This window comes from Erythranthe guttata, chromosome 3 (genome assembly GCF_056151865.1).
Source record: "Erythranthe guttata isolate IM_541 chromosome 3, IM_541, whole genome shotgun sequence".
Lineage (NCBI taxonomy): Eukaryota > Viridiplantae > Streptophyta > Magnoliopsida > Lamiales > Phrymaceae > Erythranthe > Erythranthe guttata.
In genome coordinates, this window is record NC_142535.1 from 13,925,526 (window position 1) to 14,067,664 (window position 142,139).

General features: G+C 37.7%; 14 protein-coding genes, 1 non-coding gene and 1 pseudogene across 20 annotated transcripts; 10 read left to right on the forward strand and 6 right to left on the reverse strand.

Annotated features, from left to right (window-relative positions):
* Positions 1 to 986: 986 nt before the first annotated feature.
* LOC105971434 (abscisic acid 8'-hydroxylase CYP707A1) lies at positions 987 to 4,215 on the forward strand. The gene is made up of 9 exons (XM_012996288.2): positions 987 to 1,220; positions 1,719 to 2,043; positions 2,206 to 2,355; positions 2,459 to 2,704; positions 2,802 to 2,891; positions 2,982 to 3,060; positions 3,354 to 3,460; positions 3,562 to 3,680; positions 3,890 to 4,215. The coding sequence occupies exons 1-9, from the start codon at positions 1,024 to 1,026 to the stop codon at positions 4,017 to 4,019; spliced, it is 1,443 nt and encodes a 480-aa protein (XP_012851742.2). The 5' UTR covers positions 987 to 1,023; the 3' UTR covers positions 4,020 to 4,215.
* A 16,100-nt stretch (positions 4,216 to 20,315) lies between these two features.
* Positions 20,316 to 21,986, reverse strand: LOC105958312 (uncharacterized). The gene has a single exon (XM_088815262.1). It carries the CDS (start codon positions 21,984 to 21,986, stop codon positions 20,316 to 20,318), a length of 1,671 nt encoding a protein of 556 aa, XP_088671388.1.
* Positions 21,987 to 32,700: 10,714 nt separating this feature from the next.
* LOC105969843 (uncharacterized) lies at positions 32,701 to 37,929 on the reverse strand. Its single transcript, XM_012994620.2, has one exon. The coding sequence runs from the start codon at positions 37,927 to 37,929 to the stop codon at positions 32,701 to 32,703; it is 5,229 nt and encodes a 1,742-aa protein (XP_012850074.2).
* A 3,577-nt stretch (positions 37,930 to 41,506) lies between these two features.
* On the reverse strand, positions 41,507 to 44,422 carry LOC105971437 (Thioredoxin superfamily protein). 2 transcript variants are annotated; one of them, XM_012996291.2, is made up of 4 exons: positions 44,294 to 44,422; positions 42,712 to 43,340; positions 42,565 to 42,618; positions 41,507 to 41,892 (listed from the first exon to the last, which is right to left on the reverse strand). In XM_012996291.2, the coding sequence occupies exons 2-4, from the start codon at positions 43,180 to 43,182 to the stop codon at positions 41,758 to 41,760; spliced, it is 660 nt and encodes a 219-aa protein (XP_012851745.1). In that variant the 5' UTR covers positions 43,183 to 43,340; positions 44,294 to 44,422; the 3' UTR covers positions 41,507 to 41,757. The 2 variants fall into 2 exon arrangements, with proteins under 2 accessions (XP_012851745.1, XP_088671692.1); XM_088815566.1 differs by having other exon boundaries at positions 42,712 to 43,207; positions 44,294 to 44,397.
* A 7,515-nt stretch (positions 44,423 to 51,937) lies between these two features.
* On the forward strand, positions 51,938 to 53,807 carry LOC105971407 (sterol carrier protein 2). The gene is made up of 4 exons (XM_012996260.2): positions 51,938 to 52,369; positions 52,482 to 52,542; positions 53,295 to 53,397; positions 53,484 to 53,807. The coding sequence occupies exons 1-4, from the start codon at positions 52,241 to 52,243 to the stop codon at positions 53,563 to 53,565; spliced, it is 375 nt and encodes a 124-aa protein (XP_012851714.2). The 5' UTR covers positions 51,938 to 52,240; the 3' UTR covers positions 53,566 to 53,807.
* A 966-nt stretch (positions 53,808 to 54,773) lies between these two features.
* On the forward strand, positions 54,774 to 57,830 carry AMY1 (alpha-amylase-like protein). The gene is made up of 4 exons (XM_012996259.2): positions 54,774 to 55,043; positions 55,131 to 55,263; positions 56,091 to 56,896; positions 57,436 to 57,830. Exons 1-4 carry the CDS (start codon positions 54,954 to 54,956, stop codon positions 57,685 to 57,687), a joined length of 1,281 nt encoding a protein of 426 aa, XP_012851713.2. The 5' UTR covers positions 54,774 to 54,953; the 3' UTR covers positions 57,688 to 57,830.
* Positions 57,831 to 67,803: 9,973 nt separating this feature from the next.
* Positions 67,804 to 71,124, forward strand: LOC148771861 (uncharacterized). 2 transcript variants are annotated; one of them, XM_088816054.1, is made up of 2 exons: positions 67,804 to 70,888; positions 71,053 to 71,124. In XM_088816054.1, the coding sequence occupies exon 1, from the start codon at positions 67,916 to 67,918 to the stop codon at positions 69,095 to 69,097; it is 1,182 nt and encodes a 393-aa protein (XP_088672180.1). In that variant the 5' UTR covers positions 67,804 to 67,915; the 3' UTR covers positions 69,098 to 70,888; positions 71,053 to 71,124. The 2 variants fall into 2 exon arrangements, with proteins under 2 accessions (XP_088672180.1, XP_088672179.1); XM_088816053.1 differs by having other exon boundaries at positions 67,851 to 70,888.
* A 7,334-nt stretch (positions 71,125 to 78,458) lies between these two features.
* LOC105971398 (Vacuolar import/degradation, Vid27-related protein) lies at positions 78,459 to 81,777 on the forward strand. Its single transcript, XM_012996252.2, has 2 exons — positions 78,459 to 80,418; positions 81,172 to 81,777. Exons 1-2 carry the CDS (start codon positions 78,748 to 78,750, stop codon positions 81,460 to 81,462), a joined length of 1,962 nt encoding a protein of 653 aa, XP_012851706.2. The 5' UTR covers positions 78,459 to 78,747; the 3' UTR covers positions 81,463 to 81,777.
* Positions 81,778 to 83,013: 1,236 nt separating this feature from the next.
* LHCA5 (photosystem I light harvesting complex protein 5) lies at positions 83,014 to 85,063 on the forward strand. 2 transcript variants are annotated; one of them, XM_012996287.2, is made up of 7 exons: positions 83,014 to 83,145; positions 83,224 to 83,425; positions 83,490 to 83,622; positions 83,738 to 83,850; positions 83,941 to 84,048; positions 84,650 to 84,738; positions 84,822 to 85,063. In XM_012996287.2, exons 1-7 carry the CDS (start codon positions 83,094 to 83,096, stop codon positions 84,962 to 84,964), a joined length of 840 nt encoding a protein of 279 aa, XP_012851741.2. In that variant the 5' UTR covers positions 83,014 to 83,093; the 3' UTR covers positions 84,965 to 85,063. The 2 variants fall into 2 exon arrangements, with proteins under 2 accessions (XP_012851741.2, XP_088671693.1); XM_088815567.1 differs by lacking the exon at positions 83,014 to 83,145 and having other exon boundaries at positions 83,152 to 83,425.
* An 843-nt stretch (positions 85,064 to 85,906) lies between these two features.
* LOC105971380 (protein WEAK CHLOROPLAST MOVEMENT UNDER BLUE LIGHT 1) lies at positions 85,907 to 90,816 on the reverse strand. 2 transcript variants are annotated; one of them, XM_012996230.2, is made up of 4 exons: positions 90,529 to 90,816; positions 89,682 to 89,762; positions 88,632 to 89,593; positions 85,907 to 88,021 (listed from the first exon to the last, which is right to left on the reverse strand). In XM_012996230.2, exons 3-4 carry the CDS (start codon positions 89,547 to 89,549, stop codon positions 86,252 to 86,254), a joined length of 2,688 nt encoding a protein of 895 aa, XP_012851684.1. In that variant the 5' UTR covers positions 89,550 to 89,593; positions 89,682 to 89,762; positions 90,529 to 90,816; the 3' UTR covers positions 85,907 to 86,251. The 2 variants fall into 2 exon arrangements, with proteins under 2 accessions (XP_012851684.1, XP_012851685.1); XM_012996231.2 differs by having other exon boundaries at positions 90,628 to 90,751.
* A 16,315-nt stretch (positions 90,817 to 107,131) lies between these two features.
* Positions 107,132 to 110,671, reverse strand: PGSIP3 (plant glycogenin-like starch initiation protein 3). Of its 2 annotated transcripts, none has more exons than XM_012996243.2 (4): positions 110,179 to 110,671; positions 109,773 to 110,062; positions 109,241 to 109,563; positions 107,132 to 108,365 (listed from the first exon to the last, which is right to left on the reverse strand). In XM_012996243.2, exons 1-4 carry the CDS (start codon positions 110,359 to 110,361, stop codon positions 107,428 to 107,430), a joined length of 1,734 nt encoding a protein of 577 aa, XP_012851697.2. In that variant the 5' UTR covers positions 110,362 to 110,671; the 3' UTR covers positions 107,132 to 107,427. The 2 variants fall into 2 exon arrangements, with proteins under 2 accessions (XP_012851697.2, XP_012851698.2); XM_012996244.2 differs by having other exon boundaries at positions 107,245 to 108,365; positions 110,174 to 110,518.
* TRNAR-CCU (transfer RNA arginine (anticodon CCU)) lies at positions 108,904 to 108,976 on the forward strand. Its single transcript has one exon. It is a non-coding gene; the product is annotated as a tRNA-Arg (tRNA).
* Positions 110,672 to 112,726: 2,055 nt separating the features above from the next.
* Positions 112,727 to 116,269, reverse strand: TIC22-IV (Tic22-like family protein). Its single transcript, XM_012996245.2, has 8 exons — positions 115,780 to 116,269; positions 115,349 to 115,411; positions 115,160 to 115,234; positions 114,057 to 114,107; positions 113,926 to 113,985; positions 113,769 to 113,840; positions 113,276 to 113,311; positions 112,727 to 113,146 (listed from the first exon to the last, which is right to left on the reverse strand). The coding sequence occupies exons 1-8, from the start codon at positions 116,185 to 116,187 to the stop codon at positions 113,054 to 113,056; spliced, it is 858 nt and encodes a 285-aa protein (XP_012851699.2). The 5' UTR covers positions 116,188 to 116,269; the 3' UTR covers positions 112,727 to 113,053.
* Positions 116,270 to 130,258: 13,989 nt separating this feature from the next.
* LOC148771863 (polygalacturonase At1g48100-like) lies at positions 130,259 to 132,752 on the forward strand. The gene is made up of 6 exons (XM_088816055.1): positions 130,259 to 130,510; positions 130,650 to 130,781; positions 131,172 to 131,330; positions 131,404 to 131,611; positions 132,011 to 132,201; positions 132,303 to 132,752. Exons 1-6 carry the CDS (start codon positions 130,301 to 130,303, stop codon positions 132,648 to 132,650), a joined length of 1,248 nt encoding a protein of 415 aa, XP_088672181.1. The 5' UTR covers positions 130,259 to 130,300; the 3' UTR covers positions 132,651 to 132,752.
* A 5,661-nt stretch (positions 132,753 to 138,413) lies between these two features.
* On the forward strand, positions 138,414 to 139,921 carry LOC148771864 (putative polygalacturonase At3g15720). Its single transcript, XM_088815263.1, has 5 exons — positions 138,414 to 138,482; positions 138,621 to 138,752; positions 138,856 to 139,014; positions 139,088 to 139,295; positions 139,716 to 139,921. Exons 1-5 carry the CDS (start codon positions 138,414 to 138,416, stop codon positions 139,919 to 139,921), a joined length of 774 nt encoding a protein of 257 aa, XP_088671389.1.
* Positions 139,922 to 140,400: 479 nt separating this feature from the next.
* On the forward strand, positions 140,401 to 141,678 carry LOC148771865 (uncharacterized; annotated as a pseudogene).
* Positions 141,679 to 142,139: the final 461 nt, after the last annotated feature.

The window sequence follows — 142,139 nt, forward strand, 5'->3', positions numbered from 1 at the left end:
TATTTGTACTCTATGTATATATTATAATAATTATTAAAAGTTCATATTCGAAAAATGTCATTATCGTTCAAAAATTTAGAAGGACAATCATATTTTTGCATTTTGCTAAAAAAATATCGGACAATTTAGTTAGAGAATTTAGTCATGAAATAATTATTTTAGACTGAAAATACTTTATTATCCTACAACTCATGTCTTCAAACCCATATTCACTCAAAAATAAAAAAAAAATAAAAAAAAACATTTTTTTCACATCAAAACCACTTATTATCTATTTTCAGTCAAAGTTGTCCATTTTTAGTGTAAGTTATCCAACTAAGTTACCCGATGGAGTTTTTAGCAAATTCAAAATTTTCAAGCGCACTATTAGTTATACAAATTATTTTGAGAGAGTTTTAGCCAATTTTTTTTAAAAAAATATCCATACTAAGCATGTCTTCAAAGGGTTTATCCATAATGGTCAATGATTTTTCAAATGCTTTAATTTGTTCATATAAGGAAAAAAAATACGTAATATGATTTTTACTATCTCATAAATATATTTAGATCTTGTTGTTCAATAATAAAAGTATTTCACCAATCCAATTTCATAAGATAGGATTTTCTTACCATGTATTTTCTTATTATTTTCATGCTACACCCAATAAAGTTACATTAAGTGATTTTTTACCGTTGATCCATTCACATCAATATATGTATATAAATATGTAAGTATATGAATGGTAAAGATCTATTCGAGATATTTTCACACATATTGTAACATAGTATAAATTTGAAATACCTACCTAAACTATTCACTCACTTTCATTTTTTATCCAAATGAAATAAATAATAATATCCAAAAGTCAAACACATGGATATTTTGGTTAATTTCATTAATACAATCCTATTTTATATTATAATTAAATATTTACTTTATCTTACACCCAATCGAATCCTTCCCGCCTATATATACCCCATCAAAGCCTCTTTCTTTCTCTCAACAATACATACAATTTTTTTTTCTCTCAATTTATATATAATATGGACAAGAGTGTATATTTTGTGCCAATTTTTATATTATTCGTATCAATTATATACTATGTCTTTTCAATTAAATATAATAGTAAAAGAAAACATAGTAAACTTCCACCTGGTTCAATGGGTTGGCCTTACCTTGGAGAAACTCTCCAAATGTATTCTCAACATCCAAATATGTTCATCTCCACCAGATTCAAAAGGTTTTCTTCTTCTTCTTCTTCGTCGTCGTCTTTTTTTTTTTTTTTTTCATATTGGTCGTCTTATATGTATTCTTTTACGAACTAATCCTTAGTATTTTTTCGAATTGCTAAAACTTCTATTCTTCTTATGAGCATCATAAACCCTTTTGCTTCAATTTACATTTTTTAAGCTCGTTTTTCCCGATTGATTATGCTCGTTGATCAATTGAAAATCGACACACTCACAACCCCTTTACTCACTTTATTTCTACTTTATGTTATATATGCATTTATGTTGTTTTAATTCAAATTCCGCGAGTGAGTTACACGATCAGTCTTTGACTTTTGACTTCCGATCGACAAGTCTACACTAATAAAAACAAAATACGAAACATTTTTCGGCAATTTGAATATGTACTATAGGAGTGTCGAATAAAAAAAAAAAAAAAAAAAGAAAAAAAAACACCACTAATTAATGAGGATTTTTGCGTGATTAATTAATTTTCTTGAATTTTGCAGGTATGGAGAAATCTTCAAGAGCCACATTCTTGGTTGCCCTTGTGTGATGCTGGCGAGCCCGGAGGCGGCCCGGTTCGTGCTAGTAACCGAGGCTCACTTATTCAAGCCCACTTACCCGAAAAGCAAAGAGAATCTAATCGGGCCACGGGCCCTATTCTTCCACCAGGGCGACTACCACACGCGCCTCCGGAAACTCGTGCAGGGCTCCTTGTACCCGGAGACCCTCCGCGGGCTCGTACCCGCCATTGAAGATCTTACTGTTTCCGCATTGAACTCGTGGGCTTCTGCTGCTGACGTCATCAACACGTACACCGAGATGAAAAGGGTTCGTTATAACTTATAGTATAATCATCATGCATGTTTATATATATATTGATATATTTATACTAGCGTTTCTTACTTTTATATATATACCGACATAATTTAAGGGCGTAATTGTAAATATATTTATTTATTAATTTAATTTATTTATTTTTCTTGTGTACAGCTCTCTTTTGAAGTAGGTATACTTGCTATTTTCGGCGATTTAGAGCCTTACTACAAAGAAGAATTGAAGAAGAATTACATTATTGTAGATAGAGGGTATAATTCTTTTCCGACGAAATTACCGGGCACGCTATATCGAAAGGCGATCAACGTAAGCAAGAAACAAAAAAAAAAAAAAAAAAAAATACTATTCATTAATTTTACATATTTATGCATGATGATTAATTATGATATATATTAAATAATTGGTGAAGGCAAGAAAGAGGCTGAGTGAAATTCTGAACAACATAACAAGAGAGAGAAAGGAGAGGAAGATAATCGAGAAGAATCTTTTGAGCTGTATGCTGAATAATTCGATCAACGGTGAAACCCTAAGCGAGGATCAGATCGCGGATAATATAATCGGGGTGCTGTTTGCAGCGCAGGACACCACGGCGAGTTCGATGACTTGGATTGTTAAGTACCTACACGATAATCCGAAACTTCTCGAGATTGTTAAGGTGATTTAATTACTTTAGTTAAATTGAATTTAGTTTAAATTTGTCTTTGGTTTAATTGTAAGCATTTTAATATTTCGGAAATGTGGTGTAAATGCAGGATGAACAGAAGGCGATATACGAATCGAATGGCGAAGGGAAGAGTCATTTGACATGGTCTCAAACGAGAAATATGCCGTTCACTAACAAGGTAACGATAAAATAAAATTAAATTAAATAAATTAATAATATTTGATATATGAATTCGGTATTAAACGACGATGTGAAAAAATAATTTCAGGTGATTTTGGAGAGCTTGAGAATGGCAAGCATTATATCTTTCACATTCAGAGAGGCAGTGGAAGATGTTGAATACAAAGGTGCAATTTTATTTTCAGACAATGTCAAATTATTACAGCAATTTAATGCAAATGAAAAATATACAAATAAGACCACATACAGTAGAAACTCGATAAATTAATAACATCGCTTAAATAATAATTTTTCGCGGTCCCGACTCGATAAAAACGTAATATTTCGCTAATTAAATTAATAGAATTTTGTTGGTCTCGACTGTACTAATTTATAGATGTTTAACTGTATATATATTTTTGGTCAAAGATAATTAATATACTAAAAGATTATATATATTGATGTATATATGATTATTCAGGCTACCATATTCCAAAAGGATGGAAAGTGATGCCTTTGTTCAGGAATATTCATCACAATCCGCAATTCTTCGCCGACCCTCAAAAATTCGATCCCACAAGATTTGAGGTTCGATATTCGACACTCCAATTATTATTATGAAAATTCACTTGATATTTATTTATATATGATTTTTTTATATAATATTCTTTTACGTGTCGTTTTTGTAGGGTGCACCGAAACCAAACACGTTTATGCCGTTTGGGAGTGGCGCACATGCCTGCCCGGGCAACGAGCTTGCCAAGCTAGAGATGCTCATTTTAGTGCACCATCTCGCTTCTCAATTCAGGTACATACATACATTAATCTTTTCCTATTTCGTGTCGAAAATCAAGAAAGTACATTTTGGATAAAGAAATCGTATACGAATCGCGTATACGATTCTTTCGTATACGAAAAAAATCCACGATATGATTGATGAAGATCTTGTTTTTACAAGTAGTGGGATATGATATTTTTTTCTGACAGGTCACTGTGTGTGTGTGTTTTTTTTTGTAGGTGTGAAGTGGTGGGATCTGAAAGTGGGATTCAATTTAGTCCATTTCCAGTGCCATTGAATGGGCTACCAGCAAAATATTGGAAAATAAGAATGGACCAGATACAAAACTCACGAGGAATTCTCAATTGATACCATCAAATTAAATGTCACATTAATTATTATTATAATTATTAACCATAGTTAAATTATACCTATAGTATTTTTTATTTTATTTTTATTTTTCTTTTTAATTGGGAAAAATCCCAATTTGCTGGGGATAAATGATGCCCCTATTTAAATTACAATTGAGGGAGACTTCCACTTATGTCTCCATCTATTACAGCTAGCAAGATATTGTACTGTTTTTTTTACATTCAGAAAATTTGTCAATATTAAAAAAATATTGAAATATAATTAGGGCAAGTTACGGCCACCACGAGTTATGTTCAAATTACGAAAAACCCCTCATGTTTGGATAATTATAGTCACCCCTTCAACTATGTATTATCTTACGAAAATACCCCTCCAGAGGTAAATTTAGGGATGTTAAATCGGTAAAACTTAACTGAAATTTTGGTACGCCAACATTTCATACTGTCTACGTGACTGAATATACGATTTGGTTCGATAAATAATCGAATTACATAAATTTTATATAAAAGTATCTAAAAAGAGAGGGATTATTTGTAATTACCCAAACAATATGAATTCTTTTTAATTTAACCATACTTTATGGATGGTCGTAATTTATCCTATAATTAAATTGGAATTATATATTGGAAAAAGACAGACCGACATTATAATCTTGAATGCCTTGTCAAATTTCCATGAACATAACATAAATGACGATGATTGATTGTGTTTTGTTTCTTGTCATATGTATTAAGTAAGGCCACGTGTCCAAGACAATTTTGTGTACTTTGTATAAAGTATATGTTTGTAGTGAGATGGATAGAGAGAGAACCAACCAGGTGGTGGGTGTGTGATTGGTTGAGTGAAAGTTGGACCATAGTGCCCTCAGCTGGAGAGCACACTCTGAAATCGTATACGTGAAATAAGACTGATAATCAAATCAAACCACTCGATTCTTGATTTAAATGGTACGATTACGTGCCTGTAAAAGTTAGAGTAGTTATCTAATGAACCAATTTTTAAACACATGTTTTCGTTTGATAAGATATAAAGCTCGATTTGAATTCTAGCTCCATCTAGTCGAACTCGATTGTGTAATCAACCAAGTTCAAACTCCAAACACAATTTCTAAAGTTCAATATGGTCAACCCTTCCACAGAGGTGCTAGAAATTGCAACCAATTGTTTGCCATTTAAGATTCTAGAAATTTGAGGATTTCATGTAATATTTTAAGATATGATCTATTATGATATGTCCGAAATGCAACAGAACGTTTTGACTTTAACGAATTTCGGGCCTAGAGATAAATTTAATATGGTCCATTGAATCAAAGGTCTTCCATTGTTTAAATATCATCGCTCGTAAATATCAATCAAGAGTTCAAAAACTCACAAATATGATACATATTAGAGCATCTTCAATGGTCGATGTTAAAACTGACTTGCTAAATGTTATTTTAGCTAATGAATAGTATTTTAGCAAGTCATATTTAGAATATGGGTAAATTATAACGAAATCTCTGAGGTAAAGTTAAATTACGAAAAAATTCCTCATAATTGCACCATTGGAACAGTCGTTCGCAAATTCTAACATAATTTATAAATTATCTAAATTACCATTGATTTAAATAAAATAAAAAATATAAAAAGCTATTAAAAAATGCATGTCTCACCCTTCTAATGTTGAAGGACTAGGTCATTATTTTTCCTTTACACCTGGTGATATGAAGAGCAGATCAAGGCATTCTCTATCATCATTCTCTATCACCATTCTCTATCACCAGCATTCTCTCTGAATTGCTGCGACTGCTGCAATTACCCGGTGATACGTCGCTAGATCATGGCATTCTCTCTGAACTGCTGCAATGAAGAACAAGTTGGTGTCAAATCATGGCATTCTCTCTTAACTGTTGCAATGAAGAATAGATTGAGCTGGTGATACGTCTCTCATTAGATCAGGGCATTCTTTCTAAACTGCTGCAATGAAAAACAGATTGAGGGAGCAGATTATTGTTTTTTTTAATTGACGACATTGTAATCATATATTTGGCGAAAATGATAACAATGTATTAAAAACTAATTATGTGTTTTTTATGTTGAAAAATATCTATAATTATTATATTTGACTCAGTCTGTTTATGATAAATTTTACAATGGCCAAATATGCAATACCTCTCAAATGAGAAATATTTTGAGCTAAATCAAATTGACTTTTAGAAACTTTTGTCTACACCCAAATTTCATTCTTAATTAGTCAGATCTCCTTAGGCTAGTGTGAGAAGACAAAAATACCTTCAACTACTATAACTCTAATTATTTGCCCACCTCTATCACTTTCATCTTCTCTCTTTTTTCATCTCTCCACCTCAATCCCTCAACTCTCTCCGAAAATTCCAACCTTCCTCCACCGCCACTGCCGCTGCCGCACCACCGCCATGCCACCGCCACTTGTTGCCACCGTCGTTTCCTCCTTCGTCATCACATAAATAATCATTTTCTCTCATGTTCGTTGTCTCTCTCGATTTCTCTCTCTTTACACCACCATCGTCTCCACACAGATCTATACACCACCACCACCGTCGCCACTCGTTGATACCGCTGCCGCCTCCTTCATTTCCACGTAAGGCTCTTTCTCTCTTTTTCGTTATCCTTCTCGATTTCTCAGTTGTTCTTTTTTTTTGCTGTCCACCACCACCACCTTCACCGCCTCTCTCACTCTCCCTTTCGTTCACCACCGCCGCCACCGCCGTTGTCGTCGACTCCCCCTCCCTCTCTTTCGTTATTTTTCTATCTTTATTTATGTATTTTTCGATTTCTCTTTTTTTCTTCCTCTCCAAATTTGAAAATACAGTTTCAGATCTGAACAACAGCAGTAACATGACTGTAGTCATATTCGAATATGGTTATAGTCATATTGATGCAGGACATAAGCACAGTAAAAAAATAATTTCTATGAATTAATCCTATAGTACAATATTAACATTCGGAATCCACGAAAACTCTAGAATCCACCAGAAAGTAGATAAAACTCTAAAGAATTTATTAAAATTCAATATTCTTCTCAAAATAAAGTCTTAAGGCATCTGTTTATACTAATAAAACTAAAAACCCTAATCAAACTAAGAAAATACTAAAAATTACCGTAAAAACGAGTTAGAGCCTTAATACTAGCAGATCTATTAATTTTGGGAACAACCCAATTTATGGGACCCTGATACGATTTTTCCATGATTTGATATTAATTTTCTAAAACTTGTCTAAAATAGCAAAAACAAACTTTTAGGAATCTAAACGACGTTGGATTGCTGAAATTTGATGTGATTCATGAGCTTAGCTCATGAGTTTTGTTCCTTGCGCCGTTTCACATGAGATAGAGTTTGTTTCGTACTCAAATGCAATTTGAGTTCGTAGAAAACCCTTATTTTTCCATAATTTCTTTCAATATTTCCACCGATGCCCCTTAATAACTCTTCTCCGAATTAAACCAAATTAAATAGTTATTTTGCAATTCGAATCCAATTTGACGTTTCTTATCACATATTTATGTATTTTTCATATATGATTGTAGTCATATTCGAATTTGACTATTGTTGAATAGGACTGTAGTTTAGGGGTGCAAGTTGGAACGCAATTTCCAATTTTCGACGGTTCCGATTCGAAAAGTTCAGATTTTGGAACAATTTTTTTCATTTCGACTTCCGAAATACGATTTCTGTTTTTTTTTTTTTTTTTTTTTTTTGATTTTTTTCAATTGGAATTGGAATTATAAAACATAAATTTGGAATTTCAGATTTCCGATCCGATTTAATTCTGATATTAGTTCCGAATTTATTTTTCCGAATAGTACACCTATAAATAATATATATTATATAATACTTATTTTTCCGAAAAATACACCTATAAGTTTTGTTTTAGGATTTTGACATAATGAATTGTTTGTTGTGTTTAGTTTTGTTTATTTTTTTGAGCTCAAATTTGGTAGTTATGAGTTTTACTTTTATCGACGTGGGTGTTCTTATTTTCGAAAAATTATGAACATTGTAGAAAATTTCGGGTAAGTTTTGAAATTTTAACGTTTATGTGATTTCCAATTTTTTTCCGAAATTCCGAACTTTTTCGGGCCTTTTGGAATTGGAATTAAATTTTAGATTCCGAAAATTTTGGAATTGGAATTGAAATTGATTTTGTACTTCCGAAATTTTTGAAAATTTTCCGAAAAGGCTAATTCCGATCCGATCCATCCGATTTTCACCCCTACTATAGTCATATTCGAATATGTTCTATCTTCTCGTTACAAGTGGACTTGCAATAACAAGATTCAAATTGTAATATTTTGTGTGGATGTTGATTGGATTGTTTTCCTAAACAATAGGAAATTTTCGTTGTTTTATATAATTTGGTAAACATGACTATAACACACTATATAATCGTAATTTTTAAGTTGAAAATGCAAAAAACTGCAATGTAAAAAAAGAATACGAATACAGTTGATATAGTTACATATAGTCATATTCAACTAGTCATATTTGACGTCGTAAACCTGTCGAGAAAAAAAATTCAATTTTTTTTTAAGAGAAATTATTATTTTTTTTATTAAAAAATAATAAAATAATAAAACAATGATAAATAAATTCCAAAAATAATAAAGAAGTAAAAAAAAAATCATTTTTTTATTTATTTGGAAGCAATTTTTTAGAAATTTGGAAGAATATTTTTAGGAATTATATTATTGTTATGAAAAGAGAGAAAATGGAAATAATTGGGACGAACTATGTTAATTGACAAAAGGGTAGTATTGAGAATAAAATTTCTAGGGAGTTATCGCAAAGAAAGATTTAAAAGATGGACATATCACAATTTCTTAACCATATAAGGTACTTATTGCTAATAAACAGCCTCAAAAATGACTTTTTTTTTTTTTTTTTTTTTTTTACATTTATCCTCTTCAGGGTATTTTTTTTTACCCAGAAAAATAGCATAAGAAGAAGTACAGTAACAAATTTCAAATGAAAAATCCAGGGAATCGAAAATATTCTTTATACTTTGACTATGTATGTAAGACGGAGGTATACTTCGAGGGTAGATGTAAGAGCATCTCCGACCGGTCTCACCATTTTTTCACCAAATCCCATTTATGGTGGTGAAAAAATGGGTTCATCTCCCACCGGTAGCACACTATTTTACTTTTCCACCATTTTTGGTGGAAAAATGGTGTTTTTGATCTCCAATGGGTTTCACAAAAATTTAGACCAAATATTAAAATAATAATATTTCACCATTTCACCACTTATAAGAAATGGGATTTGGTTTGGTCTCCCATGGCATTTCACCTTATATGCCCCAAAAATGTAAATCTAATGTTAACCGTAATTTTATAATATTTTGTTTCCTAAATACTAATTATAAATCCAATGCTAAGTAATAAATTTTCTTAACTATATAATTGAAAATTTATGTTATCATTCTATTAAATGTCTATAAATATCGATAAATGTCTCGTCTTGTATGTCATCAATTAATGTGTGTTTCGTTAATTATTCTATTGTTTCTTATTATATTTTATTAATAGCAATTAGCGTATTAGTTAAGTAAAGAAATGAACTAATAAACACTAATACCAACAAAATATACAAATTAATTAAAAATAGGCATATTTATATTATTAGAATTAATGTTTTGTTAATAATAACAAATGTATTTATATTTTAAAAACTAATTTAATAAGTAATACCAATGTATTTACGATAAATATGCAAATAAGTTGGTAGTCGGGTGCAATTAGTTAAAATTGTCATTTTATATGGTACTTAATAAAATGGTGTTAATTACGGCAAATCCTATTTTCACCTCTATATTTAGTAGGAAAAATAGGATTTGGTGGAAAAAATATGAAAATGGTGGACCGGTGGGAGATGAAAATTCTTTCACCAAAAAATTTGGTGGAAAAATAGGATTTGAGTATTTGGTGATATGGGGGTTGACCACGGTGAGAGGCTAAAACCAAATCTCGATAAATTTAGGTGTAATGGTGATATAGGAATTTCGGGTAGGAGGATAAAAACACCTAAATTAGATGAAAAAATGGCGTTATGGCATCCGATCAGAGATGCCCTCATATTAAAATAATAATATTTTACTATTTCACCACTTATAGGAAATGGGATTTGATTTGGTCTCTCATGGCATTTCACCATATACGCCCCAAAACTACAAATATATTGTTAATCGTAATTTTATAATATTTCACCAAATTTAGACCAAATATTAAAATAATAATATTTTACCATTTCACCACTTATAGGAAATGGGATTTGGTTTGGTCTCCCATGGCATTTCACCATATACGCCCCAAAACTATAAATATATTGTTAATCGTAATTTTATAATATTTTATTTCCTAAATATTAATTATAGATCCAATATTAAGTAATACATTTTCTTAACTATATAAATTAAAAATTATGTTATCAATTTTAAAAAACTGTCTAAACATGAAATATCATGAACTCAAATTATTTTAAATATAATAAAATCATATATAAACAATGATCTCATAAATTATTGCATAAATCATATATTAAGTACGACATAAGAATTTAAATAAGTAGTTCATGAGGATTTAAATTTATATAATTTGTGTTATTGTTTATCATGTTTTTGTTATCATGTTATGTTGTTTGTTATATTATGAGCTATGTATTTCAATTTATATTCGGAACCAGTGATGTTAAAGTACATAACGTAAATTGTGGACCTGGACATGGTTTCAGCATTGGAGGATTGGGACCGGACACGTCCGAAGCTCATGTTTCCGATATTAATGTTTACGATTCTACATTATCCGACGCGCTCTACTGCGTCCGGATTAAAACTTGGCAGGTCGTTATCAAAACTAATCTCTCTCTCTCTCTCTCTCTCTCTCGTCCTCCTCCCCCTTCTTTTTTTTTCTTTTCAATTATAGTGGAATAGTAAGGAGGCTCTGATGGTGGTTATGGTGGCGGTGGCGGCTATGGCGGCACTCGGTGTAGGGGTTGCATCTGGAGGCTTCGTGACACTGGGCAGAGGATGGCAGGCTCGTTTTTGTTTGCAACCAATACGTATGAGTCGTGAGGTGGGTCTGGGTGTGGGGGAGAGAGAGGGGGGAGTAGTTGCAGTGGTGGTGGTGGCCGCGGCGGATCGGATCTAGGGTTGGGTGGGAAAAATTAAGATTTTTCGATTTGGATGTCTACAGATGTCTATGAGTGTCTTTGGGTGTTTACGGTGTGTGGCGGCTAGGGTTTCATGGCTAGGGTTTCAAGATGTCTGTGGGTGACTACGGATTACTACGTTTCCTACGGGTTTCTGTAGATTTCTACGACCGAAAAAAAATTAAAAAATCATAATTTTCAATATATGTAGAAAAGAAGGGGAAAAAAATAGATTTTTATATAATGAAAAAATATGAAAAATGAAAAAAGAAAAAGAAAAACACGTAAAAATGGAAAAAAAATGCTAGATGCAAATTTAAAAATGTTAAATAATACCATAGTTCATCATAGTATATTTACAATCTACTGTAATTTCGAATTTGTGAGTAGAGGGGCATTTTTGGAATGAATTTCATAAAGGATGTTGAGCAACTTTTAATTAGAGTTGTAAGATTTGTCAAAAGGGACTTATATCTTAAGACCCTTTAATATTTAGGAAATAAAATATTATAAAATTACGATTAACATTAGATTAACATTTTTGGGGCATATATGGTGAAATGCCATGGAAGACCGCACCAAATCTCATTTCCTATAAGTGGTGAAATGGTGAAATATTATTATTTTAATATTTAGTCTAAATTTTGGTGAAACTCATTGGAGACCAAAAACATCATTTTTCCACAAAAAATGGTTGAAGAGTAAAATGGTGTGCTACCGGTGGAAATTGAACCCATTTTTTCACCACCATAACAAGGATTTGGTGAAAAAATGGTGAAACCGATCGGAGATGCTCTAATTACGGAAGTACGGAATTTTTTTTTATTTTTCTTTCTCTTGACATTACCCCAGGGGATTTGTTGTAATTTACCCTTAGCATATGCTAATTTCTTGAACCATGACATCTAAATTTTACAATTCTATTATATAGTATTATATTTGAATTATTTATGATCTAATTTTTCACTTTTGATGATGCTAAAGTTTAGATCACCTGGGTAGTATAGAAAACGAGCTGGGAGAGCAAAGCGGATCAGTAGTTCGTCAACTTGATGATCCTGAGGTCCCTGCAAAATGAGCACACGTGAACTAAGCCGGGGGTTGATCCGGCGGAAACCCCTCCGACACTCAAGTCAGATGTACGGATCGTAAAGATAGTAGAGAGAGTAAAACTCTGGATTGATTGTGAATAATTAGAACGTACCTTAACAAATGAGTGAAACATCTATTTATATGTCGTTGATTGGGTTGGGCTTACTTTGTTGGGCCCAAGCCTTACTTTGAAGGTGTTTGGGCTTTCGAGTATTGGGCCAAATTTTTAGATAAATTAGGGGCCCATTGGGCCGGCGCAATTAGGTATATCATTAAGCCCCCCAACTCTCGAGTCGAGAAGGGAGACTTGTGTAGAGGAATCCAGCTCGTGTCGAGAGTTAATCGTGTCGTTGCTTGAATAGTCTCCGTTGGCGGTGAATTAATCCCTTTAATTAAATAAGGAATAATCATCTTTATTTGGCAACAAGGTATATATTTAAGGGTTTTTAATAATATACCAGGGCCAGATAAATAGACTCCTTTTGCGGTGGAAAGAATTAAACTTCAACTCTTGCGTAATAAATATGGGTATGTACTTTGAACTTTAGGTCTTCTTCTGTGCTATTCTTCTCTTGAAAATTTTTTGTGGTAGAGTAGAAATTTTTTCGTTTTTCATTGATTGTTTGTCCGGATAAAAATATATCATGTCGAACTCGGGTAAGTCAAAGTCTTTGCGTATTAAAGTTCGAGATCCGGTTGAGGGGGGCGAGAAAACTTTTGGTACGGTGGGTATGGAACGCGAGAAGCTAGTGCTATCAGATGTGGAGGGTTGTACGCAGATCGGAGCTTGTAAAGGGGGTGGGGGTTCTCGTGCCGGCTCGGCTATGCGAGTTGGCTTGAACCGAGCCGGCGAAGGTGTATTTGTGGGTGTGCGCGCGCGGCCTGATGAAGGATTGGAGTCGAGCCGAGTTGCTGAGGTGGCGGCTGGCACGGAGCCCGAGGAGAGGAGAGTGAAACGTGAAGGGACGGCCAGTGAACAGGGCGCGTCAGCTGTGTTCCCACGCGCGCGTCTGAATGGGGCGTGCGTGGACGCGCGCGCTCGGGAGGGAGGGTTGGTGTTGGGCGGTGATGCGCGCGCGCTGCCCAATAAAGGCGCGCGTGCGCGCGCGTCAATAGAGGAGGGTCTGTTGGTAGACGCGCGCGCGCTGCCCAATAAGAGCGCGCGTGCGCGCGCGTCGCAGGGGGGGACCGGTGCGCGTGAAGGCGCATTAATTTGGGGGGGGGGGGGGGGGGGGGGGGGGGGGCATGGGAGGGCGTCTCCGGACGCGACGCGCGCGTCCGGGCCCCGTTTTTGATGCGATTCGCCCGGGCGGGTTGGGGTCTCGGAGTTGGCAGTTGACGACAAAGTTGATGTGAGTCGGAGGGGTTTTGGTCAGCGAGAAATCATTGAGTCTTAGAGTGATGATTTGGAGTCTAATATTAATATTCGCTCTACTGTTGTGGAAGATAGTTCTAGTAGGCGTCGTTATAGGCGTCAAGTCGTGGATTTTGGTAGTGACAGCGATGATTCGATTCAAGCACCTTCGGTGAGTGATCATGCGGTGCCTAGTAGTGAAGTTGAGCCGATGGATGAAGAGGAGGAGGAAGATGATATTCCGCCGGGTGATGTTGAGATTGATACGAGGAGGCAAAAGAAAATTAAGCCAATTAATTTGGACTTAGTTAATTTTGATAGTGTATTGACGGAAGAGCATTTGCATTCTATTCGTCGTTTATCTGGAGCGCCAAGTAATGTCGAGTTGTTGTTGCCTCAGAAGGGCGATCGTTTGTACTCGCCACCCGATGGGTTTCATACGGTATTTTTGGCGTATTTGACGTGTACATCTCAGATTACACTGCATCCGACTTTGTTGAAGGTTTGTGAGGAATTCAAGATAGGGTATAATCAGCTAACTCCTACTGCTGTTCTGATGTTCGAGGCGTTTCACTATAGAGTTGTTGGAGTAGGTCTGCCAGTTACCGTGAGTTTGTTTAAGGCGTTATTTACGTTACATCGGCCCAGTAATCTGCCTTTCTTTTGTTTTCATCCTCGCGTTCCCTACCAATTCTTGAAGAGTGTGAAGTTATCTTTGGGAGAATGGAAGACCCATTTTTTTTATGTGAGGGCTCCCACTTTCGACGTCCCCGTAGTTTGGAACCCTACGTGCGAGAGTTTCAAGATAACTGCGAATATGGCGAAGAGGATTGAAAAGTCGGGGTTGTGTGATGTGGAATTTGATCCGAGGGGTTTGATACCGAAAGCGAAGGGTCAGCGTCGTATATCCTTTGAGTGCATTGATATATATATATATATATATATATATATATATATATATATATATATATATATATATATATATATATATATATATATATATATATATATATATATGTTTGTTTTTTTTTTTTAGTGGTCCTTTGGTTGTATGTATCTCAAGTCTCTTATGTGGTTGTTATCTTTTTGTAGATGGGGGTATCACCTTTGCGGCCCTTCGAGCGAAGAGGAATGGGACGTCGAAGAAGGCATCGAAGAAGGTTCCCGCTACGTTGGGAGGTTCTTCGGGTGGTTTGCCTCGTGAGACGGTCCATGTAGGCACTCCTCGAGTGATCGAAGATGACCGTAGCAGTGCTGGTGAAGTGGAGGGGCGTCCACTGACGAGGGACTGTGGCAAGGGAAAGAGGGTGGATGCCGAGTATGTGGCTATGCCTAAGCGTCCACGGGTAGACCCAGAGGAGACCTATGCTTTCCATGGTTGGGCAGGGAAACAATTGTTTACCTATGGCATGAATCGCGAAGGTAAGGAGTCGTATTGGGATGTGTCGGACCATGATTTGCCGATGTTGAGTACCGAGGGATTCGTTCGGGAGTATGACCGTGCTCGAATGTCTGGTAAGGGCCATTCTCACATGTTGGAGTTAGCTGGTGGGGACATATGTCGGGTGAATACTTGTCTATTTAAAACCAGATTTTATGTTTCTTTCCTCTAGATTTACGAAAAATATTATTATTATTTATTTACTTTGTATATAGTTGGTAGCGACTTGGAGATATCTCATGGAGCAAGGTAGGAACGTGGAAGCTAGGAAGGAAGAGGAGCGGGCTCGAAGTCAGTCGCGTGAGGATGAACTTCTAAGCCAGTTGGAGATAGCTCGGTCCGATCTTGCTCAACGGACGGAAGAGCTTGCTCAGAGGACAGAGGAGTTGGCTCAAAGGACAGAGGAGCTCGAAGTTATCCGAGGTGATGCAAAGGCGTATAAGGATGATGTTCATAAGTTGAACGAGTGCTATGACCAGCTCAAAGAGAAATACGAAGTCGAGAAGGCGACGGGGAAGAGGTTCCTCGTGACGTCAGGTGGTGCGGCTTATAGGGAGTCCATCGTGGAGGAAACCAAGCTTAGCTTCCGAGTTAGTGATGAGTGTGCTGCTATGATTGAGGAGCATGCGTTGGCTGTGGTCTATAAGCCATTAGTGCGTGCTTGTCGCAAATATCTTCGCGATACGGGTGGTATCAGTGAGAAGGTGATTCGTGGGATGGAGGCTCCGATGAAGAGGATGATGAGGTAGATGTTGACGAAACAGGCACAGAGCTTGTGGATGATATGGTTGCTGATGATCCCACTGTGGGGGCGTCTTCCACCCGTGGCGGGGGAATTTAGATTTATTTGCTAGGATAGTTAAGCTCGTTTTTATTTATTATTTGCTATGGATTCTTAGTTTATTTTTATCGTTGATGTAGATGGGTATGTCCACTACTGTTTCGTTTGAATTTATTCCTTGTTTGACATTTGGAGTTTTGATATTTAGTTATTTATTTTGACATTGTCAAGATTTTTTGCGTCGCATATATGTATTAACATTTAGCGTTGTACGCGATGTACTTGAGGAGGGGATCAGTCTCCCAAGGTTTTTATTAAGGGTCGTGCCCTTTGTTCGGACCGCTTGGGTCTTAGATATATTTGTCCGTGGCCACGTTTTAAAACTAACACCTCGTGAAACAAATAAAGGGACTTAGATAATCCAGCTGGCCAGGCTATGCGGATTATCTAAATCTCTGTAAGTGTTTGTAAGGTTATTGAATTGAACTCATGGTAATAGGTAATTCGTGTAGATGTAACATCACAAAGAGTAAAGCAAAAATAAATTTGATTAATTCAATGATAGTAAAGGTGCATTGATACAAGCCTATGTGAGGCGAATGTAAATAAATAGCTAATGCGACAGGCCTGCGTGAGGCGAAGGTAGATAAGTACTGCTAAAGCAAATAAATTGACGATAAAAATTCTTGTAAGTGATTGTACTACACTTGTTCTTCATCCACGTCTTCTTTGTCCTCGTTCGTTTCCTTGTGCTGATGGTAGATTGACTTTTTTTGGCGTCTCTATGCCTGTCAAGTATAATTGAGAAAAAGAAAATTTGTTTAAACACTTGTATTGAAGATTTAGTAATTGAAGCTGTGGTGATGTGTGCAGCACTTTCACGTACCCTACTACAGGGGTTGTTTTTTCTTTCTCGCACTCCGAGATATGAGAGTTGATGTGAGTTGCTATGTGATCATGCCTGCTAGTGGAATTATTTTTTCACGTTAGTATGAATATTCAAGACCACGCGTGTGGTGTATTCTAGTGGAAGTATTGTTACCCTTGGCGATGTGGTATGCAGTGTTCTCGCTCTTTGGGCCATTGATTGAGTAATATGCATCCCCTCGTAATTGGTTCTCAATCTGTAATAAGATGGTGAGATGTGATTATGAATTGCTGATATAAGTAAATTTACTAGCCCCCTAGTTTAGGTAGGATATTAACGCACCTCGTTATGTAGTAGAAAATTTCCAAGCATATAGAAACAGCTTTACGAGACGAGCGACGTGGAAGATCGCGGAGCCTGGAGGGGTGACAATTTGTAAGTAACTTTTATATAGAAGGGGTATGGGTGATGACATGAACTGATCTGAAGTAAGGTAGATGTATATCTTAAGTGTGGAACCGTTTGAGGTTCCCTATATTCCATGTTCTGGGTATAGGGTGTCCGTCAGTGTTCTCGAGGCGATATGCTCCAGTGTTGACCACTTTTGTGATTTTATATGGTCCTTCCCACTTTGGATCGAGCTTACCAATGGGGTGAGAGGCTTCAGCTTTTCGGATGACTAAATCTCCAACTTGAAAGGAGCGAGGGCGGACCTTTGAGTTATATGCCTTGGCCATGCGTGATTTGTACATCTGTTGCCGGATGTATGCGATCTCTCGTAGCTCATCTACGAGATCTAGGCTCCCTCGCATAGCCTCTTCATTAGATGTTGGATCATAATTGGTGATTCTCCAAGATGGTTCACCTATTTCAACGGGTGCGATAGCCTCTGTGCCGAAAGCTAGATTGAAAGGCGACTCTCCGGTTGCTGCGCGTGGGGTTGTGCGATAAGCCCATAGGGCGTTAGGCAATTCTTCCACCCATTTCCCTTTGGCACTTCCAAGCCTTGTTTTAAGGTGTTGGAGTATGGTGCGATTTGTAACCTCCGTCTGGTCGTTAGCTTGTGGATTTGCTACAGATGTGAAGAACTGTTTGATGTCCAAGCCGAGGCACCAATTCTTTACTTTGTCACCGCAAAATTGGGTTCCATTATCTGAGATAATGGAACGTGGGATTCCAAAGCGACACACGATGTTCTTTCATAGGAATTTGATGACTTCTTCTTCTCGGATGCGTGCTTAGGGTTCAGCCTCCACCCATTTTGTGAAGTAATCCACTGCGACAATGAGGAATTTGCGCCCTCCCGTGGCGGGCGGGAATGGTCCAACTAAATCCATTCCCCATTGGGCGAAAGGGATGGGGCTGTCAATTGGTTGCATTAATGCCGCTGGCAGGTGAGGAATATTGGCATGCTCTTGGCAAGGCTTACACCTCCGGACTAATCTTTTTGCGTCATCATGCATCGTTGGCCAGTAGTAACCTTGCCTCAGTAGTTTAAGATCTAAGGTTCTCCCGCTCAAGTGATTTCCGCAGATACATTCATGTACTTCTCTAAGTACGTAATTCGCTGTGGTCGGGTCGAGGCACTTGAGATAGGGGAATGAGAACCCTCATTTGCACAATTCTTCTCCCACTATGACGAAGTGAGCGGCTCTTGTTTTCAACTTCCGTGCTTCAGTGAGGTCGGTTGGGAGTTCTCCCTTCTTGAGATAGTTTATGATTGGAGTGAACCAGCATGGTTCATCCTCCTCATTGTACTGTACTTCACCTGTTGAAAGTATCTCCGGTTGAGGTGAGGTGAGTAGCGTCACCTTCCGACTTCCAATGTCTGCCATGGAGCTTCCAAGCCTAGCCAATTTGTCCGCATGAAGTTACTAGAGCGAGGTACTTGTTTAATTTCGTAGCTCTCAAACTTGGATAACATAGTGTGCGTGAGAGCTAAGTATTTGGCCATGGCGTGTTCTTTGGCCTCGTAAACTCTGAGTACTTGGTTAACGACGAGCTGAGAGTTGCTTTGGATTAGGAGCTTACGCGCTCCGGCTGCTAAGGCGAGGCGGATTTCTGCTATCAGTGCTTCGTATTCAGCGACGTTGTTTGAGGCTGTGAATTCAAATCGTTGAGCATATTCGAACTCGTCTCCCTCAGGGTTCGTTAGGACGGTACTCGCTCCACCTCCTGTGGCAGTAGAAGATCCATCGACGCTGACGGACCAAGTAGGTAGAGAAGTGCTCTCTTCTACTGATGTCATTTCGACAAGAAAATCAGCCAATATTTGCGCTTTGATAGCGGGGCGGGGTTTGAATTCTACCCCATATTCACTTAGCTCTATCGCCCATTTGGCTAATCGCTCGGATGTCTCGGGACTCTTTAGTATCTGCTTCAGAGGATAATTGGTGAGAACCACCACTTGATGTGATTGGATGTAAGGTCGAAGCTTCCGAGCTGCGTTGATGAGGGCGAGGGCGAGCTTCTCCATATTGGTATAGCGCTGCTCGGCTCCTTGGAGGGCGCGACTTATGTAGTATATGGGTTGGTGACCTTTTTCTCCATCTCGGATTAGGACTGTGCTGATGGCATCAGCTGAGGTAGCTAAGTACAGTAGGAGGGTATCTCCGGGTTGAGGTTTTGTGAGCAAGGGTGGGGATGCGAGATACGATTTCAGCTCCATGAATGCTTTTTGACATGCTTCATCCCATTCAAATTTCTTTCCTCCCCTTAAAATTTTGAAGAAGGGGAGGGCCTTGTCCACTGATCTAGAAATGAATCTATTCAAAGACGCCAAACAGCCGTTAAGCTGTTGGACTTTCTTGATAGATGTTGGTGGAGGCATGGAGGTGATTGCTTCGATTTTCGCGGGATTAGCTTCAATTCCCCGCTGTGAAATCATGTATCCCAAAAATTTGCCACCCCGAACTCCGAATGAACATTTTTGGGGGTTGAGTTTCATCTTATATTTTCGCAGGGTAGCGAAACACTGATCTAAATCGGTTAAGTGGTCCGAGACCTTGACACTTTTGACGAGTATGTCGTCGATGTACACCTCCATATTCTTACCGATCTGATCTGCGAACATTGCGTTCACTAGACGTTGGTAGGTGGCTCCTGCGTTTTTTAACCCAAAAGGCATGACTTGATAGCAGTAGATGCCTTGGTCGGTGATGAAACTAGCCCTCTCTTGATCTTCTGGTGCAAGTAAGATCTGGTTGTACCCTTGGTAGGCATCGAGGAAGCTGAGGAGCTCGCATCCCGAGGTCGAATCGATGAGTTGGTCGATTCTAGGTAGTGGAAATGGGTCCTTAGGACAAGCTTTGTTGAGGTCAGTGAAGTCTACGCATAATCTCCACTTGCCACCCGGCTTGGGAACGAGTACTACGTTCGGCAACCATTCAGGATACTGAACTGGTCGTATATGACCTGCTTCAAGGAGTTTTGCCACTTTTGCTTTGATATGCTTGTTGCGTTCGGGACCAAATGTCTGTTTCCTTTGTTTGACTGGCTTCAACCTTTTGTCGACGTTGAGCCGATGCAGAGCTACCTGAGGGGGAATGCCCGACAAATCTTGGGCTTTCCATGCGAACACATCTCCATTGTGTCATAGGAAATTGATTAGCTGTTGTTCCGTCTTTGGATCTAGATCGGATCCGATTCGTATGAGCTTGGAATTATCTCCGGGTGTGAGCTCTATGAGCTTAAGCTCTTCGACGGCTGCTAGCTTGGTGCTGTCGTCTGGTACACTGATAAGGATTTCTTTATTATCCTCAATGATCGCGTTGACCCACTTCCGTTTGTCGGATTTTTGGGTGTCGTCTCCCCTTCCGGACGGTTTAGGCTTCTTGGAAGGTTCTCGTAGGGCCCTTGCATAGCACTCTCGGGCGAGACGTCTATCTCCAAGTACTTCCCCCATTCCATAGGGAGTAGGGAATTTCCACTTCTGATGGTAGGATGAAGGTACTGATTTTAACGTATGGATTGCTGGCCTCCCTAGGATGATGTTGTAGGGAGATGGCTTGTCGACGACGAGGAATTTGATTAACTTGGTGATTCGACAAGGGTCTTCCCCTAAAGAAACGGGCAATTCCACTTCTCCCATAAACAAAATGCCCTCTCCTGTGAATCCTTTCAGGGGCGTGGAGATGGGACTAAACCGGGCATTATCTATGCCCAGTTGCTTAAAAGCGTGGAGGTACATGATGTCAGCTGAGCTCCCACCGTCCACTAATATCTTCTTAACCAAGAAGTTGGCAACCGTTGTTGTTACTACTAACGCATCGACATGATCTTCATCTGAGCCTTCAAGGTCTGAGGAGTTGAAGACTATGCTATGATCAGGTCTTCGTATTTGATAGATACGTGCGGATAGAGAAGCACGTTCTTGATTCATACGTACTGATCGAGCGAGGGTGCGTCTTGCATTTTGTGAATCGCCACCTGCCGGTCCTCCGGAGATAAAGGAGATGATGCCCCGGGTAGGTTGGTTATCATTGTTATCTGGGTCTCGTCGATGACCCCCATCCTCTCGTCGTTGCTGTTGATCTCGATTGTTATCTCGGCGTGGAAGATCATCACGGCGCTTATTTCGAGACTTATCAATGTATTCGCCTAAGTGGCCTTGCTTGATCAGCCTCTCAATCGCCACTTTGAGTTGTGCACATTCCTCTGTAGTATGTCCTCTGTCTTTATGGAATCGACAATAGCGATCCGACTTTTCTCGCTTTGCGTTTGGCTGCATAGGACGTGGAGGCTCTCCTAAACCTTTCTGTTCTATTACGTGAAGGATTTCAGTGAAGCGAGTGTTTAGCGGAGTGAATCTATTGTAGGAGGAAGATGGTTGACCTTGAGGTGGAAGTGGTGGACGTCGATCATCCCGCCTCATATTGTCCTGACGGTCATCTTCCGTTTTCCTTTTAGGAGGAGCATGGGTAGAGGTTTCCTCTATCCGGACATATTTTTCGGCTCGATTCAGCAACTCCTCTAGGTTGCCTGGGGGCCTTCCGGCAATAGATTCTTTGAATCTACCCAGCTTCAAGTTCTGTTGCATAATCCCGGAGAGCATGTCTTGCCCTACACTGGGAACTTCATGGACGGCTTCTACAAAACGCTTGATGTAGTTGCGGAGCGTTTCGTTATCTCTCTGTACTACAGAGAAAAGGTGAGCTGGGGTCTTGGCATACTGCTTGTTGATGGCGAATTGGTTGGTGAACCGAGTTGACAGCCGAGCGAAGGTGTCAATCGACCCTACGGGTAGAGAGTTGAACCAATTCATTGCTCTCTTGGAGAGAGTGGTGCGGAACATTTTGCACATCGCAGCATCCGTCGGGCCATATAAATCCGCCATGGCGCTGAATTTCTCTATATGCTCCTGTGGGTCGGTGGTCCCTTCAAATTGAGGTAACCCCGAGATCTTTACTCCTTGAGGTAATACCTCGTTGAGGATATCTATGGTGAAGGGACTGCGTCTTATTGGGACGGGCATTCTTTCACCCATTGGATTATTTGGTTGGGGGACAAGATTTTGGCGAGACATTCTGCTGTTTACCTCGTCTTCTCCCTCATTAAAGAGAGGGACTCTCTGTGGTGACGCATTCCCCCGTGGGGGTGAGCGCTGACGCTGCTGTCTGGGCTGTGCCCCTCTGCGATTAGTAGATAGCTGCACTCGGGACCGTGGGTCCGAGGTAGAGGAGGAGACACTTATTTGATTCTGGATTTGCGGTGGGGCCACAGGTGGCACTATAGGTGGAGCTGGCGCTGGTATCGCATTGGGAGCGTTTGCTCCCATCGTGGTGATATATTGAGTTACGGCCTTCGTGGCGGCGCGAGTTGAGGCTTCTGCTATCATGCGTTGGAGCGCGTCCTCGGTTATTTGAACCGTTCGAGGAGCAGGGAGTGGTGGATCGGCGAGTGGTGGGTCCCGAGGAGGGATCACCTGAACCTCGCGAGGTGGATCCGCGGCACGTGGAGGAGGTGGCAAGCCAGAGCCTCCACGGACTGGGATGTTGTTAGCTGTGTCATTTTCTCTCCGAGCAGACGCCTCAGGAGGATCTTGTTGGCTACGTGATCTGGTTTACATCGTTCCCACAGACGGCACCAAAATGATGATGCTAAAGTTTAGATCACCTGGGGTAGTATAGAAAACGAGCTGGGAGAGCAAAGCGGATCAGTAGTTCGTCAACTTGATGATCCTGAGGTCCCTGCAAAATGAGCACACGTGAACTAAGCCGGGGGTTGATCCGGCGGAAACCCCTCCGACGCTCAAGTCAGATGTACGGATCGTAAAGATAGTAGAGAGAGTAAAACTCTGGATTGATTGTGAATAATTAGAACGTACCTTAACAAATGAGTGAAACATCTATTTATATGTCGTTGATTGGGTTGGGCTTACTTTGTTGGGCCCAAGCCTTACTTTGAAGGTGTTTGGGCTTTCGAGTATTGGGCCAAATTTTTAGATAAATTAGGGACCCATTGGGCCGGCCCAATTAGGTATATCAACTTTCTATCACTATTGAACTATTAGTTTAATATTTTTTTTTTACTATTTGTGAATAGTAGATGTTATATATAGTATTTGTCGTTGTAATTCTAGCTTGGAGCAAGTGCTTTTTTTTTTTTTTTAAATAGGGATGTCAATGGGTTGGTTATGGGGGTTGCGTTTACCATTACCTTAATCCGAGACCCGATTCGCGAAAAATATATAAAATACAGACCCGTCTCAATCGTTTTAGCTTATATAAAATACAGACCCGTCTCGATTACTATTAAAATAATTTTCGGTAAAATAATTTTACCACCATTATGTGCATATTTGTGAAATTAGAAAATTATAGTAATTCTTGCATGGTTAGTATTTACGTGAATTAGGTAATTATGTGATTATGTGAACTATTGTGTGCATTATGTGATTATGTGAATTATGTGCTTAGGAAATATTTCGAGATATTATTTCGAAATAAATTATTTTCATGAATTAGGATTTTATTCTTGCATATGAATTTAAATGAGCATTTCATCATATTTATGCATGCACAAAATTTTAGAAAATAAATTTCCTCATGCATTTTAGGATTTTTAATTAATGTCGAAAATTAGAAAATCCTCCCCACATTTTCTTAATTTTCGGACATCACACACACACACACACACACACATGATTTTTAAATTGCATATTAATTAGTATTAGACATGCATTGGTGTGGTTGTACTTTGAGCATAGAAAGAAATACCTAAAAGCTAGCCCCTACTCTATAACCTAGGCATGCTTTTCACTCCTTTAAGTAAGACCAAAGGTCTTCTTCTCCTCCCTTCCCCTTCATTTTTTTCGGCAGCCACCACCACCACCATAGCCACCACCTTCTCAAGCTTGAACCACCCTAGAACCACCACCACCTCATACTTTCGAAAATTGCAAAATCACCCCCACAAAAAGATGTATTTCCCTTTCTTCTCCATTGGCTTTGAACTCTCCAAAAACTCTATAAATACATCCAATGCCCAAGATCAAAATACACTCTCCACTTCCAATCTCACTATCTATAAGTTTAAGGTCTCCTTCTATTTCAACAAGAGGAGAATTTTCGGCCAAGCTTAGGAGTAAGCTTCTCCTCCCTCTTCTTTCTTCTTCTTTCCCGAAAGAGCAAAGCTCTTCCTCCTCCCCTTTCTTTTGTTTTTCTTTTCATTTTCTTAATGCCTAATCTAACTCTTAATCTCTTCTTGTATTAGAGAGAAAAGAGCTAACAAATCCTTCCTCTAAAGAGTATAGGTGAGAATTCTTGAATTCTTGCTCAAACCTACAACACCACTAGTATTTTCGGTTTTTATGTGTTTTGATGTGTTTCTATGTGTTTTTATTGTTTATTATGTGATTATATGTTTTAGATGATGATTGCATGTTAGTATTTTGAAAAGATAACTTTTTTCTTGAAGTTCTATGATTTTTCGAAAATTTGGGGAAAAATGTTTTAAATGTCTTATTTGGCCTAATTAGTGCCTTGCATGTGTTGATTTAGTGTTTGATTGTTGATTTTTGAAAAGAAAATGAATTTTTGGCCTAGCCATGAAACTTTCGAATTTTTGGGGAAAAATGTTTTAAAAATTCTTATTTGGCTAAATTAGTGTTTTGCATGTGTTAATCTAGTGTTTGATTGTTGATTTGTGAAAAGAAATTGAAATTTTGACTTAGCTAAGGAACTTTCGAATTTTTGGGGAAAATGCTTAAACTTGCTTATTTGGCTTATTTGGCATCTTGCATGTGTTGATCTTGTGTTGATAGTTGTTTTAAGGCCTTGCATGTAAGATTGGTGATTTATTGTTGATCTAAGGTCTTGCATGTTAAGATCTAGTGATTGATGGTTGATCCAAAGTCTTGCATGTTAAGATCTAGTGTTTTCTATGTAAAATGATTTAAGAACTAAGGATTTGTGCTAACTTGAATTAAAATACTCTTGCATGTGAAGATCTAGTGTATTTACTTGAATAAATGTAAATATGGAAGTCTTGAAGTTTATTCTTGTAAAAATGCTAGATTTAGTGAACTTTTGATGTTAGATTGTCTTTGCATGTTAAGATTTCGGTTACTTTTATGTTTTCATGGCTAAATGATTTTTTGTGAAACTTTATGTGTATTTTCTATGTGCTCCTATGTGCTCTTGCTTGCTTATGTGAATCATTGGGTGTAAGGATGAGAGAAGGGTAAGTAGAAGGGTGCATGGGTGGGTGCATTAAGTGTCATGAATTTTTAAAAGATAAAACTATGTTGGAAAGTCTTTCGAGGTTACGGTAAATTTCTCAGGTACGGCGAGTCGGTACCGTAGGGCCTAGGGGTGGTTTGATCCCACGTAGTTAGACATGATTCGAAATATGGGGTTATTTACCGGTAACTTAGATTGGCTCTTCCGAGGGATTCCCGACAATTTTTCATGTCATGCATGTTGCATTATGGTGTTGATGATATATGGGGAAAATCCCACTCTATGGTCTTGGGATCGTAGGGTTATAAAGGTGGGAAATTCCTTCTATAATCTTCAATACGTGTCATGGCATAGGATTATAAAGGTGGGATATTCTCACTCTATGGTCTTGGGATCATAGGGTTATAAAAGTGGGAATTATCTCACTCTATGCGTGTGGCAATTATGTGAATGAAGAACGCCGACGAAAAAGGGAAGTATATGATTGTTTTACTTCATGTTGTATGTTCATGTATAAGAATATGTATGTATATATATGTATAGATATATGTATGCTCTATGTGCTATGTGTTTTCGATATTACTTCAAGATTCTCATTAAGTCCTCAAAGACTCATATTGGTGTTGTATGTTTGTAGGTATACCCGATTTAGGGCCCGAGGAGTGAAGTTGGGAATCGAGCTCGAGAATCGGAAGGAGATCGTATGGAGGGGTTGTGGATAGTGTTGACTCTCAACTTAGTTATGTGGTTTTATTTGTATAATATGCTTGTAAAAACTTTTGATACGGTTTTAGGTATTTTCTACCGTTCGCTTCCTCCGATCGGTGGGAATTATTAAAAGACGATATGTGTAATAGTAATTAGGATTACCCTATTTTGGAGAATTAATCGGTAATCCGTAGTCTTTTGTAAGCGAAAGCAAATTTTCACTAATTAAATGCATGCATGCTTTCGGCTAGTAATTTCTTCGTGTTTTGTCTCCATGTTCTAAAATTATTTTCATATAGGTGCTCTGCTTAGAAAATCATGAAATTTTAGGAGTCTCTGCATCTCTCTGTTCTCATCATTTTGATAGGTCTTGTGCATGATTTGGGTAAGTATTCATTTAGTTATGATTCATTTCTCACTACTGCATTGAAACAGGGCCATTCGGGTGTTTTCTGGTCTAACTGGAGTTTTACTCACTCAAATGCCTTGTTTCCACTTGAAAAATGTTTTAAACTTATTTTTCTGCTTTGGGGTAAAATTTGGTAGTTTTTGGGTCAGTGAGGAACGTATTATGAATTTTCAAAACCCCCTCCCCTGTTCTGGATTTTAAACCGAGTGACTGTGCCATTCTATTTTAACCCGTGTTAGATGGTATGGTATTAATTTGGAGTCATTTGCATGAGTAGTTTAAGAGGAATTAATTTTTAAAGCTTCTACATTGAATCTGTCCGCATTTGCATTAAGTCCATCATGCCTAGTTACTTTCTAGTCTTGCATTTAGCATACATTGGTGTTAATTGATCGATTAGGGTTTAGTAAGTTGTGCCCTCTCTCCCTCTGATTTAAAAAGAAAAAATTTTACGTAAATTTATATCCACAAAAATCATGTTTTCAAAAGTCTTCCGCTGAGATTACATATAATAAGAGTAATCGAGAGAGGGGTGTCACATATTCTTCTTGAATTTAGGTGATTACGCCAAAATTTGAAAGTTAGGCGTTTGAAACAATGAATTCACCTCTGCGGACTTTAATAAACTCGATTCTCAAAAGTTCAAAAGTCTCCACTTTTGCTTTTGAGGCAATGGATCGAGTTTTCAAAAATAATTCAACAACTAGTCCTTATTTTTCCCTTCTAGTCTCTTCATCTTCTCTTTTTCTCTCTTTTTTTTTTAAATATATATATATATATATATATATATATATATATAGAAGCATAGATATTTGTCTTCTTTTTTTTTTCTTTTTTTTTTCGAAGAAGAAGAAGGACCTTATAAAATTTTTCGACCGAACTCCAAGGGGTAATTTTTCAAGAATCTCCACCTATTCTATCTTACACATTGGCTAAAAGAAAGAACACCTTTTCTCCGAGGCTCAAATCAAGGTTCTAAGGATAATTTCGATAAAAAGGTCGGCTTGAAAGGCTCAAACGGTTCAAAGAAGGCCCAAATCATATCCCAAATCACTCACTACTCAATACTTCGTATCATAAATTTCCTAAGGTGAGTCTTAAAATCGAACATAGCATGATCTAGCACAAATTAATTCCAAATTTAAAATACAAAACATTCAACCAAAGCAATGCACAAAATGTGATTCCTAGCAATAATTCGCTTCTAAGTTCCGTTGAATCGAAAGCTAAACAAACATCAAATCCTTATCACACAAAACAAGCAATCTCATCATCAAACGTTGATCATCTCTCATCATCATAAATCAGTGGCGTGGATGACCTTGGCACCCGATGACCTGAAAGAGAGAAAACCGGACTGATGCCGGAGTTAGCACTCCGACGATCAAGTCAGTGATGGTGTGATTACTGTATTTCTTAAGGATTTTAGATTTGTTGCATATATGTTTAAGTAAAAGAAGAACCCCCTTTATATACCCTTCGACCCGGGACTCGAAGGGTCCGGGAATTCCGCGCTGATTGCAGATGGCAGTCGTCCCTCCCCGAGCGGCCCGGACGGCCGGGGTTATGATGACTACCCCAATAGGTCTGCTGACCTCGTCCGGTACTTCAGCCGTTGCGCTGCACCTGGTCATTCCGCCATAAATGCCACTGTCAGAACAATAAATGCGCCGTCCAGCATTTATGACCCTCCGACCTGTGAAAGCCCCTCGGGAGAGGAACTGGCTCCTTCGTGGATGGGCCCTCACGCCAACGGGTTGGGTGATCCTTTGGGCCGTTGGCACTGAAGAGCCCACCCTTTGATGGGCCTCGATAATTGGGTCCTTCATGATTGGGCCCTTGGGCCTGGACCGGGCTAGGGTAGTTCGGGTCCGGATCAACTAGTCCCCCACTCCGGGTTCTATCTCCGAGTTTAGGACCCGGAGTTTACTCGGTTTTATCCTACCTAAATCGGGCGACGTTCAATCAGCCGCGTCTTTTAAGTTAGCCGCCTAGTCTTCTGCACCTCCCTCACACAATCCTAGGCCCCTCCAGCCCACGCGGGGCTCCTCGTTTTCCGTGCGCCATCACTGCCGGCGGCTCTTCGACTTTATACCCTGCTTTATTTTTGAGAGACGTCTTCTCTTCTCACTTCTAATCTTCACACATCCCTTCACTCTCCCTCCCAACACCTTTCTTCCATTTATCGAGTGACTCCTGCCAGGTACATCCTTATTCCCTTTCCTTTGCTTATACTACGCTTGCCCTTCCACTGATTGATTCACCCATGGTTTCTCAAAATACTTCCACCTCCTCTTCTTCGGAGAGGACTGGTTCTGCCGTCCCTTCCCCGGTCCCTCGGCGCGGTCGCCGGCGGCCGGCTCCCCGTAAAATTGTAGCCCCTTCCTCTTCTAGGGTAGGGAAGAAGAGAGTAGTGGAGAAGCCTACCCACTCCTTGGTCGATAAATTCGATCTTGAGGCCCTTTATGTCACCCAAGGGATGGATCCTTCTTTCCACCTTGTGGTACCTTCTCGCAATCAGACCCCTTCTAACCCCCCTCCGGGATACCTCACTTGGTACCTCGACCAATTTAAGGCCGGCCTATCGTTCCCTTTGCATCCCTTTTTCGTCGATGTTAGTCGCGTCTATAGAGTTCCTCTTCATTTATTTCATCCAAATGCCATAAAATTTATGTCATGTTTTTACATTGTCTGTGTGGGTACCGGGGTTGATCCACGTCCCGAGCTTTTCTTTTCCCTATTCACCCATAACCGGTCATCTTCAGGCTATTTCCATCTTTCGACCCGTATCGGTCGTCTTTTCGCTGGTCTTGTCACGAAGATCGATTCGTGGCAACGGCGTTTCTTTTTTGCCCGTCCACCATCTCCGTGGCCATTCGACCCCACACCCCCCACTAAGTCCCCCAAGCGTGCTGTTTTGGACGTGAATTTCGACGAGGAGACAGCCCGTCTCCTTGCTCGTGTTCGTCCTCGCGCTTGGAATGTGGAAAAGGTCGTCAGTACCACTCCCCTTTTTTCCCGTGCCGGTCTATGGCGTACCCCCTCACTCGATCGCCGCCCTTGGGGTATATCCCCCCTCTTCATCTTTACTCGTGCAGTGTTTTCTTTCCTTCTTTTCTTCTCTATTATTATTATATATTTTTTTGTAATCTTACTAGCATTTTTGTTTCGGCAGCCGATATGATGCTTGATATGTTGATGGAGATGGCGGAGACGGAAAAGAAAAATACTGAAGATCCGTTCACACAACCTCAGGAGGCCGGTGCTTCTGTTGTTCCCGGAGCATCCTCCCGTGGGGTTGAACCTCCCTCGCACAGTTCCAACTCTCCCTCTCGTGCCGCCCCGCCTTCCTCCAACTTGCAGCTGGCTATTCCTGAGGTCGTGATTGACCTCTTGGATAGTGAGGCCGAGGGACGCGACCCGGTGGCTTCTCTAGGCGGCAACCTAGGATTTGAGGAGGCTCAAGGGGAGTCGGCGGGGGCTAGCTCGAAGCGACCCCTGCCAAGTGACTCCACCCCACCGCCTAAGAGGGCCCGTCTCGACCTGCCCTCGCTATTTTCCGCCGATGACTCCGAGGGGTCCGTAGACTTCGCTCTTCGTCAACTGGCCAGGGTTCAGGCCGCCGGGGATTCATCCTACTTGGATAACCTACCCCACTCAACCCGTCGCGCGAAGCTGGCCCTTTGTTTGGCGCAGGTATATGTTTACTTCCCCTTGATATCCGTGTTATCTTGTTAATGATATGATTATTTCTTTAAATATTATATTTTATATTTATATACTTTTTTTTTTTTTTTTTTTTTTTTTAGGCGAGCTCCATCGTGGCCTCGGGTTTCGGTGAAGACGACCCTTCGGTTCACGATCAGGCAGTTCGTGAGCTATCCTCGCAAGCCGCCAATGCTCGTTCCGCTCTCGAACGAGCATCCTCCCGGATATATGCCTTGATGGCTGAGAACGGGTCACTGTCCCGGCAATGCGAGCTTGCCGAGGAGAAGCTTCAAGACGTCCAATCGAAGCTGTGCGAGACGAAGAGTGCCCTGGAGGGACTGATTGCGCGGGCGAACGAGGAGAGGGATGCGGCTGTTCGGCAGCTGGGCGTGAGGGAACAAGACTTCCAAGAGGAACTTTTACGCTGCCTTACCGCTGAGCGAAAGAAGTCCCTAGGAGAGCTTCTGGCTACTGCCGAGGGTTTGGCAGTTCTTGATCAGTACCGGGTCAAGTTATTCCAGAGGTATCCGCACACGAAGCTCTTCCTGAAGGATGCGTGTCCTATCGGCATGTATTATGTGAAGCAAACCATTGCCGCGTGTGAAGCCCTGGCCTCCGAGCAGCAGGCGGTCGTTCGTTATGAGCCTACGGTTGTCCTTGGCAAGATTAGCAGGACGCTTCCTTTATGGAAGGGCGATCCTCGTGAGCCGATCGATTATGCCTGGTGGCAGTCCATTACGGACGACCTAATCTCGTCCGTTGGTTCGTCCTCTACTTCCCGGCTTCCGGAGCCGCTGACCACTGGCCCGGCTGGCGCGGCGTCGTCGGCAATTGCCGGTCCTCACTCGACTCTTCCTCTGCCACCTATCCCTGCCGCCAATCCTGTTTCCGCCTCCTCCGCTCCTCTGTCCATTCCTTCTGTTGCTGCTGAAGTTGTTCATCGTTCTTCGTCTTCTTAATTTTAAACTCTTTTTTGTTGTTTTGTTGTTTTTGTTTTTTTTTTTTTTTTTTTTTTTTTTTTTTTTTTTTTTTTTTTTGCCTACGGGAAAAAACAAGTTTCCTTTGTTATTTCCCTTCTGACTATTACTTATCGTATTTTTGAGCTATCATTGATTATTCCCGTATTATCACTTTTTTGCCGTGCATGTTTATTATTTACCCCATGCTTTTACTCATTTATTTAGTAAGTTGCTAAATTTTTCATAAGTACGCCCCTTGCCATCATATTGTTGAATATTCCCGGAGCTCGAGCTCTCGGGTATTCGATCGGTGAGCTCGGGCTCTTATTTCGCACCGGGGAACGTACTTAGAAAAATTAGATTTTCCTTAGCGTTCCCCTCAATCACATATTGTTGTTCGACCGGAGCTCGAGCTCTCGGGTATTCGATCGGTGAGCTCGAGCTCTTATTTCGCACCGGGGAACGTACTTAGAAAAATTAGATTTTTCCTTAGCGTTCCCCTCAATCACATATCGTTGTTCGACCCGGAGCTCGAGCTCTCGGGTATTCGATCGGTGAGCTCGAGCTCTCGGGTATTCGATCGGTGAGCTCGGGCTCTTATTTCGCACCGGGGAACGTACTTAGAAAAATTAGATTTTTCCTTAGCGTTCCCCTCAATCACATATCGTTGTTCGACCCGGAGCTCGAGCTCTCGGGTATTCGATCGGTGAGCTCGAGCTCTTATTTCGCACCGGGGAACGTACTTAGAAAAATTAGATTTTTCCTTAGCGTTCCCCTCAATCACATATCGTTGTTCGACCCGGAGCTCGAGCTCTCGGGTATTCGATCGGTGAGCTCGGGCTCTTATTTCGCACCGGGGAACGTACTTAGAAAAATTAGATTTTTCCTTAGCGTTCCCCTCAATCACATATCGTTGTTCGACCCGGAGCTCGAGCTCTCGGGTATTCGATCGGTGAGCTCGAGCTCTCGGGTATTCGATCGGTGAGCTCGGGCTCTTATTTCGCACCGGGGAACGTACTTAGAAAAATTAGATTTTTCCTTAGCGTTCCCCTCAATCACATATCGTTGTTCGACCCGGAGCTCGAGCTCTCGGGTATTCGATCGGTGAGCTCGGGCTCTTATTTCGCACCGGGGAACGTACTTAGAAAAATTAGATTTTTCCTTAGCGTTCCCCTCAATCACATATCGTTGTTCGACCCGGAGCTCGAGCTCTCGGGTATTCGATCGGTGAGCTCGAGCTCTCGGGTATTCGATCGGTGAGCTCGGGCTCTTATTTCGCACCGGGGAACGTACTTAGAAAAATTAGATTTTTCCTTAGCGTTCCCCTCAATCACATATCGTTGTTCGACCCGGAGCTCGAGCTCTCGGGTATTCGATCGGTGAGCTCGAGCTCCTTTACTCTTGTAAGCTTTTAAGAAAGGAAGAGCAGTTTTCATTCATTTCGAGGAAACGTTTCAAAATCAAAACAAAAAGGGAGAAATATCAAAATGGAAAGTGGAGAACGTGCATCTACTAAGCAAAATACTTCTTCAGGTGCCCTATGTTCCATGGCCGAGGTAGTTTATTCCCGGTGGCTGTGGCCAGTTCGTACGCTCCTCCTTTTAATATCTTCTTGACGACGTAAGGTCCTTCCCAATTAGGCTCCATCTTCCCGGTGGCTTTCAGAGCGTCCGCCTGCTTGAGTACCAGGTCGCCGACTTGGAAGTGTCTCTTCCTTACCTTCCTATCATAGGCGTTTTTCATTCTCGCCTTGCTTACCTCCATCCTTATTGCAGCTTGCTCTCTTAACTCCTCTGCTAGGTCCAGGTCCGCTCTCAGCCGCTCCCCGTTGTCCACTTCGCTGAAGTTCTTAACTCGCCTCGAAGGTATTCCAACCTCTAGCGGTATTACTGCCTCGGAACCATGCACGAGCGAGAATGGGGTTTCCCCTGTAGCCTCCTTAGGGGACGTCCGGTATGCCCATAGGACCGAGTGCAGTTCATCCACCCAATTGCCCTTCGCTCGATCTAGTCGCTTTTTGATACTCTCAATTATAACCCGGTTTACTACCTCAACTTGGCCATTTGCTTGCGGATGTGCCACCGCCGCGTACCTCTGTCTGATGCCCAAACCCTTACACCACTTGGTGATCCGTGCTGAGTTAAATTGTGTGCCATTGTCCGATACAAGGTCCCTCGGCAACCCATACCTGCAGCATATGTTCTGCCATATGAATTTCATTATCTCCGTATCCGTGATCCTCGCCACTGCCTCCGCTTCCACCCATTTAGAGAAATAATCCACAGCGATCACTAGAAATTTCCTTTGCCCTGTTGCGAGCGGTAGAGGGCCTACTATGTCGATCCCCCACTGGGCGAACGGGCAAGGAGCATCCACGATTGTCATTTCCTCCCCGGGCGTGTGTATGCGGGGGCCATACCTTTGGCACTTGTCGCAGTTTTTCACAAATCGCGCCGCATCTTTCCTCATAGTGGGCCAAAAATACCCAGCTCTTAGCAGCCGCATCGTGAGCGTTCGACCACCGGCGTGATCTGCGCAGCAGCCCCCGTGGACTTCCCTGATCGCATTTGCCCCCTCCGTTTCGCTGAGGCATCTCAAGTGGGGCCTAGTGAACCCCCGTTTGTACAACGTCCCTTTATCCAAGCAAAAATTTCTCGCTTTCATTTCCAACTTACTCTGTTCCTTCCGACAGGGCAGCGTTTCTCCTTTCAGATACCCTATGATACCCTGACGCCAATCCGGTGCTAAGCTTGTTGTCGCTATCTCCGACATCTCTCCTGGCTGCCCCTCAAGGATCGTTATCTGTCTTGAAGAGCAGTCCGCGGACATGCTCCCTACCCTTGCTAGGAAGTCCGCCTTTTCGTTCTCCTCCCTCGGAATTTGCCTCAGTACCACCTTGTGAAAGTTCTCCGCTAGCTTTCTTGCCTTACTGCGATATTCCTCCATTCGCCCATCCTTCGTCTCGAATACCCCGTTGAACTGCTGGACGACCAGCTGCGAGTCAGAGAATATCTCCAAAATCCTTGCTCCCGCGCCAGCGGCCAATTGCAGAGCATGCAGCAGGGCCTCGTACTCAGCCTCGTTGTTTGACGCTCGGAAGGTTAATCGGATAGCGTACTCATATTTATCTTCCTCGGGGCTCACCAGTAGTATTCCCGCCCCGCTCCCCGATTGGGTTGCGGACCCATCGATGAAGATTCTCCACTCCCCGCTTTCTTCCCCTTGTGTCATCCCTTGCAAAAAGTCTGCCAACACTTGCCCTTTAATAGCGGCCTGGGCTTCGTACCCGATGTCGAACTGCCCTAGTTCCACTGCCCATTTAACCATGCGGCCAGATACGTCCATCTTTCCCAACGTTCCCTTCAGAGGAAGGTTGGTTCGCACTATCACCTCGTGCGTTAAGAAGTAAGGCCTTAGTTTCCGTGCTGTGATCACAAGGGCCAACCCGGCCTTCTCAATCTCGGGATAACTTTTTTCGGCCCCTCTAAGCATCCGGCTTACGTAATAAACGGGATGTTGGGCCCCTTTCCTCTCGCTCAGTAGTACCGTGCTTATGGCCTGGCGACCCACCGCCAAGTACACATACAACCTTTCCCCGGCCTCGGGTTTCACTAGTAGGGGTAGACGGGTTAGGGATTCTTTTAACTGCTCGAACGCACGGTCGGCATCCTCATCCCACTGGAAGCGATGGCCCTTGCGCAGGATCCTAAAGAATGGGTAGCTGGTATCGGCTGCTCGCGAGATAAAACGGCTTAACGCCGTGATCCTACCTGCCAATATCTGCACTTCTTTTACACTTCTAGGGGGTAGCATTTCCAGAATAGCCCGCACCTTTTCCGGGTTAGCTTCCACTCCTCGCTTAGTCACCACGTACCCTAAAAATTTCCCGGTCTCCACACCGAACGCGCACTTGGAGGGGTTGAGCTTCATTCCATACTTTCGCAGTGTTGCGAATGTCTCCTGTAGGTCGCTGATGTGTTCACTGACCTCCTTACTTTTGACCAACATATCATCTACGTATACTTCCATATTCTGTCCCAATTGGGTTCGGAACATATTGTCCACCAATTTCTGGTACGTTGCTCCTGCATTCTTTAAACCGAATGGCATTGCTACGTAACAGTACGTTCCTGTGGAAGTCACAAAACTGACCTTGGGCTGATCCTCCTCGGCTAGGCGAATCTGATGGTATCCTTGCGAGGCGTCCATCATGCTAAGCATCGCGCATCCGGCAGTTGAGTCCACGAGCTGATCGATCCTCGGCAATGGGTAGTGATCCTTTGGGCACGCTTGATTCAAGTCGCGGAAATCTATGCACATTCTCCATTTTCCTTCCGCCTTCTTTACTAGTACGGCGTTTGACAACCAAGTTGGGAACTGGATTTCCCTAATATGCCCCGCCTCCAATAACCTTTTTACCTCCTCGCCGATGATCTTATCCTTCTCTGCCCCAAAATGCCTCCTCTTCTGTTTCACAGGGCGAGCGTCGGGCCTCAGATTCAGCTTGTGTACCGCTACCGAGGGATCTATTCCGACCAGGTCTGCCGGGGACCAGGCAAACACGTCTTGATGGTCTCGTAGACATGCTATCAGTTCCTCGGCCGTTTCGCTATTCATTCTTGTTCCTATTTTGGTGACCCTCATAGGGTCACTTTCACTGAGGTGAACCACTCGCAATTCTTCCATGGGTTGGATGTGACCCTCCCGCTCGTCGTCCGGGTCCTCGCGGGCCCTCTTCCCTCTTGCCTTATCAAAGAGTTCCTTTCCCGGGCGCTCCTCACATCCGATGGGATTGATGCGTCGCTGCCCTCGTAGCGCTTGATTATAGCATCGCCTGGAAGTCTCCTGATCGCCCCGGACCTCTCCTACTCGGTCTAATACCGGGAATTTCAGTTTCATGTGGAAAGTGGAGACGACCGCTTCAAACGAATTCATCGAAGGTCGCCCCATTATCATGTTGTACGTCGATGGTGCATCTATGATCAAGAATCTGACAGCCCTCGTGGCTCGGAGGGGCTCCGTTCCCAGAGACACAGGTAGTGTTACCTCGCCCATGGGTTGCACTACCTCTCCGGCGAAGCCAATGAGCGCCGTGTCCACCCTCCGGACTTCGAAGTTCAGTCTCATCTGCTTAAAACAGTCGTAGTAGATGATGTCTGCCGAGCTACCCGTATCCACTAATATCCTGGCCACATCATAGTTGGCTATCATAGCCGTGATGACCAACGCGTCGTTATGCGGCTGTTGTATTCCAGTCTCGTCTTGCACTCCGAACGTGATCGGCGGGGCTATTGATACCCGGTACATCATGGCGAGCTCCCCCCTTAGTTCCTGCAACTCTCGCAGATGCGCCCGTCGGGACCTATTTGAATCCCCACCGATGGGGCCACCGAAAATCGTGTGAATGTAACTATTAGGCGGGCGGGCCTCCGTAGCTCCGCTCGCGTTGTTCGGAGGTCGGCTCGAGTTATCTCCTTTCTTGGTCTGCTTTATCCCACTGGGATTACCGCCAACGAATTCCAAAAGATTCTTAGTCCTGATCAGTCTTTCGATTTCGTCCCTTAAATGCTGGCATTCGTCCGTGGAATGACCATGCTCATTGTGGAACCTACAATAGGGCCCGGCGCTAGCGGGCCTTCGTGGAACCTCCGCGTAAGTTCGGGGCCACTTGAGTTTAGGGTGGTTGGCGATGGCAACTAGTATCTCCGAAGGGGCCGACGAGAGGGGTACGTAGTTCTCAAAACGGGGACCTCCCCTCCTGTCCGAGCCAGGCTCTCGTCGGTAGATCGGCTCTTGCTTCCTTATCTCCTCGCGAGCCTTATCCTTCCGTCTGTCCGTTGGCAAGGTGCTCTCTATAATTCTACTCCTCCGGGCTTCCTCCGCGTTTATGTACTTCTCCGCCCTCCGGAGCAAGTCGTTGAAAGAGGCAGGAGCCTTTTTGGAGAGGGAATCAAAGAACTCACCCATGCGTAACCCCTGGGCCAATGCATTGACGAGCACTTCCTCGCTGGTGACAGGGACCTCCAAAGTTGCCGCATTAAACCTCTGCACGTAGCTTCTCAAAGGCTCATTCTCCTTCTGTCGTACTGCGAATAAGGTGAGGGTGCTCCTCTTTTGCTTCTTCGAGCTGGCAAAATGGTTCAGGAATACCTCACCAAATTGCGCGAAGCTGTGGACCGAGCAGCGTGGAAGCTGGCTGAACCACCTTTGCGCTGGCCCTGCCAGCGTGGTTGCAAACACACGGCACTTTACGCCGTCTGTAAGACGGTGGAGGGAGGCTGAGGTGATGAACCTCGACAAATGTTCCCAAGGGTCCGTGGTCCCCGTATACTCGTAAGTGACATGCTTGAATGTGGCTGGGAGTTCACCATGCTGCAGTCTTTCGATGAACGGCGTTCCCGCCATTCCTTCTTCTTCCTCGAGAAGGGAGGCCTCTAACCCATCTAGACACGGCCCCGCTTTGTCTCCGCCAGGCGCCTTTCTCTTGGCAGCGGGATCCTCTATCCTCTCCTGGGGCGACTGGCCCCTGACCGCTGCGGCGATCAAGGCCTGCAGGTTCTCCAGGGTGAGCGTTATGGTAGAGTTCTCGCGTCCTGCGGGAGAACCATCAGCCGCCGGAGTTGGCTCCTCCCTTTGTGGATCTGAAGAAGGCTCGCCTCCGATGACCTGCAGCGGGGGTGGGGTTGATTCTTCATTCAGCTGCTCCGTTAGGTTTCGGACTACATCCACAGGTGTGGACATTGGTAGTATCCCTTATGTGCGTCAGTAGTGCCAGATGGTGAAGAGCTGACTTGGCCTTACTTGCAAAACGTTCCCACAGACGGCGCCAATTGATCCTTCAGAAAACAGTGGCGTGGATGACCTTGGCACCCGATGACCTGAAAGAGAGAAAACCGGACTGATGCCGGAGTTAGCACTCCGACGATCAAGTCAGTGATGGTGTGATTACTGTATTTCTTAAGGATTTTAGATTTGTTGCATATATGTTTAAGTAAAAGAAGAACCCCCTTTATATACCCTTCGACCCGGGACTCGAAGGGTCCGGGAATTCCGCGCTGATTGCAGATGGCAGTCGTCCCTCCCCGAGCGGCCCGGACGGCCGGGGTTATGATGACTACCCCAATAGGTCTGCTGACCTCGTCCGGTACTTCAGCCGTTGCGCTGCACCTGGTCATTCCGCCATAAATGCCACTGTCAGAACAATAAATGCGCCGTCCAGCATTTATGACCCTCCGACCTGTGAAAGCCCCTCGGGAGAGGAACTGGCTCCTTCGTGGATGGGCCCTCACGCCAACGGGTTGGGTGATCCTTTGGGCCGTTGGCACTGAAGAGCCCACCCTTTGATGGGCCTCGATAATTGGGTCCTTCATGATTGGGCCCTTGGGCCTGGACCGGGCTAGGGTAGTTCGGGTCCGGATCACTTATCACACAAAACAAGCAATCTCATCATCAAACGTTGATCATCTCTCATCATCATAAATCATTGATGCATTCGACTTAAGCAAATTTTCAATTTTTTTTTTTTTTTTATATTCCGGAAAAACGAGAAAAAAAATAAAAACGAATAAAACCTAATGCATGCAAACTAAAACAAATAAGCACCAAAAATAACATGTTTTTCACCCCCAAACTTAAAATTTTCGTTGCCCTCAACGAATTTAGCACAAAGTTTAAGGATAGAAAACACCTGATTTAGTCGGAGTCGATGTGATCGGGGTGCTCCTCCCTAGCTCTCTCACGCTCGTCCTCATTAGGCGGTGGCACTTTTCTTTCCCTTTTCCTCCCTTTGGAAGATGATGCTTCGCTCGTGCGGCCTCGTTTGTTGGACGACATAGTTGGGAAAGAGGTTGGAATAGATTCGGTGAGAATTGGTTAACAATCGAACTCAAAATTTGGTTGGAGCAAATTGTCGAACACCTTGTGGGCGTGCCTTGAAAGAGTAGATCTTGAAAAATTTGGTTCGATTCTCTAGCCTCCATTTGTGTGTGGGAGTTTGAGAGAAGGAAAGAGGAGGGTTTAGGAAATAATGGGGGAGAAAATCTAATTTTTTTAAAGTTAAAACGCCCCAAAACTAGTCGGACGGCCGTCGCGGGTTTTGTGCTGATTTTCGGACGGCCGTCCGACATTTTTTTCCTCTTACTGGTTGTGGGACGGCCGTCCCACATTTACATCTATTTTTGGTACGGCCGTCCCATAGACAGAGATGACAATTTGATCGTTCTGTTTCCCATACGGCCGTCCGGGATTTTGCTTGCAATTTCGGACGGCCGTCTCGACCCCCTGACCATGTTTTCGACCCTGAAAATTAAAATTAAAATAAATTAATTAGATTGCATGCCTATGACAATAAAAACGAAACGAAAAATTAAAGAAAAATACGAAAAAAAATAAAGCTCGGGTTGCCTCCCGAGAAGCGCTAAGTTTAAAGTCTTCAGCCGGACGTTGCTTCGTTATTTTCAAGCAAAAGTGACCGAGGTCACTTGGCATTCTTCACTCGCTTCCAAATACGGTTTGAGCCGGCTCCGCTTCACGTTGAACGTACGATTTGAATTCCGCTCCTTTATTTTGACCACCTCGTGAGGAAGAATTTCTTGGACAATAAACGGCCGCGACCACTTTGATTTGCGCTTCCTTGGAAATAACCAAAGACGGGATTTGCACAATAACACCAATTGTCCTGTGTGCAATTCCTTTTTCATTTTCTCCTTACGACCACAATAGCTTGACTCATCCTTCTCTCGTGACTTGCTCGAGCCTTTGGGTGGCAACATCTTCCTTGCATTCTCATCGTCGTTAAGACCTCGACTCGTATGGCTTTCTCTCGGAGGATTTAAAAGTGAGTCCATGAAGTAAACTTGCTCCTTTCGATTTTCGTTTCCGCCATCATCTCCTGCACTCAAAGATGCTTTCCCATTGTCCAAGATCGAAACATCAAACTTTTCATTATTTGTAAAATCCATAAGCTCAATAGCAAAACAATCATTATTATCACATGGATTTTTATTAGCACTAAAAACATTGAATTTGATTGTTTGATCATGCACAGTCATTGTAAGATCACCACTAGCACAATCAATGAGAGTTTTCGACGTGGCTAAAAACGGCCTCCCTACGATAAGAGGTATCTCCCTATCCTCATCTATATCTAGTATAACGAAATCAACAGGGAAGATAAATTTATTAACTTTCACTAGCACATTCTCTAAAATACCTTTTGGGTAAACTAAAGCTCTATCGGCTAATTGAAGAGTTATAGCCGTCGGTTCAATTTCTCCTAACCCAAGATTTTTAAAGGTTGAATAAGGCATAAGATTAATGCTAGCGCCTAAATCAATGAGTGATCTAAAGTTTTTACCTCCTGTAGTACAAGGAATAGTAAACTTACCTGGATCGCCGAGTTTTTGTGGAAGAGGCCGAGTAAGAATTGCACTAATTTGCTCCGTGAGTTGGATCATCTCGTTCCCTTGCAATTTCTTACTTTTCTTTACGAGGTCCTTGAGGAACTTCACCCACTTTGGCATCTTTTGAAGTGCTTCAATGAAAGGAATATTTATGCGAATTTCCTTCAACTTGTCCAAAAATCTTTGATATTCGGTGTCGAGCTTCTTCTTTATAAACTTTTGAGGATAAGGAATTGGAGGGAATTGTGAAGGCATCGTTGATGGTGGCTCTTCATGACTTGATTATTTTTCCTCATTCACTTTCGGCTTCTCGATTACCGTGTTCCTCTTCTCTTTTCGTGGGGCTTCCTCCAATTGCTTACCGTTTTTCAAGGTGACGGCTTGGCACGTCTCGACCTCGATCTTTTTCGTTACCAAATACCTAACCCCCCCCCCCCCCCCCCCCCCCCCCCCCCCTAAGAGTACTGCCAGTGTCGACAAGTTTGATAGATATTACTTACGAAAAACAAGATTCAAAGAAATGAAACCGTGAAAATTTGGCAAATGAGAATAGACACGATGAAAGTTGTTAGTTTGATGAATTAAATCCTAAATTAATTTGTATATATAGATTACTATTAAATATAATATATTTATACGGGTCGGATCCAATAAGACCCGTAACCCGAGCCAGAACCGTCCGGTTTTAGAAACCTAAACCCATTACCCGACCCAAAATCATTTAACTTACCCAGACCCGCCCCAAACGGGTCGGTTCCGGGTTTAAGACCCTGCAAACCCTTTTCCATCCCTAGTTTGAAATGGTAAATTAGATACAATTTAGCTTTTAGCATTCCAAAACCGATTTATACTATACTACACCGGATGAAATACATGCGTATATCTTTTTCATGCATAAACACACAAACACACACGCACCCGCATTGGTGTGTAGATCAATAGTATAAGTTTATTCTGATGTAATCTTCACCGAGAGTAGCATTGAAATAGCCTCCAAAACCAATATGGTTGGAGATGCTCTCCCGTACAATCTCTCTTGTGCTAAATTTAAATAGTACTATGTTACAATACAAATGCAACCGCAGATCAAATCATATATGCATATATATAAGTATCTCGGCATTTCTACAATAATGGTGGAAAGTAAAAAAAAAAGAAAGTATAAACATCACGAGATCGAGTTGACTTCTTGAGAAGCAGAAGCCGTGTACTTAAGAATGGATGCAAGTATTCGCTCTTTATCTCTGGTCGCAAACGCTTCCAATAGCACTCCGTTTTTGTAGAAGTGGAATAACGGAACAGTCTGCATTACAACACTTTGCTTTTAGTGGTATCGTATTGATAAGAAATCTCGGTAAAAACTTTCAAAATCGAGAATTTTTTTTAGAGTCGTTGGATCATGCATTCGATTCATTACTCAGACTAGGCTTTCAAAATGGAGAAGAAAAAAGGGTAAATTACAACCACCCCTGAGGTATGGTCAAATTACGAAAACATCCCTTCTGTTTGGGTAATTACAACCACCCCTCAACTATAAATCTTCTTACACTTCCACTCTTGCGGTTTCAAATTTAGTGGAATCTTCGAGATTATATGGAATATTATCACTTTTGTACCCGTTTTATCCCATTCGAACTCCACATTTTGAAGCAAGATGATCATAATATGTGTTTTTTGACTTCTATATATCAGATTGTGGTGCATCAGAAATAGTATTTTTACACAAACTGAGTACAAACTAGAGAACATTTCACGAAATTTAGATGATTATGTTGAATTTGACACTACAAAGGTGGAGGTGTAAGAAAAAATCATAGTTGAGGGGTCGATGTAATTATCCAAACAAGAAGGGTTTTTTCTAAATTGACTATACCTCAGAGGTGGTTGTAATTTATCCACAAAATAATATTTCTTGTTCTATAAACTCAAAACTCTCGGAACTCGATAATAGAGTGAAGTGAGTAACGAACATTACCTTAATTCGGAGGCGTTCGGCAACCTCGGACTGTTCGTCGTACTCATCAAGTACCTGCAGTATAGGTCACCAAGACTTAACATAATCAACATTCACCGTCTAAAATAACGATTAGTAATATTATCGTTTCCATGTATACTCACTCACATTGTGTTTAAGGAAAACGACGGGCGCTTCTTGATTTCCGGACCCTTTGCACAGTTTTGCAAATCCTTGTTCAATATATTTGCAGCTCCCGCAAGAAGTTCGATAGAAGTCGACAATCACCAACGCGTTCACTTCATTGGCCTTCTCCATAATCCCCGCGAATTCCTCGTCGGTCTGAAACTCTCTCACGCAGTCAACAGGGCACAACTCATCATCATCATCCTCGTCATCGTCGTCGGTTAATTTTTCACCATTTTCAAAGAGCATACTCTTGATAACCGGTAATTTTCTTCGACGAGTTTCTTTCACAGTGACTACGTTACGTCCCTTTTGAAATTGAACTGCGTTTAAGGCACTTCTATCCAGAAACATATTGCCGAATACCTTGGGATTCCCAAAATCGACTCGCCCATTAATTTTTTTGACCAGGTTGAAGAGGGATTTGTGATGAAGCATACCCGACTTTTGCATGATAAAGTAGAGCAAAAAAACGAATCTGCACCGTACATGCAGATTTAGTAGATCTCAAGATTCACAATTTTTTTTTATCACCACAAACGCTTGAAGGTGCCATCCGTATATACGGCAACCTCGGATATTTAAATCATTCCAAGCTTTCAATAAGTAATCTGTTAAAAGAAAATCAAAAGCTCATTCGTTTATACGGCGTGCGCATAAGTAGAAATCGTGATAATTAACAATTTAACGTTTTTTAAAAGAATCAACTGCGGATATTTCTTGCAAGAGAAAATTGCCTTTTGCTAGTTCATCTTCGGACTCCCCGATTTTTCTTAAGCAACTGCCTGTTCCTTCCTAAAGATGTCACACTTCAATATATTGGCGAGTTTTATTTTTTATTTCTCGTTTTAATGCTTAAGCCCTGAATTCTACGTTTGGAATCGAAGGATTCAGATTCGAGAGAAGAGTTTGGTACTAAGGATTACAAATGATACATAGTTACAATAGAACCTCTATAAATTAATAATTTCACTTGAATAATAATTTATCCCGGTCCCGACTCGGTGAAAACGCATTAAGTTATTAGTTCGATAATTAATATCTCGCTAAATTAATAGGATTTTGCTAGTCCCGACTGAGGTTTAACTTTATTCGAAATCACACAGAATCATTCAAACAAGACCTATAACTAGTCACCGATGAATCCGAAATCCACGTCGACTCAAACGGGTATCCAAAAACAAGTCCAACAGATCTCTTATAAATATATATAAAAAAAAATAAAAAAAAATCCCAAGTCCCAAATTATCCAGTCCTTTAACTTATATTTTAGATGCTATGAAATTCACTCAAATTCACACATCTCTATGAAATTACAAACAAACAAGAAACAAAATGAAAGCATGAACAAGATTGACACAGCACTCAGCATATCAGCAGCCAAATTAAAGACACGATTTTTTATCAATTAATAAACATAAATTAAACCCCATGAAAATTAACATATCATCAAGAAATTAAACACAAAAATGCAGAGAATTGAACGAGGGATTAACTTAGGAAGTAATCATAGAACTGCGAAAATGTTGGGAGAGAATGGATTTAAGAGAAAGTTTTTTCTTACATGGATTCCTTCAGTTTCGCGCGATCAGCAAAAAAATGTTTTTGGATAAGAGGAATGAAATGAAAGACTGGTATTCTTTTCACTGGCTGCTATAGAGCAACACTTTAATCGTATATTGCAATTAGCCCCTCACAATTTATATTAATGTCAAAACCGCCTCTGAATGTTTTTAATTCTTTTTTAAGTGAAAAGTTGATTTTGTTGTGAAATATAAAATATAGTACCAAATATTTATATAATATATATATAGAATAACAGAAATTAGCTTTACAATTTAACAAGAACAAGTTGTTCTCGTACAGTACAAGCACAAGAAATATGTGCCGTGGAATTGAAAGCCTTTTTCTGTTTAGAGATATATATGTGAGATATAAGACATATATTGAATAAAAGCTACTGTATTGTGTTGGAGAAATTGTGTTTTATTCATACTCAAGTGAGCTATTTATCAGGGCCGGCTCAAGCCCATATGGGGGCCCTAGGCAAAATAATAAATTTGGGGCCCTTTACATTAATTTTTTAATATAAAATTAAATATTTTGGATATTTTTATTTTAGTTTAAATACAGGTATTGAAATTATTAATTAGTATATTAGTTTTATACAAAATTCAGGCTATATATATTAATATTTTTTTTAAATAAGAAAATATAAATTTTATTTCGTATTTGGGGGCCCTAACTATAGTAAACATAATTTTTGGGGCCCCAACTATAATACTTATAAGTTGGGGGCCCTAGGCATAGGCCAAAGTTGCCTATAGCCTAGGGCCGGGCCTGCTATTTATACAAACATAATTACAAGCTTAGTCACAATGCTGAGATATACATAAAAGAGAGAGTGACACGTATCATTACAAAAGCTCAGTCAATGTTTATACAAACTTAGTGCACAAGTCTACTATGAGATATATCACAACACTCCCCCTTAGACGAAACACTAACTGAAAATTGGATGAGTAAAAACGTGTATGTATGCCTCATTAAAAACCTCAAGCCGAAAAACCCAATGGGACAAAAACCGGTCGAAAGGGAAAAAAAAGTGCACATCTCAAATCCAAGTCACGTGCATAAGCTGCCTCGTTAAAAACCTTTTGCTGAAAAACCCAATGGGACAAAACAAGACAAAAGGGAAAAAGAGTGCAGCGCACTATTGCTCCCTCTGAAATGAGCAATATAGCTTCAAAAATGGGCCGTCAATCTTGTTTCGTATTGGCTCTTCTCATTCCAATGGCGTATACCAACTTCTCAAACGTAGAAGTCGGCAAGGCCTTTGTAAACAAATCAGCAAGATTGTCACATGAGCGAATTTGTTGGACATCAATTTCGCCATTCTTCTGAAGCTCATGTGTATGAAAGAACTTTGGTGATATATGCTTGGTCCTATCACCTTTTATGTATCCGCCCTTTGTTTGTGCTATGCAAGCAGCATTATCTTCATAAATGATAGTGGGCGTATTTGTAACTGGATTTAATTGGCAGGAATTTCGTATATGTGATATGACTGATCTTAACCAAACACATTCTCTGCCAGCCTCATAAAGTGCAATTATTTCTGAATGATTTGATGAGGTGGCCACTAATGTTTGTTTGGTAGATCGCCAAGATATACCTGAACCATTGTAACAAAACAAATATCCAGTTTGTGAGCGAGCTTTGTGGGGATCAGATCTATATCCCGCGTCGGCATAACCAACTAACCCATGGTTAGTTGAATTTTTCGAATAAAATAATCCCAAATCTGCAGTACCACGAAGATATCGAAAAATATGTTTAACACCATTCCAGTGTCTCCGTGTAGGCTCAGAACTGTATCGCGCAAGCACATTTACCGTAAAAGCGATATCAGGTCGAGTGCATTGTGCTAGATACATTAACGCTCCGATAGCATTGAGATACGGCACTTCAGGGCCAAGTATCTCTTCATTAAATTCTTTAGGTCGGAATGGATCCTTTTCAGGATCTAAATTGCGCACAACCATAGGGGTGCTCAATGAATTAGAATTTTCCATATTAAACTTCTTGAGCACTCGTTTAATATATGCAGATTGGTGTATAAGTATGCCGTTATTTTTATGCTCAAGCTCAATACCAAGACAGAGTTTGGTTTTTCCAAGGTCTTTGACCTCAAACTCTTTCTTTAAATATTCAGCAGCATTGGCTAACTCTTCAGAAGTTCCAATCAGATTCATGTCATCTACATAAACAGCAATAATAGCAAATCCGGTTTCTGATCTTTTAATAAAAACGCATGGGCAAATAGGATTATTTTTATAACCTTCCCTGATAAGGTATTCACTCAATCTATGATACCACATGCGACCGGATTGCTTTAGACCATACAACGATCTCTGTAATTTGATTGAGTGCAGCTCACGAGGAGCGCCAGAGTTTGGCATTTTAAATCCATCGGGAATTTTCATATAAATATCAGAATCTAGTGAACCATATAGATAGGCCGTTACAACGTCCATTAGACGCATGTCCAGTCCCTCTTGGACGACCATATTTATAAGGAAACGAAAAGTGATCGTATCCATCACTGGTGAATACGTCTCATCATAATCAATCCCAGGCCGCTGGGAAAAGCCTTGAGCAACAAGGCGGGCTTTATATCGTACAATTTCATTGTTCTCGTTCCTCTTACGGACAAATACCCATTTATACCCAACGGGTTTTACATTATCCGGAGTTCGAACAATTTGCCCAAATACTTTCCGCTTTTCTAGGGAAGCCAATTCAGATTTTATTACTTCCTCCCACTTAGGCCAATCATTTCTTTGGCGGCATTCCATTATAGAACGCGGTTCACTATCATAATCATCGTACATTATTTCTTGTGCAACCGATAATGCAAAAATATTATCGATGATTATCTCATTTCTATCCCATATTTCATTGCAATAACTTATGGGATTCTCGATATTCCCGGGATTTGATATCGCTTTTTCGATATTAGGCTCAACAGATTCATCTGGAGCATTCTCACTAGGAACCACTTGGTTCGAGGGTTCATCGATTTTCCCTTTTCTTTTTCTAGGAACAACGTCCTTTGATCCAATAGGTCTACCCCGTTTTTGTCGTGGGGGATCATCATTCATTTTCGCATTTTCTTGAGGAACATCGATCCTAGCTGGAACATTCACAGCTGGAATATAAGACTTCGTAACTTTACTGGCATCATTAAATGCATCAGGAAGTCTATTGGCAATATTTTGTAAATGAATGATTCTATGGATCTCACTTTAACATTCAGAGGTACGTGGGTCTAGATGAGATAAATGTTGCTCACACCATGTGAGATTCTCGATTGGTTTTTGTTTATCATTATCAATGATATTTTTATCTTTACCAATCGATGGAAATACAGTCTCATCAAAATGACAATCCGCAAATCTAGCGGTAAATAAATCACCCGTCATTGGCTCTAAGAACCTAATAATTGACGGTGAATTAAACCCAACGTATATGCCAAGTCGACGTTGGGGACCCATTTTAGTCCTCTGAGGAGGAGGAATTGACACTTGCACAGCGCAACCAAATGTGCGAAGGTGCGAAATATCGGTCTCAAAGCCTAATGCCAATTGCATTGGGGAATGCATATGATAAGCAGTGGGGCGTAATTTAATTAGTGCTAATGCATGCAATACTGCATGGCCCCATGCTGCACTAGTGAGTTTAGATCTCATCAGCAAAGTACGAGCAATTATTTGGACGCGTTTAATTAGAGATTCCGCCAGTCCATTTTGAGTGTGAACGTATGCTACTGGGTGCTCGACATTTATTCCCAGTGCTGCACAATACTCATCAAAAGCTTTTGATGTAAATTCTCCGGCATTATCCATTCTTATGTTTTTAATGGGATAATCAGGGAAATGTGCTCGGAGTTTAATAATTTGTGCTAGCAAACGCGCAAATGCAATATTTCGCGTAGATAATAAGCATACGTGGGACCATCTACAAGATGCGTCCACCAAAACCATAAAATATCTAAATGGCCCACTTGCAGGGTGTATTGGTCCACAAATATCACCATGAATACGTTGTAAAAACGATGGTGATTCATAACCGACCTTTTCGATGGAAGGTTTTATGATGAGCTTTCCTTGTGAACATGATTCACAAAAATATTCATTGGACATTAAGATCTTTGTATCTTTTAATGGATGTCCCTTAGTATGTTGTACAATCCTACGCATCATTGTCGTTCCTGGGTGACCCAGTCGATCATGCCATAACCCGTGTATATCGGGATTAACAAGTTTCCATGGCATAGTGGCATAAGATTCGAAAGCTCTAATTTCGAAACAATACACTCCAGAAGCTGTCGCTTCGAGTTTTTCATGAACAATTCTTTTGTCCATAACATATGATGTGATGCAGAGACATTCCACGGTATTTTCAACCATTGTCTCTAAATGATATCCATTACGTCTCACATCTTTAAAACTCAGTAGATTCTTATTTGATCTACCTGATATCAATGCATTTTCAATATGCAAAGTGGTACCATTAGGCAACACAATTGTTGCGTTCCCGGAGCCATCTATTATTTCCGCGGAACCTGCTATGGTTTTAACTTGTGCCTTGCACAAAGTCACACTCGAGAAATATATTTTATTATTGAATATTGAGTGTGTAGTTGCACTATCGAGTAGGCAATTTTCTCTTTTGTCGATGTTCTCCATGTTTACCTGAATTAAATAACATAAAATTAATATTGAATCGTAGTATAGTTTGCAAATGATATAATAACAAACTCATAATTTTATACATAGTCAAAATATCAGCTCGACCTCGAAAACATAACTTCCAAGGGAGATATGTACATGGATACATCAAAAGACAAACTAGCTCAATCTCGGGTACTACATCATCCGAGAGATATATATACAAAGTATACATAGTGAGTACAAAATAACTCAAAAGAGATGCTCATATGGCAATTTACACAAGAGGATCAAGATCTGTAAAGAAATCTGATAACTCAAGAGAGGCTCCATCTTGAGCAGGATCTTGATCAAGCATGCTCCCAGATGTGCTGGCTTCAAGGACAGCAAGTGGCATTTCTGCCTCGGTGGCATTTGTCTGGACATTTTTTGCTTTATCTCCTTTTGAGTCCTGGTACAGGTTTACCAGATGTTGGGCGGTTCTGCAAACTTTGGCCCAGTGTCCAGTCATTCCACATCTAATACACACATTTTCTGGAATTCTTTCCGCGGGCATCTTGCCTTTATCCGTTTTGCCTGAAATGGTTGTCTCTGCCAGACCGTATTATTATTATTTCGACGGGGATATTCATATCCACCTCGGTTATTATTTCGGGCATCTTGAGGGGGACCACGTCCACCACCTCTGCGTGCACCACGCCAAAATTTACGCCCACGACCTCCAAATCGGCCCATATTTCTATTTTGATTAGCATGTGCTTCAGGCACAGCTTGGGACCCACATGGTCGTAAATCATGATTTTTCAACAGCAATTCATTTGTTTTTTTCTGCTGTGAGGAGTACAGAGATCAACTCCGAATATGTTTTAAACTGGCGCTGCCTATATTGCTGTTGGAGCACCAATTCGAGGCATGCATAGTGCAAAAAGTTTTTTCCAATTTATCATATTCAGATATTTTAACTCCGCACAAGGCTAATCGGGACTCAAGTTTAAACAATGCCGAATTATAGCGGCAACAGATTTGAAGTCCTGCAGCCTTAGGTGCTGCCAATTATATTGGGCCTGTGGGAGAATCACAGTTTTTGTATGATCAAACCTTTCTTTGAGTTTTTGCCATATCTCTGATGGCCTTTCAAGTTGTATATATTCGTCTTTCAAATCCTCAGAAAGATGATGGCGGATAAAAATCATAGCATTTGCCTCATCTTTCCTGTTTGCCTCCTTGATATCTACACAATCCAAGGCTTTTACAAGATCTAGCCCTTGGAGGTGTAATTTGATATCTAAGCACCAGGATAAGAAGTTACTGCCGGTAACATCAAGGATTTGAAATTTTTGTTTTTCGATTCCGGCCATCGTAAAATAAAATAAGTAGAAAATAGTACAACAAAAAGAAATTAACCTTTTTACAAACCTATAATTTTGTAGAGCAAAAACTCATGCTGATAACGTGTTGTGAAATATAAAATATAGTACCAAATATTTATATAATATATATATATAGAATAACAGAAATTAGCTTTACAATTTAACAAGAACAAGTTGTTCTCGTACAGTACAAGCACAAGAAATATGTGCCGTGGAATTGAAAGCCTTTTTCTGTTTAGAGATATATATGTGAGATATAAGACATATATTGAATAAAAGCTACTGTATTGTGTTGGAGAAATTGTGTTTTATTCATACTCAAGTGAGCTATTTATACAAACATAATTACAAGCTTAGTCACAATGCTGAGATATACATAAAAGAGAGAGTGACACGTATCATTACAAAAGCTCAGTCAATGTTTATACAAACTTAGTGCACAAGTCTACTATGAGATATATCACAACAGATTTCAATTTCGTTCGGAGAAAAATCAAAAATCGAAAATTGGAAAATAAATTAGAATGAAAGACTTATTTAAATGCAGATCGGAATGGTTTTTTCGTTTCAATTTATTAAATTTCAGTTTCCATTTTTTTTAATGAAAATTGTAATATTTATGTTATTTTGATTTACTTCCAATCTCAGTTTTCAAAATAATTTCAAGAATTCTGTTTTAAAAAAAGTTAAATAGCACTTAGCTCTCCCATGGTTACAAACTTTTATAGATGACCCTCTCTTGTGCTCGAATATCAGTATATAACTAACTCCCTTGTGATTTATGGGGATAACTTTCGTTAGTTTTTTCGTCAAACTTAACTTTGTGTGTCAAACTTTAAGGGGATCATTTGCAAAAAAAAAAATACTTAGGTTTGACGTGAACGGTTAAGTTTCATGGAAAAACCAATGGAAGCTACCCACATCCACAAGGGGGTTATGTGCTGATATTACAAGTACAAGCATCTACAAAAGTTTGTAACCACGTGGGGTTAAGTGCTATTTACCCTTTAAAAAACATTTTTATACATCTATATTAATATGTATTTTACAAATAAATTGAATGTTCTAATTCCGTTGGTACTCGATAGCAACTCTATTTTTTTTTTCAATTTTTGGAACAAATATTATCCTCGTTTTTGTATTTTTTTTATACAAAATTCAAAATAAAAATCAAATCGAAATTGGAAATCAAGTTAATGAGTCGGAGGAGTTTATCGTGCAATTTTCTTAACTAAAATTCTTGTTTTCTTCAAAAAAAAAAAGAGAGAGAAAAAAGAATTTCCATTTCTCTTTGAAAAAATCGGAGCAATCAAAAATCGAAAATTTTCGAATCAGAACACTCGAGTACCAGAAATTCCAATTTTTTCACCCATAATATGAAATACATAATGCAAATGATGTCGTGAGTAATTTAAAGGGACAAAAAATGAAACTTTTCCCTTCTATAATTGGATCGGAAAACGGAAAATTATTTTTGAACCATTTTCACAATTTCGACTCAAAAAAATCGGAATTAATAATAAAAGAATATTATTTCAAAATCCAAAAAAAAAAAAAAAATCAAACTAAAACCATTATATTTCCAATGTGCTTGCTTAATTCGGATTTTTCTTTTTACAGAAGTTTCTCACCTAACGATCATATTTACCTTGAGTTGCGTGCTTGAGCCGGTGCCAATTTATAATCCTCCTTCCACCACCGCCATACCCATACGTAAGCTCCACGCGCCGCTACCAATCACATCAATTTCATGCCCATCAATAAAATACAGCTTCAAATTCACTTCATTATTGCTCTCTAACAAATTCATTCTATCTTCAATTTTAGTCCCTTTTTTTTATTAATCATAAAATTGCAATTGCCGTCGGCGGATTCTAGCGCCGGAACAATTCATCGGAAAAATCAGGCATGGCGAACACCACCGAGCTGAAATCCGATGCACTCATGGAGCTGATGAAGCTCCATTTCTCAACCGATGCCGGAAAACAGCTTACCCAGAAAATTGGCCTCGTTTATCAGATCAACATTGCACCCAAGGTTTGATTTTTTTTTTTTTATTTTTTTTTTGGATGTTGGTGTAATAGGTTTTAATTGTTTATTGGGAGATAGGGTTTGATTAATTTGTGTTATTGATTTCCCAAATTGGCAGAAAATTGGGTTCAATGAGAAATCATTTGTGGTAGATTTGAAGAAAGGAGAGGTTAAAGAAGGTTAGGGTTCTTCCACTCTTCTCATTTTTCGCCATGATTCATTCGGTTATCGATATTTTCCAGTACTAGTTTCTGTTGCGTTTGTGTGGGAAACTGAAATCGGAGTATCGAATTAAACACGAACATGCTTGAAAGATCAAGTGATTAAGATTATCTGAAAAATTGATTATCGAAGCAAAAACTTGAAGAATTTAACATGAATATATTTGAAACGAGTCCGAATCGAGAGGATTCGAAATCTATTACAATTTCTAAAAACTCGATGGATTTATTATTACGGATTTGAAATTCTCCAGTGTAAATGCACCGGAAGGGTTAATTGCTGCGGATGTTAGTTGATTGAAATTTGCCCTGCATCGAGTTTAATAAGAACAAGGCACTGATTTTGGTGGGGGGCAGGTTAGGAAGGAGAGTTACTCTCGGTACGGTAATTTAATCCTATCTACGGATCGGAAATCGAAAATTCCGAGTTTCTTTTATATAATTCCAATTCCAATCCAAAAAATTGGAAAAATTCGGAAATCAGAATTTCGGAAGTCGGAATGAAAAAAGTTGTTACGAAATCGGAAATCGGTGCTTTTCGGATCGGAACCAGTGGAAATTGGAATTTTCGTTCCAACTTGCACCCCTAGTTGCCTCTTATATGTATGTATCCATTGGTAAGGATGGGATTCCGAAATCCTGAATATCGATTTTCTTGAAATGTGCTGTCTTTTTTAATTAAAAGTTGAACATTTAATTTAATATTATAGGGGCATATGAAGATGGGAAGCCAGACGCAACTTTCTCGTTCACGGATGATGATTTTGTTAAGGTTGCAACTGGGAAGATGAACCCTCAAATGGCTTTCATGAGGTGGCCCTATTGTTAATACGGTTATTTATTATATTTTATTTTATTCAAAACGGGACTCAATCAACTTTTCCATGCGTTAAATGTAGGGGTGCAATGAAGATAAAGGGTAGTATCAGTGCAGCGCAGAAATTTACTCCCGACATTTTCCCGAAGCCGTCAAAGATGTGAGTAATTAGGATTTCAACCTGCTATAGTAGCAAATAATAAGGTTGTATCAACAATACGCAACTCCAGCCCAAAAGTATCAAAATGAGTTATCAAAATATTCATTTAATATTTCATTTTGATGCCTTCCTAATTTATTTGATCCAACCATATGTATCAAATGGTTGTCGATTAAAAATAATTGAAGTGATTATATATTTAATTTGCCGCATTCCATTTTCCAAATGGATATTTAGATGGTTAAATTTGTTACCCGCATTTGGTATTCGTTTCTCCAGGATGTATTTTTACATCTTCAACGGGATATATCAAAATTACAACATTCATTTGATATAACTCCGTTGGTGTAGAGATTTTTTAATTATAAATATCAAAATGGTGGTTCGGGGTTTTGGTACCCTATTCCCAATTCGTATTCGAAATTAAACGAAAAATAGATAGATTTGAAGAATTAAGACGGAATTGAAATTGATTTGAAAATAAACGACATTTGTACTCGTAGTTCTCTTTTTCCCCTAAATCTTGTTTCTCTTTCCAGCACTAGTAAATTTTTGAGAAATGCAAATATTTAAAAAAATAAAATAAAATAAAAAGAAGGAAAACGGGTATCTAGTCATGTATTCGGGTAGTTCGGTCATATATCCGACCTGAATTTATATCATTACACAATTTGATTTTCTTTTTTATAAATAAAATGAAATTTAAGTATTTAACCCGACCGTGTCATACTCAATCGAGTCGGTTTGAGACGTATCGGGTATTTGCACCTGAATGCCTATCCATAATCAAGATGCCTTCCAATTCGTGGCACTTAATTAACTGCGCAAACTTGCTAGAAAAAGCAATTTAAACGGAACAAGCAAAAGAAAGAAAGAAAGAAAGAACATGTATTTGGTGATATAAAGTGTGATGAGTATAAATTACAATATAAAAACGTAAAATTATTCTAATATATGTTTCGATAATATTAGACGCAATTGAGACGGGGATTTATAACGTGCCCGAACTCAACAAGATCCAAATTAACTAAAACGAGTTGGCCGATGCTCGAGCAGGCCCAACATTACAGATATTTTAACTGACCAACATATCCAAAAATAGTTAAATTTGCCGACCAAAACTTATCACTAATACAATCTAACAGTTACAAATTTAAATATAAAATATAAAATCAAAAATTTAAGGGAGGAAAAAAAAAAAAAAAAAAAAGTAGTTACAATCTATAGCAGTTACAGATCACTGTTACAAAGATTCAAGCTATAAATTTAATGAAAATAATTATATATTAATTACAAAATGATTTCTGGAGATATGATTGAGCTTGCCTTTATCAGTATATATATATACCTAACTTCCAAATTCTAAGTAAAGAAAAAAAAAAAAAAAACACTATGACTAAATTTCTTATAACTTGTCTTTCTAGTTTCTTGATCGTTTTTGGTTTCTTCCCTGCGTTGACCAGGTCAACCATATTGCTTCAGGTATTTCCATAACTCCGATGAATAAATATTAAATAATTATTGTTCTCTTTTTTGGGTATGTAATAATAATTAAAAAAAAAATTAAAGGGATTCAATTGGGAGTCAAGCAATAAGCAAGGAGGGTGGTACAACACGCTTCAAAATGTTGTACCTGACATAGCAAGTGCTGGTTTTACCCATGTTTGGCTGCCTCCACCCTCACACTCAGTTTCACCTCAAGGTGTGTGTTCTGTACTTCTCTCTTTTTTATTTATTTATTTATTTTTTATTTTAATTAATTAGAAACATATTTATTTGATTTTTACAGTATTAATTACGATCATTTCTGTCTTAAAATTATAAAATCCTTAAAATAAATTTACCTGAACAAAGTTTGTTACAGAATTATGAGCAAAAGTGGAGTTGCTTTTCTCGTGTGACATTTTCTTTTCTATCCTTAAAACTAGCAAAAGTGACCCTTATCTTGGAAGTTGTGAATACTAGGTATTATTAGGGTTTGGAATCGGAATGGAATATTCGAATTTCGCCGAGTCCAATCCGAAAATATCCGAATTTGCAATTGTATTTTTCTTTTCGATTGTTCCGATTTTTTTCTGGAGTGGAAATGGAATTGTATATAAAATTACCCGATCTGATTTTAGTTCCGAGTATAGTGATTGTTATTCGAAGTATATAATATAATTTTATGATATATTTTTGTATTTCCATGATATAATGTATGTTATGTTTTATATGAAAAATGTGAATACCCGAGAGCCGAATAAACTAAAACCCTAGAAAAGATTAATTGGTTTCAGAAACTTTATGTTGTATTTTGTTGTTCTTCTTATAAGTGGTTTTATTTATTGCATTTTATTGAATTCTTTGTTGGATTTTCTTGCATGTTGCTGAAAAATTCTGAAAAATAGTGTAAAATCCCGTTATGACAGAATTTTGAACAAGAGATTATAAATTAATGCAATTTCCAAAAATTCCGCCGATTCCGAAATCATTTTTAACTTCCGAAAAAATAGTTACAAACTGAGAATTTAAATGTCATGGTTCCAGGTTATCTACCGGGAAGGCTGTACGATCTCGACGCATCCAAATACGGAAATTCAAACGAATTAAAAGCGTTAATTCAGTCATTGCACGACAAAGGAATCAAAGCAGTGGCAGACATTGTAATAAACCACCGAACAGCAGAGAGAAAGGATGGCAGAGGAATATACTGCCTTTTCGAAGGCGGGACCCCCGATGCCCGCCTCGACTGGGGGCCGTCATTCATCTGCAAGGACGACACCCAGTATTCCGACGGCACCGGGAATCCCGATTCCGGGGCGGCATACGACGCCGCCCCCGACATCGACCACTTAAATCCGACGGTCCAAAACGAGCTGTCGGATTGGCTCAACTGGCTAAAGAAAGAGATCGGATTCGACGGGTGGAGATTTGATTTCGTAAAGGGATATTCCCCCCGAATCACCAAGATTTACATGGACAACACTCGACCGGACTTTGCGGTCGGCGAGCTTTGGAATTCGATCGATTACGATGGGAATGGGAAGCCGGCGTACAATCAGGACCGACATCGGAATGAGCTGGCCCGGTGGGCCGGGGATGCCGGTGGGAATGTAGCGGCTTTTGATTTCACTACGAAGGGAATTCTTCAAGCTGCCGTTCAAGGGGAGCTTTGGAGGTTGAGGGATTCCGGTGGGAATCCACCTGGATTGATCGGAATCATGCCCGGGAATGCTGTTACCTTCATTGATAATCACGACACGGGGTCCACACAGAATATGTGGCCGTTTCCATCGGATAAGGTCGTGCAAGGATATGCTTATATTCTTACACACCCTGGAACCCCGTCGGTGGTAATCACTATTCCATTACCTTCCTCTTATTTTCGCCTATTCCGATCTGAAATTGGAACAATATTTTTCATTTTGAATTTTGAATTTCTATCTGATTTTTCTGAAATCTTTTTGATCGGAATTGGAATTTATAGATTTTTATTCCGATTTCCGATCTGATTTCAATTTTTGAATTTTTTTTCGAAAATTCCGGTTTATTTTCAAAAATTACATTTATAATAGCAATATTATTATTTACAATACATTTTAGGTGACTAGAAAATGAAGTTTTTTCGAACTCCACCGATTCCGGTCCGAACAATTTCCGATTTTGGAACAAACTTTTTTCATTCCAATTTCCGAAATTCTGATTTCCTATTTTTTATGATTTTATTTTGGAATGGAATTGGAATTGGGTTTACACTTCAAGAAAAGAAAATGGATTTTTTTCAAAAGTGTTTATTCCGATTCAATCCGTCCGATTTCCAACCCTAGTCCTATGAGATATTTTTTTTTCTTGGTTGATTGTTTTGACCCTGTTGATCGATTTGTGCGTGCAGTTTTACGATCACTTGTTCGATTGGGGTAAAAAGGAAGAGATTTCGAAGCTTATTGGAATCAGGGGTAGGAATGGAATTGGAGCGACGAGTAAGGTGGAGATTTTGGCAGCTGATGCCGATCTCTATGTGGCGAAGATTGATAATAAAGTGATTACTAAGATCGGGCCGAAGACGGATCTTGGGAATTTGATCCCAGCCGATTTTAAGGTTTCGGCCTCTGGAACTGATTATGCTGTTTGGGAGAAACATTAACACGTGTGAAACATGTTTGTGTTAAAGCAACAAAATGTAATAAACATGACGAAGATAATTTGGCTTTGCCTATATGTTGCATACTTGTGTAATCTATTTGGATGAAATAAAAGTTGTTTGAAAAATAAAAGATACTTGGCCTATTTTTGATGTGAGAGGCAAATCCAAGAGTTTTTAAGAATTAAGATGGTGGGATAAAGATTTACATGCAAGTCCTCAAAAAAAATTTATATGAGGATTTCGATCTGAATATTTTCGATTTAAACAATATTTCTTATTACAAACAAGTTTTGAGTACCGATTTTTTCTGATTCGTTTAGAACGAAATTAGGTTACAATTATATTTAATTTCAATGATTTTAATTTCGGATTTCTTTTTTTGGTTGAAAAATGTATCAAATACGTCTTGTTAAGTGTATATTTTTACACTTTATCGTATCTTTTTATTTGAGCTTTTGGTGTGATTTAACGATAATTGGTTCTTAAAAAGTTGATTTATGGTATTCTAGGTACAAATTGATGAATTGGAAAAGTTTGGGGTCAAAACTGCAATTTTGAAGAAAATATGGGCCAAAAGTGAAATAATCAAAAATCTGAAGGAATTGGCACGGCACGGCCGTCCCAAATTTACACCTAAAAATGGCACGGTCATGCCAAATGCAGAAATTGGGCAGAAGGTTTCGGCGATTCTCGCGCGGCCGTGCGAGAATTGCACTGATTTTCGCGCGGCCGTGCCAAATCACGCTGGAGACAATTTTGGACTTTTAAACACACAAGGAAACCTAGAATCATCTACCAAGTTGGGACATCTATTTAAGCCCAAACCAAGCACGAATCAAAAGGGACTTTTGACACAACCTTGGAGCGAGAGGAGCGAGAGAACGAAGAATCGAAGACGGAGAATTGACAACTCTTCATCATAATTCTTCTTTCACCTATCTTTTCTTAATCTATGACTTTTATTACTTTTATTATGTTTTTCGTTATGCATAGCTAAGTTTTTAATCTAGGATTTTGTTGGAACCCTATGTGGGGATGGTGAACCCGTTTTCTTGAGATTGTGCAATTATGATTTTATGATTATTTCTTCTACTTGATATGATTGTTAGTGCATGAACTTGATCAATTTATGTGCTTTATCTGTGATTATTGCGATTGACTCGACAGAGCTATTTTGATAATTAGACGGTAAGTAGAAGAACCTTCGAGTAGTTTTCACCGGATGAGTGTGTCAATTGCATGTGGTGTCGTAGACATACAGATATCACCTTAGGTAGCCATTTACGAGACTTGTTAGTTAATGCTTTATTCATAATTTGTTTGCATAGACATATAGTGAACCGTTTATGAATAATAGACTCATAATACACGCGACAGCGGGTTATGAGTAAATTAGTGTCTCGGGTTAATAATCATGAATCAGATATTGCATAATTGAGGGGTTTTGGGTGAGCAATTCTTGCATAGGGGGAAGATAAAATCCTAGGTCTGTTTTTATTGATATTTTCTCGTGTTTATGTGCTTTCATAATTAGTTTAATTATTTAGTTGATTAAATTTGACAACTTTGCGTAGGCTGGATAAAAATCATAATTGTTAGAATTTGGTACTTAGGATTAGATAATTTGAGTATTCCCTGTGGGATCGACATCCGACTCTCACGAGTCCACTTTTACTACTTGTTTGCGATACGTGCACTTGCGTGTTGGTATTTAGCACCTAACAAGTTTTTGGCGCCGTTGTCGGGGAATACGGCTAAATTATCTATTTATCCTAATATTAAATTTGAGCAATTTTTCTTACTTCAGCCGTTTTATTTATTTTATTTAATTATTTTCTTTGCTTATTTTATTTTTATTATTTTTGTTTAGGTACTTTTTATGCGAATGGAAGAAGAGAATAATCGTAGGGGAGATGACCAAGGGCGCCTATCGAATGCGGCAGGAAATATCGTCAACGAGCAAGAGCAACTTCTGCTAATTAATCCACCACCTCGTCAACGAGCATTGCATGAGTACACCGTTCCAACACTCAATGGGTTTCAATCGAGCATCCAGCAGCCCCCCATTGAAGCCAACAATTTCGAAATTCGAGCGGGACTCCTTACTATGCTCCAAAACAATGGGTTATTCAGCGGATTAGCTCATGAAGATCCGCATCTCCACTTGGTCAACTTCCTCGAAACATGTGATTCACACAAGATGAACGGAGTATCACCCGAAGCACTGCAACTCCGCCTGTTCAAACACTCTTTACAAGGGGCAGCCCGAGAATGGTTACAAACTCGTGCACCGCACTCCATCTCCTCTTGGCCCCAACTAGCACAACTCTTCATGAACACATACAATTCCCCAACAAAAACTGAGAGAATCCGGAGAGAAATACAAAATTTCATACAAGATGCCGGTGAAGCGTTATTCGAGACGTGGGAGCGGTTCAAACAATTAATTCGGAGATGTCCCAATCATGGTCTTCAAGAGTGGCGGCAACTTCAAATATTATATGACGGGTTGCAAGATAATTCGAGAACGGTGCTCGATTCAGCAGCTGGCGGTATGTTCATGAGCTTGACCTATGACGAAGCATACGAACTTTTGGAGCGAATCGCTAGGAATAAATACATGCGGGCATCGGACCGGTCAAATAGCGGAGCCATAAAGACGGGAGGAATTTTGGAGTTAGACGGCGTCACCGCAATCACTGCCCAATTAGAGAAGCTATCAAAGCAAGTAGCAGCATTGCAAACTCAGCAAGTCCATGCAGTCCAAGTTCCCAACCAGTGCGTAGAAGAAACGGAGTCTCTAAAGTATGTGCATGACACTAATCGACAACAGAGGAACCCGTACTCCAACACTTATAATCTGGGATGGAAAGATCACCCCAACTTTGATGGGGAGGAAATCAGCAAGGACAAAGGCCAGCTCCCGGATTCCAAAATCCGCCTCAAGCTCCACCTCAAGGTGGAGATCTAACAAACATCTTAGCTCAATTCATGACATCCACTCAAGCTTCCATTCGAAATTTGGAGACACAAATGGGTCAACTTGCAACCCAGCTAAACGCGAGGCCGTCGGGAGCACTGCCGTCGAATACGGAAGATCCTCGAAAGAGCAACATCGAGCAGTGCAATGCAGTAAGTTTGCGCAATGGGAGGCAATTAGAGGAAGGTCCTAAGAAGTCCGTTGCACCACCGCCTATTGTAGAGGAGCCCAAAGAAAAGACCGAGGTCAGGCCAAGCAACACAAAGATCGCAGTAAGTGAATCTACTCCCAAGGTACCTTTCCCTCAACGTTTTCAAAACTCCAAGCTTGATATGCAATTTCAGTTATTTTTGGATTATCTTAAAAAGTTGCATGTTAATATTCCTTTTGTTGAGGCACTTAAGCATATGCCAAATTGGGTTAAGTTTATAAAGGAGATTGTATCGAAGAAGATGAGGCTTCCGGAGTGTGCAGCAATCATAGACCTCAATGAGCAAAGTAGTGCTATCCTTGCAAATAAAAGTCCACCGAAGCTTAGAGATCCGGGCAGTTGTACCATTCCATGCACAATAGGTACTAGGTATTTTGGGCGGGCGTTGTGTGATCAAGGGGCGAGCGTAAATTTAATGCCTTTATCAATTTATGAGAAATTGAATTTAGGAGAAATTAAGCCTACTTCCGTGACCTTGCAGCTAGCCGATAGATCTTTTACTCACCCTTTAGGTATAGTTGAAGATGTATTGGTCAAGGTAGATAAGTTCATACTCCCGGCCGATTTTCTAGTACTAGACATAGAGGAAGATGAAAATATTCCCCTTATCTTAGGACGCCCATTCTTAGCAACCGGTAGGTCAATTATTGATGTAGGAAAGAGAGAGCTAAGAATGAGTGTGGTGGAAGAAACAGTGATCTTCAAGGTGTACCGGGTGGATGAAAAGCCTATTACGGCTAATGGATGTTATCTTCTTGATGAGGTAAGTGATTCTAAACTTTTTCCTGTTAAATTACATGATTTAAATTTTTTTGTGGATACTAATGTGCATGTAGGAGAACAAAAGAAAAAGGTTGAGTTGGTTACAACACCTACTCAAAACACCGTGATAAAAGACGATGATGGCACGCCTCATGACATCAAGAAGAATAAATTAAAGGGCATTCCTAAGCGAACCAGTCGAAAGAAGAATCGGATCAACCCATTTATTCAAGACTTTCTCCAAAAGGAAGTTAGGAGATGGGTTCAAAAGCTAAGGAATTGAAGAGAAGGAACAAAGTCTGGCTGAAGACTATAAACTTAGCGCTTCTCGGGAGGCAACCCGAGATTTTCGTTTTTTTTTTTTTATTATTTATGTTTTCTTGTTTTATTTTATTTATTTATTTTATAAGCATGCAAGCTAATTAAATAAGCAATTTTTTTTATTTTCAGGGGTCAAAGTGCAATTTTGCACTTCACACGGCCGCACCAAAAAAGGCTTGAATCCAGCACGGCCGTGTGGAAAATCGGAGAGGCTACTGCCCAAAATTGAGAAGGGGCGCGGCCGTGCGGAATTTACACTGAATTCTCGCACGGCCGTCCGAGAAACAATAGGCTACTGCCCAGAATTCAAGTTTCGCACGGCCGTGCGGAAAACAGTTCAAAATCTCATACGGCCGTGCGAACCTCAACTGAAGCATAATAAAGGCGAGGGTGGAAGAGCAGCCCGGACATGGCCAAAACGACTTATTCAGGTGTATTCTATCCTTAAACTTCGTGTTAATTACATTGAGGGCAATGTAAATTTTAAGTTTGGGGGTGGATAATTACTTGTTTATGTGCTTTAATTTTTTAGTTTGCATGCCTTAGGATTTTTTTTTTATTATTTTAGTTGTTTTAGTTTATTTATTGCTTTAAAAAAAAAAAATTGCTTGAGATAAATGCTTCGATGAATCATGATGATGAAAGATGGTCGATGTTTAATGATGAAATTGCTTGTTTTATCTTGATTTTGATCGAATTTTGGTGAGCTTTTGATTCAAAGTGTCGTAAGAATGAGTCATTGTTAGGAATCTCGAATTATGCGTTGCTTTGGTTGAAAGTTTTGTGTTTTAAAATTTGAGTTAATTTATGTTATATCATATGCTATTCGGTTTTAGAACTTGTCTTATGAATTTACAAAGTAAAATATTAAATTGTAGAGTAAATTGGGAAGTTATTTGGGCCATCTTTGAACCGTTTGAGCCTTTCAAGCCTACCTTTAAATTTTTATCATTCGAACATTGATTGAGCCTTGGAGAAACGGTGTTCTTTCTTTTAGCCAATGTGTATAAGGTAGAATAAGTGGAGATTTTTGAAAAATTAACCCTTGGAGTTCGGTCGAATTTTTTTTATAAGGTCCTTCTTCTTCTTCAGTAAAAAAAAAAAGAAAAAAAAAAAAAAAAGAAAAAAAAAATATAAAAAAAAATAATAAAAAAAAAAGAGAAAGAAAAAGAAGAAGAAGAGACTAGAAGGGGAAGTAAAGACTAGTTGTTGAACTGTTTTGAAAGCTCGATCCATTGTCTTAAGCAATGTTTTGAAAACCGGACCGGACCGCCCGGTCCGACCGGTTAAACCGGGAACCGGAGGTCAGTCCGGTTCGGTTAAGCATGAAAACCCGGATGCTCCAAAAAACCGGTCAGAAGGCTGAAGTCCTGGAAAACCGCCGGTTGAACCGGAATCTCAGGAACCGGAAAAAACCCGGGTTTTGAAAAACTGACATTTTAAGACAAATAAATTACAGTTCTGTAAGAAAATGCAGATCTGATTAACGAGAGGAAGAAGAAAAACAAGAGAACTCAGTCCTCAAGATTGCCGATGGAATAGACGAAAGGCTGCGTGTTGAAATCTTGGGATGAGATCTACAATGGTGGTGGCTTAGAGGGAGGTGTGATAATTGGGGAAGAAAGAAGACAGATGAAATAGAGAGAAAAAAAAATTTGCGGTGGCTGGGGTGCTTCGAAGTATGTGAAGTGTTTGTTTTAAGATAGAGGAATTACTGCTTTAAAAATAAAAAATAAAATGTAAGTATAAAGAAACAATATTTAAATATATTAATAAATTTAGTTAATTAAATTATTTATGTTCTGTGTAGATGTTCAATATATTAATTTAAAATTATTGAATTGAATTTTAACAACGAATAAATTTACTAAATTATATTTTTAAAAGATAACCACATATAATTATTCACAAATAATTCAAAATGAAAAATATTAAAAAAACCCGGTTGGACCTCGGTTGGACCTCGGTTGAACCGGTCCAACCGTGACCCAGTTGGCTAACCGGTTCAATGTCCGGTCCGATTTTCAAAACATTGGTCTTAAGAGCAAAAGTGGAGACTTTTGAACTCTTAAGAATCGAGTGTATTAAAGCCCTTAGAGGTGAATTCATTGTTTCAAACGCCTATCTATCAAAATTTGGCGTAATCATCTCAATTCAAGAAGCATATCCACCTATACCCATATCTCCTACCTCGAACCAAAAAGCCCAACATTTGAAAGCCAAAAAGTCCCAACGATCCCAATAGCTCAATTATTTGATACTAGCCGAGTAAAGAAATTTGGTGAGTCTTTGGAGTTGAATATTATTATGTAAGTATACATTTTCTCAATTTTTAATGTACAAATATGGGATACTTGAAGCGATAGCATGGTTTGTGGTTTTTAGCAATGGTGAGTGAATACGTATCTATGAATTACAAGCTTGTAAATTTTTGAGAATTGTCATGATAACTGCAAGTTCTGAAAAAAAAAAAAAAAAAAGTTGACCATTAATCTATGTGATGAGAGGCATTTGTTGAGAGTGTTGCTGTGAAAGTTGTTAGTTTTTGCTTGAGGACAAACAAAAGATCAAGTTTGGGGGTGTGTTAAGTGTATATTTTTACACTTTATCGTATCTTTTTATTTGAGCTTTTGGTGTGATTTAACGATAATTGGTTCTTACAAAGTTGATTTATGGTATTCTAGGTACAAATTGATGAATTGGAAAAGTTTGGGGTCAAAACTGCAATTTTGAAGAAAATATGGGCCAAAAGTGAAATAATCAAAAATCTGAAGGAATTGGCACGGCACGGCCGTCCCAAATTTACACCTAAAAATGGCACGGCCGTGCCAAATGCAGAAATTGGGCAGAAGGTTTCGGCGATTCTCGCGCGGCCGTGCGAGAATTGCACTGATTTTCGCGCGGCCGTGCCAAATCACGCTGGAGACAATTTTGGACTTTTAAACACACAAGGAAACCTAGAATCATCTACCAAGTTGGGACATCTATTTAAGCCCAAACCAAGCACGAATCAAAAGGGACTTTTGACACAACCTTGGAGCGAGAGGAGCGAGAGAACGAAGAATCGAAGACGGAGAATTGACAACTCTTCATCATAATTCTTCTTTCACCTATCTTTTCTTAATCTATGACTTTTATTACTTTTATTATGTTTTTCGTTATGCATAGCTAAGTTTTTAATCTAGGATTTTGTTGGAACCCTATGTGGGGATGGTGAACCCGTTTTCTTGAGATTGTGCAATTATGATTTTATGATTATTTCTTCTACTTGATATGATTGTTAGTGCATGAACTTGATCAATTTATGTGCTTTATCTGTGATTATTGCGATTGACTCGACAGAGCTATTTTGATAATTAGACGGTAAGTAGAAGAACCTTCGAGTAGTTTTCACCGGATGAGTGTGTCAATTGCATGTGGTGTCGTAGACATACAGATATCACCTTAGGTAGCCATTTACGAGACTTGTTAGTTAATGCTTTATTCATAATTTGTTTGCATAGACATATAGTGAACCGTTTATGAATAATAGACTCATAATACACGCGACAGCGGGTTATGAGTAAATTAGTGTCTCGGGTTAATAATCATGAATCAGATATTGCATAATTGAGGGGTTTTGGGTGAGCAATTCTTGCATAGGGGGAAGATAAAATCCTAGGTCCGTTTTTATTGATATTTTCTCGTGTTTATGTGCTTCATAATTAGTTTAATTATTTAGTTGATTAAATTTGACAACTTTGCGTAGGCAGGATAAAAATCATAATTGTTAGAATTTGGTACTTAGGATTAGATAATTTGAGTATTCCCTGTGGGATCGACATCCGACTCTCACGAGTCCACTTTTACTACTTGTTTGCGATACGTGCACTTGCGTGTTGGTATTTAGCACCTAACACGTCTCTTACGTCTCTAACGAAACGTCGTCTTCTTGTTCCTACATTTATAAAATAGAGGCTCTTAGTAAACAGCCTCAAAATATTATAATAATACGGAGAAGTCCATTTATATTATGATAAACTCATGCTCCTTTCTTCTTCCTTTTTTAATCCCAAAGTTGTTCTTCCACTATTTTCTTCCCACTACACATAATTCTATTTCGTTTTTTTAATAATTAATTTTTGGTTTATTTTATTTTATTTTTAATTTTTTTTCTCTATCGCGTATATTAATCAACTAAGGCGTAGTCGGTTAATGAAATCGCCTACTAAAATCATATTTGAATAATGAAATCAATTTCAAAATGTAACAAATACAACCGTAATACAGTGAAGACACCCAACACGATGTAACAACAGAACCCAAAAATAACAACCAACCGCAAAAATAGAAAAAAAAAACTAAAAAAATAGTAAAAACCAACTATTTTTACAAAAAAAGAAAAATATATATAACAAAAACCGTAGTTGATTTATACAAATTGGAGGATAAGTTGATAGTGGAAGAACAAAAAAGCAGCACCGCCATGCCCCAAGCCCCACTACTAATACATTGTTGATAATGGATCCAACTTAGATCCGGACCCAGGGGGGTTTTCTTGGGGGGCTGAAATATAGGGGTAGTTTAGAAATTTTTTTTTTTTGTTTTGAGGACTAAAGTGTACAAAATGAAAAGTTTGGGGGGGCGAAACTGCATTAACTAATACATAAATATCAAAAAAAAAAAAAAAAAACAGCTTAAAAATAAAATCTTGGGGGCGCGGGGGCCACCCCAGCCACAAGGGTGGGTACGCCCCTGGATCCGCCTGAAGCCCCGTTACCAACCTTCGCCAACTTTTTCCGCCCGTTTCGTCTTCGGCGCAATCTAGTCAAATAATCCTTGATCTGCTTCCGTTCATCACCACCAGGCCCGGCCCAAGGTTTTAGGGCCTCCGATTTCTGATAACTTATTATATACTTGTATATGTAAAACAATACATTAAAGTTGTCTTTAGCTTAACTGGTTTCTCCTTACCTTGAATTAGTGAATGTTTTGTGTTCGAACTTTCTAGTCCTCAATTTTCAAACTATTTAACTGATCCGGCTGGATTCGTGGTGGGCTGGTTTAAAGAGCTTAAGCAGGCTTGAACTTGGATCTGAGATCACGGTAAACCTACGAGAAGAAAAAGAGCCGGACTTAGGCCGGAGTTAGCACTCCGACGGCCAAGTCAGTAACTTCCTCAGGAAGATATTGTGTTTATGTAAGTAATTTAAGTATATGATTATCTGTCTCGTGGTTTTTACCTGTACTTATTGCTCTTATTTATACTACATAAAGGGACGGACGCCAAATACTCTTCAATTTAATTTACCTGTCCCATCGCGGTAATTATGCATCCGGACCCCAAATTACTTTCAATTCAGTTTAATCTGTCATCTCATTGGCGTCTGCAGGTGTAAAAAGCAGCGGCCGAAACGACATTCCTCTGCTCTTGTCAGTGGATTGGACGTGCATTAAATTCCCCCATGTGCAGCAATGATCACCCGGCGGGCGGCGGGAAGCTTGGCGAGAGAGAGAGGGCGAGAGACCTCTCGCTCGTGGGCTGCTCGCGACCCACTGCGTGATCCCTCTCGCCTACAGAATAGCTGTTTGATGGGCCCTCTCCGTTGATGGGCCTAACGGGGCCTTTTGACCTCATTTGGGCCTTTGTTCTTTATTGGATCTATCAAGCGATATCGGGCTGGATCAACTAGTCCCCCACTCGCGGTTACTTGCGACTTGAAGCTAGTGGCTGCGAGTTGCTCCTTTGCGAGAGACAACAGGTATCCCGCTCTAGCGACCAGCATCTCAGCATAATCAATTTGCACTGCTTCGGATAACGTGCATCGTTTCACATTCCGTAGCCGAAAAAACCGCACAAATTCCTAGTAATTAAATATCTGAATTTACTAGTCTATTTAATTAAAACCGTTTTTTTTTTTTTTTTTTTTATTATTGGAAGTCGAAACGCCGCCTGCACCGTCCTCTCCCCATTAATGCGGTGCAGGCGGGTCCCTTCAAATCCTCATACCCTGACTATAAAAAGGGGGTCCTCCCCATTCTTCTCCTTTCACTCCTCCTTCAGCCCTTCTGTTTTTTTCTCTTCCTTTCTCCGGCGTGAGAAAATTGCTTTTTCCCCTCCTCCGGTCCTTCCCTTTCATCCAGGTACATACTTTTCTTTCTTGCTTTTCTGTTTCTCTTTAGTTTTATTTGTGTTTCTCCCCCTTCGTTTCTACTCCATGTCCTCCGAGTCTTCATCTTCTTCCTCGGGGGAGATTCGAACCCCTGTAATTCGCCTCGGACCTCCCTCAGAACAGAGAAATAGGCCCAAAAAGAGGGCCGTGGTTTCCAAATCCCGAGGCCCACCGGCCACTTCTGCTCGCCAGAAGAAGGAGAAAGGCAAAGCCCCCCTCCTCTCGCGACGTAAAGGGGGGGATGATGCGACCTCCCCCTCTGGCGGCGAGAAGGGGGTTGTCAAGATTCCGAAAGTGAGGGAACCCTCCGTTTGTATTTTGACCAACCCTCAACATTCGATTCTTAACCCCGACGACATTGGCGACCTACTCGAGCGTCAAGGGATAGACGTTTCCTACGATCTAGCTCTTCCTTCACCCTCGCAAGACTCCCTTCACCCTCCTCCTGGCTATATGACCTGGCATATTGATCAACTACTCTCGGGCTTATCGCTGCCCGTTCACCCTTTCTTCTTAGATGTGGCACGCAAATTTCGCGTGCCCATCAATCAATTTCTTCCTAACTCTATTAAGTTTATGTCAGCCTTTTTTATTATCTGTGCCGAGGCCTCCGTAACTCCCTCCGGCGAGCTGTTCCATTCTGCCTTCAAGGTGAATCGATCTCCGTCTGGCTTTTTTCATCTTACAGCTCGCCCCGGCGTAGGTCTTTTTAAAGGTTTGACCAACAAAGTACATAATTGGCCCAAACGTTTTTTATTTATTCGCTCGCCCACTTCTTGGGGCTTTGATCCGTCATATGTTGAGACAGCCCCTCGCCCTGTTGGGGTGTCTCCCGCCTGCTTGGAGGTACTATCTCGGCTAACTGCTCGCACCCCTCCCCAATTGTGGGATGTTGAAAAGATAGTAGCTAGCCCCTCTCTTTTTGCTCGCACTGGACTGTGGGATATGTCCTCGTCTGACCCTCGCCCGCTGGGTACTTATTAGGGATAATTTCCATATTTTGTTATTATTTTGATTTATTCCACCTTAAATAATCGTTAACCCTTGCTTGTTTGCCATGTACGTTTTCAAACAGGCGAGATGATTCGAGAAGCTATGAAAGCGGCTCTCGCCAAGCAGCGCGCCCAGTCTTCCCGCACCCCCTCTGAGTCCACGAGCCATGCCCCTCCGGATTCCACACCCTCCCCTAAGGCGGCCGCTAGCGCGGCGACCGGGTCAGGCTCTCGCCCGGAATCACGGCGAGAGACCCATACTGCTCCTCCCCCTTCAGTTGTTTGGCAACCCGTTATCGATGTTGGTAGCGAAAATGCCGATAACCAAGAGGCCCATGATTCCTTTCGCTCGCAGGAGCAAGTGTCCTACGACGTCGGCCGCCATAAGCGAGACGCCATTGGCGAGCACACTTCTACGATATCCAAGCGACATCGTCCGGCTGACAAGGGCTTCCTTTCATCCCTTTCGCCTGACCGCAGTCTCGATGAGCTATCCCAACACTTCAACCAGCTGAAGCTTGTGGAGGATGCGCAAGCGCTCGAGCGTATGTCCCACGAGCAGCAATACTCCCGACTGTTATTCCATTGCTCCCAGGTGAGTGCAATTTTAGCTTCATCTCGCCGCTAGCATATTCGTATTTATGACTTGCTTCATATACTGTTTTCAGATCAATGTTCTTCTCGCCCATGGTCTTGGCTCGACAGATCCTACTCGCCAGGCCGAAGAACTTGCCTTCGTGAAGAGGTTAGCTAGCGAGAAGGCAAATGAGGTCACCCGCCTACAAGACATGGTCCGCGAGTTGGCGAACGAGAGAGATGAGACTGCTCGCCTAAATAATGAGAAGTATAATGCGATGAAGTCCTCTCTTGAGAGCAAGGTCGCTCGCCTTCAGGCTGAAAAGGAGCAGTTGATCGCTATTTCACGGCAGAAACAGGAGGTGGTGGAAGCAGAGTGCATGAGGACTGTCGCACTGGAACGCGCGAGGAGCTTGTACGACCATCTGTGCTCGATAGATGGGCAAGACTTCCTGCGAGCGTATCGCGAGGGCCTGACCCGCAAGTATCCTTCGTCCGCACATTTTGCCAACGCAGCGGCTCCAATAGGTATGGGCTTCATGGACCGAGGCATCCGTATGTATGCAGCTCGCCATAATCTTGATGACCCCTCGGAGGAGATAAGCTCCATCCTTGACTTGCTGGGAGATGAGATCCCCAGCTGGGAGGGAAATCCTACCGAGCCCGTGGATTACGCCTGGTGGGCTGGGGTGCTCGAGGGACTGCTCGCAGAGCTGAACAAATACGCCGCACAAGCCCCCTCTAATATGGCTCGCCTGGATCCTACATGTTCTGCCTCTACCCTTCCTGATATCCCTCCTTCTTGAGGCCTTTATATTTTCTCTTCGTTAGTAGCAACTTTGAACAATCCGTTTTTTCCCTTTCTGAACAATGTTAATTTTTATTTGGATATTTTCACTATCTATCGTTTTGAGTTTATTATGTTACATTCTTATTTTCACATTTCATGCTTTTGAGTTTTATTATGACTTTTTGGAAACATCAAGTATTTTTCTGTCTTTCTCGCATCCTCGTGAGGTTTGCTCGATGCAAATTCTTGTTCGCACTTAGTATTGGAAATATTCCCAATATCCTGTCTTTCTCGCTTTCTAGCGAGATCTGCTTGGTGCATATGCTCGCTCGCCAACATCATATTTGGAAATATTCCAAATATTTTCTCTCGCAAACTCCGTAATGGAAATACTTCCAATATTTTCTTTCTAGCGAGGTTTGCTCGATGCAAATCCTTTCTCGCAAACTTCGTATTAGAAATACTCTCAATATTTTCCAACTTTCTTTCTTACTTTCTTGCGAGATTTGCTTGACGCATATGCTCGCTCGCCAACTTCATACTGGAAATATTCCAGATTTTTTCTCTCGCTCTCTAGCGAGATTTGCTCGATGCAAATCCTTGCTCGCAAACTTCGTATTAGAAATACTCTCAATATTTTCTCTTACTTTCTTGCGAGATTTGCTTGACGCAAATGCTCGCTCGCCATCTTCATACTGGAAATATTCCAGATTTTTTCTCTCGCTCTCTAGCGAGATTTGCTCGATGCAAATCCTTGCTCGCAAACTTCGTATTAGAAATACTCTCAATATTTTCTCTTACTTTCTTGCGAGATTTGCTTGACGCAAATGCTCGCTCGCCATCTTCATACTGGAAATATTCCAGATTTTTTCTCTCGCTCTCTAGCGAGATTTGCTCGATGCAAATCCTTGCTCGCAAACTTCGTATTAGAAATACTCTCAATATTTTCTCTTACTTTCTTGCGAGATTTGCTTGACGCAAATGCTCGCTCGCCAACTTCATACTGGAAATATTCCAGATTTTTTCTCTCGCTCTCTAGCGAGATTTGCTCGATGCAAATCCTTGCTCGCAAACTTCGATATTATAAATACTCAATATTTTCTCTTACTTTCTTGCGAGATTTGCTTGACGCAAATGCTCGCTCGCCAACTTCATACTGGAAATATTCCAGATTTTTTCTTTTTTTTTTTTTTTTTTTTTTTTTTTTTTTTTTTTTTCTTGTCGCTCAATCGTAATCCTGCTCGCCTGCTTATGTGCGAGTAAGTATTTATAGCTTCTTCAAGACACCAGGTTTTTCAAAAGAGGCCACTTCACATTTTTTTTTCCTTACTCCAAAAAAAAACATGGCTCATTCCGCAGACGGACGGATGAACAATCAAAAATATGGCCTATACTTATAATACAAAATGTTATAACACACTAGCACTATATATAGTAGCGCTTCAAATGGCACACATTCCATGCGCGGGCTATCCTTAAGCCATTCATATCCTCCAACATGTAAGCTCCTCCTGCGAGAGCCGCTACCACCTTGTATGGTCCTTCCCATTTCTCCATTAGTTTTCCCACCGATTTGAGCGCATCCGCCTGTTTTAAGACCAAGTCCCCCACTTGAAAGACCCTCTGCCTTACTTTCTTGTCATAGGCTGCCTTAATTTTGGCTTTGCTGAGCTCCATCCTTCCTCTCGCGCTCTGTTGTTTTTCCATTACCAAGTCCAGCTCCTCGCGCAAGCGCATGTTATTAGCTGTTTCATGAAAATTCATAATTCTGCTAGACGGCATTCCTACCTCGACTGGTATGACAGCTTCCGACCCGTACACCAACGAGAACGGACTTTCTCCTGTCGCTTCTTTCGGTGATGTTCGATATCCCCATAATAGTGCGTGCAATTCCTCAACCCAATTTCCTTTCGCTCCATCCAAACGCTTCTTTATTCCTTCTAACAGTACCCGATTGATCACCTCGACCTGACCGTTCGCCTGCGGGTGGGCCACGGCTGCAAATCTCTGCTTGATACCCAGACCCGCACACCATCCCTGTATCTTGGCTGAGTTAAACTGTGTTCCATTGTCTGAAATGAGGTCCCTAGGCAACCCATATCGGCAGCAGATATTTTGCCATATGAACTTCATGACCTCTGTATCCGTTATTCTGGCCACTGCCACCGCCTCCACCCACTTGGAGAAATAATCTACAGCGACTATCAAGAACTTTCTCTGCCCCTTGGCCAGTGGCATGGGACCTACGATATCTATCCCCCATTGTGCAAAGGGATAAGGGGAAGTTATTATCGTCATATCCTCGCCCGGCGTGTGAATCAGCGGGCCATGCCTCTGGCACCTATCACATCTCTTGACAAACTCTCCCGAGTCTTTTCTCAAAGTGGGCCAAAAATATCCTGCCCTTAGCACCCGCGAGACCAACGCTCTGCCCCCTGCATGGTCCCCGCAGCATCCTTGGTGAATTTCGCTCAGCACGTAACGGCCTTCGTCCAGAGATAGACATCTTAGGTGCGGCCTAGTGTATCCTCTTTTGTAAAGTATATCCCCGATCAGGCAGAAATTGCCTGCTCGCTGTTCCAGGACCCTTTGCGCTCGGCCGCTCGCTAGTACCTTTCCTTGCAGACACGCCCTTATTTCTGTCCGCCAATCCTCCCCACTCGTCACTGTCGAAACACGTTCCTCGACCCCGCTACGTGGCTCGCCTACTAACAGTTGTATTTTCCTTGACTCATATCCCACCGCCATGCTTCCCACCTTTGCCAAAAAATCGGCATGCTGGTTTTCCTCTCGGGGTATTTGGGTTAGCTCGCAAAATTCGAACTCGCCCATCCTCGACCGTACCGTCTCGCAATAAGCTACCATCCGCTCGTTTTTTATCTCGAATTCGCCATTTACTTGCTGTACTACTAGCTGTGAGTCTGAAAATACGCTCAACTTCCTGCCCCCGGCTGCAGATACCAGCTTCATCCCATGTATAACTGCTTCATACTCTGCTTCATTATTTGAGGCTCTGAAAGGCAACTTTATCGCATATTCCAACTCCTCACCCGCCTCCTCTAGCAACACTCCTACTCCACTTCCTGATGCGTTCGCCGAACCATCGACGAACGCCTTCCATATTCCTTGTTCCTCTGGTCTCGTCGTCTCCTGCAGAAAATCTGCTAGGGCTTGCCCTTTAATGGCGACCCGTGGCTCGTAGCTGATATCGAACTGTCCCATCTCTACTGCCCACTTTACCATTCTTCCCGAAACTTCCATCCTTCCCATCACTGTCTTCATAGGCTGGTTAGTCCGAACCACTATTGCGTGCGAAAGAAAATAGGGTCTTAGCTTTCGTGCTGTCGTCACTAGCGCCAGGCCCATCTTTTCTATCTCGGAGTACCTCATCTCAGCCCCTCGCAAGAGTTTACTCGCATAATATACCGGGCTTTGCACTCCTTCCTCTTCTCGGGCTAAGACCGAGCTGACTGCGAACTCGCCTACCGCAAGATATACATACAGCTTTTCTCCTGGCACGGGCTTCGCCAACAGCGGGAGACGAGCGAGAAGGCTCTTGAGCTGCTCGAAAGCTTTTCCTGATTCTTCCGTCCACTCGAATTGAGTCCCCTTTCTTAATATTTTAAAGAAAGGGTGACTAGCCTCTCCCGCCTTAGATATAAATCTACTTAGAGTTGTTATTCTTCCCGCCAGCATTTGAACCTCCTTGATATTTCGTGGTGCCTCCATTTCCAAAACCGCCTGCACCTTCTCCGGGTTCACTTCTACTCCCCTTTCCGTTACCATGTAACCCAGGAATTTTCCCGTTTTCACCCCAAAAGCACACTTATTGGGGTTAAGCTTCATGCCGTAGCGCCGGAGCGTGCAGAAGGTTTCTTTTAAATCTTCTAAATGATTGCTCGCCCTCTGACTTTTCACCAACATATCATCCACGTATATCTCCATGTTCCTTCCGAGTTGGGCCTTGAACATTTTGTCTACTAGTCTCTGGTACGTGGCTCCCGCATTTTTCAGCCCAAAAGGCATTACCGTGTAGCAATAAGTTCCAGTGGAGGTGATGAAGCTCACCTTAGGCTGGTCGCTAAGGCACAATGGAATCTGATGGTATCCTTGCGAGGCGTCCATCATACTTAGAATCTCGCAACCGGCGGTTGAGTCTACAAGCTGGTCGATTCGTGGCAGAGGGTAGTAGTCCTTGGGACATGCTTTGTTGAGATCCCTGAAGTCAATGCACATCCGCCACTTGCCCTCGCCCTTCTTGACTAAAACTGCATTGGACAGCCAAGTAGGAAAACGGATCTCCCGGATCTGTCCGGCTGCTAACAACTTCCGCACTGACTCTCCCGAGAACCCGACCAAGCTTGTCTCTACATATTTTAACTCGAAATCCATATTCATCTTTCTGAAACAGTCATAGTAGATAACATCCGCGGAATTGCCGGTGTCCACTAATATCCTCGCGATATCAAAATTTGCTACCATGGCAGTAATCACAAGGGCGTCGGAATGCGGCTGCCTGATTCCTTCTTCGTCCTGGGGACCGAAAATAATGGGCGGTACGTAAGATATCCTTTGCACTTCCTCGAGCTGAGCTTCCATCTCGCACAAGCGTCGGAGGTGCGCGCGGCTTGCCCGATCTGCTTCCTCTATCTCTCCAAATAACTCCTCAGTCTCTCGCAACTGTCTCAGGTGCGCTCGCCGGGCCCTGTTGGAGTCTCCCCCTGAAGGTCCTCCCAAAATCATGCTGATGAAGTTGGCCGGCGCCACCTGTTCCTTCCTCTCATTTAGCTTTTGCCTTCCCGGCTCCGGTTTGTGGGGCTCGTTCGCACGCCGAGCTGGGAACTGTTGCGGGCGCTGGTTCCCTTCTTTCACAAATTCTGGCAGATTCTCCGCGCGTATGAGCCTCTCGATTTCATCACGAAGGTGCTGGCACTCGTTGGTGGTGTGGCCATAATCATTATGAAAACGGCAGAAACTCCCCAGCGTGGGGCTTTTCCTCGGGGCCTCTGCATACGTGCGAGGCCACTTTAACTTTGGGTTATTCTCTATGGCCAACAATATCTCTCCTGGCTGTGCGACCAGCGGCGCATAGCTGTCAAAACGAGGTCCTACTTTTCTCTCGCTCTGCACCTCCCTTCTCGCCAATTGAGTCGGTTTCTGCATTCTCTCCTCTTTCTTTTCCCTTTTCGCCTCGAGACCGCCCTTGCTATCGCCAAATTTATTATGCACTGCCTCCTCCGCGTTCATATATCGCTCCGCTTTTTTCAACAGGGCATTAAAAGATACGGGAGGCTTTTTCGAGAGCGAAGTGAAGAAATCGCCAGCCCGCAGCCCTTGTGCTAGAGCGCTAATCAAAACTTCCTCTGAGGTAATTGGTACCTCTAAGGTCGCCGAGATGAAACGCTTGATAAAACTTCGCAGGTATTCCCCTTCCCTCTGTCTGACCGCGAACAGAGTCAAGGTGCTCCTCTTTTGCTTCTTTGAGCTCGCGAAGTGATCCATAAAACATGCACTTAGCTGGTCGAAACTGCCAATCGTGCCCGCAGGCAGCTGGCTGAACCAAGCTTGGGCGGCTCCTGCTAACGTAGTCGCGAAGACCCGACACTTCACTCCCTCAGTAAATCGGTGCAAATCCGAAGTGTTATTGAAGCGACAGAGATGTTCACAAGGGTCGGTGGTTCCCAAGTATTCGTAAGTGACAGGTCGAAATGAGTGAGGCAGATCGTCATCCAGAATGTCGGCTGAGAAAGGGCTTAACACACTGAGCGAGGAGCTTGCGCGGACGGGTCCCTCGCTCCCTTGCCCCCCAATCTCCCCCTTCCTTCTTTTGGGCGACGCAGCCTCGGGCTCCCTTAACGTGCGCACAGAGCCCTCCTGGACAGCGCTCGCCAAGAGTGCCTGCAGGTTTTCCATAGTCATGGCGACCATGGGGCTACCTCCCGCACTGTTGGCTGCCTGCGGCGTCTCCTCCCTCGCGGTAGAGGCCTCTCCGACGGCTGGTTGGTGCTCCTGCGGGACTGGGGTTGCCTCGGCCTCCATCTGACTGGTTAGATCCCTCACTATGCTGGGAAACGAGGCCATTGATAAACGTATCCTGGTTAACGAAAAACAGATAAAGGTGATTTTTATAGGAAAACGCTGCCACAGTTTTGCTCAACGATTTCCCACAGACGGCGCCATTTGATCCGGCTGGATTCGTGGTGGGCTGGTTTAAAGAGCTTAAGCAGGCTTGAACTTGGATCTGAGATCACGGTAAACCTACGAGAAGAAAAAGAGCCGGACTTAGGCCGGAGTTAGCACTCCGACGGCCAAGTTAGTAACTTCCTCAGGAAGATATTGTGTTTATGTAAGTAATTTAAGTATATGATTATCTGTCTCGTGGTTTTTACCTGTACTTATTGCTCTTATTTATACTACATAAAGGGACGGACGCCAAATACTCTTCAATTTAATTTACCTGTCCCATCGCGGTAATTATGCATCCGGACCCCAAATTACTTTCAATTCAGTTTAATCTGTCATCTCATTGGCGTCTGCAGGTGTAAAAAGCAGCGGCCGAAACGACATTCCTCTGCTCTTGTCAGTGGATTGGACGTGCATTAAATTCCCCCATGTGCAGCAATGATCACCCGGCGGGCGGCGGGAAGCTTGGCGAGAGAGAGAGGGCGAGAGACCTCTCGCTCGTGGGCTGCTCGCGACCCACTGCGTGATCCCTCTCGCCTACAGAATAGCTGTTTGATGGGCCCTCTCCGTTGATGGGCCTAACGGGGCCTTTTGACCTCATTTGGGCCTTTGGTCTTTATTGGATCTATCAAGCGATATCGGGCTGGATCATTAACCTTTCTTTTTTCAGTTAAATGGGCTGAAAAAGAGGGCCCAAAACCAATTTTTTTTTTCCATTTTTTTTCTTAAAAAAAGCCCAAACAAATTAAAATTAATCCAATAATTTTATTTATATATTAAGGTCCTCTATTTTGTCGATTTTAGAACAATATTTTTTATTCTAAATTCCAAAAAATTTTGTTTCCGATTTTTCCAATTTTTTTTTACCGGAATGGTATATAAGATTCCGATTTCCGATCTGATTTTATTTTAAATCTTAAAAAAGATATGTGACTAATAATTGGATATTTTTTCTGAATCTTGCCGATTACGACCCGAAATTTTCCAACTTTAAAATGAACTTTTCTAGTTCAATTTTTGAATTTTCGATTCCTGGGTTATTTTATTTTCTTTAACGGAATCTGGATTAGTTTTTCACTTCAATTTGTTTTTTTGAAATTTGTCCAAAATTCATTTGATTTCCAGCCATACACACACATTAGGGAAGACATAAAGACCCAATATTTTGAATTATAAATACGAGAAAAAAAAACACGGGGGCTCATTTATTGTGTTCGCCTTAGGCCTCCCAGACCCTAGGACCGGCCCTGATCACCACACCACACCGTCTCATTCTATCCCCACGTAGACTGATCTCCTTCTTCTCCAATGACAATAATAGACTCTCATGGCGAGAAGGGGCTGCTGCTGCCATGAGAGCGTAGGAGATCGGGAGATCTTTATTCTGGATCTGAGAGCTTCTAGGTCTTCGCGAATGAAGAATGGGTGGTTTTTCATCTTCATATTGAGAGGAAAAAAACTAGGAAGGGTGAAAAAAGAGAGAAGAGAAAAGAAATGGAGAAGGTAGAAGACGGGAAAATAAGAGAGCAAAGAAAATAATGAGATTAAGGATTTCGAAGGGCATATTGGACAATTTAAATTTATTAGAATGGTTGTATCAAGTCAAATGAGTTCTCTAAGTGGGTCCTATCCTACATAAATTTTGTGTTTTTTTTTTAATTTTTTTTTTTTTAAGTTGGAGGGGTGGTTTTGTTGTAATTTTTAGAATTAAACCAAACGGTATTAATGTTAAAGGTCTAAACACTAATCGCGAGGGTCATATTGAGACAATTTTTCAAGTGTAGGGGATAAATCAATGTAATTGAGAGTAGAAGAAGGTAAAGTGATATCGAACCAAAGTACAAAGAGCGAAGTGAAATTTACCCAATTTTTTTTTATTATTATTATCTATTTGCTCTAAAACTATCCGTTGAGGCCGGAAATCAGCAAATAGTGTATATTCAAATCCGCAGCACTCAGAAAAAACCCTAAATTCCCAAATCATTTCAAATTTCAAAACCTTCCAACTCCCGCTCCTCTCTCTCCGATTCTCCCCGGATCCTATTTCCCCTGCGGTTTCACTCTCCGGCAAGCTCCCCAAAAACGCCGTCGTAATGGGCGCCAACCACAGCCAAGAAGATCTGGATCTCTCCGACTCCGAATCCGACTCCGAATCCCATGAAACCACCCATCAGGAATCCGAATCGGAGGACACGTACGGCACCCCATCGTCGCATCCTTCCGGCGGCGGCGGCTCCGGCAAGAAAATCACCGACCCCAATACGCCGTCGTCGCTCGACGAAGTCGAATCTAGGCTCAGAGCGCTCAAACTCAAGTACAACAAAGACACCCCGAACCCTAATCTGAAGAATGCGGTGAAGCTCTACCTCCACGTGGGCGGCCGCACCGAGAAATCCAAATGGGTGGTGGTCGAAAAGGTGGTTTCTTACTCGTTCGTCAAGACGGCTTCCGATGGTGGGGAGGAAGACGATTCCGATGAGGAGGAAGGACCCGACCCGAATTCGTGGTGGGTTCTGAAAATTGGGTCGAAAGTGCGGGCGAAGATCGACGAGCATTTGCAGCTGAAGGCGTGTAAGGAGCAGAAGCGTGTGGATTTCGTAGCCAATGGGGTTTGGGCGATTAAGTTCTTCAGCCAGGAAGAATGGGATCGTTTTACTAAAATATATCAGGACTGCCTTTTCCACAACACTTACGGCTACGAAGCGAACGATGAGAATAAGCTGAAGGTTTACGGAAAGGATTTTCTCGGATGGGCTAACCCTGAAGCAGCCGATGATTCGATGTGGGAGGATGCAGAGGAGACTCTGTTCAAAACTCCTCCCGCGAAAACGCCCCTAAAAAGAAGTCACGATTTGACCGAGGAGCTGGGAGAAGATGCAATGAACGGTAGTGCGATTCAGAGTTTAGCATTGGGTGCTTTGGACAACAGCTTTTTGGTTAGTGATTCCGGTATTCAGGTCGTTAGGAACTATAGTCATGGTATTCAAGGGAAAGGTATATACGTTAACTTCGACGATGGCAAATCGAGTGCGAGAAAAGGTGCTAATTCCACTCATTTGACCCCTAGAAAAGCTTTGCTTATGAGGGCCGAGACTAACATGCTTCTCATGAGTCCAATGAACGACGGCAAACCACATGCCAGAGGTTTGCATCAGCTTGATATCGAAACGGGGCGAGTTGTTACCGAGTGGAAATTCGAGAAAGATGGAGCAGATATTAATATGAGAGATATCACGAACGATAGTAAAGGGGCTCAAATGGATCCATCTGGATCGACTTTCTTGGGTTTGGACGATAACAGGCTGTGCAGGTGGGATATGCGGGACCGCAAAGGAATAGTGCAGAATATCGTGAATGAAAGTACGCCCGTCTTGAATTGGACACAAGGGCATCAGTTCTCAAGGGGGACTAATTTTCAGTGTTTTGCTACCGCTGGTGATGGTTCGATTGTGGTGGGGTCGCTCGATGGGAAAATTAGGTTGTATTCGGTTAGTTCTATGAGGCAGGCGAAGACTGCATTTCCAGGACTTGGTTCGCCTATCACTCATGTTGATGTTACATATGATGGGAAATGGATTTTGGGGACGACCGACAGTTACTTGATCCTCATTTGCAGTTTGTTCACGGATAAAGATGGGAAGACTAAGACTGGATTTTCTGGTCGTATGGGGCACAGGATTTCTGCTCCGAGATTGTTGAAGCTGAATCCGGTGGATTCTCATACAGCTGGAACAAGCAAGTTCCGTAATGCTCAGTTTTCGTGGGTATGTTATCGTTTTTGTATCTCTTACGTTTCTTGGATTGTTGGTTTAGTCTTTACGTATATTGTTGATCTTGTTTGTTATCGTCCTTTAGTAAGCTTGTGATATATTAGCGGATTCTGGTGGTTTTGTTGTTTCGCTGAGTTGTCGATCCTTTCTGTTGGTAGTGGCTTTTGGGAGTCTTGCGTTTATCTTTGTCTGGAATTCTATATGGTCACATGATTAGTATATGCTACTATGCTTAGCTTTGGATGGATTTTTGTGTGCTTTTTGGTACTTTTGGTTCTTGATGAAATCAATTTTGTAGGAATTGAGATTGAATTTTGTAAGCCAAAGTCCTAAATGTTTCAACGTGATCCTAATGGGTGGCAAATACATGATGGTTTAGGTGTGGATTTTTTTTTTCTTTTTTCTGGGGAGGATTTTTGTTGTTTCAAGAAGACTTCTTAAGCCATTTTACTGTTTTGCAAACAACACATTCTCGATACCCGTCAGTTGTTTTAGATATAAGAGACAACAAGGATTGCAATTGCACGTCAACCAATGAGTAAAAACTAATTAAACATCGACTGTGTCAACTTTCTTGATGAAAATCTGTACGTTGATTCTTGAACCGGGTTGCGTTTGTGAGAAAGTAAATTATTTGTACATTTGAATTTTTTGTCACATGTTCTTGGTAAACTCTGAGATTTCTTTGAAGTTTGCTTAAATACTACAACGGCACTAATTCTTGAAAATGTTTGCTCAACTTGTCAGGTAACTGAAAACGGAAGGCAGGAGCGGCACCTGGTTGCTACTGTGGGCAAGTTCAGCGTAATATGGAATTTCCAACAGGTGAAAGACGGGTCCCACGAATGCTACCAGAATCAGTTGGGCTTGAAAAGCTGCTACTGCTACAAGATTGTCCTGAAAGACGACTCCATTGTTGACAGTCGTTTCATGCACGAGAAATTTGCAGTCAGCGACTCGCCTGAAGCTCCATTAGTGGTGGCCACCCCCATGAAAGTCAGCTCGTTCAGCATATCGAGCAGTCGACTCTGCATGTGAGAAAGAGTCGGATTTTACTATGTGTAGTAACATCTTAGGTTTTTATTTGGCTTGTAATGTTTTGAGTGTGTGTGTGTGTGTTTGTATTGTTTGAGAATTGTTTTTGTTGGGAGGTCAATTTTAGAGGGTTGACTTTGTATCTGCAGTTATATTGTTGGTAGTCTTTAAAATACTTAAATTAGGTTGCATCTGACAACCTTAATTGTTGTAGTACTTGGGATGGATATTAAGATAATTGTAGTCTGATGACTTTTGTTCTTGGATAGATGTAATTTTTAATTTTTTTTAAAGAAAAAAACAATTACCTTAGTTTATCCTACACAGTTTTGTCTCACTATACTATACTATATTCATTTTAGGGTAAATTACGGCCAATCATGAGATACGATCAAATTATGAAAATTCCTCTCATGTTTGGATAATTACAGCTACCCCTTAACTATGAATCTTCTTACACGTCTACTCTTGCGGTGTCAACTTTAGTGAAATCTTCTAGATTATGTGGAATATTCTCAAGTTTGTATCCGTTCTACCTCATTCGAGCTCCATATTTTGAAACAAGATGATCATAAGATGTATCTTTTGACTTGTAACTATCAAATTTGTGGTGCATCAGAAACTGCATTTTCGGACAAAATGTACAAATTAGAGAATATTCAGAATTTAGAAGAATATGTTGAATTTGACATCATAAGGGTGAATTTGTAAGAAGATTCATAGTCGATGGGTGGTTGTAATTACCCAAACATGAGGGGGTTTTCGTAATTTGACCTTACTTTACCATAGGGGTGGCCGTAATTTACACAAAATTTTAATATATTTTAGGGCAAATTGCACTTCGCCCCCAAAAATTTCAAAAATTCGCACTTTCTCCCCTAAAAATTCAAAAAAGAGACGCCCCCTGTAAAATATATTTATGTTGCACTCCTAAAGTTAAACTTCCAGCGTATTTTTTGTTGGAATTGACAAAACTCCGTCCACTCAAAGGGAATTGCCGTCATTTCACCCTTCCCGCCAAATTCAAACCCTAATATCATTCTCTTTTGCACAATAACCTCAAACACTCGAATCTCATTTCACCAACCAATCTCATAACACAAAATTAGGGATTTAGTCCGAAAATCGTAAGAATCTTTCATTATTTCTTCGATTAGAAAGCTATCCCGTGTTCCCGTCACAGAGTACAAAAATCATGAGAGAAGGAACACAAAATAGGACACATGTAATGTATGGTTTGAATTCGGAAAATTTATAAATTTGATAGAGAAGAACCCTACTTTTTCAATCCTAATGTGTAATTCGTGGGTTATATGAATGGGTGTTTGAGTTGGGTATGACAAAATTACATATATACCCTGAAATAGCGACGATCCCCTTTGTCAATTTCGGCAAAAAATGCGCCGGAAGTTTGACTTTGGGCCAAAGTGCAACAAAATATAATTTGCAGAGGATGTCTCTTTTTCATAATTTCTAGGGGGAAAGTGCAAATTTTTAAAATTTCTAGGGGACAAAGTGCAATATTTTCATATATTTAACTAAAATTTTTTCAATATAGCACAAAAACAGTTGACATGAAACTAGAAATGGAAGGCTGTGAAGGAAAGGGATAAGTGGGGCCCATGCTATCATGAATGATGAATCTAACTGAAAACCTTGGTTTTGAATCCTCTTCTTCCCCCAAAGGTATTCATCAACAATTCTTTTACAAGAAAAAACAAATAAATAATTAATTTCAATAAAAAAAAAAAATGGAAATTGCAGTGGCAAGAAGCAGCTTCCAAATTGTTGCTCATTCTAACTCCTCTCTCTTCCCTCAAAACAACATTAACAAAATAACGACATTTGGCAAATCATTAAACAACAATAATTGGCTATCGAGAAAGGCTTCTCGTGTGACGGTTCGAGCTCAGGATCGGCCCACATGGCTTCCTGGCCTCGACCCCCCGTCTTATCTCAATGGAACGTAAGTCCCGTTTTTTTTTTTCTTTTAATTATATTATGGTAGCATTATGAATATTTTTTTGTAGACTTGCTGGAGATTTCGGATTCGATCCTCTTGGACTTGGTGAGGATCCGAAAAGTTTGAAGTGGTACGTACAAGCGGAGCTAGTTCATTCTCGTTTCGCAATGGCCGGAGTTGCCGGTATTCTTTTCACCGATGTAAGTTTGATTTTTATTTCAAACAATGAAATAATCGTCGTATCTTATGGTCTATTTGAAAAAAAAAAATTAGCGAAATTATTTGAGGCTACGTGTTTTTATTGATCGCCGTCAGCTATTACGTGTGACCGGAATAAGCGATTTGCCGGTGTGGTACGAAGCCGGCGCCACCAAATTCGATTTCGCTAACACTACTACTCTATTCATTGTTCAACTACTCTTGATGGGGTACTACTAATTATTTATATTGCTCTCATATTTTCTATCCAATTATTTAATTTAATTTATTTATTTATAATATTTATAATTACAATGCAGTTTTGTAGAAACAAAAAGATACATGGATTTCAAGAATCCAGGATCTCAAGCCAAGAATGGATCTTTCTTCTTTGGGTTAGAAGCTTCACTTGAAGGGCTTGAACCTGGGTAATTTTCACCACTTTCTTTCCTCATAATTTTTAATTTGATTTAAATAATTAAATTAAGGGGGCAATTAGCTAAACAACCCTGGGCACTAATACCCTTTCAAATCAGGACAACTATATTTGCATTTTGATAAAAGTCTATCGGAACAGTTTAGTTAAAGAACTTTAGATCGAAAATAGTCATTTTAGACTGAAAATACATTATTATCCTCTAACTCATTCATCCTAAAAACTGCATCCACTCTAAAAGTAACATTTCTTCCACTCTTCCGCCTCTCTCTACCAGTCTCAGGCCGATGACCGCCTAAATTCCGCCACAACATCATTGGAAAATGTTATTTTCATCTAAGATGTCTATTTTCAGTCCAAGTTCCACAACTAAGCTGTCTATTTTCAGTGTAAACTCTTCAGCTCAGTTGTCTAAACCGTCTAACTAACTTGTCCCGATGGCCTTCAGCAAATTCAAAATATCCGAGTGGACTCTTAGCTATACAAAATATTTATGAGGGGCTTTTAACCATTTTTTCCTAAAAAAGGGGGCAATCTAAAAATAAAGAAAATAAATAAATGAATTTGAAGTTGCATATGGTATTTTTTTGCAGGTACCCTGGTGGACCTTTGCTGAATCCTCTTGGACTAGCTAAAGATATAAAGAATGCTCATGAATTGAAGCTGAAAGAGATTAAAAATGGTTCTTTTATTTATTTTTTTATTTTTTTAATTATTCTTTTTTATTTTAATTTCTAATTTCTAGTTATTAATTTTTTTGTGCAGGAAGATTAGCAATGATGGCTATGGTTGGTTTCTTTGTCCAAGCTAATGTGACACATGTGGGCCCAATTGAGAATCTGATAAAGCATCTCTCTAATCCATGGCATACAACAATCATTCAAACAATGGTTCAATCCAGTTCTTAATCATTCATTCATTCAGTAAATACTTGTGAAATGTAACTTCTTTTTATTTGTTTTGGGCAAATTACGGCCATCCTTTGGGTTATGGTCAAATTACGAAAACCCATCTTCTGCTTGGTAATTATAGGCACCCCTCAACTATGTATTATCTTATGAATAAAATCATCCACAGGTAAATTTAGGGATGTTAAATCGGTAAAACCGAACCGAAATTTCGGTACGCCAACATTTCATACCGTTTACCGAACTGAATATACGATTTGCTTCAATAAATAACTGAATTACATAATATTTTATGTAAAAATATTTAAAAGGAGGTGGTGGTTGTAATTACCCAAACAAGAATTTTTTTTTTTTTTCTTAATATTTTGGCCATACCTTAGGGGGTAACCGTATTTTGCCCTATTTGTTTCAATGAAATTTAAATTTTAGGGTAAATTACACCTTCACCCCTGAGGTATGCAAAGATAGTTTTAAGGTCCCTGTGGTATCGATAATTACAACCACACCCGAGAAACAATAACCGGAGCCAAAATTTAATGTCCTGGGGACCGATATGCACTACATGCATTTGTTTCCCGCGGGGCAGTTAGTGTTACCAATAGACGGAAATTTATAAATTTTATATAAAATAATAAGGATTTAAGAAATGTTAGGAGATCTATGTCTCCACGACTGCCTGAAACTAATAGTACGTTAGGACCCTAACAGGATAACTTAGTCAATGCATTATTCTGTTAGGGTTTCTAACAATGTTTATGGGGTGATTGTAATTGCCGATACTACAGGGACCTTAAAGTTATTTTAGCATATCTCAGGGGAGTAAGTGTAATTTATCGTAAATTTTATTACCAGCTCAAACCGGATTTTTACCTACAGGTCAAGATCGAAAACGAACCGATGAAAACGAAAATCTAGAAAACAAGGATTCGAATACAAATCGAATTACAAAAATCGGGTATACTGTACATAAAACACATCCCTGTAAATCCACAAATGCAAACCTGTGAACTAGAGATCACATTACAAATTACATACTTTACATTCAGAGTTCTGATGAGAACATTTTTCATTTGATCTGATCAAACTATTACACACAAAAAACAATTACACACACACTCCTATACAAGTATATCTGTTTGTCAAGAATAGGACCAACATACATACAATATTCAGGCGAAAACCCGAGGAGAGACCAATTTTTTTTCAAAGGCAGTCGAAATTTTCACGCCACAAGTAAAACCAAAAAAAAAATATAAAAAAACACAAACAAGAACTCGTTTTCGATAGTTACGAAGACTTAGACGATGCGTGCGCCTTCTTCTTCCCCAAAAACATCAATATTTTAGGGAAGAAAGATCTCTTCTTCTTCTTTGTAACAACTTTGACACCTGGCGATGCCTCGGTTTCCGTATTGCTCGTGTAAGAATTCGGACTCCAAATCTGAGGCGTATTCGAAAAGCTCTTGGTTTCTGTGCTCTCCTCGAAACTTACTTTCGGACTTATATTATTCGATTCCAAAGCCTTTCGCCTCTGCTCATGCTCCGATCTCCAATTTCTCAGTTCTTGCTCGACTCCCAATTTCCCTTCTTGTGCTTTCTCCGATTTTCGCAGCGCAGTTTCCAAAGCAGCCCTTTTTTCAGACAAGTCGCAATTAGCTTCCTCAAGCCTACTCAAGCTCCTCAATTCAGATTCCTTAGCGACCTCGATTTCAGCCAGTGCCGCCGCTATACGAGCGTTCGCCGCCTCTTCCGCCTCGTGGGCCCGCTTGCTCAGCTCGTAATATTCTTCCAAAGAAAGGGTTACTCCATTTTGTGAATCATCGTCGTTGTTAATTTGAGCAGATTCGCTCTCCGCCAAAGCATTTATAGCTGCGAGTGCCAATTTTTCGGAAGCTTTAGCAGCTTCGATTTCCTTTCGAGCCGCAATTAATCTGCTCTCGACCGTACTTTTCCCAGCTTTCGCTTGCTCGGCTTCTTCCTTAGCTTTTTTAAGCTCGTCTTTAGCTATTTGCGCTAGCGATTTCACTCGATCGGCTTCTTGAGCAGCCTCGGTTAGCTTTTTCGGAAGCTCCACCATAATTTCTCTCTCTTCCTTCTCCTGCGCCTTCACAAGGGCGATTTCGGTATTCGTCCTGTTAATTTCTGATTCGAGAGACGAAACCGCGATCGAAGCCATCCCTTCCCTCTGCTGAATCGCAACAAGTTCCGATTTCGCCCTTTCGAGCTCCATCTTCAACGAAGCTGAAGCAACTCTCAAGATCGTAATCTCGTTTTTCGCCTTCTCAATATTTGCCTTCACCTCTTTAAGTTCTTCTTTTCCGACGGTTTTTTCTTCTTGATCCAATTTGGATTCCATGTAATCTGCCAGCTCAGCTTTCAAATCGCGCAACAATTCGGTCGCCTTATCCAATTTCGATTTCAATTCCTTACTCGACGAAACCTGCTGAGTCACCTTTTCAAGCTCTTCCTCGGCTTGCTTTAGCTCCTTCTCCAAGGTGAGTATATCTTGCTCCCTCGCCATAACCGCTCCGATTCTGTGCTCCTCCGCTTCCAAATGTGCAGCGTGCGCGGATTCCAATGATTCCTTCGCTGTAATAACCTCGATTGTAAGATCCTCAACGGATTTCTCGATTTCCCTCGATCTCGAAACAGCTTCTTCGGCCCTTTTGACTGAAGCTTCTTTTTCAGCTACCAAAAGAGAGTGGTCTTTCTTGAGCTGCTCAAGTTCGTCTCTGACGGATTTGAGCTCGGAAACGGCGGCAGCATGGCGGGCTTGGGCGACCTCGAGCTGTGCCTTGGCGGCAAAGCTGGATTCGTCGGCGATGCCTTGCTCCATCTCTTCCACTCTTAGCATTGCCAGTTCGGAATCTTGTTTGGCTTGTTGCTCTTCGGTTTGGGCTCGTTCGAGGTTGAGTTTGAGTTCTTCGATGAGGCGTTTGGTGCTGTCTAGTTCTTTTAGGACTTGGAGTTTCGATTGTTCGGCTGCTTCGGATTGTTTCTTGTATAAGGGTATTTCTTCGTGTGCTTTCTCCAGTTCTTGTTCTATGATCTTTCGTCTCTGCATTAAGAGAGATACGAATACATAAGCTTATCAATGCGAAAAAATATTTAGACTATTGTGAAGGAAAATAACGAATTTGTGCATGTCTTTAATAACGAGCAAATAATTGAGGGCGTCGTGGGAATTTGACAAGGATATTAGGATAATGAAGTTGAAGATGATTTATCTATTTACCATAATGCCCCCTTCTTGAAATGGAACTTTCTAAAGCGGTGATAATCTACGTAAAACCAGAGCAAAAATTCTTACTATGTTATAAAAAATCAGAAACGAGATTCAAGATTTCATCAATTCCGACAAAGAAAAAAAGCCAAGTCGGTTGTTTTTTATGAAGGTTTATAAATTACTCATAAATTTGCCATATATTAAAGAATTCTTGTATAAGTGTTATCTTATAAATACAGCGAATCAAGAATATATATTTCAAGAAATATTAGCGGTTGTATTAACTAACCAAGAATTAAATTATGAAATTATTTATCAATCTTGAACCAAATTTCATCTCTTTCACACAGGTAAAAATATATGTGTGCGTGTGTTTGTGTATATATACATACATGTATGAAAAATATTGACAAAGAAACACACGAGACTCAGAAGAATATACCTCCACAGTCTGCACACGATGTGCCTTCCAGTCAACAATGCCCCCAAACTTAGAAACAGCAGCCTTCACAGATTCAAAAGGCGCCGCCGTGTCGATTTGACCTCTGGTCAACCCACCATTGTTAGTCATCTTAGCTTGATCGGTCGGTTTTTGACTCTTATTCGAATTTATCGCAATTTTGGCGGTAATATTATGACCAATGCTACCATATTTCGCCTGAGGTGACGAGACAGGAGGTATATTATAATCATCCTCCGGCGATAGCCGAGCAATTATTTTCGGAGGCGTTTCTAAATCTTTTTCCTGCTCGATTTTGGGCCCATCAGAAGCTTCATCAATCGATGCTGAAGTGGCATCATCCGTTTTTTGTTCCAACGAAAAAACGGGGTCCGCAAGAATTTCTACATTAGTATCATCTTCTTTGGGGCTTTCGAGCGGTGATTCTTCCGTAGCCTCCGTTATCGGGAGAGTGGTTTCTCGGGAAATAATTTCTTCATTATTATCATTTTTGTGGCTTTCGAGCGGTGGTTCTTCCGTAGCCTCCGTTATCGGGAGAGTGGTTTCTTGGGAAAGAATTTCTACGTTATTATCATCTTTGCGGCTTTCGAGCAGTGGTTCTTTCGTAGCCTCCGTTATCGGGAGAGTGGTTTCTTGAGAAATAATTTCTACATTATTATTATCTTTGTGGCTTTCGAGCGGTGGTTCTTCCTTAGCCTCCGTTATCGGGAGAGTGGTTGTTTCTTGGGAAACGGAGCTAAGTTTATGTTCCGAATCTTCTTCGGAAGTTATGACAATCGGAGTTTCTATTTGTGCAGATTCGGAAATATTTAATTTTCCATTAGTGTCTTCGTTTATCGAACGAGTTTCCATTATTGGGTGAGAAGAGGATTCTTGAGCACAAGTTTTGTCACCCTCCATTATTATATGCTAAAAATCGTAAATTCGGTTTAGTTCTTGAAATCCTGTGGAACCGAAAAAATGTGAAGAAGAAATAAGTTTTTATACACAATTTACTGAAACGTACGTAAATTTGAAAGTTCGTATACGTACCTCCCAAGATACATGCGGCAAATGAAGACAGCTGGTCGAGTAATTAAGCCTCAGTTGCCGAGTATCATACTGGTAGATTACCTGCCAATTAAATAAACGAAAGGATTTATTAAAATTAAAATCTCAACAATCTATTTGACATTTAACTCATAAGCAAATTTTACGATTAATTCTTATTTCCCTAAATCCGAAAAGCTAACTTATTTTAGAAATTTACGTAACTAATTTATCCTTCATCACTTGAAAACACACCACACCATTTACCTATAAGAACAGATATTTCCACAGAAACCCGACATTGTACCGCCATGTCAAAATCCTAAAACCCGATTCCAAAAATCGTAATCGAAAACACATGTGCAAGTGTAAGAAGATATAATTTTTTTTATTTATTTATTTAATATCTAATACATTTCAGAGCAAATTCAGATCTTGTTAATTCAATAAAAAACCAACATCAGATTCTCATAAAATCCACGCCATAAACACCGTAAATCGAAAAATCGAAATCATTAATATCAAATATATGTAAATTAAATCACACAATCTTGTTCTACATTCTCTATCCAAAAGATTACAATAATCACCAGGTGTATATATACATCTACATCTATATCTATATATAGATATACATACAGCAATAAACACTAGTTCCATTAAATGAAGCCCTTGAATCAATCAATCCAATCAAAACAAAAATTAAAAGCAAAATCAAAACCTAAAAAAAAAGAGGCAAAATCATTGATTTAAAACAATTAATCACGAATCGAATAATCAGATCAATCATTCAAATCGGCCAATCAAGAACAGAGAATCGTATAGATTCAAAAGGGGGGAAGAAATTTACCAAGAACAACCAAAAAACGACGACGAGAGAAAAGTCAAACGACAAGCTGCGAAATGATATTACACGAAAAAGAAAAAAAAAAAACAAGAAAATTACAACCTTTTTTTCGGCTTTCTAGTATTTCGAAATCGCCCCCCAAAAATCACTCACACCTAAAAATAGTAAATCAATATTTAATTATTATATATTAATCAAAGAGAAATCAGTATATACGGATGTGTATGTAATTATGTATGTATGTGTGTATTATGTATATCATGTATGTGTGTGTGTGGTAATAACACGTGTATGGAGCCCTAAGCTAAGGAGATCATCTATTTAGTGGAAATTGATTTTTATTTTCTATTATTTTTCTAGTTCTTGTTCTTTTTTTTTTGGTAAATTATGGTTACCTCTCTGAGGTAAGGTCAAATAACGAAAAAAATCCCTCATGTTTGGGTAATTACAACCACCCTCCTCAACTATGAAACTTCTTACTTGTCCACCTTTATGGTGTCAAATTCAACAGAATTTTCTATATTATGTAGAATGTTCTCTAGCTTGTACTCGTTTCTGATGCACAACAATCTAACATGTATAAGCCAAGAGATACATCTTATGATCATTTTGTTTCAAAATGTGGAGCTCAAATTGGGTAAAACAGGTACAAACTAGAGAATATTCCACATGATTTAGAAGATTTCACTAATTTTGAAAATTCATAGTTGATGAGGTGGTTGTAATTATTGAAGCATAAAAGAATTTTTTTTCTTCATAATGTGACATTACCTCATGGTGTGGCCGTAATTTACCCTTCTTTTTCATTTAAGAATTATTATAATTTTCTTTTTATTTTTGAATAGGACCGGCAATTGAGCCGGGCCTAACCGAAGCTCGATGGCTCGGCCCGATTATATTTGAGCCGAGCCTACTTTTTAGTGAGCCGGGTCGAGTTTGAGCCATTTTACTAAATCCGATTTATTTATGAGTCGAGTATGAACTTACTATGGCTCAACCCGAATAAGGCCCGACCAATTAGGATAATAATATAATATATAATATATTTATTATTTTAATACTATGACTCAATATACAAGTTATGACCGTATAAGATTATTTGATTTTGCGAAGAAAAAAGTCAAAATAAAAGGAATTAAGTAGTCACCGAGATTTGAGAATATAAAATGTTTCCAATAATAAGAGTTACTGATTTTTTTTTACTTATTTCAGTTTTATTTTCAAGTTTTTCCAATAACTTTCAAAGATCGTTTAGGGTTTTTTTTTATTGGCTTCAATGGAGGTAAATCTTGTTCATCACTTATTTTTATAAAAAAAAATTTACTCATTACAATTATATAGTAATGGGGCCCGATATAGACCCGAAACCCGAAAAAATACATGAGCCGAGCTTGAGCCTATAATGAGGCCCGATAACATGTGAGCTTAAGCCTATAGTAACGAGGCTCGATGGTATGTGAGCTTGAGCCAACCCAAGATCGGCTCACATGGCCCGATTGCCAACCCTGTTTTTGAATAGGGAATTATAAATTATTTGTGGTTGCATGAAAAGCAAGAAAGTCTTGATTGAATGACCACTAAACATTAATTATTTGCTTTTAATTATTTATCTTATTTAATTATATTAAAATGATAAAAGACACCGTCCGTTGCGGAATATTAGGAACGCTTTTGTTTTCTACACGTTTTTAGTTGGCATTACCAATTTGACTGGTTTTAGTTGGCTTAATTTAATTTACACTTTTATAATGTAGCTTTTTGGTCATGATAAAATAAATGAAGGGTGCAAAATGTTACATCAAATTTATTATTTTCCTCAATTGGTCAATGATAAAATAGTCAAATAATGGAGACCAAATAAAATTTCAACTTGCACTTTACAGTTTACACTATGAAGAACAGAAAAACATTACTTCGATTGAATTTTAAAAATTCATTCCGAGTGCATCTTGCTTGTTAGGGTATTTTTGTACTTTCAGTATGTTTATCTTCATGGTGCAAAAATGTCGCATTAAATTTTTTTAATATCCCTCAACCAAACATCACCAAATTATCTAAAATTTTATTTTCTTAAAAAAATCCTACCAAATATTTTTGAGGTTATCAGTGAGAACATCCTCTAACATTTTTTTAATAAGGATGGATTTTGTCTCTTTATCATTATTAGTGATAAGCTCAACTTTTATTTATTCTCAAATTTACCCTCCCATATTATTTGTTGCACGTGCCTATTTTATTTCTTTTCTAATTTCCATTTTTTTTTTGTTTTGTTTATTTAAAAAATAGTTTTTTAAATAATTTTTATAAATATTTTGTTAATAACTAAAAAGTAATATTCTTTTCAGCATTTTTTTAGTTCTGTTCCTCCAAAATCAACTATAATATTTTCGAAATCAACTACAATTTTTCTGAAAATCAACTAAAAAATTTTGTTTTTTTCATATCATTTATTTTGAATCCAAAACGATTTTTTTTTCCAGCTAATTTACCAAATTGACAAATTACTACATATTATTGAAATAACTATAAAAAATCAAAATCAACTAAAAATGTCAAAAACAACTAAAAATACATCAACTATATATATTTTTTTTATTCATATTTTTTTTCTTTTTTTTTCAGCAGGTCATATAATTAGAAAAATAAAATAAAAAATCAAAATCAACTACCAAAAAATTGAAAATCAACCAAAAATATCGAAAACAACTAAAAACTATCGAAAACAACTAAAAAAATAGTAGGATAACGAAAACAACTATAAAAAAATAGCAGAATAACAAAAGCAACTATATTGCTTTAAAAGATACCTAACATCAAAAGCATCACAAAAAAATCAAAAAAAAATAAGAACGACGACGACGACGGGGCAGAGGCGGTGGCTGCAAAGTCACTATATCCAATGGTGGAGTTGAGGGGTGGAGGTAGGGAGGGACTTTTGAGTTTTTGATGTCGTATTCTACAACTAAATCGAGAATCGGAGTGATGGCGGCGGCGGCGGGACGATATCTTTTGATCTGGCGGCTTCGACATCAATGTTGAGGGAACGGAGATGCGCGCGTCCTTGAGGTTGTTCCTAAAGTCGTCGGCTCATGCTATGCTTTTCAGGGGTAGGTGGTGGAGGCTACGGTGGAGTGGTTCTTGCTGCACCATGGATTAGTCAAGACAGAGAGAAAATGGACAAAACGGGCTATGGAGAGAATGACAAAAATGAGAGAAGAGAAGGTGAGAGGCGGATGAATGACGTAAGAAAATGAAGACATATGTAAAATAATATAGCATTAAGGGCAAATTATGAATTATGTATAACAGTTTAAAAAAATATAATTTAATAATTAAGAAGAGGTTTGACTTATATTAAAAAGAGATTGTATCCACCCTACTATATGTAAATGATGTTTGGTTCTCACTAATTATCACAATAGTTTTAGCAATTATACCATGGAGCAGTTTGGTGAGAAAATTTTATGATTCTTTCGTACGTGTGATTAAATATAATTTAGTTAGATAGTTTTTATGTTTGCACTTTATGCTCTCGAATTAGGTTATTAGAACGGTGGAGGAAAATAATATTTTTGATTTGATATTTTCTCACCCAGATAAAGTTGTCTTTAAAAATTAATTTCTGTGAATTATGAATAATATATGATATTTCAAGGGTGCAAAAAATTCTGCTAAGTTCTTTCGAGTGTAAAGTGCAAAAAATAATATATTTTGAGGATATTTTAAGGTTTTAATTGTATTTTTCCACAAAATTTTCTATTTTTATTATTCAATTAGCAATAATATATTAAAAATTTCATTTTAAATAAGCATTCAATCTAATAAAATTCACCTTTTATTAACTGGTTGAGAAGTTTTCTTATACACATAACCTATATATGAATTATCAACCATAAAGCTTCATAATACCAAGCAATTATCGAATTTAATTCAAATTGAATTTGATATGAAATTGGTAATGTGGGAATAAATATCGAATCCTACCTATGCTGAAAGAGCTTTGGGTTCATAGATAAAAGTCATAAAACACATATATAGTGCATGTTCGTAAAAAACAAAATGGAAACACAACTACTGAAATCCATAATTATTTTGCAGTCAAACTTTAAATTTAAATTGACGTGATGTATTTATTTTGAAATTTTTAACCTTATGTAATTAAGCATATCAACTTATCAAGTCACTATAATTTTCAGCATACCATAATAACTAGTATCTCACCCGTGCGATGCACGGGATCAAATTTTAGATCAAAAGAAATTATTCTAAAAAATCACCGAACTAAAAAAAGGTCGAGGATTTAAGTCGAATACGACCGAACAAAAAATAACAATTTCGTATTTTATATCATCACCAAAAAGTCTACATAAATATAAAATGGCAATCTTGTACAAACCATACACGCCGAAATGCCACAACCAACTCCAAGTGGGGAATCGAATGAATGGACCACTCTTGTACATTAATCTGAATGTTGGTACAATATAACACGAAGCTACGGTCACGAACAATGAAAATACATTTAAATAAAATAATATAGTAAAAATTTTAATTAATTGATATATAATATGATATAGTCCAAAACAAAAAAAAATATCCATTCCATCTGATTTAAATACAAAACTTAAACAAAAATAATAATAAAATAAAATATAAAATAAATACCAGTGATATAAAATATACAATACCTCATCTGACCCAAATCGTAAAACTATCTCGCCCAATGCACTCGAATCCTTAACATGAAATTTAGTTATCAAAGTGAAATTTTATACATGCATTGAAATCGTTTACAACTCATCTAATACCTTGTGAGTAACCTACACATTTTGCATTGTTCATATTCTCTCAGTCGTACACATTACTGAATAATAAATCACCTAAAAATGTAAAATAAATACAATTTATATAAAATTACCTAGATTAAAAAAATTCATTGGAGCGGCACTAATGTACATTAGAGATGAAATTTTTTGTTATAAAATCACAAAATTTTGTGCTATACCTTCATAATCACTTATATACCCTCCTTGTAGACAAAATTGTTAATAACATTATTCGCCTGATTCCAACTTGATAAATTTCTTTATGCTACCCATACTCTATTCTCTGCATTACGATATATAATTGTCCATGCAACTTGTAATACTAATGTTGATACTAATACTAATACTAATACTAATACTAATACTAATACTAATACTAATACTAATACTAATATTGTTACTAATACTAATACTAATCCTAATACTAATACTAATACTAATTATACTAATATTAATACTAATACCAATACTAATACTAATACTAATACTAATACTAATACTAATACTAATACTAATAATACTAATACTAATACTAATACTAATACTAATATTAATATTAATACTAATACAAATACTAATACTAATACTAATACTAATACTAATACTAATACTAATACTAATACTAATACTAATACTAATACTAATACAAATGCTAATGCTAATACTAATGCTAATACTAATACTAATACTAATAGTATATTAATAACGATAATAGTGATACTGATATTGATACATATTATATTCACTAATATTAATACTAATACTAATGTGAATACTGATACTAACACTAATCGTAATACTAATACTAATACTAATACTGATACTAATGTTAATGCTAATGCTAATGATAATGATAAAAATAATGCTAATGCTCATACCGATACCGTTACCGATACCGATACCGGTACCGATACTAATACTGATACTGATACTAATCCTTGTAATCGTACTCAAAATAATACTTATAATCATACTCATACTTTATTATTAAGCAAACCCAAATACTTACGGACTGCCATAAAGTGTGCATGTAGTACATGTAAATGGTAGAAAATATAAGATTGCAAAATTCAAAAATTTCAATTGGGCAGCAATAGCAAATCGATTTTTCTAAAAGCATTAACTCTGAATGGGAGGAGTATAAATTTTACCTAAAAAATATATATTGTTATATAATTGGACATAAATGATTCAAATGTATGTCTCAATTAAAATTTTATTAACGTAAATATTTCAATTAAAAAATAATACAAAAAAAGACATTAAAAATTACGTTTCTGGAACATTAAATTAGATAAGATAATATTTTTTGAATTTATAAAATATAAAATTCATAAAAGAATATGTATATACAAAAGTTAAGTAGGAAACAATTTAATTATACAAAAATAAAAGCTGACAAATAATCAATTGAATAAAATGCGTAAGCAATTTAGTTCAACTAAGCAATTTCAAAGTTTGACATAAGCATCTTAACACATGTCATTTGTTAAGGCAATAATTTTTTTAAAATATTTTATATAGATTAGTATAATATAAATCATGCCTATTGTCCTTTTTGGTTATATGAAAATTAAATTTCTCGGACATAGCATTGTATTGCAATTCATTATTTATCATGCCTACAAATTCAAAAAAAAAAAGAAATATGTAAAGATTAGTAATAAAGCATTAAACCGAATACAACCGAAAAGATGTTAATTATCAAAGTAAAATGCACGTAGCATTGTATCGCAATTCATTATTTATCATTGCATATTTATCAAATAGTATAATTATTTTTTATTGAAATATGGTATAATACAAATTATATACAAAAAATAGTGTATATTTATTAAATAGTTCAATTAAAAAATAAAACATTTTTTTATTATTATTTTTAATGGAATGGATATTCGAATATTCCAAAATATTGAAAATTAAAAAAAAAAAAAACAGCAACAAAATATTCCTTTATTTTAATATTTTAGTATTTAAAAAAATATTTTTTTTATGAACATTATTTGAATATTCGTAAAAAAATGAGTTTCATGATTTTTTTTCAATAAATATATTTTGAAATACTGAAAATATAAATAAGATTTTTTTATTTCGAATTTATAAAATATTAACTTTGGAAATAATATATATACATGTGGTAATTATTAAATGATTGTGTAAATGTAAAATAGGAAAAAACTTAAAAACATCCCTAAATAAAAATGTCACCTAATCAATTGAAGAATCCACCTCATCAATTGAACTCCAACTAAGCAATTTTGACAAATGGCATCATCATTTGCCACATGTCAATCATTGAGGGCATAGATCCTCTTTTTATATTATATATAGATAATTTGTCTTAATTTCCTCAAGTTTAGAGCAATTCTTTTCTTATTTAATGTAATTAAAGAATGATTGAACGTTTTTCTTATATTTTCTGTGATCATTCATATTTTCCTGTCTTATTTTTAGTTTGGATTGTCTGTTTTCCTATACTTTTAAGAGGTTTTTGTGATAAAATCCCCAACCATACACCTTTATTATTCTAGGTTTAGGGGCTATATCTTTTTCACCAATAAGTCCATCCCTTTAATATTTATTATTAATAAAGGAAACATTCATGTATATCCCAATATTAACCTCAACCCTTTATACCCAATTTTTAATATGCTCCAATTTCATCCTTAACTTAATTTAACCTCAATTTGACCCCAAATTTCACAAATTATTCAATTTTGACCCCAAATTTTTTTTTTCCAAATTTTTTTTTTCGGTCGGATTCCGGCGTTGACTTTTCAAATTTTTTTTTTCTTCTGGATTTTTTCGCCGGTCTCCGGCGTTGGCTTTTTCGTTTTTTTTTTCTTTTCTTTTTTCTTCTCTTTTCTTCCGGATTTTTTCGTCGGTTTCCGGCGTTGACTTTTTTTTAGAGTTTTTTAAGTTTTTTTTTTTTTTGTTTTTTTTTTTATGTCCGTCGCTAAACATTGACCGTAATTGTGCTGTCACTGACAGTAAATTAACGTAATTATACTGTCAATGATAGTTAATTAACGTAATTATACTGCCGTTGACAATACATTTATGTAATTGTTCTGCCATTGACAGTAAATTAACGTAATATTGTTATTTTTTATTTTTTGTTATTTTTTTTATTTTGTTTGATTTGTTGACAAGTCAACGTAATTATATTATTGTCGTTGACAGTAAAATAACTGTAAACACAATAATATTACTGTCAACAACATCAATATTATTATTTTTTTGGGGTTTTTGCTTTGTTTGAATTATTCACGGAGCAACGTAATAATATTACTGTCTATTATTGTAATATTACTGTAAACACAATAATATTACTGTGGTTGGCGGTAATATTACTGTTGTTATAGTAATATTGCTGTCAACCACATCAATATTATTATTTTGTTTGTATTTTTTTGTTTGTTTGAGTTATTCACGGAGTAACGTAATAATATTACTGTGGTTGACGGTAATATTACTGTTGTTATAGTAATATTACTGTCACTCACAGTAATATTAATTTTTTTGGCTTTTTATTATGTTTACATTTATTGAACGGTCAATATGGGAATATTACTCTATACACAATAATAATGAGTTTTGTTGTGTTAATATTACTGTGCTAGAGATTAATATAGCAATATTACTGTGTTAAACTGTAGTTTAGTTAATTTTATTGTGTTTAACAGTAAGATAGTTAATATTACTGTCAATCACAGCAATATTGTTGTGTAAACGAAAAAAAAAGTTACAGAAAGAAAGAAAAGAAGAGAAAAAAAAAATCGAAAAAGTCAACGCCGGAAACCGGCAAAAAAATTCGGAAGAAGAAAAAAAAATGAAAAGTCAACGCCGGAATCCGGCGGAAAAAAAAAAGTTTTTGAAAAAATAATTTTTTTTTGAAAAAATAATTTTTTTTTGAAAAAATAAAAGTTTTGGGTCAAAATTGAATAATTTGTGAAATTTGGGGTCAAATTGAGGTTAAATAAAGTTAATGATGAAATTGGAGCATATTAAAGTATGAGAGGTTATTTTAGTCATTTACAAAAATCTGGACCATGTGTGGACTTATTGGTAAAGGAGTTTTTTGTCTTGACCTCTTTATAAATAAGTACCCATTGATGAGCTTATTTGTAAAGACCCCTACTTTTAATATGTTTCTATATATTGACAAAAGTTGCTATTTTTTTTTATCCTTTTTCAGGCTCTAACATATTGCATAAAACTTAGGGAAAAATACAGTTTGCACATCTAAACTATAGGATTTGTCGCGAACGCCCCCCTAAATTACTAAACGTACCAAAATGACCCATGTCAATTATGGTCAACGTTAATAAAACTAACACCGTTATTTATTGTACATTTACTTATTTGTCCTCAAACTTTGTGTACAAATTTGGGACCAGTAAGCCATTCATTTTCTCTCTCTTGTTTCTCTTAATTATTCTTTCTTCATCATTTGTCGACGATGCACCTCTCTCTCTCTCTCTCTCTCTCTCTCTCTCTCTCTCTCTCTCTCTCTCTCTCTCTCTCTCTCTCTCTCTCTCTCTCTCTCTCTCTCTCTCTCTCTCTCTCTCTCTCTCTCTACTCCAAACCACAACTCAGTCATCACACGAAACCAACCAATTAGCCAAACTCAGTCTCCCCGTGAGCCCTCAAACCAGGAAATAATTATTTGGATGACCTCCGTCGGTAATCCAAACAATGTCGCCGTCGCCACTTCAATACGGTTAAGACCTCATCGATGACGATGATGAAGAAGAAACGTCCGATCGAAGATGATTCCGCCTGTTCCGCCGTTGATAGCCCTACTCCGCTCATTCCCCTCCCCCCCTGTCACCGTCGCCTTCCCGGATCCCCAGCACAGAGTACCAAAATCATAAAACCACCAACATGAACCCATCGTTGCCAAGAAATGGGCCCACCTGACGAATCCCGCAAGATCTTCTGGCACTTGTGGACCGACGAAGAAGTAGTTGAGCTTTTGCAGGGATTTTTCGACTATACCACCCAGCGATTTGGAGCCCACAATTTCTCACAACACTTAGGGATCAGTTGGGATGGTACTTATCATGTTCATGATGAGTTAACTGATTATAATAGCTGTTGATTTATAATGCCTATGAAAATCCACTCGTTCTGTTGAGATAAATTACTTGTTACGACATTTGGTGTGGTAACATAATTCTTGTGTTGTCACAGTAATTAACCTACTAAAAGCAGAATATAAAACACAAGAATTTAATGTGGTTCGGATACAAATGTACCTATATCCACGAGAACTTGCAAACTAATTCAGATTTACAGTGTACATTAATAGGACTTAATAAAACACTAAAGACTCCCTCTTTATGTTATACGCCGTTTTGCACACGACTCGAACTTGTTGATAATCAAAGCAATTCATCCATCTGCACTCTTGGACTCCTTCTAATGTTGAACTCCCTTCAAACGGCGGATCGACCTCTCCCGATATCTTTTAAGCACTTCTCCCGAAACGCTGATCTTCTTTATGGCCTGGTAGAAGAAACCTGTTCTGTTGCCACACCTGATGTGCATCACGGGCTGTACCCTTCAAAGCCTTTATGTTGTGATTTTTCTTATTAAAGCTCTATGGGACTCATATGAGGTTGGGGGCCTTATATAGGCACAAAATCACCACCCTAAACCTAACTTGAGCCCTAAGAAATTGATTTAACTAGGTAATAAAATCCTAGTTGAATTCTATTTCTATTATAAATAAGTACAAAAGATACCTAACTAGAATATAATACATGAAAATAAATCTAAGTCTTAACAATAATATTAAAAGAATAGACTCTAATTAATTCCAAAATAAACATGGAAAACAAATCTTTGCCAATCTTTAATTACCATTTATGGCGGATTTCTTCAATCTTCACCAACAGAAATCTGGCACTAACAATAGCGATTTAAGGCCAATGGCTATGCAAATAATTAGGAAACAGTCAATTATTGCACTCCGATGAATTTTAAATGCTCAGAATCCAGTTTTTGCAATTTCTTTTATTCCTCTGCAAATCTTTACGATTTTTTAGAGTTTGTTTTCTTGTTTAATTTAATGTATTTGTGGTGATATATATATATATATATATATATATATATATATATATATATATATATATATATATATATATATATGAATTGAGGGTAAAATCGTCAAGAAAATGCTATAGACACAAAACTAATTAAAAATGAAAAAAGTCAACTTGCCACGTCATTAAATACAAACGAATTGAAAACGGAGGGACCATTTTGGTACATTTTGTAGTTCAAGAGGGTGTTTTTGACAAATCCTATAGTTCAGGGGTGCAAATTATACTTTTAATTTCTCTAAAACTTATTATGTACTCTTTGATTTTTGATCTATGGTCCACACCAATCTCCCACCCTTACCGGGTGTCGTTCTTCAGAAAAAGAAAAACACGAGCTCATCAAGCTCCTTCCCGAGATCAATATCGTATGCACGAAGTTGGCGCACTATTTCTTGAATAACAAGGCAATGGTGAGCTTAAAGACCGGCATCTACACTAATGGTGACGAGTGGAGAGGATTTGAGAAAGGGGCACACACATTCTACATCACGTCCGTGAAGTAATCCGACATGTTGCTTGTGGCACCACTTTTCGTGAAGCGGTCCGACATGTTGCTTGTGGCACCACTTTCCGTGAAGCGGTCCGACATGTTGCTTGTGGCACCATTTCTATGGAAGATTACTACTGCGGGTGTCGATAGCTTGATGGCCTGCCCATTCCACTAATGTCCCGGAGAGATATCAAACCGAATTATGGATTGACAACAAGTCGGTGGAGCACCGCATCCAATTGGTTGTCGAAAGAGGTCTCATTTCATTGGAAAAAACGATGGTATTGTGACGACTTCAAGAAATAAATCTTATTTATTTTGACAAATACGAATATTTTGACAAATAAAACGATTTTGTCGAATAATATCACTTGGAAACAAATGATCATAGAAATGGATCTACACAACACGTCTTTAGAGGTTGAATTTTGGTAAAATTCGATCTTTTTTTTTGTATTGGTTCATGTAGATGTTCGAGTCTGTGTAGAAACACACGAACTCGGATTTTTTTTCAAAGTCATCGGTTCGTGGGAAATGGCATGAACTCGAGCTTCGCGTTCGTGCTATTTCACACGAACTCATAATTTTTATAATTTTTTTTGTTAAAGATAATTTAAATAAAAAGTAAAGAAAATAAAAATAAAATTAGTTCATGTAATTTGGCACCAAATCACGCTTATGAACTCATTGTAATTGGTTCGTGTGATTTGGCACAAACTCTGAGCACCAGTTCGTGCCAAAAATCACATGAACTAATTTTTTTTTTTTTTTTTTTTTTTTTTTTTTAATTGTGATTTGTTCGTTACATGAAGAAGATGTACAAATGGACGATGATTAAATTAAGAAGTTTGAGTTACATGACCCCTGTTGTATGTTCTGAAGGACTGGGTTCAAGGAGCTAACTCTTCCCTCGAAATGAACGTTGTCCTCAATGGAAATTAATGGGGTTTGAAATTTGGTGGTCATGATTTTCATTCGTGCCTTTTCTTCAAGTTAGTTTGTGGCAATATGAATTACGAAAAAATTGTTATAAGGTTGAATGACATAATCTATGGATTAAAGTATTTGTGATTGTTTTAACTATTAGTCACATTCATATTTGGATGCTATTTTTAGTTTGGTGTAGAGAAGTACAAGAAGTTTTATGATGATCTTCATTGATGAATCAGTGAATGAACAACATAAACATCGGTTCGTGTTGGTTTTACATATTGTCTTCGGAATTTTAATTGTCATTGTTTCTGTGTTTGCTTATTTTTAGTTGTGGAACTAGTATAAATATTACTGTCGTTACAGTAATATTACTGTCATTGTTTGTCCTTTTATTATGTTGACTTTGTTGAACGGTCAACATATTAATATTACTCTATTATACAATAATAATGATTTTTGTTGTGTTAATATTACTGTGTTAGACAGTAATATATCAATATTACTGTGTTAAACTGTAGTATAGTTAGTATTACTGTGTTAACTTAAACAGAAATATAGTTAATATGACTGTCAACCACAACAATATTACTATTTAAACGGGCAAAAAGATGTTGAAGAAAAAAAAATAAACAAAAAAAAAAGTAAACGGCGCCAGAGACCGGCGTTGACCGCCGGTCACCGGCGCCAGAAAGAAGAAAACGAAAAAGAAAAAAAATCGAAAAAGTCAATGTCGGAAACCAGCGGAAAAAGCAGGAGGAAAAAAAAAGGTCAACGTCGGACCGCCTAAAAATCCTTAACCATAACAAAGATGTTCATAGCACGTTCTATTTTTCCATAAAAATATATTCGTTCAAGAAGAATTCCAGGAGATGTTGATTGTAAATGAGAAGATTTAGTACGTAGAAAGACGAAAATAGATTTGTATTCACATAGATGAGAATTATATAAAAATAAGAACAATCAGTTATTTTTGTTTTGAAAAAAAAGGAGCTCGCTTTCTGTGGAGTAATAAGACTCTTTGAATTACAATACTCGTCTCGTTGAGAAAGAATCGTAATAAATGCAAAGAAGAGGCTTACCCGACAACGAAGAGTTTGAACCAAGATTTCAACATGAACAAGCTGGGGTATTAGTATATCTAATACCAACGGTCAACGGCGGCAATGGGTGAAATTGTACTCAAAATTGAGTTTTGGGTCAAAATTGAATAATTTGTGACATTTGGGGTCAATTTAGGGTTAAATCGAATTAAATGATCAAATTGGAGCATATTAAAATATGAGGGGTATTTTAGTCTTTTACACATCTCTGGACAATATCTGGATTTTTTATAAATTTTTTTGTTTGGATCCCTTCAAAAATAAGTATCCAATGATGGACTTATTTGTAATATACTCTATTTAGTATCAAATTATTTTCTTCTAGGATTATGTCTAATTACTTTTAGACCCCTCATATTTCAAAATTATTCGAGATACCTCTTTAAAGTTTAATTTAAACAACAAACTAAAGTTAAACTCATTGGGTCATATTTTTATTTGTTCCTAAATATTATGAATAAACAACTTATACATATATTTTTTATATAATAAATTTATAACAAATCAACGATCAAATAAGATTAATCGCATCATAAATATTAAGAAGAGCACTTTAGAAATAAGTCCATCAATGGGTACTTATTCGTACAGGGGACCAGCCAAAAAACTCTTTGAATATCCACCAATTTCATCATTTAATTTAATTTAACCTCAATTTGACCCCAAATTTCACAAATTATACAATTTTGACCCAAAACACAATTTTGAGTACAATTTCACTAAAAAAAGTCAACACCGGGAAAAAAAGAGAATTTTTTTTTTCGAAAAAGTCAACGCTCGAGACCGGCGGCAAAAAAAAATTCAGAAAAAAAAAGAGTCAAAATTGGATTTTTGTGGTAAAAAATGATTCAATTGGGGTTACAATTAAGAATTAGGGGTAATTTTGTCAAATACATTAATTTTTCCTTTATTTATAATATATATTAAATTGATGAGCTTAATTAAAAATTAAATCTTCATTTCCCATTAACAATGGAAGTTTTTTAGAGAACAAAAATACAATAACGGAAAGGAGATATCACAACATGAGGTGAGCAAGACTGTGATGTGGTGAAAAGAAATGTCAGTTTTTTATTGCATACAAAGATCAAAATTGTTCCTCTCGTAAAGAACGCCCTGTTGCACGGACACTAAAACAACCAGAATCAGTGGCGGTGCTCTACGAATCGACCGGAATAGAATCAAGTTCAAATGATGACTATAAATTCATGTTTAAATATTTTATTGTTACGAAACTTTTGTTATGTGATTAGGATATATAAATGTTTGGGATAGAATCATATTTAAATATTTCTTATATATGTTTTTTTAATGTTGACAAATAATATCTAAAAATATATTACTAAATTTAAAAAAATGATTAATTTCCGATATCCCGGATTAGTCATTGCCTCAACGATTAATCATGAGGCAGTGCCTAACCACCTCCGACCCGACTCGTATTTTTTAGAGCCTTGCAAAAAATATACAACTTTAACTTGATACCTCCACTGGAGAAATATATATATATATACTTTTTTAATTTTACGATATCAAAATGGTAATTTTATCAATACTTTATTTGGTTCCCCTATTGAAGTTGATCTTGGATATATAATTTCAATTGTCAAATGAGTTAAGTTTTAGATAATATCAAATTAAGGTGAGCAAAATTTTCTAAATTAGAGAGAATATAGCTGTAGTAAATATAGGGATAATTAGTAAAAAAAAAAAGCCCATATAGGAAAATGAGTTAAGGAAACACCCACTTCAAAAAATAATAATTTTTAGAGAAAACCCTCTTATCTAATATCCACCCAAGTGATATTTTCATAATTCTAAAACTACACTTAATTGTCTATTATACTCTTTCAAAACCCTAATTTTATTTTCTCTTTTTCGTCTCTTCTCTCGCGTCTCTTCTCTGCCTTTTTTTTTTTCTCCCTCTTTTATACTTTTCTCTCACTCTCTCTTATCGGAAGATGAAGAACCAACCACCGACATCACCGCCAGAACAACGATGCCAATTCCGTTGAAGCCGTCGTCGTCGTTGTCGTTGCCGTCTCCGTCGCCGTCGTCGTCGTTGCAGATCTTAACAAAAGCCATAAAGATGGTGATGATTTTGATAGCGATTCTGAGTTCGAATGCCACGATTGCTACATCGGCGGTGAAAAGAGGTAAAATTGTCGATCGGAATCGGATTTTGATGGGTGGTGGTTCTGCTTTGGTTGGTGGTGCGAGTTGTGATTTTATTTATTTATTTATTTGTAATAAAAAAAACTGTCATAATATCAAAGTAAGGTGGTGATGGTGTGTTGTGGCGGCGGTGTGGTGACGATGGGGAGACAGATTTATGGTTTTTTGGTGGATTGGGCGGATGACGGCGTGTGTAGAGAATTTCGCGCATGCTAAAACCTTAATCGACTATGTACATGTTCATAGTCGATTAAGCTAATCGACTATGCTCTGGTAGTCGATTAAGGTTCATCGACTCCAATTTTTTTTTATTTTTTTGGGATTTTTTGTTTATTGATTCTAATTGTATAAATCATTTATAATGTTTGTATATTTTTTGCTTTTGTAATATATAGTTGATTTTGCATTTTTTCGCAATTGTGATTTGTTATTTTTAGTAGCAGATTCTTAATCGACTATGCTTCACATCATAGTCGATTAATATGCTTCATTGACTCCAATTTTTAATTTTTTTTTGGATTTTTTGTTTATTGATTCCAATTGTATAAATCAATTATAATGTTTGTATATTGTTTGTTTTTGTATAATATAGTTGAGTTTGCATTTTTGTAGTTGTGATTTGTTATTTTTAGTAGTCGGTTCCTTAATCGACTATAGTTCATCATAGTCGATTTAATATGCTTCATAGTTGATTAATATACCTGATAGAAAAAACAAAAAGTAAAAAAAAAAAACGAAAAAAAAATAATAATAAAATAATAAAATAATAATAAATAATAAAAAAAAAGGAAAAAAAGGAAAGACACGCTGATGGGTCATGGACGGGAATGGGCAGATAGTGTTAAAGGTGAAGGGACATAATTGAAAAAATGAGTGGCTAAAATTAAGAGTATGTTTTTCTCAAATAGTGCAAAATAATTTGGATCTTTCCCTATTAAAAAAAGTATTGAGAGGTTATATCAAAGAGCCCCATAAATATAACCTCAAATGAGGTAGGTCTATATATCACTAATTCTGTAATTCTCTATTCCATATATAAATTCACTAGTTATGTTTCTCCTAATTATGCATTTGTAGAGAACTAATTTTTTTTTTTTTTGTCAAAAATAAAAATCATTTTCACACGTTTATATCTATATATAAATACATAATTATGAGAAACACCATTTTGCAGAATTAACCAAAAATGAATATAAAATAATAGAAAAAAAAAAAGAGAAGAAGAAGAAGAAATAGCCTTTAGGAAAGAAAAAAAATCATCAAAAAAATCAATTAAATTTTCTTGGATCAGTAACATTGATCCAGCAATGGTGATCGGTGGACCCCATTTCCCTGGCCATCTTCCTATCCCATTCAAGCTCGATCTTCCTCTCCTCCGACAGCCCGCACACCTCCCTCAGCCCCTCTTCCATGGCGTCGTGCACGCGCCACCACCGCGCGTGGGCCTCCTCGCTTGCGTACACGCGCTGATCCGGCAAATCCCAGTTGCAGTCATAGTCCCTGTAGCACAGCCACGGCTTCACCCCTAGGTAATGCACCGAGTACAGCTCCGGCGGGTCCGACCCGAACAGGTGGTTCTTGAACCCGGCCTCCGCCGACGAGTTCGACCAGAAGTTCTTCAGGAAGTTGACCCGCCGCGGCAGGCGGTGCCACCACACGAACACCTCGTTCAGGAATCCCTGGTCGCCGCCGTTGTAGGAGACGACGTCCGCCCTCCGGGACATGAGCGCGCGGAACGTGCATCCCGAGGGCTCCACCACCATCACGCCGGAGTTGAAGATGGAGCCGTCGTTCCCCGCGGCGGTCATCTCCGGGAAGTGGAAGAGGACGTCGAGGCGGCGGAGGACGATGATGTCAGAGTCGACGAACACCACCTTGTCGTAGTCGGTGAGCTGCCACAGGCGGAGCTTGCTGTAGTTGTACTCGTTGTAGGAGTTCTTCTCGGCATGCGGGTTGCGGATGCGTTCGATGAACCGGAGGGTCCACCCGGCCCGGATGAGGGAGCGTCGCTTGGGTTCGGAGATGGAGGTGTCGAGGAGGAGGATTAGGTCGCGGCGGGTCCCGGTTCGGAGCAGTGTTTGTGCTAGGGTTACTGCGCCGCAGACGTAGGATTCCGACGAGTGGAGGACGGTCGCGTACGCTTCTCGCTTCTGCGGCCTTTCGGTCGCGGCTTCAATTTTGGATAAATCGTACACTTCGTTGCTTGCTGCATGTGGTTAACCACTCGTTAACAGTGTTTTAAGACGAAGACATTGAGATAGCGAAAAAATTACAATTGTATCGTTAAAACAATAACTTAATTTTGTTAAATAAAAGACTTTATAGATGCTAGACAATTCACATATAATAGCATAATATAACAAATTTAATAAAACGTGTAATCTAGAGAATCAAATATATTATTATCTAATTAATTACTTAAAATCTAATCTAATCGTATATATGTAAGCAAACGAGTTCTAAGTTTAATATAATAACATTATAGTATAAGTTTAATTATATATTTATTCACCAACTCGTTTAGCAAACTTTAGTGTTTAGATTAGTATGTAATGGTATATCAAATTGGTGGTCTTGGTGACAAATAATAATGATTTGGATTCCAAGTCTTAACAATCTCTCTAAATGGTTCAAGATGCAAGCTTAAAATAGAATTCTTACTCGAGAGTCGAGACACCAATATTGAAAACGAAATTCCATCTATTTTAATAAGTATTATATCATATCAATTACTAACAAAAAGTGCGCCTGTAGCTCAGTGGATAGAGCGTCTGTTTCCTAAGCAGAAAGTCGTAGGTTCGACCCCTACCTGGCGCGAATTAATGTTCTTTTTTCTTTTTTAGTCCCTACTTTTGTCATGTTTTCATTATAACCCTTTGCCTTTGCCTTTGTCATATTTTAAGTATTTTCCTTTAATTTTCCCCTTTTCCCCTCACCTCTGACTATTAACATCTTCTCTACAAGCATAATAACCAAAACTACTTTGCAAAATAATTGATTAAATTTAACCTTATGGGAAAGTAGAAAGAAGAACAAGTAAGAAAAAAAAAATGAATAGAAGAATAATGTAATAACACATACCTTGATCCCATAGAGGTAAAGCCAAATTGCAAGAACCAACCGGCAAGGAAACTTTGTGGTGGAGCCTCCCAATTTCCGGCCTATAGTACCACCATTCCCCTTCTCTCGTAACCAAATCGTCGCACCGGAATAACTCCGGCATCGGCATACATTTGCTCACGAAAACCACCTTGATCCTCCCACTCCAATCCCGTCTCCCCCTCACCACCGCCGCATTTGCCGCCACGAGGTGCACTTGCAGCCTAAACACATCCCTATTCCACCCTTGCTCCGGTTTCTTGCATGGCAATTTGGCCACAATCATGTCCATGTGCCCGTCGTACCTGTCAAACCCGTCTTTTTATTTTTAGGCATGCGAAACAATTTCTTAGGGTCGTCAGAGTGACGTGGCATCGCAATTTTGAATATATTATAATTTAAAAAAAAATATATAAATATAGATTTAGTTTTTGTACTTAATTTGAAATGACACAAATGCCCTTTGATAACGGACATAATGAGTATGAGACGGGTAAGAAAGGCCCCGAATTACCTGTCCCAATCGGGCATTGGAATCTCGGGGCAAGACGAACCCGAGTACTCTTCTTCTTCATCTATCCATTCCGGAAAAAGTGCCTTCCATTCGAAAAACTCGGAGACCATATCGAACGATATAGGAAAGATCTTTCCGTGCTCCGTCCAATCGGAAACGTCTTCGTCTTCCATGTTCACCGTTCCTATCCTCATTCCTCTCCCGATGCCGCTCAAAAAACTCGGTTTCTCTCTCTTGATCAACTCCCTCCTAGGCTTTAATTGGTTCTTCATTATCCCATTTTTCTCCATCTAGTTGAGATATATAATTCCAATTTTCAAAAATGAAAAATAAAATTGATTTGGTTGAGTGTGAATATACATAATATTATGTAAGAAATGAGTTGTAATTAATTAGCTCACCTTACCTTATGATGGCAATCGAGAAACGAGCATCTAACGAGGGATGCGGCACGATGGTGGTAATCGGAGGCGGAAGGGCAGAGTAGAAGGATTACGTATAGAAGCAAGAAGAATGCCAAGAAAACAAGGTTGATTCTTATGATCATAGCTTTTGAAGAAGTGGACTTCATCATCTTCTTCAACACCATAACTATGTATGGAAACTAGTGTGTGTGTGTGTGTGTGTGTGTGTGAGAGAGAGAGAGAGAGAGAGAGAGAGAGAGAGAGAGAGAGAGAGAGGCTAATGACTAAGTTTTCTTTTTCTTTCCCAAAAAAAAAAAAAACAATGTTGTACAAATGATCATTGAATAATTGTTTGTTTTAGAAGGTTTGGTTTTGAGGATTTTGGACAAGAGGGAATTTTATGATAGAAGTATGGAAAACCAATGAATGAGCTCCACGTGTTGGTTTGTTTTGGAAATTTTCTTGCCTTGGAGAGAAATAGGTCACCAAAGATAATGGAATATTAATTGTTTGGTGCAGCTAATGCAGTTTTCAAGAAAATATGTAATCCAGAAAGTGCACTTTGCCCCCATTTTGATCATTACTTGAAGCTACAAATTCCCTCTTCTTTTTTTTTTTTTCTTAATTTTTTTTTTAACAAATTGAATTGTTTAATGATGCAGTTAATCATGTGGGGAAGAGGGGATCTTCTTGTTATCCTTTAATTGTTTTTTATTATTTTGATCAATATAGAAATGTATGCAATAAAATTAAATACAAGTCTATTTTATTAGTATTTAAGATTTAGACACCCAATTAAAAAAAGAAGAAGAAGAAGACTCATTATACTGCCCTTGTTTTTTACAACAAAATCAGAAGTTAAGAAGATTATCTCAACACTAATTGATAACATACCCCTCTCTTGAATTTTCTTATGTGTGCATCATTGCAGTGCTAAATTTAGTAGAATCTTCTAAATTATATGGAATATTCTCCAGTTTGTACTCATTTGACCGCATTCTAGCTCCACATTTTGATACAAGATGATAGAAAGATGTGTCTCTTGACTTGTAAATATCAGATTGTGGTGCATCAGAAACTGCATTTTTGCACAAAACGAGTACAAACTAGAGAACATTCCACGGAATTTAGAATATTCTGTTGAATTTGACACCATAAGGGTGTACGTGTAAGAAAATTCATTTAACGAGCGATTATAATTACCCAAACATGAGTGATTTTTTCGTAATTTAACCTTATTTCAGGGTTACCTAATTTACCCTTCTTTAAATTAAGGAGATTTGGTCAGTGTCAACAACTTTATGGTTCCACTGTCAACTTCCTACATGCAATTATAAGTCAGATTTCTTGAAATAGTGAGGTTGTACCAACACTTAATTATCAAATATTATTTTCTCACACCATTCAAAATCTCATTTATACTAATAAATCTATTTAATTTTTAAATTTCTAGGTTTGATAATCACACCGCACCAGAAAAAATGTTCCATCACTGTTCTCAAATTAATTAATGGATAGACCAAACACAATCCAAAAAGTTTGATGCACTGTCACATGATTATTAATCTTAAAGCTGAGGTTATCGGCGTACCAATATACAGATTAAGATGTAATTAAACATTAATTAGGTGCAATATTTTATCACCATAATCAAGAAATTACCAAAATATTCACTAGTAGAAATATAGCTTTTTACTACGATCATACTATAAAGGTTTTTGTTACGCATTTGCTAAGAATTTGTCCCAAAGTATATACGGGAGAACAAAAACTTTGCTACAGTAAATGGCCGTAGCAAAAACTTTGCTCATACGATAAATCATAGCATTTACTACGACTCCAAAGTTGTCCTGTAGTGAAAGATACCTTTTGTTACGTCTTTTTACCGTAGCAAAAAAAACGTAGTAAAAGTCATTTTTCTACTAACGATTGAGGGTAGTTTTTTGTGTTTCTTTATTTTCTGGTTTTTTTCTTTTAACATAACAAACTTAGAAGGGAGGTTTAAGTAATTATGATAGGGAGAGAGGGGCATTCTATAATTATACTATCTGAAAGGGGTCTAACTGAAAAACACCAGTATAACTTTCTTCTTTACCATTATACGCCTTCTCAATTTTGAATTTCTTATCTCAATTAATTTCTAGTGATTCACACATGTCAAAAAATATAACATATTCAAGTTCAACAACACTAATTACGGCCAACCCCTAAAGTAAGATCAAATTACGAAAATCCCCTCTCCTATTTGGATAATTACAACCATCCCATCAACTAGATACTATCTTCCTTATGGTATCAAATTTACCTACTAAGTGAGAGATTTTTCCGTAAGATAATACACATAGTTGATGGGTGGTTGTAATCACCCAAACAAAAATGATTTTTTTCGTAATTTGACATTAACTCAAGGGATTGGCCGTAATTTGCCCAAAATTTAAATACAACATAAATTTCTCCATACCATCAAGAAACACCATGGATTTTTTTCGTAATTTAATCTTACTTCAAGGAGGTGTTCGTAATTTATCCTATAAACAAAAAAAAAAAACATTACAAAAAAAAAGGTGTATTAAATCATGATTCCAAGTAACTCATTGTGCCATGAAGATACATCATCACGAACCAAAATTTGTTACAAGTACAAATGCCGATCCTAACATAGGCAACGAAAAAGAAAGAATATAAAAATAAATAAATACAAAAGAGGAATCAAGAAAGAAGAAAGATGAAAATTAGCTCCTCAATTTACTTCAATGTGCCAAAAAAAAAAAAAATAATCAAATGGTCGTTTACCGTACGGAGCAAAGGGTCGAAAATTTTGCCGATCAACTTTAATTTGATGACCAAGCGAGTTTATAAACTTGCCTACTTGTCGTCTTATACTTTTGCGACATCTTGAATGTGTTGGGAATGGCTTTTACCAGGTGGAATGAAGATTAAGTCTTCCCAGCCCGAGTTCTTTTCATTTATCTGCCACAAGGAAAAAATGCAATTACTCATTTAAATTCAAACGAAAAAGTGAAACTCGTTTATTTCGAAAAAAAAAACAAAGGTACCGTCAATCAAACGAGTAACAAATTAAAAAATTGAGCCAGTTACCTCCATTTTCTTGAGAACGTCCTCCAAACTTCCAACCTGTCAAATGTAAAAACATGAAGGAAATTTTAACCATGGGAAAAATACAGTTTCAGTCCCTCACAGTAGTACCGATTTCACATTTGGACCCTCATGTTCACAAAAAGCACATTTGGTCCCTCATGTTTCAAAAATTCAACACTTTTAGTCCTTTCCGTCAATTTTCCGTTAAAACTAACGGAATCAGGCCTATGCCCATCAATGACTTAACTGACAGACTAACGGTAAATTGACGGAAATGACTAAAAATGATAAATTATTGAAACATGAGGGACTAAATGTGTTTTTTGTGAACTTAGGGGACCAAATGTGAAATCGGTGCAAACTTAAGGGATGAAACTGTAATTTTCCCAAATATATATATATATATATATATATATATATATATATATATATGCCTAAAAAGATACTTGACAAAAAGTTATTGAAGTGGAAAGAGAATAACATGTTGTAATACCATAATGTGCTGAGCAACACCAGGTCCTCGTGAAACCCTCGACACTGTTGATAATGCTCTCTCTATATCCTCCTGTATTATCGAAAGGGGCGTTTTAGGAAATTTACACACACCTCGAAATAGTTAATGTTATAGCATGAGATGTTAGAAAGAGTACCTTCTGAAAGTATATGGGACAATACCGCTTGTTCCTTTTCTTCACGACTAGAAGGTCCGACTGCAGACAGCACGTAAATTTAATAAGAACGAGCAATGACAACAGGCAACCGCGTATAAGGATATATATACCTGGAAAACAGGAACTCCATCGAACCCAGTCTTGATCTCGGATGCTTTTAGCTGAAAAATGGAAACCGTAACAATTTTTTAGTTTAATGAATAAGAATTAAGGATTTGTAAGTAGCTGCTTGTATAACTCAACGAACTTATCCAAAAATACTGAAACTTTATCGCAACATTGATTTATATCTCTTTAATATCTCACTACAACAGTATTCAAAATGTGCAGCCGGGCCGAGCCGAGCAGTCAGGGGCGAGTCCACCCCTTTGGGAGGGTGGACTCAACCCACCCTTAATTTATAAATTTCCCCCCATGTTATATCTATATATCATCTATTAAGTCCACCCAATTTTTATTAATCAGCCCACCCAAAATTCAAATTAATGCAAAAAAACTCTAATTTTTTTTTTCTTTTCTTCTTTTATTATCCTATTTTCTGATTTTGTCACAAAAAAATCCTAATTTTTTTTCCGGGGGCGCTGCCCCCGTAACCCCGAAAATTTAAGGCCACCCTGTAACACATTGTTGGACTCGCCATTGCGAGCAATAGTTATAAATCACAGTAGTAAGCAATCAACGCATATTAATAACTATAGTTCGGCTACACATTTTGCAAACCTATTTTTACGGAGTGCCTAAAGACGGTTAAGATTATTGTGCTAAAGTTTCAGGATTTCTTGATTAGTGGTTTAAGGCCTCGTTTGGTTGAGGAGATTAACCATGATTAACTAAATAATGGGACTCTATTTGATGTTTGGTATCCCCAATAACTTGCCAGGTCGACCCGCAAATATTATGTTATCATGCCTTAGCTTGCCTTTTAGGCATGTTTTTAATTGGATCTTCCAAGGTCCAATAATACAATTGGGTTTCATTAGATTATTTAATTTTATCTTGACTAATCTTATCTTGACAACCAAACGAGCCCTAAGGAAATTCATTTTCTAAGTTGAAATAGTAACAGCTGTCTGACTGCTGACGACTTAAGGGACCTATTCTAGATTTCTAAGCTTTTACGGAAAGTTCTTAACAAATGTGCTTAAAAACATAAGATAGATTTAATAGCCCACAGACATACGAGCAACTCCAATATAGTCTCGTAAGTACCAACCTCTAACGCGTTTTTTATTTGAACGGGATCAGGTAAAAACCGGAACGCAATTCCTTCGACTTTCAACATATAAACCTGCAAATCGAGACGCCAAAATCAGTGGTGCTCAGATTACGCCGTCAGAGGTTCTGTACGTTCAACTAAATCGTACATGAAACTTCAAGATTCAGCATGTTCGTTCATGATTACCTGGTCAAGAGTTATCGGCACCACTTTCGCCCCACCTCTCAACTCTCCTCTCCTCGACCGAACCTACAAAATCATCGGAAAAAAAAAATGTCGGAATATCGTAAACATTAAACCCAAACCGGATACAATTCGACTCAAGCAAATTGAAGCAGTACAATTCCGAAACACTAGTGTAGTACAAGATTGACATGAAAGTGGGGGAACCGAAACTTCAACAACAGCACGGAAATTTAGGGCAGAGATAAATTTGTACAATTAGCTTCAATTATCGTCCGTTTGAATTGAATTTGATATACAGTCGAACCTCGATAAATTAATACCCGATAACTTAATAACCTCGCCTAAATAATAAATTCTTCCGATTCAAACGTGCTAAATCATTAACTCGATAATTTAATATTTTGCTAAATTAATAGAATTTTCCTAGTCACCTGAGCAAGGAAAGCTTCGGCATCTTCTCGCCGGAAACAAAGCAAGCCGATGGATTTAACCCCGTCGCGGTCGGATATTAGCACGAACTCATTGTTCGTGTTGCTCACTGTGTAAACTGAGGTTCCGGCGAGCCTCCTCGCCACGTGCTCCGAATTCAGTGAGGTTTCCTGGACGGCGGCGGCGGCGGCGGATTGCTTTCCCTGACGCTGAGACACGGAGGCGAAGGGCAGGGACAGAAGCGGCGGCGGCGGTGGTGGTAGGAAGGCGGCGGCGGCGAGGCGCTTGGTGTCTTCGAGTCGGGTGGTGAGTTGGTTGCCGAGGCGGTGGATGAAAGTGGAAAGGGATAGGAGGGGGTTGGGGGTGGGTGTGGGGCCCACCGAGGGTTTTGCGGAAGATGATGACTCCATTGTTGTTCGGTTAGTAAGAACAGAGCTTTTTTGGACTGTGTTGTGTGTTGTTGATGATATTGTTTGGACTTTTTCTTATTGGGCTTTAAATTTTTATTTTCTAATGGACCAAATATATGTGACCCATTTTCTATTTTATTTCATTCTACGGGTAAATTTCAACCACCATGGTGTCTTGATGTATGGTCAAATTACGAAAATACTTCTTCTGTTTGCGTAATTACAATCAATCCATTAACTATAAATTTTCTTACACGTCCACTCTTGCAGTTTCAAATTTAGTGGAATTTTCGAGATTATACGGGATATTATCACTTTTGTGCCCCTTTTATCCCATTCGAACTCCACGTTTTGAAGCAAGATGATTATAATATGTTTTTTGGCTTGTATATATCAGATTGTGCTGCATCAGAAACTGCATTTGTACACAAAAAGAGTACAAACTAGAGCACATTCCACGAAATCAAGATGATTATGTTGAATTTGACACCATAAGGGTGGATGTGTAAGAAAAATTATAGTTGAGGGGGCTAAATGTAATTATCCAAATAAGAAGGATTTTTTCATAAAAGGACCATACCTCAGGGGTGGTTGTAATTTACCCTAAAGTTTATTTATTTTATGTAATTTTTTTTAATGTTTGTGTTTATATATACTTTAGTTTGACAAAGGTGGGTTAAATTTTCATACAATGAGAATATTTACAAGTTATGTAAGTTATAAATTTTGACGTAAGAAAATAAATTAATATTTTCGTGTTCACAACAACATTTATCATCTTTACCTCATGCATTAATCATGTAGCGCCGAAGTGATTGGCTTCGAATTTTTTTTTTTAATCGATACATGAACTTTCAAAATATATACACCAACAATATAATTATAGCATTAGTAATTTCTCCAGTACGGTGGCATAGTTGATGAAATAAGGAGAGCACGATATTCGATAACACTCCATTTGCCGACACTATTTAGGTTGTACTTATAGTACAAGTTCGCCACTGCGAGCTACTCATCCAATGCGGTTTGCGAGTAATTGCACAAAAGTTGAGATCCTTTCGTCAAAAAAGAAAAAAGAATAAAAAAGTTCACAATTTAATACAAAATAAAATACCATTCAATAATACAATAAAAGATATGATTCGTGTTAGAGTAAACTAAACATTTGCCCTCGTGACTACTTTTAATAATTAGATTCCGATTCTAAAAAAGAAAAGAAAAGAAAAAAAAAGCTAAGGTTGGCAATAAACCCAAAAACACTATAAATAAAGCCCCATACCCATTAATATTTCTTACACATCTCCACAACAACAAAAAAAAATATACATATCACACACCAAATAATGGCCATAACAACTAGCCGCCACCGTGCACCTACCGACGGTAAAATCGAGATCTCCGTCGAAGAATTCAAACTATGGCTGAAGAAATTTGACACCGACAAAGATGGCCGGATAAGCGTGGAGGAGCTCCGGCGGGCGGTCAGGGCCAACGGAGGGTGGTTCAGCAAATCAAAGGCCAAACGCGGTGTCAAATTAGCCGACAAGAATTTCAATGGAACCATCGATGACCACGAGATTAGTAACCTTATGGAGTTCGCCGAAAAGCATCTAGGTCTAAGAATAATTCCCACCCATTAAATATTTGCTAGTTTTTTCATAATAAATCTAATTATCATATTTCTGAAATACGGTACAATATGCGCGGTGTGTGTATTTGTGTGTATGTGTGTGAAATCAAAAATATTTGTAACACCACATGAAATTTGGGTGAATATATCCCAATTTTTTTAGTGGTGATCATATAGTTATTCCTCTTACCAAGTGACAAGACTTGTAGTTTTATGTGTTATGTGAATATTTATGTATGAATGAAGTACTTAATGATAGTTTACTTTGTTGGATTGTTGAACTAAATTACACCTTTACCCTTGTTAAATACTCATGTACTTAATTAATATAGCAAATTTCATGCATATTTTAAAAATATTTAAAATCCACCACAATTCCTCAAAAAACAGCTAAACATGAAAGTTATATATATATATATATATATATATATATATATATATATATATATATATATATATATTTGAAATTCTTTGTGAAATGACGAATTCCATCCAAACAAAACTCAATAAATTTGTTAGTATGTATATGAAATTTCACCTCTAAATTATTTCATCCCAAATTGTATCCTAATTCCTAAGGCCTCGTTTGGTTCTTTAGATAATAATAGCTAATATAAGATTAAATAATTTTATAAAAAAAATAATTGTATTATTAGACCATTAGACGTCCAACAAATAATCTCTTGATAAGCCAAAAATAGAGCCATTTATCCACAATTGCGGGCCAATCCGAAACTTTTTTGCACTAATCAAACTTCCAATAAAGTCCAATTATTTAATAAATCATGGTTAATTTTACCAACCAAACGAGGCGTAAAAGAATTTATACTAATAAAAGTAATATGAGAACTTTTTTAGCAATTCAAAATAACACTGAAAATTTTGCAATTAAATCTTGATTTTAAACCTTCATAGTTGTCATTGTTCAATTAAAAGGCTTTCTGAGACTTGAACCGGATTCGAAGTGGAAATGCTGAGAAAAAGAAGACTTGACACATGATTCCTTCCAATTGTGGCCTTTCGGCAAAAGAAAGAACATATAGATAAATCGACTGGAATGGGGAATAAATCGGCCAAAAATGTTGCTTTCTTGGTTAAATTATGACGATAATTTAAAAATAGAAATTTACTTAGTGTGTTATATATAATCTGTTCATTTGGGAAGAAAAACCGAAGTGGTAAATTTTTATCGGAAGATGTAATCTACAACGAGTGGAATACATCAAAAGTAGTGAGTGATATACTCATGAAATTAATGTAGTATTCGTGAGTAATAATAACATTTTGTTTTTACTATTGCACAATAATTCTAATAATAGCAATATTAGAATTGATTTTTGATATTTTTAGTATTTAAATTAATTAAAAAATATCCATCCCCTCTTGAGCTAAAAGAAAACGGTTTGGGAGATTTATGGAAACTTCGTAGAACATCTCATGTAGTTAATTACTTTATACAATGTACCTAGAACTTTTATGGAATGGTCTAGAGAGTCACTTGCCATTGTATGATTAAATCACTCAATTATCCATTAAACGTGAAATAGTATAAATACAAGTAAATTGACCTGATAAAACTGAAATAATTTTTTTTATAAGGAATGGATGATATATAAATATAAATACTAGAACATGGTGTGAGTCTTACACGTTATGGACAGGTGTTCTGATTTGATATCGAATGAAGCTTATGAAGATTTGGTGAGAATCCAATTACTTTAACTGGGACCCAGTTCTCACATAATGGTACCTGCAAGACACGTTGGTGTATTTTACGGGTTGTCGACAAATACTAGAATCGATGAGATTGCAAAAGATTTCGGTGTTTGTGGGTTATCGAACATTTACTGTTAATGATGTCTAGAACCAAACACTTTTGTTACTTTCATTAGGGAAGCAAAGGCTTAAACCGCTTTTCATTAGGGAAATAATGACCGGTTTGCATATACTAGACCAGAACCCCTTAGGCTCAAAACAAAGGCGAAGTCGGAGATGAATGTCAGAATAGTGTTCTATAATCAATATGTTTCAACTTAGATGTAGATGCTATGGTACGGTCAACTGGCTGGAGATTGTCGATAGTAAATACAAAGCTATTGTGGACTTTGTTGATACCAGGGATGCTTTGACTTGTATTGAAGGCATGATCAAATCTAGATAAATGGAAAGATGTTGAAAGCAAATATATATATTGAGGATGATAGATATTGTTGCTGACGATAAAAAATGGACTGTTCTGAGATGGAAAACGAAGTGTTGTATAAATTAGTTCTGAACTCTTACTTACAAATTCACTTGTCATATGCAATTGGACTCCATGCAATTAAGCCTATTGTATGTGGTAAGAAATTTATTTACCTATGTAATTGTTGAGCATTCCCTTTGCGAAAAGAATTGGCAGTTGATATTTTCTCCGGATTTTTTCAGGAAGTGTCAATCGGAAGCCTTTTCTAATACATTATGTTTAAATTTTTTAAATATGTTATTTGTTTAAATAGTGATTCAAACTTACTTTTCTTTTTTAAGATTTATATTTCATGTTTATATTTTAACGAAGTTCACTATTTTTTTTAGTGTACGTTTTTGTGTTTGTTGTTTCTATTATTTATTATATTATATTTTGAACATCATTGGTGAAAATTTTGGATTCACCATTGATGGGGTACATGAAATTGGCTACAATCGACATGAAATTCGCCATTAATAAGTACGCTAGTTTTTAAGGATTATTGGTAGTTCACTCAGTTCATAAGTCGATGTGTGTCACGGAGTTTTTCCATGGACCAAGTGTGACGAGGGAAACCTAATTAGGGGTGGGAATCAGAAATGAATTTCGATTTCCTTCGATTCCAATCCGAGTAATTCCGGTTTTGGAACTGGTTTTTCTATTCCGATTTTCGAAATTTCCGAACAAAACCAGATCGGAAGCGGAAATGCATATAAAGTTTTGATTTTTTTTTCCAAATTTCGATCTGAAAACGGTCCCGGAATTTCCTATATATATATTTCCAAATATTTCCGAGATTTGCCGAATATTAATAAATTTATTAACTATTTATACATTTTACATTAGTGAAATGACGAACCCGATCCAAACAAACTCAATGAATTTGTTATTATGTATATGAAATTTATCGGTATAATTACAGTTTTGGTCCCCCAAGTTTGCACGTTTTTCATTTTTGGTCCCCCATTTACCGCTGTCAACAAAATACACACTAATGTTGTCGCATTTTACCACATTTAGTCCCTCCGTCTGTTTGACCGTTAAGTAGTAACGGTCAATGGTTGAATTTGGGGTTTTTCTTTGAGAATTGCAATAAGACCCCTGTATTCTTTCAAAATATTATAAAAACCTCTAAAATTTTATCCAACCATAATTTAACCCCAATTTCATCAATTAACATATTTCAACCACTGACCCCGATTTTTAAAAATTTGGTAATCCGACATTGACTTTCTTTTTAACTCGGTTGACTCTTTTTTCGATTGATATTTTTTTGTCACTGTTGACCGATGTTGAATGTCGGGTTAACAGCGTTGACATTTTTTTCTTGATTTTTATTTTATGTTTATTAAATTGTTGAGTAATGGAAAAATATAATTTAAAAGAATTCAAAGCTGATAATCGGCGAGAAAATAATATCATAAAAAAAGTCAAAATAAAGAAAAAAGGAAAAGGTCAACGCATCTCAATGACGCAAAATTTTAATACAAAGAAAAAAAAGATAAAAATTAACGGCCGGTGTTTGCCCCAAAAACCATTGTACTAGAGTGGTTATCTCATTCCTAATTACTCCGCACATGCCTAATTCATCTTCTTCATATTTTTTTGGGAAGAAATTTGGGATGCACTGGCGGTTCCACGAAGAAAAAATTGAAGGGAAGAAATTATGGATTTTAGAATTTTTTAAAATTGTATTTAGGCCCTAGAATTTTAGATAAAAACTTTGTTAGAAGTTTGTAATTTTAATATTACGATACTAGATATTAATATAGTATTATTATTGTGTTATACATTTTGTGTTGATCGGAAAAAGTTCGAAAAAAATCAAGAAAAATAAAAAAGTCAACATTGTTAACCGAGAATATGTCGGTGAACGACGTCAAAAACAATATTAAAAAAAAAAAAACAACGGCGGTCAACGGTCGGCGGAAATGGTGGTAAAAATCGGGGTCGTTTGTCAAAATTGATTAAATGATAAAAATGGGGTTAAATTAGGGCCGAATAAAATTTTAGAGTTTTTTAGAATATTTTAGAAGAATGCAGGGGTCAGAGTGCAATTTTCTCTATGAAAAATCCCAAATTCAGCCCTAATTCAACAGTTGACCGTTACTTCTTGACGGTCAAACTGACGGAGGGGCTAAATGTGTTAAAATGTGACAACATTAGTGTGTATTTTGTTGACGGCGGTAAATGGGGAACCAAAAGTGAAAAACGTGCAAACTTGGGGGACCAAACTGTAATTATCCTGAAATTTATCCTTTAAATTATCACATCCAAATTATTATACCCTAAGTAATGCGAGAACATTTTTAGCAATTCAAAATTACACATAAAATCTTGCAATAAATCCTGATGTTAGCATCCGTCATTGTCACTTCATTTCAAAAGCTTTATTAGATTCGAAGTGGAAACACTGAGAAAAAAGGTCCTTAAAAAGCTTTAAAATTCCTTGCAATTGTGACATTTCGGTATAAGAAAGAACATATATATATGGTCCCTAAAAAAAATTCAATCTTGTGTTTTTTTTTAATCTTCTCCTTATGGTTCGCTGGAATGCCGGTATAGTGGTCGGATCGAGATTAGCAGAACCGTAACGGAGGCTACAATGGCAACATTCCGACTAATAGCGGCCAATGAATTAGAAATGCGAAAATCGACCGGAACGGCGAAAGGCTCCTCTTTAGCGCCCTTTGCAGCGATTTATCGGTCGAAACAGCTAGAACATGCAATAAATGGGCTGAGATGGGGAATAAATAGCCCAAAATATTATTGTCTTGGTTAAATTAAATAATAACGATAATATAAAAAAGGAAAATTTAGTTAGTATGTTACATATACTCTATTCATTTGCCAATAAAAACCGAATGTGGTAAATTTGTCTCGAAAGATTTAATGTACAACGAGAGAAGTAGATTGAAAATATTGATATTCTAATGAAAAATTAATGCAACATTATTTTTTCTTGAGTTATAATAATATTGTGTTTTCATTATTGCATTACAATTCTAATAATAGCAATATTAGAATTGGTTGTTGATATTTTTGGTAAATAAATTAAAAAATGTTCATTCCGTGTTGAGTTAAAAGAAAATGTCTGTAAATAATTGTTTTGATATTTATATTTAGTATTAAAATTCAAAATGTTTGTTTCGGCTGAGAAATCCCTCGGTTGCATTTAGCTTGGAACGGTGGTCTCCGTGACAGCCTCCCTGAGCGTCCCAAAGAACCATGTTCACCATGGTATCCAAATATCTTTATATGATCAATATATATAGTATGGAGGTTGATATTGATTGTTCAAAGATTGATCATTTGAGCTCAGTTCATTAAAATAGAATTTAATACATATTTCATTCCACAAGTTGTTAAGTTTGATTAAATATGGAACGAAAGAGGTATCGTAGGCCGTAACCGATGAGGCTGAGAGTCGAGCCAATAACAAGGACTAGCCAGAGAGGGAGGTAGGCCACAACTAAGCTAGAAAGAAAGTTTAGGAGTTTGCTCGCGTCAGCGGCTAAAGCTAAGTTGTTAAGTTGTATATACGACAGGCACTAGCAGGGCCAATATTTTAAGTTCGGGGGCCGAATGCTTTAAAAAATAGGTGGTCCGTTAATTTTCTATACGATTTTTTTTTTATATTCTTATATAAAATAATAGAGATTTGAGAAATGTTAGAGGAGACAGACCCCCGGGCCTATGCATATTGGCTTAGCCGGTGAAAATATTTTCTTCAACTGTGACGAGTAAGATGGAAAGCTATTGTTCGTCCCGTTTATACGCCCGAAAACTTAGAGCACCGTGATACAGAGTTTGTTAAAACAATTTTAGCTTAAAAGATAATGAAGTTGATAAACAATAGACTATTTCAATATTAAAATGAGAGGGAACCTATGTACCACGGAAACTTCAACTTCTTAACGTTTTCGCATTATGAAAACGTTTCGTATCGGAAGTTCGAAGACACCTGCCGGCCACCTTATGGGTCATTTTGTCATTTCTAAGAAGTTAGACACATGTTTGAATAGCAAAATTTCAAATATTTTTGTTGCTTCCCAAGTTATTTTCATAATTTAGATCAATTGCAAATTGATAGTTGATAGTAAAATTTATTTTGAATATGTTTAATATAGAAAAATAATTTTTATATAAACAAAAAGTTAAATATATTTATATATCATATTTATAAATATATCCATATACTTTTAATATTTACACGTTTCTCCCAAGTTCCCGTATCCCCATTTTCGGAATATGCCATTTTGCCATGTCCGTTTTCCCTTATTATCGTTTCCATGTCCGTGCCACATAGAAGGGAATATATTCTCCTAGATTTCTCTAAACAACATATCTTTTATTCACAAGAGTCGTAATTTTCTTTATAGAAACTTCTCATCATACCTAACTATATTCTATCATTTCATTTAGTTGGGAAGATTACTTATGATTAACTGATTAATTAAACTTTGTTTGATGTTTGGTAGTCGCATTAATTTGTCGAGTCGACCCACAAATATTACGTTATCATGATTTATCTTGTCTTCTAGACATATTTTTTTATTGAATCAACGAAGGTCCAATAATATAATAGAATTTTATTAGATTATTTAGTTTTATCTTAATTAATCTTATTTTAGCTACCAAACGAGACATTAGAAGATGCATGTGTTCTAGGCCATTTTATAGGACTCGTGTCATCTAATATAAGTATCTAACTATATTATAAACTTCTCATCACACCTAACTGAAATAATTAATTTGTACATGCTTTTTGACTCCTTTATTTGATTCCGATTCCCCAAGAAAGTTTGGCAACCAATTTTATCAAAATTTAATTTCACAAAATACACTTCCACAAAAGGACCCAAAACACCACTATAAATTAATGGATAGTATTCCTCTTTTTCCCCATAACTCACAACAAAATACAAACTACACATCATAATTATATATATAAAAAAAATGGCAATAAAGATTAGTCCCCGAGTCGTTAGTAGCGATGGCAAAGTCGAAGTATCGATGGAAGAGTTCAAGAAATGGTTGAAGAAATTCGACGACAATAGAGACGGCAAAATTAACGCGGAGGAGCTCCGGGAGGCTATTCGTGCCACCGGAGGCCGGTTCTCCAAGTTGAAGGCCAATCGCGTTCTGAAATCGGTCGATTCGAATTCCGATGGGTTCGTTGATGAGAGAGAAATGAACAAGCTCGTAGTGTTCGCACAAAAGCAATTCGGTTTGAGGATCGTCTTTGATTAATTAGTGCATATTTTCAACATGGCATAGAAATTAGAATCTTGCCATTAAATAACTAGTGTTGCTCATTTTTTTGTGGGCAAATTGAAAGTGTTGATATTTGTGGTAGAGAGCGCGTGCTTGTACGCGCGCCCGTTGTGTGTGTGTGTGTTTTTTTATGTGTATAAACGTGGTTATGTCTTGTTTTGGGTTGTTGGAATGTAATTATGGTTTGCTCTTAGTTAATTAAAAATTAATATATTTCATGGGTTAAAAATTAATTAACCCAGACAAACGAATAAAGGAAAAGAATTGTTAAATTCTCACATAAATTGATACGTAGATTTTTTTTTTTTTTTTTTTTTGAGTAAATTCAAGTCCATTACAAGGGGAAATAGGGGAGGGGGACTCGAACCCTAGACCGTTACCCTATTGGTAAAGGCTAGGTACCAACTCTCCTAATGAGGGTTGGTATACGTAGATTAATTATTACTAATATATTTTAGTTTTATTACTAATTTTTTTATTTAAATTCTAATGAGAAACTAGTTCCAAAATAAGTAAAAGATTTATCGCAATAAATTTTACAATATATTTAATTATTTATTTCCTTTTTATTATTTTTTTCTTCTTTCTTCTTCACACATTTCATTACTTTTTTTTTAATTTTTATTTATTTTGCATGGTCAAATGAGTAATTACTTACTACGTACAAATTATCTGCATCAATTATATGAGAAAATGCTTTTTACGGTTTAAAAAGTGCTATTTACCGTTCAAAACAAAAAAGTGTTTATCTCTCTAAAACCCCTAAAATTTTCGAAAAAAATGGACGAACGCCCAAGTCGGGCTCCCGCCGCCTGAACAGACGCCCAAAGTGGGCGTCCGTTCAGGCGACGGGCGCCCGACTTGGGCGTGTAAATAGTTTTTGGACGCCCGGTTTGGGCTTTTCCCGGGCGAACCGGCGCCCGGTCCAGGCGTCGGTTCGGCCGGGAAAAGCCCAAACCGGGCGTTCGATTAATTTTTTTTTTTTTTTTTTTTTTTTTTTTTTTTTTCTGTTTTAAAATAAATTTTTTTTTTTCTGAATTAAAATAAGTTAGTAAATTTAATATAATTTATGTTGGATGTCTAATTGGGCGAAAAAATTCGGACTAAAAAAGGGAAAGGACCCCTAATAAAATATGTTGTTCAAAACCTTATTATTATTATTATTATTATTATTATTATTATTATTATTATTATTAGAACATAATATAATAATAATAATAATAACATACTAACATTCATTATAACATCATAACATAATAATAATAACATACAATGTCAATAGTAATACATTCATTCCAATAAAAAAAAAACTAAATCAAACACTATTTAGAATATCTCACGCTTCACGTCGACTCCGCAACGCCTTTGGTAGACTACTCTGACCTCCCATATATTGGAAAATGATTATGCTTCCCGTATACTACTCTGACCTCCCATCTATCGTCCGACCGTAGCTTTCCGACAATTTGAAAACCACAGTTTCTTTTTTTGCTACCAGTCCTTCTCGGGCGCGCGTTTGGGTTAGTTGATGGACATTCTCGTTTCTCCCGGTATAGGTCACAAGTCAGAAAAATCCTTTTTTTTAGAACAACTTTTTTTTAGCATTTTCACAAAAAGACGTCTTGCAACGAACCTCGCCCAAACCACTACATCATCCTTCGAGTCAAACAACTGAGTTGTTGTAAAATAATCGATATGATCAACTTCAATTGTAGACGTATCGTCCTGAAAAAAGCGTAAAAAAATTGATAAAAAAAAAAAAAAAAAAAAAAAAAAAAAAAAACGTTTCAAAGCCCAACTCGGGCGCCCGAAGGTGCAGTGCACGCCCATGTTGGGCGTGCAAGAGCCAACTGCACGCCCAACATGGGCGTGCACTGCACCTTCGGGCGCCCGAGTTGGGCTTTTAAACGTTTAGCCCATTTTTTTCGATCGAAAAGACGGAATTTTTACCTCGTTGTGTCCGCTAACCAGATCTTCATCCGATGAACTCATTTATGTTCGTATATCACACCAATAAGTATGATTTGTGATGAAATCGTCTTGAGAGCGAATTTTTTTAGAGAGAGAAAGAGAGAGAGTCTTTGAACGGTAAATAGCACTTTTCAAACGGTAAAAAGCAAATCCCATTATATGTGTCATCGCCTCCATCACAAAGCATCTTCGAAGGGGATCTTTTTTCCAAAGAATCTTCGAAAGGATAGACCTAACCATTCTCCTCTTTATATATTCGGTCTAATCCAAAATAAGATTATTGCAATCTATTATATATATGCCGGTTATTTTTATGCTACGCCCTGTAAAAACTACATTGAGTGATCTTTATCGCTGATCTACACACATCAAAGTGGATGTGTGTGTTTATGTGTTTGTGATAGTTGAATTCATTTTCCCAAAATTTGTGGACCACCTCAAAATTTTCAGATCGATTCAATAAATTATTGGACTAATCAAACATCGAAAGAAAGTCTGATTTATTTATTATAAAAAAAAAAGAAAAAAAAGAGGTATATTGAATTTTAGAGATACTCATATATGAAGAAAAATGGAATTAGTGATGCCATAATTGTGACACAATAAAAAATTGTCACTAAATACATATATTAAGTGACAATAATTTTTCCCTTGTCACTAATAACTAATTTTGTCGTTACTTAATTTTTTTTTTATTCTCACTAATAGAAGTGACAATCTTTTATTACTGTCACTATACAACATTAGTGATACCCTGAAATAATTATTTTTTCGCGCTAAAGCTCGTAGAAATACTGAAAAGATAAAACCCCTCTTGAAAATATAAAATTAATTGCACAATGCCCCGCAATAATAAATTTTTCGTTGAAATTGAGTGTTTAAAGATGGACATTTTCTTCGTTTGAGGCCCTAGTATCATTCTTAATTTTAGTCTATTTTTTACATTTGCAGGTGGATTAGTGCAAAAAACAAGATAGTTGAGGGGCGAAGTGTTATTTGCCATATATATAGCTTTCAACAATGCATTGATTCCAATCAAAACTTATCCCAATTCCACAAATGTAGGACATGACAATTCATACGATCGGAGATATGCTCCGACGACACTACCCCTTATTGTTGTTTGTCTCGGAAACGAGGGCGACAACCACAATTGGTTGATAAATTGAAGAAACTTTGGATACTTAATAATGGTGTAGTGGTGAACAAAGTATGTCAATCTGGTGGTTTAGCATTTCTATATATATGGTAAAAAGAGGTATAATGCAATTCTAAGTAACACTGGAAAAAAATGGAGGTCATTCGCGCACTCAGGAACAAATTGCAGCATTCCGCAATGCTCTGGACAAGTGTAACTTGTTAGATCTGGGCTTCCACGACACGCCTTACACTTGGTCAAATGCACGTCAAAACCCTCACACGGTTCAATGCCCTCTTGATAGATTTTGTGTTAACGAATCATGGAGGATTCTTTTTTCCTCACTCCCACGTGCACCATTTAGATTATGCAGGATCGGACCACATTCCTATATTGTTGTTGCGTCAACCGTCGCGAAGTAATAGTTTCCGATTTGAGGAAACAAGATCATTAATGATTAGACCTAGATTGAATGCAGTATATATCGATGATCTGCAGGTTCGGCTCCTAACAGTCCAAAACCCGAACCTCATTGCGTCGACGCTTACGGCAGTTTGCTTAACGCTATTACCAAATGATCTTTTTTTTATTTTGCAAACTTGGCTACGACTCAATGATCCAATCACCTGTTTTTCAATGTATTTCTGTTGTTGCCAATTGCCATGCAGCTTCAATTTTTTTTTAAACAATATAAACTATATTACTAATGAGCATTATATTCTAGCACGCCCCTAAAACATATACACTCGAACTCTTGTTAATATTTTTTTAATACAAATAGTTATTATAACAATCGCATTTTTGCTTAGGCCTCCTTTGGTTGTTAAGATGAGGTTAACCAAGATAATTTTATACTAGCCTCGTCAATTTCTTGAAATTACTAAGTGATTATTTTTTACCCTTAAGAAGCAATTGTCAGCAATCTCATCATACGTATCTTTATATATAAAAAATTATATATAAAAGTAAGAAACGGTAAGGCGACCTAAGAAACTATAGTGACATATTTATTTTTTAAAAATTAATTATTATTATTTAACTTAATCATTTTTTAAGTTTTGTAATTTCGTTGTAAATTTCTCTCTTACACACACCGACGTGGATTTGTTTTTAATTTTAATTATCATAAGTGTGAAGTTAAATCTCTCTAGGTCACACACACCAATGTGATTTATTTTTAAAAAAAATATTTTTCCCTAACTAGATTAACCTTTTCTTACTTGAAATAATTTAAATGTCACATTAATTATTTTAATATTGTAAAATTATTTTTTTTAATAAAAATTAATCATCATATATTTAATTTTTCTTCAACGAGAAGAATTTCAAGTTTATTTATAACTTCAACTGTCTTGGTTATATGGATAAATATATCAAGTGGTCAAACTAAGATATTTCAATCCAATGTAATGTTAACTAATTACATGGTATGAATGTAATGTAACTAATTAATTACATGTAATGAATTGTTATCAAATTTAATAGATTTCACATGGTATGAATGTAATGTAACTACTTACATGTAATGAATTGTTATAGTTAAAGAAAAAATAAAAGGTAATTAGTTCAAAAAACATATTAAATTTAGTGGTAGAGTCAAGATTAACACAATAATCCAATGGTTTTGTATATGTATGTGGCGAATTGTTTGTGTGAATGTCAAAACTTGTTACTTCAAAAACAATTACAATTTCATAATTCTTTAAATCTTATTAGACTTAATCCAACTTTGTCAATTTTGAATTTTGAAATTACATACAGATTTTCCTTTAATTTCTCTATATATAATCCCGAATTCTTGCACAACAAAACAACATTAACATTGCATTATAATACAAAAAATACACTCACACAGAGAAAGGTGCATGCAATGGAAACATTTCTACAAACATATGTTAGCTTCATTATCTGCACTTTATTGTGTTTTACTTCTTTAAAAAACAAAATTTGTTATGGCAGAGAAGGCAATTATTCAAGCAAGCTAATTACTTCATCACTAGTAAAAAATTCTACCAAAGCTTCCTCTTTTGACGTACGTGACTACGGTGCTAAAGGTGACGGATCTACCAACGACGCAGCGGTAAATTTCACACTTATAAATAATTAACAATTATGTTGTACTATATTTGTGATAGTGTTACTAACTTAATTTAGATAATTAATTAAAATTTAGTTTGACAATATTAAAAAATGCAATTTATTTTGTTTTGTTACGACAGGCATTTCAGAAAACATGGAATGCCGCATGCGAAGCGAATGGAGCAAGGATGGTAGTCCCTTCGGGATATACCTTTCTTATTCAACCAATAACTCTTAATGGAAATTCTTGTCAATCCAAAGTTGTTGTTCAAGTAAATTTCATCTTCAAAGTTCAAATAGTATAAGATAATCTTATCACAAGTTTTTTCAAAATTTATTATTATTATTATTATTATTATTATTATTATTATTATTATTGTTATTATTATTATTATTATTATTATTATTATTATTATTATTATTATTATTATTATTATTATTATTATTATTATTATTATTATTATTATTATTATTATTATTATTATTATTATTATTATTATTATTATTATTATTATTATTATTTATTATTATTATTATTATTATTATTATTATTATTATTATTATTATTATTATTATTATTATTATTATTATTATTATTATTATTATTATTATTATTATTATTATTATTATTATTATTAATTTACTTTTATTTGTTTTTGTAGATTGATGGAAAAATCGTGGCACCCAATAAATCGGAGTGGTCAAGCAACGGTTTTCAGTGGATTCTATTTTCGCAGATGGGTAAGGGTATAACAATTCAAGGAGATGGCATGATCGACGGAAGTGGTGACTCTTGGTGGAGCTCCGGTCACACACCGCATGTTAGTACACTATACTACCACTCTTTAATTTTACTAATTTTTTCACCATTTTAAGAAAACCTTTGAGGTACAGGCATTGAGAATTGTGAATAGTTCGGATGTTACGATATTAGGAATAAAAGTCCAAAATGCCCCTCGAATGCATATTTATATCGACAATAGCCAATCCGTCACCATCTTCAACATCACCATTTCTTCTCCGGGCGATAGCCCCAACACCGACGGGATCCATTTAACACATACTCAGCACGTAGAAATTTACAGCAGCAATATTGCTTGTGGTACGTAGGTAGTTATTTTTTTTTTCAACTTACTACATCAATTAATTAATATTCCTTCATTACCATCTTGTGTTTTAATTGATAGTGTAATTTTCGTTTATTACGAAAAGAATATGTAGCTAGTTGATGAATTAAGTAACATACTTGTATACTATATGAATGGGGGGTATATATATATATATATATATATATATATATATATATATATATATATATATATATATATATATATATATATATATATATATATATATATTAATATAGTTGGGATCAGCAAAATTCTATTAATTTACCAAAATATTAATTTATCGAATTAATATTTGAATACGTTTTTATCGAGTCTGGACGCTAGAAAAATTATTATTTAGTCGAGGTTCTACTGTATATTGAATTTTGCAGGAGATGATTGTGTCTCGATACAAACTGGAACCAACGATGTTAAAATACATAACGTGAATTGTGGACCTGGACATGGTTTCAGCATTGGAGGATTGGGACCAGACAAGTCCGAAGCTCATGTTTCCGATATTAATGTTTACGATTCTACATTATCCGACGCGCTCTACGGCGTCCGGATTAAAACTTGGCAGGTTGTTATCAAAACTAAACTCTCTCTCTCTCTCTCTCTCTCTCTCTCTCTCTCTCTCTCATAGTGGAAATCAAATTGAATTTTCGTTACAACTCCGTACAGGATGGGACTGGGTCGGTGAACAACGTAACATTTTCGGGCATCACAATGAGCAACGTGCACAATCCAATCATAATAGACCAAAATTACTGCAATGGGGCCCACGGCTGCTCCGCCAAGACTACAAACGCGGTTGCGATATCCGGTGTGACGTACACAGATATAACGGGAACATATACAGTTACACCAGTTTCCTTTGTCTGCAGCAAATACAAAGCGTGCTCTGACTTAACGTTATCCACCATAAACCTAACGCCGTCGGGCTCTGCAAAGCCCAATGTTGTCTGTAACAATGCTTTTGGCCATGTGCTTACTCCTACTACTCCTCCATTGACTAATTGTCTACAGTAATTAAGAAGTTGCTTATTAATTAATTAATTATATGGAAATATTTATACCCTCGTAGGGAATTAAAAAAATAAAATAAAAGAAAGTGATAATAAACTTTGCATTTTGTATGACGTGTATCATTAGTTTTTCATCAATTCTCTTTTTCTATCTTCACTTGTATATCAAAAACATGTTTCTTGCTAGCTAGCTAGCTGGATGTTAACAGTTTAAATTATATTCTAGATGTTTTGAAATATCATGGAAAATAAGAAAAAATAGGATTTGTGGAATTAAATTATAATTTCTGAACTACTCAAACAACTCGTTTTAGCCTGACCTTGCCCGGTCAATATAATATTTGAGTGACAGATTTTATGCAACTAGATAAAGATCATTAATAGTGGAGAAAACTGATCGATCAACGCTCAAATAAAAAAAATGTTGAAAAAATAATCCAAAAACTTATCATGAATAATTCTTATACTGAATATATACTTCTAAAATCACATAACTCACGGTAAATTTTTGGATATTAATTAGGATGAATTTGAGAATTTTATTAATAATATATATGTACTTCCAAATTATATGCAATCAAATGAGGATAAAAAAAATATGAACTTCTAAATTCTTGCCCAACTACACAGTGGTGGAGCGAGGAATTCAAGACAGGGTATGCTTGAAATTTACGGAAGTTCGAGGGCAGTGTCCTTGAATTTTTTTTAAGCTTCATTCACAGAAAGTAGCATAAATAAGTAGAAATTTATATACTTTAAATAAGATATTATAAATACAAATCTGTAATGTTATATCTCCAAATACCTCATAAAACTTGTAAGAGCAACTTCAGCAGATTGTCTAAATTTTACTACTTCTTATTAAATTATATACATATTAAATTATATACAGTAAACAATGTTTTAACACAACACTTTTTCCTGATTCACTCATGAAGTGGTAGTTTATATTTTAACACGTCACTTCAAAACATCACTTTTGACATTACTTACCAACATAGTTTTTAATACATATTTATTATATTTCATATATTCGATTATATAATAAAAAATATTTTTGATTCTTACTTAATAATGATATTAACTTGTATTTGAATATATAATTATCGACTCTTTTTTTTTTTTATTTGTTTGAGTTTTTTTATTTATATTTTCACATATTCTTTTTTAATTTTTCTTCCTGGAATTTATGTATTGATTTAGTTGTAAAATCTCTCAATTTTCATATAAAGAATTTGTATTGTATGTTTTCTTTGTTTGTTGAATTGAATTTCCTAGAAAAAAAAGTAAAATGAGGTCTGAGAGTTTGCGCCGATCTATACTTCTCTGCAAAAAATAATTTTACCATTTCACTTTTATGTTTCTCAAATTTGGCAAGCAATCTGAGTTTAGCTAGTGGTTCATATTTTAGCATAGTTCTTGGAGCAATGTTTTGGCCATTTTTTGTCAAATTATGTAAAATTTAACATATAAAAGAACTCTTGGAGTTGCTCTTACAAATTAGAAATGGCCTTTTCGTGTTTTTATTTTATGAAAAATCTCCATCCATGATTGTTTCGTTATCAATTCATGTGGAGACGTCTCTCTCAATATCGATAAGCAAAGCATCACTCATCCGATTGCGCAACCCACTATGTATGATATTTATAACTGAAATTACCCTCTCGACAGCAGCAGTACCAACTGGCAACGTTAATACTAAAGTTAAAAGCAAGTAAACCAAATGATAAACCTTATTTCTCCTAGTTTCTACCATTTTGCGAGCAAGATCACTAATTCCGTTCAACCCAAAGAAATCCTTACTTAGACGCATATCAATAATGTAGTTATCCACTCGATCACTTACATTTGTCAAACTCGGTAAAATCTTTTGGACAAAATTCAACAAGACAGAACAAATTTCCTTGTCAAAGTGGAAGAATTAGTTAGATGGATAAAGGCAAGAAACGCATATAAGCAGTTCCATAGTCGAGCCAAAAAATCGAGCATTTAATTCTTCAAGTTGCATAAATAGTGTAAAACTTCTTAATCTTGTAAAGGTGAAGATTTGTTATTTCTTCTTCATTCCTTCTCCTTAGCCCTCGAGCAACATATTTAGCATCCATTTGAGAAACATCAACTCCATGTTTCTTACAAAAAAGTGTTACACCATCAAGTAAACAATCCCACTTTCTCTCAAGTATTGAATTTGAATCGCTGATACTTGAACTAATGTCATTGCATTAACAATATCTTGATCTTTCCTTTGACGTGCCCGAGATAGCTCATTTGTGATCACCAATACTTTTTTAATCAAACAAAGACTCAACAAAAAATCAAATGACAAAAGTTTATCAACAATATCTTGTGCTTCGGTCCAATGACTTGTACTTGAAGCATCACAACCAATAATTTCTAGTACATCAATTAGTGCACCATACATATTGATCAAACTCAATAAAGTATTGTAGTGAGAGCTCCAACGTATATCACCTGTACATTTAAAAACGTTTAAAAATAAAAGTGGAAAGACATTTTCAAAAAAAAAAGAAAAAGGAAAATCTAGAAGCCTAAAAATAATCTAACATGCTCGCTTAAGATCGTTTCTTAATTTAAACCACGACCATGAATTAACTTTTTTGATTGCTTCTCTCTAAGCAAATCACGACATTTGCAAGATGATCCAATAACATTCAACAACTTTGTAGTAAAATCAAAAAGTGAAGAAATATGATAGTGTTTCCTTGTAACTACTACTAAAGCTAGTTGTAGTTGGTAAGCAAAGCAACGAATATAATACGTACAAGGATTCTCATTCAGGATGAGTGTTTTTAGGCCATTAAAGTAACCTCTCATGTTACTAGCTCCACCATAACCCTAACCTCGTAATTTAGAGATACTCAATCCATATCTAGAAAAAAAAATCATCAATAGTTGTTTTAAGAGTCAAAGCACTAGTATCAATAACATTCAACTCCTAGTAAGCGCTCAATCACACTGCCAAATTGGTCAACATATCTTATCACCAAGGTCATTTGCTAATTCATTCATATATCACGTGCTTCATCAACCATAAGACAAAACCGTACAATGCAATTCTGAGTAACACTGAATAAGATGGAGGTCATCCGCGCACTCCGGCACAAATTGCAGCATTGTGCAATGCTCTGGACGATGTAACTTATTGGATCCAGGCTCCCACAGCACGCCTTACACTTGGTCAAAGAAATGTCGAAACCCTCACAGTTCAATGCCGGCTTGATAGGGTTTGTGTGAACAAATCATGGCCGATTCTTTTTTCTTCACTGCTTGCAGATGCACCATTTAGATTATGCAGGCTCAGACCACATTCATATATTGTTATTGGTTCAACCGTCGCGAAGTAATAGTTTCCATTTGGGAAGGAAATATTTTCGATTTGAGGCAATGTGGATCCGAAAAAACGAATTATCGAACCAGCCGATGCAATATAATTAAAAAAAATATATTGACCTCGAATTATAAATAGACCTCGAATGCAACAAAAAAAACATTACAAATAAACAATCAAAAGAAAAGTTTAAACTTAAAAATTAAATAGATAAACAAGATCATTAATAATTAGACCTCGAATGCAATATATATCAATAGAGCTAGCAACGAGTCGGTTTTGGGGCGGATTTACCTAAATCCAAGACCCCATCTGCGAAAAATATATAAAACTCAGACTTGCTCCAACTCATTTTAGCTTTGACCCAAACCAGTCCCAACCCATACCCGAATTAAACAGTTCTGACTCACTAAATTCATTACTCGTTAACATAAAAACAATTAATATTTTTTAACTTTCATAATACTTTTCTCGTATATTTTAACAAAAGTTTTTTTGAATTAAAATACGATATTTTAATTTTTTTTAAAGGGATATAAAGTGAATAATAAAATTATGTAATTATTTATAATTAACTTCTACAATAAATAAAGTTCAAAATGCAAGACGGCTAGCAGTGGTCGACAAGCTTGATATATATTACTTACGATAAACAAGATTCAAAAAAATCAAACTGTGAAAAATTGACAAATGAGAATAGCCACGATGAAAATTGGAAGTTTGATAAATGAAATCCTAAATTAATTTATATATTATAATTAACTATTAAATATAATTATACGGTCGGTTCTGGGTCGGTTCCAATAAGACTCGTAACCCGATCATAACTATCCAACTCTAGAAACTTAAACTCATTACCCGACCCAAAACCATTTAACTAACCTAGACCCACCCTATAAACGGGTCGATTCTGGGTCTAAAACTCGGCAAATTAACTCTTACCCATTGCCAACCCTATATATCGACCAGCCCCTACAGACCGTTTCAAGTTCTCCTCCATATACTTAACGACGTAAGTAGGTGCGGATCTTAACAGCCCAAAGTCCGAACCTCATTGCGTCAATTGCCATGCAACTCCAATTGATTTTATTTTATTTTATTTATTTATTTATTTTTATGGTTAAAACGATATCAACTATATTACTAACGAGCATTATTTTCATGCACATCCCTAAAACATATACACTCGAATTCTTTTTTTTTTGTTTTTAATTCGAATAGTAATTATAAGCGCATTTTTTGCTTAGGCGTCGTCTGGTTGTTAGGATAATATTAAATAATCTAATAAAACTTAATCATATTATTGGACTTAGTAAGCTTCAACGAAAAACATGTTTTGATGGCAAAATTAAGCCACGATAACATAATATTTACGGGTCAAACCCAGTAAGTCACTGAGAATACCAAATATCAAACAAATTCCAATTATTTAGTTAATAATGACTAATCTCTACAACCAAACAAGACTTTAGTCTCTTACAAGCACGCAGACAAAATATACATGTGACTTATTCGTACAAATATTTGACTAACTTTTTTCCTCATTCATATGTATATATAATTTTTAATTGTTCTCCCCCAACTAATTTGTTTTTTCTTATCTTGAAATAATTTAAATTTAACAATTAATTAATTTAATATTGTGTATTTTTTTTAATACAACTTAATCATCACAATGTTAAATTTTCTTCATTTTTGCAATACCATCGAGTGCATCACTGGGAAGAATTACTAGTTTATTTATAACTTCGACTGTCTTGAAGCCAGTTTAATTATATGGATATATCAAGTAGTCAAACTAAGATATTTCAATCCAATGTAATGTTAACTAGTTACATGGTATGAATGTAATGTAACTAATTAATTACATGTAATGAATTGTTATCAAATTTAATAGAGTTCACATGGTATGAATGTAATGTAACTACTTACATGTAATGAATTGTTATAGTTAAAGAAAAAATAAAAGGTAAATAGTTCAAAAAACATATTTAATTTAGTGGTAGAGTCAAGATTAACACAATAATCCAATGGTTTTGTATATGTATGTGGCGAATTGTTTGTGTGAATGTCAAAACTCGTTACTTCAAAAACAATTACAATTTCATAATTCTTTAAATCTTATTAGACTTAATCCAACTTTATCATTTTAAATTTTGAAATTACATACAGATTTTCCTTTAATTTCTCTATATATAATCCCAAATCCCTGCACAACAAAACAACATTAACATTGCATTATAATACAAAAATACACTCACACAAAGAAAGGTGCGTGCAAAGGAAACATTTCTACAAATATATGTTAGCTTCATTATCTGCACTTTATTGTGTTTTACTTCTTCAGAAAACGCAATTTGTTACGGCAGAAAAGGCAATTATTTGAGCCATGTTACGTCGTCACCAGTAAAATATTCGATGAAAGCTTTGGTTTTTGATGTACGGAACTACGGTGCTAAAGGTGATGGATCTACCAACGACGCAGCGGTAAATTTACACTTATAGATAATTAACAATTATGTTGTACTATCTTTGTGATAGTGTTACTAACTTAATTTAGATAATTAATTAAAATTTAATTTGACAATATAAAAAAATGCAATTTATTTCGTTTTGTCACGGCAGGCATTTCAGGCAGCATGGAATGCAGCATGCGAAGCGAATGGAGCGGCGATGGTAGTCCCTGCGGGATATACCTTTCTTCTTCAACCAATAACTCTTAATGGAAATTCTTGTCAATCCAAAATTGTTGTCCAAGTAAATTTCATCTTCAAAGTTCAAATAGTAAAAGATAATTTTATTACAAGATTTTTCAAAATTTGTTATTATTATTATTAATTCACTTTTTTCTTTTTTTTAGATTGATGGGAAAATCGTGGCACCAAATAAATCGCAGTGGTCAAGCAACGGTTTTCAGTGGATTCTATTCTCGCAGATGGGTAAAGGTATAATAATTCAAGGCAATGGCATGATTGATGGGAGTGGTGACTCTTGGTGGAGCTCCGGGGACACGCCGCACGTTAGTATACTATACTACCACTCTTTAATTTTACTAATTTTTTCACTCTTTTAAGAAAACGTTTGAGGTGCAGGCATTGAGAATTGTGGATAGTTCGGACGTTGCGATACTAGGAATAAAAGTCCAAAATGCCCATCGGATGCACATTTATATCGACAATTGCCAATCCGTCACCATCTTCAACGTCACCATTTCTTCTCCAGGCGATAGCCCCAACACCGACGGGGTCCATTTAACACATGCTCAGCACGTGGAAATTTACAGCAGCAATATTGCTTGTGGTACATACGTAATTATTTATATTCAACTTACCACATCAATTTATCAATATTCCTTCATTGCCATCTTATTTTTTTAATTGATAATGTAATTTTCGTTTATTCGAAAAAAATATAACTAGTTGATGAATTAAGTAATATACTTATATACTATACGAAAATATATATATATATATATATATATATATATATATATATATATATATATATATATATATATATATATATATATATATGCAATTTTACAGTTAAATATCTGTAAATTAATACAATTGGGACCAGTAAATTCTATTAATTTACCGAAATATTAAATCATTGAACTAATAATTAAATACGTTTTTATCGAGTCTGGATGCTGGAGAAATTATTATTTAGTCAAGGTTATTAATTTATCGAAGTTCTACTGTATATTGAATTTTGTAGGAGATGATTGTGTCTCGATACAAACTGGAACCAGTGATGTTAAAATACATAACGTGAATTGTGGACCTGGACATGGTTTCAGCATTGGAGGATTGGGACCAGACAAGTCCGAAGCTCATGTTTCCGATATTAATGTTTACGATTCTACATTATCCGACGCGCTCTACGGCGTCCGGATTAAAACTTGGCAGGTTGTTGGCAGATAGTTCATATCTACATGGACTCAAGCAACAAATAAAATGGCTCCTTTGCATGTGATACAATGGCTTTGCACGTGATTGCATGATGTGCATACATGGGACTTCTAGATATGTCCGTAGCATTTTAGCAAATTAGATTAGTACATGTATTTGTATACGTGGAAGTTTTATACTCCCTAATGATGTATATAAATAGATGATTAATTCAATGAAGAAACACACTTCTTCCAAAATACAGTAACTAAAGTCCTTACAGTAAATACACACTTTACATCTTTCAATTTCATCTGTAGCTTTCGTATAATATATATTTTGTAGTTTGCATAATTACAATATACATAATATATTTCGTTTATATACACATATATATATCTTCGATTTACTTTATAACACGTTATCAGCACGAGCTTTCGCTCTACAAAATTATAGGTTTGTAAATTTAAATTTCTTTCTGTTGTACTGTTTTCTACTTATTTTATTTTACGATGGCCGGAATCGAAAAACAAAAATTTTAAATCCTTGATGTTACCGGCAATAACTTCTTATCCTGGTGCTTAGATATCAAATTACACCTCCAAGGGCTAGATCTTGTAAAAGCCTTGGATTGTGTAGATATCAAGGAGGCAAACAGGAAAGATGAGGCAAATGCTATGATTTTTATCCGACATCATCTTTCTGAGGATTTGAAAGACGAATATATACAACTTGAAAGGCCATCAGAGATATGGCAAAAACTTAAAGAACGGTTTGATCACACAAAAACCGTGATTCTCCCACAGGCCCAATACAATTGGCAGCACCTAAGGCTGCAGGACTTCAAATCTGTTGCCGACTATAATTCGGCACTGTTTAAACTTGAGTCCCGATTAGCCTTGTGTGGAGTTAAAATATCTGAGTATGATAAATTGGAAAAAACTTTCTCTACTATGCATGCCTCGAACTTGGTGCTCCAACAGCAATATAGGCAGCGCCAGTTTAAAACATATTCGGAGTTGATCTCTGTACTCCTCACAGCAGAAAAAACAAATGAATTGCTGTTGAAAAATCATGATTTGCGACCATGTGGGTCCCAAGCTGTGCCTGAAGCACATGCTAATCAAAACAGAAATATGGGCCGATTTAGAGGCCGTGGGCGTAGATTCTGGCGTGGTGCACGCAGAGGTGGTGGACGTGGTCCCCCTCAAGATGCCCGAAATAATGACCGTGGTGGATATGAATATCCCCGTCGAAATAATAATACGGTCTGGCAGAGACAACCATTTCAGGCAAAACGCGATAAAGGCAAAATGCCCGCGGAAAGAATTCCAGAAAATATGTGTATTAGATGTGGAATGACTGGACATTGGGCCAAAGTTTGTAGAACCGCCCAACATCTGGTAAATCTGTACCAGGATTCAAAAAGAGACAAAGGAAAAAATGTCCAGGCAAATGTCACTGAGGCAGAAATGCCACTTGCTGTTCTTGAAGCCAGCACATCTGGGAGCATGCTTGATCAAGATCCTGCTCAAGATGGAGCCTCTCTTGAGTTATCAGATTTCTTTACAGATCTTGACCCTCTTGTGTAAATTGCCAAATGAGCATCTCTTTTGGGTTATTTTGTACTCACTATGTATACTTTGTATATATCTCTCTCGGATGATGTAGTACCCGAGATTGAGCTAGTTTGTCTTTTGATGTATCCATGTACATATCTCCCTTGGAAGTTATGTTCCCGAGGTCGAGCTGATATTTTGACTATGTATAAAATTATGAGTTTGTTATTATATCATTTACAAACTATACTACGATTCAATATTAATTTTATGTTATTTAATTTATAGGCAAACATGGAGAACATCGACAAAAGAGAAAATTGCCTACTCGATAGTGCAACTACACACTCAATATTCAACAACAAAATATATTTCTCGAGTGTGACTTTGTGCAAGGCACAAGTTAAAACCATGAGCTTATTGCAAATACTACCCCTGTGTAATCTCTAATTGTCAAATACCCCCCTGTAATAAAAAAACTCACTAACTCCCCCTTGTGTTAACGTTTTCGAAGCACACTGCACCCATTTTGATTTTAGGCTTTGACTAATGGTGAATAGACAAAGATGCCCTCAGGGGGGTTTTTGGCAATTAGTAAAGTATATCACACTAAATATTAGAATGACTTTAATTTTATAAATATTATGTATTATTTTTAATTCTTAAAAATAAAAATAAAAAAAATTAAACAA

Bases quoted from the DNA above. Each gene is read 5' to 3' on its own strand.
- LOC105971434 (XM_012996288.2), top strand. From the start codon at position 1,024: ATGGACAAGAGTGTATATTTTGTGCCAATTTTTATATTATTCGTATCA. The intron at 2,705-2,801 runs GTGATTTAATTA...GTGTAAATGCAG, and splicing joins AACTTCTCGAGATTGTTAAG to GATGAACAGAAGGCGATATA. The intron at 3,061-3,353 runs GTGCAATTTTAT...ATGATTATTCAG, and splicing joins GGAAGATGTTGAATACAAAG to GCTACCATATTCCAAAAGGA.
- LOC105958312 (XM_088815262.1), bottom strand. From the start codon at position 21,986: ATGAATTGGTTCAACTCTCTACCCGTAGGGTCGATTGACACCTTCGCT.
- LOC105969843 (XM_012994620.2), bottom strand. From the start codon at position 37,929: ATGTCCACACCTGTGGATGTAGTCCGAAACCTAACGGAGCAGCTGAAT.
- LOC105971437 (XM_012996291.2), bottom strand. From the start codon at position 43,182: ATGCAAAAGTCGGGTATGCTTCATCACAAATCCCTCTTCAACCTGGTC. The intron at 42,619-42,711 runs GTGAGTGAGTAT...CCTATACTGCAG, and splicing joins TCGTTTTCCTTAAACACAAT to GTACTTGATGAGTACGACGA. The intron at 41,893-42,564 runs GTAATGTTCGTT...GTTGTAATGCAG, and splicing joins CCGAACGCCTCCGAATTAAG to ACTGTTCCGTTATTCCACTT.
- LOC105971407 (XM_012996260.2), top strand. From the start codon at position 52,241: ATGGCGAACACCACCGAGCTGAAATCCGATGCACTCATGGAGCTGATG. The intron at 52,370-52,481 runs GTTTGATTTTTT...CCAAATTGGCAG, and splicing joins AGATCAACATTGCACCCAAG to AAAATTGGGTTCAATGAGAA. The intron at 53,398-53,483 runs GTGGCCCTATTG...CGTTAAATGTAG, and splicing joins CCTCAAATGGCTTTCATGAG to GGGTGCAATGAAGATAAAGG.
- AMY1 (XM_012996259.2), top strand. From the start codon at position 54,954: ATGACTAAATTTCTTATAACTTGTCTTTCTAGTTTCTTGATCGTTTTT. The intron at 55,264-56,090 runs GTGTGTGTTCTG...TCATGGTTCCAG, and splicing joins ACACTCAGTTTCACCTCAAG to GTTATCTACCGGGAAGGCTG. The intron at 56,897-57,435 runs GTAATCACTATT...TTGTGCGTGCAG, and splicing joins ACCCTGGAACCCCGTCGGTG to TTTTACGATCACTTGTTCGA.
- LOC148771861 (XM_088816054.1), top strand. From the start codon at position 67,916: ATGCGGTGCAGGCGGGTCCCTTCAAATCCTCATACCCTGACTATAAAA.
- LOC105971398 (XM_012996252.2), top strand. From the start codon at position 78,748: ATGGGCGCCAACCACAGCCAAGAAGATCTGGATCTCTCCGACTCCGAA. The intron at 80,419-81,171 runs GTATGTTATCGT...TCAACTTGTCAG, and splicing joins GTAATGCTCAGTTTTCGTGG to GTAACTGAAAACGGAAGGCA.
- LHCA5 (XM_012996287.2), top strand. From the start codon at position 83,094: ATGATGAATCTAACTGAAAACCTTGGTTTTGAATCCTCTTCTTCCCCC. The intron at 83,851-83,940 runs GTACTACTAATT...ATTACAATGCAG, and splicing joins GTTCAACTACTCTTGATGGG to TTTTGTAGAAACAAAAAGAT. The intron at 84,739-84,821 runs GTTCTTTTATTT...TTTTTTGTGCAG, and splicing joins GCTGAAAGAGATTAAAAATG to GAAGATTAGCAATGATGGCT.
- LOC105971380 (XM_012996230.2), bottom strand. From the start codon at position 89,549: ATGGAGGGTGACAAAACTTGTGCTCAAGAATCCTCTTCTCACCCAATA. The intron at 88,022-88,631 runs GTATATTCTTCT...CTCTTAATGCAG, and splicing joins ATCGTGTGCAGACTGTGGAG to AGACGAAAGATCATAGAACA.
- PGSIP3 (XM_012996243.2), bottom strand. From the start codon at position 110,361: ATGGTGTTGAAGAAGATGATGAAGTCCACTTCTTCAAAAGCTATGATC. The intron at 109,564-109,772 runs GTAATTCGGGGC...CGGGTTTGACAG, and splicing joins CCAATGCCCGATTGGGACAG to GTACGACGGGCACATGGACA. The intron at 108,366-109,240 runs GTATGTGTTATT...AACCACATGCAG, and splicing joins TTTACCTCTATGGGATCAAG to CAAGCAACGAAGTGTACGAT.
- TIC22-IV (XM_012996245.2), bottom strand. From the start codon at position 116,187: ATGGAGTCATCATCTTCCGCAAAACCCTCGGTGGGCCCCACACCCACC. The intron at 113,986-114,056 runs GTATATATATCC...TGCTGTCTGCAG, and splicing joins ATGGAGTTCCTGTTTTCCAG to TCGGACCTTCTAGTCGTGAA. The intron at 113,841-113,925 runs GTACTCTTTCTA...TCGATAATACAG, and splicing joins GTCCCATATACTTTCAGAAG to GAGGATATAGAGAGAGCATT.
- LOC148771863 (XM_088816055.1), top strand. From the start codon at position 130,301: ATGGAAACATTTCTACAAACATATGTTAGCTTCATTATCTGCACTTTA. The intron at 131,612-132,010 runs GTACGTAGGTAG...TGAATTTTGCAG, and splicing joins CAGCAGCAATATTGCTTGTG to GAGATGATTGTGTCTCGATA. The intron at 132,202-132,302 runs GTTGTTATCAAA...AACTCCGTACAG, and splicing joins TCCGGATTAAAACTTGGCAG to GATGGGACTGGGTCGGTGAA.
- LOC148771864 (XM_088815263.1), top strand. From the start codon at position 138,414: ATGAAAGCTTTGGTTTTTGATGTACGGAACTACGGTGCTAAAGGTGAT. The intron at 138,483-138,620 runs GTAAATTTACAC...TTGTCACGGCAG, and splicing joins GATCTACCAACGACGCAGCG to GCATTTCAGGCAGCATGGAA. The intron at 138,753-138,855 runs GTAAATTTCATC...TCTTTTTTTTAG, and splicing joins AATCCAAAATTGTTGTCCAA to ATTGATGGGAAAATCGTGGC.